At 35.0% G+C, this 124,766-nt stretch overlaps 1 protein-coding gene across 3 annotated transcripts; it reads left to right on the forward strand.

Annotated features, from left to right (window-relative positions):
• Nucleotides 1-569: 569 nt before the first annotated feature.
• LOC149410935 (choline-phosphate cytidylyltransferase A-like) lies at nt 570-121,128 on the forward strand. 3 transcript variants are annotated; one of them, XM_089647084.1, is made up of 8 exons: nt 570-616; nt 1,502-1,912; nt 100,034-100,259; nt 108,824-108,921; nt 111,328-111,490; nt 112,443-112,723; nt 114,198-114,351; nt 116,982-121,128. In XM_089647084.1, exons 2-8 carry the CDS (start codon nt 1,721-1,723, stop codon nt 117,152-117,154), a joined length of 1,287 nt encoding a protein of 428 aa, XP_089503210.1. In that variant the 5' UTR covers nt 570-616; nt 1,502-1,720; the 3' UTR covers nt 117,155-121,128. The 3 variants fall into 3 exon arrangements, with proteins under 3 accessions (XP_089503210.1, XP_089503209.1, XP_089503208.1); XM_089647083.1 differs by having other exon boundaries at nt 583-966; XM_089647082.1 differs by lacking the exons at nt 570-616; nt 1,502-1,912 and adding an exon at nt 45,603-46,361.
• Nucleotides 121,129-124,766: the final 3,638 nt, after the last annotated feature.

A 124,766-nucleotide genomic window follows, 5' to 3' on the forward strand; every position in this document is an offset into this window, starting at 1 on the left:
AGTGTAAGGAGAATATATGACGCATATGTGAATGGTCAAGAGTCAGAATAATAGAAGGGTGGTGTATGAGGCAAAGACTGTGTGCCAAGACAAAGTTGTTTGGCGGTCCGCCCTCTCTGCCTACCCCTGAAACATTGCGATGGTTAGTTAGTTAACATCATTGATTAATATTGATTTTCAATAAAAGCTTCTGGAAATATCATGCTAAGGTCATGCGTACGCTTATTAAAAAATTAGCCTTCACGAAAAAAAAAACTACAGAAATTCAAAAACTCACCAATGTCAGCTATAAATCAAAGCACCATGTTTCGATTGTTGGTGCATGTAAAATCCAATAGGTACCAATTATCAATAATATTATATAATATGTGAACATTGTAATATATATAATGTAAATTTGACGTAATTTATTACGTACGTCCCTTATCGTTGGTCCTTATCTCTTTATTCTAAAGATTGCTTTGAAGGTAGGTACCCGAGATAGAGGTGTGTAAGTACCCGAGATAAAGGAAAACGCAGCGGTCATAAATAATTTAAAAATACTCTGTTAAAAAATTATAGAAATGTCAGTGGGAAATTATTTTGGTGGGGATGACTTGGTTCTTGATTCGTCTAGGTTCGTTAAAATAATAGTAAAATGTGTCTATTTTTAACAGTTACCCAGTTTAAATACGTTCTATGAAACAACCTTGTCTTCAGTAAAAGTTCTTAGCTAGTGTGGTAGCGGTGTATCTTGTCAATTTCTGCAATTTAGCCGGTTAAGATCGATACGTTGTTTTCGTGTGCTGTTTTGTCAGTTTTTGAAAATACGACGTTTGAAACTGTACCACTAAATCAACAGCGTGACTCTCGAGTGTTTTAACCTTGTAAATACGTGTACAAATGTTAGCCGCGTCAGTACTTTAACGTTTAAATACTACCATCCTGTTTTTGACCAAGACGAGAGTTTGCGATTTCTTCTGTTAGGTAATGGCTTATCTCTTGATTATTTCTGATTGTATAAGATTTATCCGATTTAAACTCATTAAAATTAGATTTTGAATAGTTTAACCCGTTTTCTATCGGTACATTTGAGCATTATATTGCTTTAATGTTTTGTTTTTCATTGAAGTTTTGATAAGATAACCTTATAACATAACATATTATGCGATGTTCAACAGTGTCAATGTTTAATGTTCTATTCTTGTGTCAGTACAGTAAATTAAAGATCTGTATGGTTGTATGAAAATGGATAGTGTAAAAGTTTGTATGGAACATGTCATTAGGTGTCAACAGCTGCAACACTACAGTCTAAACTAATCGTTTTGGACACCATGCTGGCGCTAACCAGTATTAATTTATTTTGAATTATGTATAAATTGACATGGTTTCATAGCTTCATAATATCGTTTAGTTTGATTCCCATAAATACTAACATTTGTGTTCTTTGCCAATGGTACTTCTTATAAAATTGTATTTTGAATGCATACCGAAGCCAATTAATTTGTTTAATTTTTTGCAGGTGCTGTTTTAACCCCTTTAAAGTTGGACATTGAATTACTAAATATCAACAAACCAATACAATTTTAAATAAATAATTATTGACAAAAGTAGTACACAAAATAGTACTACAGGACTCAAAGCAATAACCTGCTTTAAAACACAAATGACAACATAATATTGCTTCAATATTATAAAAATCTTTAGTTTTTCACATTGTGAAATATATTTAATTTAAATAATGTCCCGTAAACGCCACAGCATGGATGACTGCACCACAACCTCCAAGTTGGACCTCCAAGTGAGTCCCGTGTCTATAAGTGAATTCAAAAGTCAAACTTTGGACATGCCGCATGAAAACGGATCGAAAGAACACTCCAAAACCGACTCGACCATCGCAGAGCCGTCGCTTTCGGACGAGAATGGATCTGTGGTGAGTGACATTTCAATATTATATTTGAAAAAAACTGTCATTAATGACCCACCGCACCAGTGACTAAATTTTTGTAATACTATTACGAATTCTAAGATTCAATCGCAGGTCTAAATCCAGTCCTGCTCTCCATTGACATGACATTAACCCATGGTGTGGTGAAAACACAATCTGTCATAATATTATATTGATAGGTTTCTTTGCCTTTACAAACGGATTGCAATGTATCATCTAAGGTGGGAATCTATCATCTAAGATACAGGGAATGTATTTATCAATCGTAACTTGGGAATGTTCTACCAGTATTTACGTAATGGAAGATACTCCGAGGAACTTTTATTTTATTTTTTATTTAATATATATAAGTGGGTACATGATATAATATGAGTACATAAAAAATATATTTACATTACAAAATATATTTATGTTCGCAATCTCACCAATGAAGAAACTGGTTCTTGTGCTTGGTGAGAGAGTTACACTAATTATAATAAAAATAGAATACCATTATGCTATAAGTAAGTATATATATGATAGGAACAATATATAAAGATACTACATCTAAATACAGTGGAGATGAGTATAGACTGATAGTAAATATCAATAAAGGGAAAAACAGGCAATTATTTAGTTAATAATAAAAATAAAATTACACTAAAAAATAATATATGCAAGAAACAAAATTAAAAATAACAAGAACATAAATTAAAAAATACAGCGATTTGACTGGTTTACAAAAATATAACTTCCATTTAGGAATAGTGTTGAAATAAGTCTTTTACTTAATCCACAAAATTAGCAAAGCTAATAATAAATATATCGACATCATCTAAGTATTGGTTTCCCATAGTGTGAAACTGTTGTTTAAATATAACAAAAATATGACTCACAGCAGACTGTGCTTATGTATGCGACCTGCCTATCCTACTGCGTTATCTCAGTCAGAATGGAGTAAAGTACTGAGATGCATTCAGCCCAACGGTGAAGACAACGAGAGAGAGAGGGGGAAAGTATTGTTATGGGTTCCACGAAGGGTTAATACATTTTTCTATCTATTTCTATATCGATTGTTATAACTTCTAATTTATGTTTGCTGATAATGAACATCTTTAATCCAAAGAGATCTTCGTTATGAAGTATTAGCAATTAAAGCATGGAAATTAAATACAAAAATATATATTTATGTTAGAGTTGCAGAGCCACATTTTCTAGTTTTTTATTTGCGTTTTACAGATTAAATCTTCTATTGAATCTTACAGAATTTGGTCGTTCTTGTGGAGGGCCATTGACGGAAACTTTCCGGAAAACAGGTTCGTGAAAGTATGAAGTAATAAATAATGTAAACTGCACATCGTCTATGGATTTGACACTATCAAGTAAAGAAGTGTTCGTGTTGTCACACAAATAGATACAAAATACAAAATTTGACTTCGCTGTCCGTTGCTTCGTATCATATCTCCTCTAAAACAATGTCAATAGACGTTGTGTCTGTGAATGTGTTAAGATGATGCGTATTTTCTATGTAAAATTTAAAATTTCAGTTAGCCAAGTTTTATTGATAGAAGCAAAACATTTTCTATTGTTGACCAAAATAATCTCTAATGATTATTTTCTCATTACAAAATCTTACAGTTTAATAGTGCCATATTACTGGAGGTGCGGAACCTTTAAAAGTGCCGGATTAGAGAGATTTTACTCTGTCAATTTATAAAATGATATCTTATTATTTATTATCTATTCGAGTGGAGGTATCACATCTATGGCTTATTGATCAGGCGATACATTAATCAATTTATTGTTTCTTAAATAAGATTAATTATTTAGTGCATATCAAAACCCTGGCTTTATTTGGAAGGATGAATGACTTGTATTACATAATAACCATTTCGGGCATTCTTTGCTAGAGATAAAGTAAACCAACAATTAAAATCCATTGTGGTAACCATTCTTCTGTATCTATTTTAAATATTGTGATTTCTTGTTATATGTTATGCTTTAGTAATATATTAATATTGTTAAATTGACCTGCTGACTAACTGCTTTGGCAGTTTAGCGGATGCTTAAAAAAAAAATCTAGATTATTTTACGTATTCTTTTGTATTTTTTATTAAGTCCTGATTTGTTTAAAAGCTATATGTAATGATACTACTACCCGGCTCAGAACAGATATTGTCTAGTGAGTCAGGTAGCGCACATGATTTGTAAATAACCTAGGATGTTAATAAACAACCGGGTTACCGGCAATAAAATATATATAATTACATTTTATTGTCCATCTTTGTAAAAATATTCTCCGTCCATAGAGATTTATAAGATATTATATTAAGCCCCGCATTCTGAATTTCTACCCATTTCTAACATATTTTTCTTGAACACTTTTAATATATGTTATTTTTTAAGATAATATCTATATATTTCTATACGTTTAGCCGAAACGCTAACTACATGAATTTCCCTTCATAATAAAAAAATTTCAAAGTAAAAATGATTAAAAACACATTTTGTTCTGTTATTTAATATGTTACAGGCACAGACATAGGAATTAATAGACGAGAAGATAATGGCGAGGGGTAAAATCAACTGTTGAAGAACGAAGGGGGTTAAGCTGACTGTGATTCGTCAATAAATCAATCTGACAGTAAATAGGCATCTCGTATTATAATATCACCATTTAGTTCTTAAAAGTAAAATCTGCTTTTGAATGAATAGACATTTTTACATGGGAGCGCAAATTACTCGCCACGTTATGAACTAATTTGCGAAGTCCAAATTCGACAAAGTAAATTTCTTCTGTTTGCAGAGTCGTAGTTAGTTTCAGAGTATTTAGTTAAGACACTTTTACAAATGTTTCATAATTTACTTACCCCAGTAAACAACGATGAGCACACTTGAGAATCGCTACATTGTGATGTGATAGTATATGTTTCTAAAACTGATCCATATAATACGGTGTGAATAAGCTTAAAATAAAGTAAAATAATGCTTACTTATGGAATGTAATACGACAATTGGGTTTATTCTCTTTTTCACATCTATTTTTACAAGTTTTCATATCACAAGTCAACATTTTGCCGTGTTATTTCGTAAAATGAACCGATGATGCCTCAAATATGATTTAAGATTTTCACTGCCAAAAGTATTTTTGTTATTTGTTTTTGGGGTATTATGCCGTGTTGCGCTAACTCCTTCTTTAGCCAACGTTTCGGACAGCATTGCAGTGTCCATCATCAGGGCAGATGTCTTATTTGAGGTTGTGTTAAAATGTGAGCTTAAGTATGAGGTTGTGATACCGTGTTGCCAGCTCCAACCCTCTGAGCTAACATTAACGTATCATTTTTTATTTAAAATGGTTTTCTTCGTTTAGCTCTGGTGTATCCGTCAATTACCGGATACCAAGAACTATTAAGCTTAGCTCCATCGTCTCTATTAATGTTTACGGGATTTTTATGAATTTCAATGGCCTCCGTAATCAGCCGTGCTCTATAAGTTTTCGGTCTCCCCAGGATTTCAGGAACAAATCCAAAGTAATGCCCGGTGTCAATCAAATGCTCGGCAATTGCCGATTTGTCAGGGTGGCCGAGTTTACAAGCTCTGAAGTGTTCTGAAATTCTTTTGGAGATAGTCCGCTCTGTCTGGCCTACATAGACCTTGTCACATCCGGAACAGCTGAGTTTATACACTCCATCTGTTTCCAGAGGAAACTTAGTCTTTGCAGACCTCAGTAAGTCCTGTATCTTTGTTGTTGTTCCGAAGACAGTCTTGATATTTTCCTTTCTCAAAAGCCTGGCAATTTTGTCTGTCACATTGTGCACATAAGTAAGGCAGGAAGGCACAGCCTTTCGACTCTTGTTCAACTCTGTCTTCGTTTGGTGCAGATTTGGCTCTTATGATTTGCCTTGTCTGACTTTTAGAGGATTGGTCTAAGCTTTTTGTAAAAGCCTCTAGAACTCCTGCCCTGTATGGTCTCCCAAAAATACATAAAAAGGAAATCCCAATGAGACTGATTGTCAGCGCTATTGGCGCTCCTACATACAAACTTTCCCAATACCTCTCAAGATTACTGCAGATGCAAACTGGTAAAACTGAATCGTGGATTAAGGATTCAACAGATCTGATAAGTAAGCTCAAGAAAGTTAAGACTGAGGAAGGAGATATTCTGGTCAGCTTTGACGTCGTGTCACTTTTCACAAATGTGCCTCTAGAAGACTCCATGACAATGCTTAGGGAGATATATGAGGAAGACATTTGCAAACTTTTTGAACACTGCCTCAAAACGGGATACTTTGCGTTTCAGGGTGAACTATTTGAGCAATTGGAGGGAGTTGCGATGGGCAGTCCGTTATCGCCAGTACTAGCCAACTTTTTTATGGAGAAGTTTGAAGAAGTGGCACTCGACACAGCTTCGGCTGTCCCTAAAGTATGGTGGCGCTACGTCGACGATGTCTTCGCCATTTGGCCTCATGGAACGGAGAAACTAAACGAATTCCTGGACCATCTTAATTCTCTCCACAGCAAAATTAAATTCACAATGGAACTGGAAAAAGAAGATAAAATCCTGCCCTTTCTAGATGTGGAGGTGATGCGGAAACACGATGGTAGCCTAGGGCATACTGTATATAGGAAACCAACCCATACGAATCGGTACTTACACGCTGATTCGCACCACCACCCAGCGCAGAAGAGAGGACTTATCCATACATTGGTGACCCGAGCGACCAGAATATGCGAAGAACATAAAATCGGAGCGGAACTTACGAAGCTGACCGATGCACTGGAGCGTAACGGCTACCCAGCAAGTCAGACAAGGCAAATCATAAGAGCCAAATCTGCACCAAACGAAGACAGAGTTGAACAAGAGTCGAAAGGCTGTGCCTTCCTGCCTTATGTGCACAATGTGACAGACAAAATTGCCAGGCTTTTGAGAAAGGAAAATATCAAGACTGTCTTCGGAACAACAACAAAGATACAGGACTTACTGAGGTCTGCAAAGACTAAGTTTCCTCTGGAAACAGATGGAGTGTATAAACTCAGCTGTTCCGGATGTGACAAGGTCTATGTAGGCCAGACAGAGCGGACTATCTCCAAAAGAATTTCAGAACACTTCAGAGCTTGTAAACTCGGCCACCCTGACAAATCGGCAATTGCCGAGCATTTGATTGACACCGGGCATTACTTTGGATTTGTTCCTGAAATCCTGGGGAGACCGAAAACTTATAGAGCACGGCTGATTACGGAGGCCATTGAAATTCATAAAAATCCCGTAAACATTAATAGAGACGATGGAGCTAAGCTTAATAGTTCTTGGTATCCGGTAATTGACGGATACACCAGAGCTAAACGAAGAAAACCATTTTAAATAAAAAAATGATACGTTAATGTTAGCTCAGAGGGTTGGAGCTGGCAACACGGTATCACAACCTCATACTTAAGCTCACATTTTAACACAACCTCAAATAAGACATCTGCCCTGATGATGGACACTGCAATGCTGTCCGAAACGTTGGCTAAAGAAGGAGTTAGCGCAACACGATGATGCCTCGACCATAGTTCGCACAAGAATGATGATGTCACGTTTTCAAATTTCACTTGAGGCCATACGCGAGCCCAGCCGGCTCCAATGGAACCGGTATGGGGAGTGGGGATAATACGCTTTTAATCACTTAGGGCAGGTCTACTAATATTCATATGTCTATGGTAACAGGTATGAACAAATCCATACTGTAACTTAGTCATCTGTCGAGAGATTTTTGCTCTTTTTTAAATGGATCGTGTTTTAATTAATATTTTCGCTAATTGCTATCGTTTTTTAATATTAACGCGCTCCCTCTAACATCGGCCCATACAGACCGACACTTGAAACCGTTTTCCATTTGGAGGTATATTCTATATGTACAGGATGTAATAGCACGTACATTCAGACATGCCGTGTATATTAACGTTTCCATTTTTGATACCGACAATTCGTGGTGGAATTACATTATAGTTTTACATTTTTAAAGTGGAAAAATTTTTAAATTGTAAACAAATTTTTTCTCGATTCTTCGACAAAACATTTTTCCTGTTGCGTTCGACAAATACTTATTTTATCTAATCTATAAATGCATTGAGAAATATTAGAATAATTACTGCCAGTTGTTTCATTGAATTCATTAAATTTCTTCAAGTTCTGTTATTATTTCAGTTATGTGAAACAACTGGCCAAAAATTATATGATAACAGAATTTGAATAGAACCTTCACAAAAAATTTGATGTATTGTTCAAATTCTGTAAAACAACTGACCCTTATGCACATGTGTAATCAGTTGACAGCACCAGCAAGGAAGTTAACCCATATTTTTGTCTCTCTGTCTGAATGTGAATTATGAACTATTTCACATATCACAATGACCCTTTCACCTTTATTGAAATGAATGACCGAACGAACCGGTGTTGGTTACAGTTACGTTATCATTACTACTTTTACTATTACTATGTAACATATTGGACTGTTTAGTATCTTCAAGGGATAAAATATGGAATAATTAGAATACTTCCACTGTAATTTACATATATACACATCGTCACAGGAAGGCGATACTGAGAACTTATTGTTAGTGAATACGCACAAGAGTTTTAACCGAAATTAAATTATGAAACGTTGTAACAAAAATGAAGAATTTTCCCTCTTGAACACCATTAATAGCAATATTAATCACCGTCTACTATTAGACCCCGAAACTTTCCATATTCCTTTCCAATGAGCCGACTTGACCTTCTTCCAACCTCTTGTGAGAATGTTTTTTTTAAAATGTTAATACTGCTCCCAATTGTCTGGAGCCAGTGAGACTATGCCATCCCCAATGTTGTGAGGCTGTAGGTAGTGGTGAGAGGAAGGTGGAGGCGTACCTGGCTATTCAGATGTGGTCACCAAACACGATTAAAGCCATTGCAAGCAACGTTTCAACTCTGAATGATGGTCTTACAGCAGGGCAATATTGAGAGTATCTTCCACTCTGCAACTTGCCGCAAGTATACTATATATATTATTACTATATTCTAAATTAATGAATTGTGAAATAACACAAAATACTCAATAAAATCTAGCGTAATAATAATAATATTTGGCTAATTTATATAGCGCCGTTTTCGTGAGAAATCACCTCAACATAACATCCTCTGTAGTGGCAACATTCGGGATATAGCCCACTGAACTTTACCAAATGTTCTCGAATCTCCCCCACGTTTGGCTAAACAGTGTTGAAGGACTCAATTAAGAATAAGTAAGTACCTACTCAATCTAATCATAATTAATTACTTTTTGTAACAAATAATTGAACACCTGATTATAGTGTATTTTTATCTACTTGGCATTGCTTCAATGTCAGACTTCTATAACCAGATATATCTGCTTACTTGCAATGTTTTTCTCAAGATATTGAATGTATATTTAAGGCAATATCTGAATGATAACCGACGTTTAATATTCGGATTTAGGCGAAATCACCCAAAATATCGCCAAAATGAATTTAATCATTGAAGACAATATTAGCGAATGTCAAACGAAAGATGTGAGACAGAAAATATTTAGTCGCGTCCAGGAATTGAAGACAGTACCTCTTCCTTGCCGGGGAAGTGCTCTCACCACCGAGCTGATTTCTAATGTCATTTTTGACTCTATCATACTTCGACTAAGAACTAATAACCAACATTATCTTCATTTTCTTAATGCATATTTTTATCTGCATATGCAATTTAGATTGTGTCTTGGATAAATGTATCCATTTTTTTCAATGTGCGACATCTATTGACTTAGGTTTTACTCATTAATTTTTTCCACTGTAAAAAACATATTGTAGTCTTTTTATCAATATGTACATATTTTTAATATAAAAAATTAACATACATATTTCCACAATAACTTTTATTTATTGGTAAAGGTAAGAGACAAACAGCTTATACATAAAATATAAATATAAATACAGTCAAGCCAAAAAAGTCTCCTATATTAAAATTGATTGGAGATGGAGTTTTATTGCATAAAAAAAAAAATATATATTTATATTTTTTATTTAGGTGAGGAGGGGAGGAATAGGAATTTAGGATGATGATAGGAGATGCTCTGGATACATTCCATACTATTGTATTAATTTTCGATCGTACGTGTTACTTCTAATCGATATTTGTGAAGTGTATTGCTAAAAATGTCTATGTTTTGAAATTTAGTATTATATTGGGCACATATACGTGGAAATGATGATTTTTTTCTAAAGTTAGTTCTATATGTAGGTAAATGAAACAAATGGGATTGCCGTGTTGATCTTTTTGGAATATGAATATTTATTAAATTGGTTAGCTCTGGTGAGTCGAGGCCATTGTTAATAACAACAATAACAGACGGTTGATGTCAAAAGATAATATCCCCCATCTTAAACATTAAGAAAATCGGTACTAAAATAGAACACGTCCTCTTTTTCATCCCGAATCCACGTGAAAAGTCAACTCATTCGGAAACTGTACGAAGAAAGGTGTGTAATGAGAATTATGTGCATAATTTATATGATTCAGCTATTTTGTATTTTGTTGTTGCTTCGATCAAAAGTACGATGACCGACCCCATCTACTGCTGAATATTATATTTATTTATAATCTCATTTAATCCTTGCCTATATTATTACGATATAAAATATCACAATATATTGCATCATGCAATCATCGTACGATAATTTATGTACGCTGTCATCTCTAGAGTATATTGTACAGCTATTAAATAAGTCGATAATCATTTTAGAATTATTATTTATTCATTTATTGCTAGTACCGTGTTATTTATGACTACCAAGTTCAGAAAACGTGTTACAACGCAACCAGGGGCGTGCAGTCCTACAGGCACATAAGCACTGCCTACCCTGTCAACCCTGCCTTATTCGCATAAATAATATTAAAATTTAATTATTGTAAATAAAATGAGTGATTCTCAAATGTTAATTTGAAACACAGAAGTCAGAAAGGGATACGGTCGCATCTGGGAGTTGAACCCGGTACTTTAGCCTTGCCGGGGAGCTACTCTATTACTGAACTAATCCGACCCTCATTCCTTCAGTCACATTTGACTGTATCATACTTCGACTATCTATTGACTTTTCTGCAAATCTAGGATGAATATTTTTTAAACGTTTTAGAATAACTTAATCAGTAAAACTTGAAGGAAATCAAGATAATGTTAGTAGTGCATAGTCGAAGTATGATACAGTTAAATATAACAGAAGGAAATAGGGTCCCATTAGCTCAGTTGGTAGAGCAAGGCGGGTTCAAGGTCCTAGGTTCAATTCTAGATGCGACCCATAGACATATGAATATTAGTAGACCTGCCCTAAGTGATTAAAAGCGTATTATTCCCCACTCCTCATACCGGTTCCATTGGAGCCAGCTGGGCTCGCGTATGGCCTCAAGTGAATTTAGAAAACGTGACGTCATCATTCTTGTGCGAACTATGGTCGAGGCATCATCGGTTCATTTTACGAAATAACACGGCAAAATGGTGGCTTGTGGTATGAAAACTTGTAAAAATAGATGTGAAAAAGAGAATAAACCCAATTTTCGTATTACATTCCATATATGTATAAGCATTATTTTAAGCATATTCACATCGTATAATATGGATCAGTTGTAGAAACATATACTATCACGCGATGGACGCGAAACACAAAGCTGGTTGGTTGCTGGGAAGTAAATTATGAACATTTATAAAAGTGTCTTAACTAAATACTTAAACGAAATATTCGACTCTGAAAATAGAAGAAATTTATTTTGCCGAATTTGGACTTCGCAAATTTGTTTATAACGTGGCGAGTAATTTGCGCTCCCATGTAAAAATGTCTATTCATTCAAAAGCAGATTTTACTTTTAAGAACTAAATGGTGATATTATAATGCGAGATGCCTATATACTGTCAGATTGATTTATTGACGAATCACAGTCAGCTTTACCCCCTTCGTTCTTCAACAGTTGATTTTACCCCTCATCTTTAATTTCTAGTCTATATATTCATATGTTTGTGGCGCCACCATACCTGTCGGAACTCTGCATTTCAAACGATGTTAATGTTAGGCAAGCAATCCTTCGATCAGCGTCTTCAACAGCCATAGGTAGACTCTCAGTACCTATGCGCAATTCCAATACCAGAAGATTGGAGACCGAGCTTTTGCAGTAGCAGGCCCAACAGCTTGGAACAAACTCCCTTCATATTTGGGAAAGATCGACAGCTCACAGAGCAAAACTTTCAAAAACATTTAATTCATTATTTTAATATGATGATTTATAAAACGTGGTGATTCATGCATGATTAATGTCTATGAATTAAATATATTTTAGGTCAGTTGTTCATTATATTCTATGATTCACTTTATGTTCTACATTTTATGAAATTCTCTGAAAGTTCAACCGATTCTGAGTCAGTCAACCATTCTCAATAAATAATACAAACGTTGTACAGGGTTTTCCAATAAGAGGTGTTATTTTGATATTCAATCGTAAAAGATCAATGGTTTCGTTGCTTGTGTGGCACGTAGCGCCGTCTTGTTGAAAGTAAACGTTGTCTAGATCAATACCATCCAATTCCGGCCATAAAAAATCATTCATCATCTCTCGATAGCGCAATCCATTCACCGTAACTGTTGCTCCAGCCTCATTTTCGAAAAAGTAAGGCCCAATGACTCCGCCGGACCATAAACCGCACCAAACAGTCACACGTTGAGGATAGAGAGGCTTTTCTACAATAGCTCTTGGGTTTTCCGAGCCCCAGATGCGACAATTTTGCTTGTTGACGAAGCCACTGAGGTGGAAATGGGCCTCATCACTCAAGATGATTTGCATTTGATTCACTTAAGTGAATTTTAATAATTTCAATGCGTTGTTGAAGCGTGTATCGTTCCATTTTTATTAATGGCGTCGTTTCTATTTGTCAAATGTCAAAAAATGATAGCTTTAAAAGTAACATTTACCGAAATAGCGGGCTATTCAAAATAACACCTCTTATTGGAAAACCCTGTATTTAATTTGTTCCATATTTCAATTTTTTTATCCATTGAAAAAATAATAAAAAAATAGTGTTGTAATCACTAGCAGGGTACCAACTACTGGTTTATTTAGATCTTAGACCGGTCAGTGGCTCAGTTGGTATCTCTTCGGGTTCCCAGTTTCTCATCCAGGCGTTGTGAGTTCTATTCCTCGGCTGGTTAAGTCCTCCATCACGGCAAAAGCAACACTTTCAGCTTACTCTGATGATAGTAGAAGATATTCAAATTTTGTCAGGTTATTCATAGCATAGGAATGTTGTTGTTTTTTCTTTAAAAAAAGGAGATATTTCTAGTTATTAAATATATAGTGCAGCGATGATAGCTAACCTGCGAAAGAAGTCTCAAGAAACAATAATGTCAGATTAGTTTTAATTGGATTTCTATGGGAAACTTAAAACTAGTTTGCGAATATATTTATATTAAGAGATTGTGTTTTTTGATTTTTAAACAAATCTACAATTTATTTCGAGATTGATGAAATTTTGCCCACTGGACCTTCAAAATAGGAGGAAAGTCACTGTCTAAATCTGATTTAGAAAACTTTACGAAAAGGAAAATTGAATACAAAAAATACTTTGTGATTCACTATCGAGTGGCATAGTTGGGAAACACTCCAAACGCTCCCAACATGTTAACGTTAACATGTTTTACCTTTTTCACTTGTGAATGGGTCTTTTCAATGACTCGCTGTATCACACCTCGGCTGTGGAAAGACTTATGGCCCCGTAGTCCTGTGTTTCCTCCCTCCTATAACCAGGGACATTTCAAGATCCAGGCTCACTCCTCCCATTTCTCAGCATCCTCGAAGATGAGACTTGCACTGAGGTAAATGATTTCCCACAAAGTGGGAAGATTATATACCTTTATCGTCTTACGACATACTCTTTTATTTCAATACAATGCGATATGGACTTGATTTATTATTATTAAAGTAAAGTGGAATGTCTTGACATGAGGTCACTAAAATGTTGGAGGCACTAAATTGGCTAAAAATTATTAAGTAGGTGTACAGTGAATGTACACATTTAAAAAAACTTACATATCGATTTACGAGCAGCAAAATCAAACAGAACTAAACAGCTGATTTGATGGACGCGTGACCCCAATTCTGCGATCATACGTTATTCTACGTGACTCCAAAGTCCGTTTTATACGCTCTACTGGTCATGTACCCGTGGACACAGGCAAAAAGCTGAGTAAGCACTGCACATATTATTATGACTAGGTTTTTTTTAAGAATTTGTTATTTAGACCCGCGATTATTACTGCAAGATTGCATAATGAGCAACTTTAATGAATAGCGTTAAGTTGTGCCTTAAATAAATATATATTAAGTAGCGCGGACCCGTGACAAATAACAGGATATTATGTTAGCAATAAGGCTTACTTGGAAAAAATTAAATTGTCGCTAAATGGAAACAGCGTATAGATCCTTGAAAAATCATGAAATCTGACTTTATTTGTCAAGAAATCTAAGCAAAAGAAATACTCATTTTAAATATAGAATTAAAATAATTTTCTGGTTAAATTTTTTTTACATAATGTCATTATATATTTTATTTATTTATTTATCCCATGTTCTCCATGAAACGGTTACGCACCAATATATTACGGAGAATTTTAAAAATTTGAAGTACTTGTAAGTATAAAAGGTCATTGTGGCAGATTTACTATTTTGTGACACACCTACATCAAAAGAACAAGTCCAACAGATTTCAAGTAAAAAAAATTTACCCTTTAAAGCTGTTATACCCTTAAATTAAATAAACCATTCCTGAGAGAAAGTCCAATTGTATCCAATTTTCCAATTATGACCTAAATCCTGTATCTAAATTTCGCTAATAAACAATTAGTTAATGTTAATTAAGTGTTAATGGTACTGTATATTATCTCCATACATAGTTAGTAATAACATAGATCATTGTAGAAATGTATTGTATATTTGTACAGCGCCCTTGGGATACTTTTAACCTACCTAAATTCAAAACCAATCCAAATGTATGTATTTGCAAAACAAATCAAAACTTTATCACGGTTTCCCCCATCCATTGACTTTGTCACGTTATTTTATTACCTCGAATACAACATCACGTGTCCAAATGTATGTATTTGCATAACCAAACAAAACTTTATCACGGTTTTCCCGCCATCCATTGACTTTGTCACGTTATTTTATTACAACATCATACATACCTCGAATACAACATCACGTGTCCAAATGTATGTATTTGCATAACCAAACAAAACTTTATCACGGTTTTCCCGCCATCCATTGACTTTGTCACGTTATTTTATTACAACATCATACATACCTCGAATACAACATCACGTGTCCAAATGTATGTATTTGCATAACCAAACAAAACTTTATCACGGTTTTTCCCGCCATCCATTGACTTTGTCACGTTATTTTATTACAACATCATACATACCTCGAATACAACATCACGTGTCCAAATGTATGTATTTGCATAACCAAACAAAACTTTATCACGGTTTTCCCCCCATCCATTGACTTTGTCACGTTATTTTACTATCTCGAATACAACATCACATGTTAATTGATGAATAATATTCCATTTATAATTAATTATAACAATATTAGTTGTCATTCATATTATTGTATGATATGAATATTTTACACAATTTACTGTCAAAGCTTGACTTTGTAGAGATAAATAATATATCCCATTTAATTTTAAAATATCACGATCGTTCATTATTTAATCTTTTACTTTCGTTCGACGTCGATAGAACGTTATCATGCTCACTCAGCAAAATTATTAAAAATACATATTATTATCAAACTTGATACATTTTTGGTAAAGTTGCCGAAATGAGGTTTTGAGATAAGTAAGTATATCATATCAAATACAGTGTTAGTACTCCAGATTCTTAGAAACCTGCAAAGGTCTCCAAATGGCCTAAACACTAACTGGTCGCAGTCGTCGCTATAACAGAAAAAAATACTGCGTAAATACCCCACATTCCTAGAAACCTGCAAAGGTCTCCAAATGTCCTAAACATTAACTGGTCGCTATGTTCTGACAGAAAAAAAAATACTGTGTTAATACTCCAGAATCCTAGAGACATGCGAAGTTCTCCAAATGTCCTGAACACCAACTCACCGCAGTCGTCGCTATATTCTAACAGAAAGAAATACTGCGGAAGTACCCCAGATTCCTAGAAACCTTGAAACCTACGAAGGTCTCCAAATGTCTTGAACACTAACTGGTCGCAGCCGTCGCTATATTCTAACAGAAAAATCTTTTATCTATAGAAACAATAATTTTACATTATTACCGTTCAATGGGTGATTCACTCTCATTTATGATTAATCGAATCGAATGTTCAAGTGTTTGTTTGCATTGTATGATGGTTCAAGGAAACGACTTCAACTTGAAAACAGAGTCACACCATTTAATAATGATATCGGTAGTCATTAAGTGATTGACGGCAGTCAAATGATTTATTATCGGACCACTCTTATCCGAACATGTATTATTGGAACGAACCTATTTCTCGAATTTAGTAGTGTGATTATTATGTAGTATTAGGTAAAAACACTGATATACGTTATGAATGTTGACTGTGTTGTGTTGTGACTGTTCAGAAACGGGCGATCCGTTTGACAGATTCCCCTACCTTTACAAATGGATTGCCAAACGCGCGTCCAACACGGTTGACATTTGTCACATGACAACGATCATTTCTACAACTCGTTCTCGAGTCGAATAGTTGGGCTGTGGAACGACTTGTCGGTATTTTTGCTGTGTTTCAACATGGGTCTCTTCATGATTTGCTGTCACTGCTTGAAGCCGGCCATTTCGACTGCTTCCAGCAGTTGTGTATTAATTACCAGCCTAAAGCCCACCACACATAGCTGCGTACGGCTATCTACGTTTAACACGTGACTTTATCTTTTTCACTCTGAACTGCCATACATATCAACACATGCGTGGGTCGTCAGCGGAACACGCGTGGGTTGCAGCGGATTCGCTGGCCGAGCGAAGTTAAACCACGGCATCCATGCTTCTTCAGCCCCGCTCACCCGCTTATAAAGAGATATTGGAATATTGTCACTAAATACGGAAATATTTTCACAAATAAATCAAATTCGCCTTCAGATGTAACTATAAAGAAAAAAGCTTGTACTCTCAAGGACTGCCAAGACAAAAATGGGCGTTATCATTGCGTAGGTCAGCTAGCAACGTGTGGCCGCACCACCGAACCACGTAGCTCTAGTGTCAATCGTGGCCATGCAGCATCGTGCGCAGCTCTCTGGCGGGCTTAAGTTCGTTCGTTAGTTTCTGTTAGTTCCAGTTCGTCAGTAGACCGCAAAGATTAGTATGTTAATCTTTAATATAGCAGAACGCCTCTTTATTATCGAGGACAATAATAATTAAAAATAACATTACAAAACCGTATCGATTGACGAAATTAGAACGCAGATTTTATATGTCGGAAATTAATATCAACACTAACGGCTGTTCTTCCCAATCCTACTGATCAACTACTGAGCCGAAATTTTGGCTCAACACTGCTCAAACGCATAACTATGCTCTTTCCAACGGAAAAGTGACAACTGAGTGATCAACCAATTTAAGGAAGCCAAACTACTGGATTAAGCTTGCCTCAGTAAATGACTACTTATAAAAAGTGTCAACAGAGTGAAACATATTTGCGAGGCCAAGGCACGGTGACATTAAAGTCAAGCTAATACTTTATTTTTAACATATTTCATACGCTTAAATAATAAATATCGGTTTACGTATTATAGTACTTAAAAAATATATGCATTAATAATAAATACAATAATTAATTCTTTCATGTTAATTTAGCATTGAAAGTTTTAACTTTGATGTCATTTTATTGTCTATGAAAGTGGGTATGGCCACTTAAGATAATCAACAGTAAAGATGTTTGGAAACAGGCGAATCGAACGTTACTGAATAATTTTTGTTATTTGTTTTTGGGGTGTTATGCCGTGTTGCGCTAACTCCTTCTTTAGCCAACGTTTCGGACAGCATTGCAGTGTCCATCATCAGGGCAGATGTGTTATTTATCAAAATAACACATCTGCCCTGATGATGGACACTGCAATGCTGTCCGAAACGTTGGCTAAAGAAGGAGTTAGCGCAACACGGCATAACACCCCAAAAACAAATAACAAAAATACTTTTGGCCGTGAAAATCTCAAATCATATTTGTTACTGAATAAATCACTTGGCTGATCGGACCCTGAGATTGATCGTTCGAAATGTTGGGAACAACGGCCGTTAATAGATAATACATACTAGAAACCAGTGGCGGCCAGCTAATATGTGCTCCCGAGCGCCGAACAACCAACAAAATTTCCGACATGGCTAATCACAATACGAAACTCGGTTCGGTTATAATATCTCATTCAAAAGGTACCTACTTATTAAGCGCGCTTAACTTGCAGACCGACTTTGACTTGTGCCTATGTTCGTAGCAGTTCGTTTTCGATTGCGATCCAAAATTTAACTGCTTTGTCGCATATTCTGTGGAACAGTCGAAAGCGTGGGTCCATACCATTACATACTATTCTTTGCAAATAATACCATATCAAGAACGGCGTTCGGAGTTTTACCACCACATCAGAAGGAACGGTTTATTCAGTAGAAAGTTAAACTAAAACGCGTATGTTTGATATTATTGTCGATATCGTTGTTTCAATTTACCATCTGCTATTTTTCAGCGAATGTTACGCTTCTTCGATACAAGCATACAGGATAAAACTTGTCATTAAGAGATGAGTGATGGTCAGATTACTTATTATCAGTTCAGTCAGTACTCGCCGTTGCCAGGCATTGTATCTTGAATTTAAAACTTTTCTTACTCTGAGAAAGTTTTGAAGTTTAATTGCAGGTTATATCGATCTTGTATATCAATTATTAATAAGGCATATCAATTGCATGTTATACTAATTTATGATTACTTTTGTGTTTGTTCAACGTATAAATTAAGAGTGAGTTTGAATGTGGAATACATTAAGAATAATAGGTCGAGTTTTGAAAACAAAGTGATAATAAAAAATGCCGGTCCACCTAAAACCTGAACTGATAATAAAATAAGAGTGCAAATCTGGATCGAACAAGTTTACTCGATCATTTAACAAAACAATGTATAACAAAGCTTGTAGCTCTGTGCATGTGATCAATTGAATAGTTTATTTTGTTTTACGTGTTTAATTTACGATGTTGATTCAGTTTGGACAATCAGCGGTGTTACTGATGTAACTCACCTTTCTGAAAAAATCAAAAAACATAATTCTTATCATTTACATTTACAAAAAGTTTTGAGCTTAAAGGTTTTAGGAAAAGTTGACATCAGAATGCAATTGGATTCAGGCTACCGTGCCTAAGGTAAACACCATAATGAGCTATTTAATAAAAATCGATACAGGTCAAATTTCCCAGAACATGATTTCAACGTGACGCTTAAAACGTATGACTTCCTTAATAAAGTTCAGTACCTAAAAGGTAAACTCTGTGCAATTTACGCCCGCGACGATTTTTCAAAAGCTAACGGCGCTTTATCAATTTTACAACTTTTTTATAGTACTTGTTTATTAGAAGACTTTCCCGAGACTGTGAAATTACTAAAACTTTTGTGCACCATTCGTGACCTTTGGAATGACCTCAGTTGAAAGCTAAAGATGTTTCTCAACGTTAAAAAGAATAAAATCTTTTAACACGTAGAGCCAGGACAGACTGAACGCACTATCAGTGTTAAGCATTGATAGAGGTCTTTGCTAAACAAAATGAACAGAGAATAGAACTTCTTTATAAATAGGTATGTACCTTTATTTAATTTATTTTATGACTTAATGTTGTAATCCGGTGAACCCCCACATATTTTGACCACCGGCCGCCACTGCTAGAAACTCTAAATTCTTATTTTATAATATTATTATTAAATTTATTAAAATCAATTTTATTGGAATAACTTTTATTTTTATAACTTTTGAAGGGTCGTAAATCCTTGAAGAAGAAGATAATATTAATAAATCTGAACGAAACGTGAAACAGAACCAGATACAGAAAAACAACAAGGTAACGGTCTCTTTCTCTCTCTCTCTCTTGGAATCTAACACAGGATATATCCGTTTTACCGGTGCAACGGTTCTAACCACTCGGCCATTGGGACCTAATTATTTTACGTCATTTTTTGTCGATTTCACAGTTTTATATTTGAAATTTAAGCAAGTAATGACCTGACTTTTGGATCACGAAACACGCCCACATCGCATTTCTAGTGTTATTCTTTACTGTAGGATATCAATAGTTTGAATTGTTTATAAGCTGTTTTCTGTTATCCGATTCCCGGAAAAACAGAAAGCGGATGAAAATAGAAAATAATTGTTTATCTCACGCGTTATTGCATTCTGGTCTCAACATCGCACTGGTGGGATTTCACCAGTGCGATGTTGAGACCAGATCTGAATAGCCGGGTGCTTCCCTACAACATACCTCAATAATTGGGGATGCCATAGTCCCGCTGGCTTCGGACTATTGAGAGAAATTGGGACTTTAGTACGGAAATCTCTTTAGAAAAAAATAAGCAAGTGATGCATGCACCTTAAAGATCAACCCCTTCAAATCTCTCAAATATTTTGATAGTTTTTTTTCATTATTTTTATTTCTTGCTAGAGCAATCCCGATGAGTTACAAAACTCATTGTAGGACGAAAGGAACCTACAATAAATAGGTGGGAGTTAATAAGTACACTTTTACATTGGTATTTTCTTATCATAAGTTTCTCATACAAAACAGTACAAAAATAGAAAAAAAATAATCAAAATTGATAAAACGAATTGACAAACGTCGCGTCGCTTCGCACCACGGAACCACCATACTCTTTGCTTCTCACTCAGTAACTTTGGACGGACGTTTCAAATTCTTACTTTATTAACTATTTTATATTTATTATATTTTTTTTATTTAGTTAGATATTATACATTTATATACATTATTTAAGAAATGTTTTGACTGCCCAACTAGGAGGATTCCCGTTTTAGGACAGTCAAATTAGGATGAGTATTAACATTTTGATAAGTTGTTTGATAAGTATGGTATTAAAATAATAATGAAATAATAGGTATATGTACTTTTAACTGGTGCCTAAGCCAACTAATATATTTTTTATTAATATGAATAACAAAGAGAAGAAATAGAATAAAATAAAATATCCAATTAAGGCGAAATAGTTAGACTTGACCTGAAATTTGGCATTTTTGAGGCCACTTTTAGACGTATGGACACTTTTCTTGAAAAAAACACAAATTGATTTCGAAAGATCGTTATTTTATGTTGTAAAGTAAGATGTAAAATTTTGAAAAATAATATTATTTTCATATCATAATAAAGTGTTACCGTTGGACGATGCGCAGATTTGTTGCATTTTCAAAGGTGAAGTTGTATTATACAACAAATATTTCAAATCATATAATAATACAGTATAAACAATCAATAAATTATCTATCATATGTATGTATAAGAATTTTGTTTTTATTTCAAATAAAATTACTAATAAATAAATCCTAGCACGCGTTTTGTGACGAAAATCCCTCAATTGGACTATTTATTTATGGTCTTACAAATTGGTATAGTTCAGATTTTTTTAGAAAAATAATTTACCAAGACATTATTGAAACATTAGAAATAATTTATGACCAAAAAATATATTCTTAAAGTATATAATAGTAATTAATTTCGATTCGCGTTTGTTGTTTGTAATTACCCCGGCGCAAGCCGACATTTTATCATTCCCCGCTGCGACAGGGCGGCGAGCGGACGTCTACTCCACGCCAGTCTACTTGATAACATTTTAAAGAAATTCCTCGCTTAAAAATGAGGAGGAAAATACCCTGGAAAAAAAGTTTTATTAGATAGCACAAATTACGACATCAAAAACGTACGTGGGAGATATATTTTCAGAAAAAATAAAGGTTAGTGATATTTAATTATCCGTGTACGTACTTAAATGGTACAGAGTCGTTCGAAAGAATCAGTCAGAATAAGCACATATTTTTTATAACATTTGGCGATAATTTTGTGTTGTTTAATTTCCATTCAGAATTGAAACGATGCTCCAAATGGCTTTAGCCGTGTTTAGTGACTAGATCTGAATAGCCAGGTACTTCCCCACCTTCCTCTTTCCCTTCCCCACTTACCTTCAGCCTCACAACATCCCCCAATTGGGGATGCCATAGTCTCACTGGCTCCAGACGGGAGCAGTTGGGACTCTTGTGAGGTATTCACTATAAAAAAAAAAGGGAAAAGAATCAACTATGGACAGGAGTTTATGTCTGCCATCGTTTTTTCATGTATACATGTTAAAACTTATGCCAAAGTACGTGAAACTGTTTGTGATTGGTAGTCAAAAAGTGACACGAACCAAATGAATTTCGATTCGTGATGTGCGATTCAAATCATTTTTTTGTTCATAATTTCTCTTTTATTGTCCAATTCACTATTACATTGGTATAATTCAACATATTTAATATTTTTTGTGTTTCTTTTTGTCAGTTTCATAATGTCATATTGTGAATTGAGCTTCTTGTTTTAGGAAAAAAACAAGGTTATTTTTGACAAGTAATACTTTAAAGATAAGTATTAGAAATAAAACTTATCGGTAATACCTTTCGGACAAACGAATAAATAAGTAAAACAAAAGATTTTTACTCACCTTTGGAAAACTCGTGTAAAATATTTAAAAAAAAAACAAATTAAACAAATATTTGAATTTTTTTTTAAATGTATATTCATATACCTACATATTTTATATCTACCATGTCAACAAACTGCATTTGTATTTATTTATGTTTACGCACTCCGACGTATAATTTACAAATATGTAACTACTTATTAGGAAGAAAGCTACAACCAAGAATTTAACAACAATAATTGTTATTTCATCGGAACCATGCTGTAGTTTTCACAGCCGCGCGAGTGTACGGCTCGCAGCGGAATGAATTCGGTATTTCTGTCTCGGACTAAAAAAACGTCCGATCGCGAGACCATCTTTTAACGAAATTTGAATTCTCGTCCGCTGGTTAAACCACCTTAAACATAAGATTAACTGCTGCTTGGGTAGCATTCTACTTTAAAAGTACTAGGTAGGTACATATATACACATAATGATAAAGATTAGAACATAGAAGTATCTTTTACATGGTTTGGAGTTTTTGTTGTTGTTTTTGGTTTGTGTTTGATTTCATTTTTTATCTAGTAAAAGTTCACTCTCCTTTCTACCTAATTGATGAAATATACTTTAATGTTGTGCACAACTACATTCAAACGTACCCCCTTTCAAATAATTTACCATAAACACAAGGATTTCCAATTTACTATATTACAAAACACAACATGTATTTTGAGTTGCGGACTCATGACGTACACCTACAAATTAATATATGGGCATTTTTCACAATATCGAATAAACACTAATCACAATTATTTTTCAAATGACCTACCACGCCTGGATCCCTAGAGCTACCTCTGGATGTCACCTGTGATATGTAAAAACATGTTTTAGACATAAAAGCAACACGTGCTATTGTTTCTCTGTCTGCACAGACAGACTGCGCCACAGCAACGTGAGCTAGGTACAGCTAGTCTCTAAATAGTATAAAATATAGTCGCTATCCGCGTCTGTCTGTTTGTGCGCTTAGTTCTTCTAAACTACGCACTGGATTTTGATAGGTTTTTCACTATCATTTAGAGAATTTATTCCGGAAGGTTTACGTATATAATACATGCATATTATATTTATAGAAAGTAGAGAAAAGTCGATGTTTTATAATAAAGACGTAAAAATATATTTTTGGGCGCTACATTGTTAACGCTGGCTAAACCTTATGAGATACCTATATCAAAATAATGTGGTATAGAATTGTATATCTTAACCTTCCAGCGGGCGCGCTGTCGTAAAATTTACGACAAACGCGCCTTATCGCTTCCCCCACTCTTGCGACTTAGTTGTAAGCATCGGGCTTCGGGCTATGCTAGAGTCAAATCAAATGTCAAACATTTACCGCAAGATATAAATGCTTTTCTCAAAGTGAATTACGGTAGGGCAGTTGAACCGATAACAGAAGAATAAAACAGAAGCTTTCCAAAATGCGGTGTTTGTCGGTTATGTGCACTGGATAAGAAAAGATCCTCCGCATCAATGAAGTGTTGCCGTAGCCAGTCCTTTACATGCAAGAACCATTCTTCAGTTGAGGTGGTTTGTAACAATTGTAAGGATGAGAATATTGATTCTGACTAAATAGGTCGATAAAATATTTTGTTTTGAAATATTAACATGTTTAGAGTGTTGCTTTGTTTTTTTTAAGAAAGTCAAATATATTTTTTTAAAGTACTGCCTATTATGATTTTTCATATCACTAAAGAAATTCTCTAACGTTTGTATAAAGAAAACACCACTTACATGGAGAAAACTTGATGACGTAAAATTTACGACAAGCGCCCGCTCAAGGGAAATTTCTCAACGCGCCCGCTGGAAGGTTAAAAAGGACTACAAAAAAGTCCGTGTTGGTATATGTCTATAACCTAAGGATAACCCCCAGTAACGCCGGGTACACGTGAGCTAATTCACAATAAATACGCAATACTTTTCTCTCTGTCAGGGTTCTAATCAAATCACCTCATACGAGTAATGCGTTCCAATGCCATCTAAATATACCTCTCTTATCTTTGGCCAATTATATTATTGACGTCTCGATATTAATCAATACACAAACTAATTAATACCACAACCGACTGTCATTCTAAATATTATCTAATTTGGATATCTGCGCGATTTTCCCTATTTGTAAAAAAATAATTTCATCTATATTTTTTGTGAAAGTTGCCACCAAACGTACTGAAAAATGAAGGTAATATTTTTTTTTATAAATTTGTTATATAATACCTGAAAAAAACCCTTGACTCTGTGCAGAAACGGGCGGTCCGTTTGATAGATTCCCCAATCTTAACAAACGGACTGCAATCTTTAGAGCACAAGCGTCAGGTAGGTATGCTGTCCTTGTTCTATCGGTATTACAATGGAAGATGCTCTGAGGAACTAGCGTCATTGATCCCTTCGGCACCGGTGCGTAGTCGGGATACACGCCAAACGCGCGCCCAACATTTGTACACAGTTGACACTTGTCACATGAGAACGGGTCGCTTCTACGATTCGTTCTTAAGTTCAACAGCTCGGCTGTGGAACGAACTGCCGGCCTCTGTGTTTCCTCCCTCCTACAACATGGGACTCTTCAAGACCCATGTTCACTCCTTCCTCTCCACAAAAAGACCCTCCACACAGCATCCCCAAAGATGACATAGGCCCTGAGGGAAATTATTTTCTTCAGGGCCTCCTGTGTGGAGTAAATATAAAAAAAAATCTATTTTATGCCTGACAGGTTTCACCCGCTTGGACATCTTCTGTCTTGAGTTTTAAATAATCCAATTTATTCCAAACCATTTCTCAATTTTTCTAATCTGAGTTTTTTTTAACTCTTTTCAGCCATTATCTTCTTTTCCGTCATTTTAAGCTTTGAAATTATCCCAAACTGTACTATAAAAAAAAATCAAACCAGGCGTCATATGTATTATTCTGCATGGGTTTATTAATTTTTTTGGTTTCAAAATTTGATCGTTTAAAAATATTATAAATGATTTAATTAAATACTGCGAGTAGAACACAATATGTTAGTTGGCCTTATTCATTTCTTATTCTTAGTTTCTTTTCTATTTCCTTGGTCTTTTTATAAGCTTAAATTATCAACCATCAACTTAACTTAACCACCTTTCGGTTATGTTTTTTATTTTATTAAGTTAAGTTCTTTAGATTGATCGGAAAATATTGTAATATTTGTGCCTGAACTTCATTTTGGCGAAGTTATTATTTATTTTTTCCATTCATTAGAACAGTTGGCCGATGATAAGCGAGAATTTCAACCTTATCGCCATCTGTGTGAGGAGTGCACCCGATTCTGAATGTTAATGTCGAAGTGGATCGCCCCAAACAACTTATTTGCAACATAAACTGCCCTAATTTAATCAACAGGGTAGACGTGACGTGTCTCCGAATCGGTGACTGGATAACTCATCAAAATGACAATTCAACACACCTATAAAAAGTGTTATAAAGTTATTAAAAGTGATAAAACAAAGTATTTTTTGTTTCATCACTTTTACTGACTTTATATCACCTTAAAGGTGTGTTGAATTGTCGTTTTGAGTAGTCATCGTGGCTGAAACGTTGGCTAAAGAAGGATGAAGGAGGAAAAATAATCTAAAATCATATCTGCCCTAAATTTGTTTGCGTAATAAATAAATGAACAATTTATCTCTCGGCGTCTCTATCCGTAAACGAATAACGTCACCTTTTAGTCACCAAGAGCGCCGCGACGTCGATCCGTTAGCGTTAGACGCTCCGCCGTTATCCGTTACGTTACCCGTAGCGTTCGTTGCGCCTTCGTTGCGTAATACGTTTCTCCGAGGTGGCGTGATGGCGACTAGTGACCTTGACTTTCAGACGTCGCAAATCACGACGCGACGTCTTTGTTGTTCTATATTAATAATATTGTGGTCGCCTCAATCGATAAATAGTCTGCACTAGCTTATAATATTGTTTTTAAATTAAAATTACATTATTTTTATCAAGTTTATTTTTCTGTGAAGGTAATTATGTATTTGTTTAGTGCGTAGATCCATTTATATAGCAAATAACATAATAGGAAGTACGTACTATTTTATATTCGAAAATACTATTTCCGGTTGTCTGTGTGTAAGATGTTAGTTATTTCTGTTTTTTTTTTCCTGTGTGAAATTTTTGTGTTCAGTCAACTCAAATTTGACGGCCTGCGTGGTCGAGGGGAAAGGCTCTAGACTAGCAATCCGATAGACCGGATTCATATCCCGGCGTGCGCAAGTAAATTTTATTTGATGAATTTGTGTTATTTCACAATTAAGTATATATTTGCGGCACCAGAGTGGAAGATACTCTCAGTATCGCCCTGGTGTAAGACCACCATTCACAATTGAAACGTTGCTTGTAATAACTTTGGGCCGTGTTTGGTGACCAGATCTGAATAGCCAGGTACTTCCCCGCCTTCCTCTCCCTCATCTCATTCCCCTCACGGCTACCTTCAGCCTCACAATATACCCTGATTGGGTGATACTCTCATTGGCTCCAGACAGTTGGGAGTAGTATTATTATTTTCTATTGTAAATAAAATTAATAATTCTATATTTGTAATGTGTATTTCTTTTGTTTTGTGATTTTTCAAGTTTACTAAAGGTGTTCTATAACATAACGGTATTTTTTATAGTCGCGTTGAGCCAGTCACGTCACAGAGTTTGTTCGGAGGAGTGCGTTATTTGAGCGCCTACCTCCAAACACCTAAAACTATCCTATTATTGTCACATATATTCTTTGTTTATTGTTGTTAAAAATCTTTAAAATGATCTTCAAAGTGCATGAAATCTTATCTCACATTTTCAATTTTGGGTGTGAAACAACAAATAATCTAATATAATGGCGAACTCCGGCGTTGTGAACATTGCACAGCTTTTCTGACACGTTACACGTCAACGTAATTTTTTTATCGTATGCTATGGAGCTTTAAAATATGACTGAAAAATAATAAATGGCTAAAATTTTTTTTTGTTATATGTTTTTAAACGTGCAATACGAAAAAACGAATGGTTTAATCTTGAACTAAGCAGGGTAGCATAAATTTTTTTTCTAACTAAGTGAATAACTGTCACGCCGTTTTACAAAGGAGCTGTACAAATATATTTATTAAATAATAAATACAGCTGACTTACAACTAGGATTCATAATAACTAGTGACTTACATCTAAGACATATTTCTAGTGACTTACAACTAAGGTCTATAACTACTGTCTAAATGTAATATATATTTACATACCTAGAGATTTACACACTTCCATTTAAAAATACATCAATAAATACTGTTTTTAATTTTCCCAATTGAGCGGAATCGATTGTAATCGAGTATGAAGACATATTACTGGCTTTCGTATAACAGGTTTCATAAATAAATAAACTATTAGATTTTAAGGCGAAGCTTAGTGCTAAATCACTATTTTGCTATATTTTACTATAACGAATTGGTGTACATTATGAATACCAAAAATATGCTTTAGATAAATTTAAGGTTTTCCTAACGCCTCACTTGAATAAAATACAAATAAAAAAATAAATTACTCAATAAAAAATATATATGTAAACAACTAAAAAAATTTTTTTTCAATAGAAATGTATGAACGCTTAAAGGAAACAACTTTTAAAAAATACAGTATTATAGCTAAGATTATCTGTGACGGTTTACCTTGATTAACTCTTTTGCTTTCCTATAAAATTATTTACAAAATAAATAAAAACCAGTTTTGTGCTTGAAATCGAACGTTTCTAGACTCCGTTTATCAAGCGATTTTAATGCCTATTACCTACATTTTTGACAATATAAGGTATACCAAGAATATACTTATTTTTTGCTTGTATCTTCCTCTAATGATTTTGTAAAACTAATTATCTTACTGTGGTGGTGTAGGAGATTTTCAAATATTGTCAGGTTATTCGTAAACCGGGAATGTTTGTCTTTCTTTTAAAAAAAAATTAACCCTACACGAAGAAAAATGAGTATTGCTCATTTATTAAGAATCTCTTCAATTAATCATAATCCGGTAAAAAAAACTCGTTTTCAGTCCCGTAACGAATAGGATAATGGATAGGTTTCATGGTAAACTTTTATTAAAATAATGTAATAATGTATGTTAAAGCCCGGCTGGGCGTAAAACCAAATATAATAAACTTAACTCAAAATCATAATGTTTTCGCATTTCGTCAATTATGTATTATAAATGTAAATGCAGGTGCATGTGCACGTGTTCCGATATATTAGGAATTTACTAAACGTTTATTAGCAAACGGCCTGCAATCCCGTTTTCAACCGGATTACCAATCATTTGAAGAAATTATTAATAAATTGGAAATATTCATTTTCTCCGTGTGTTATTACTAAATGGCAAAAGTAAAATATCACGAAGTTACGATATGTGAAAAATTCTTTATTATATGTATATGATTATCACAGACTTATACTCTCTTTCATCCGAGTGAACTTATAAAGGAAAAACTTATAAACTTTCGTGGAATCAATAGAGGGCTGTAACTACAATTTATTAGCCTTGACTAAATGACAAATGAAGGGTATAACCAAAAATCACGAATGTTAACGATACTGTCCCTTCCCACAAAAAATCGATTGCATATTACAGTTATAATGCATTTTTCCGTTTATTACGTATATCGGGGGAAAGAGGGAAAATTAATTTATCGTAAGATGGGGTTAAATGTTATCAACTCACTTTTTATGATGTGTCAATTTTTTTACAGTGTTTTTTTTTTAAATTTGTTTGATTTCTGATTCATCAATATTATTAAAATATTTTGAAGACCTAACCTTCTAGTAAATAACCTTATTTTTAAATTTAAAAAATATTTTAATTCTTTCTTACGGAAATCTTTAACGTAATAGATAACGAAAAGCTATGCACACGCATAGTGCGAAATGAAGACAAATAAATATTATCCAGGAAATGGATATTGAAACGTTATATATTGGCTGAATAACACGTGAATTTCATCAGAAACAATTATGCAAATAGATAAGGAACTTGTATGATAATTTATTCGGCACTAAAGCTTTCAATCCCGGGATATTTGTCTTTGGACTTTTTCGGCACCGTAATCCCGGTGTTGTGCTTATCTTAATACCGGGATTTTTGTTGGTCTCGCGACCGTGTTTCAAGCTTGGGAATGTTTTATTTATTTATTTATGTCATTTATTGCACAATATTCTGGAGATCTTGGGATACAAGTCATAAATATTTTGGGGTAGGTTATATTTAGAAGTAAGAATAGTTTTATTGAAACCTGAAAAACATTCAGTATTTCGGAATTGTGATGCAATTCATTTGGCAGTTTTAGATGTTTATATTTTATCTAAAAAAATTGAATGTGTTCTTATGCATTTTTTCTGATTAAAAAAATACGTTTGTACAACTTTTATATGCATGTATGCTACCTAATGTATGCTAGGCTACCTAATCTGTGAATAATATCCGAAAAATAAAACTTTTGTTAAAACTCTTATTTTTTTAATAATTCGAACATTTCAATTTCAATCCGGGAAGTTCAGATATACTAGCATCGGAATCCCGGTTCTGAATAAAATACCCGGGATTGAAATCCCTATTCGGGACACTACAGTCAGCGGAAGGTGATAACAAAATAATAATTATAATCATTTTCATTACACAATTCATACCCGAACAGCTTACCTTTGGTCACGCCATCTTACGATTTACCGACATATTTGTTACATCACGGAATGGTTGGTCTGCGCCATTTCGACGCAGTTATTGATGGACTAGTGTAGGCAATTACCTGTGAAATCGTTGTTTTCGCTGTTGCTGTTGGCGGTGTTGTTGTGGAAATTCAGTGTTAATTTCAGTAATGATTGCACAGCATGTTGCTGGCTAACATTTGGAGCTGGGGTTCCGAAAGTGTTGTGGTGTCGGTTAAACCATCCTTTCATTTGGGCGCTTCTTTCAAACTGATTCATTCTTATGATCTGGTAAGTGACCTTTCGTAATACAATCCCTTAGGAGATAGATATATATATCATCGCCGACATTTCCGATTCATTGTTACGCGGATGACAGTACAGTTCATGATAGCTTTTTGTTTGACAAGCCCCCAAAGGGCACACAAACTCCAACGGCTCGGAGGGCTTTGAAGCAGAGAATGGACGGTTATCTCGAGAGTATTTCCTCCTGGGGTAAAAATAATCTCGTCGAATTTAATGTTTCAAAGACCCAATCCTGTCTGATTACGTCTAAAAGGGATCCAAATGATAATCTAGTCTCCTTCAACGGAAGCAATCTTCCGAACAGGCCTTCCATTGATATGCTTGGTGTAACTATAAGTGACCAGCTCAGGTACGGGGGCTCCATCGAAGCTAGAGTAAAGTTGGCCTCTCAGAAGCTGGGCGTACTGTACAGGGCCCGCAGATACTTTAATAGTACACAACTGCTCACCCTGTACAAATCGCAAGTGCGCCCTACTGTCGAATTTGGCAGCCATCTCTGGTCTGGAGCCCCAAAATACCTGAAAAAAACCCTTGACTCTGTGCAGAAACGGGCGGTCCGTTTGATAGATTCCCCAATCTTAACAAACGGACTGCAATCTTTAGAGCACAGGCGTCAGGTAGGTATGCTGTCCTTGTTCTATCGGTATTACAATGGAAGATGCTCTGAAGAACTAGCGTCATTGATCCCTTCGGCACCGGTGCGTAGTCGGGATACACGCCAAACGCGCGCCCAACATTTGTACACAGTTGACACTTGTCACATGAGAACGGGTCGCTTCTACGATTCGTTCTTAAGTTCAACAGCTCGGCTGTGGAACGAACTGCCGGCCTCTGTGTTTCCTCCCTCCTACAACATGGGACTCTTCAAGACCCATGTTCACTACTTCCTCTCCACAAAAAGACCCTCCACACAGCATCCCCAAAGATGACATAGGCCCTGAGGGAAATTATTTTCTTCAGGGCCTCCTGTGTGGAGTAAATATAAAAAATAAAAAAAAATTCTGTAGGCCTTTTTAAGATACACAAATCCGTAGTACATTATTTTGATATATGTATCTCATGAGGTTTAGTGTTAGCAATGTAGTGCCCGAAAATATGTTTTTACGTCTTGATTACAAAACATCGACTTTTTTCTACATTCTAAAAATATGATATGCGCGTATCATATTTTTAAACCTTCCGGAAGAAATTATCTAAATGATAGTGAAAACGCTATCAAAATCCGTTGCGTAGTTTAGAAGCACTAAGCGCACATACAGACGCGGATAACTACTTTATTTTAGAGCAAAAAAGTTGAATTGTTTGTACTGGAAAATAAATATTCTTACAAGGAAAAATATTTAAGCATGGGAAAAAATGGTTGGATATACGAAAATGTTATTTATCTTTTTTACTTCTACCATCATGTAAAATGACTTCCCAAAGTTAGTGCATTTTACCCGCGGACAGCAAAAGTCGTTGACATGACTTGATCCGTGACATAAAATAGTCATTGTTTATAAATAAGTAGGTATGTATTTAAGTACAAATCTTATGTTTTTGTGGAAATTTTGATTTTGATTTATTGAATAAGAATAAATTAGAAACATACTTTTTGGACGCAAGATCTACTGCCTACAGAACTAGTAGTAAACAGGTGTCCATGGTTTAGTTTGTACGGTTCCATGGTAACTCCTCAAAATTACAATTCAACACACCTTTAAAAGGTGATATAATATAAAGTTATTAATACCTGATGAAACTAAAACTAGGTTACATACGTAACTATTTAATCTAGTGTTTGTTCATCACTTTTCAAAACTTTATAACACTTTTTATAGGTGTGTTAACTGACATTTTGACGAGTTATACGGTCAACAGTCTGTACCTCACAATAAGGATTTTTAGTAGGTAGGTATGTCTTTTTGTATGGGAAAAATATCTCTACCGATTTTTACTTGTACAATCACTTAGAATCACCTACCGAGGTTAGAACACTTTACCCCCGGACCTACCCGGACTTACCTGTATTAAATATTATTATTATACCTGAAATGTTTGCACAATAATTTATCACGTAGGTACCTATGTAGGCCTACCTTCTAATAATCTTAAATCTGTGATTAATTCCCGTGAACTTGTTTGTGTTTAGAAATTTCCAGTGAGAGGGAATCACCTTTCTCATCTTATTATTATCTTGTCTATTTGACTCATTGCATCGTTTTCATACGTCATCTGTTCCACATATAGGCGCGATACGCTCCGTGTTTGTCATTTAAGATTATTTATTTTATTATGAATATGCCAAGAGTCTAACTAGAGAATAACAGAAGATTACGATTTCTCGAAGGAATACTACAAATACTTTGAGGTGTGACATTATATACTAAATGCAAGAAACACACATTGTAATTCTCCACTTTTATTGAATTAATAAATTACAACCAACCAGGTTCTTCTCATCTCATCATCAAGGCTTTTAATGTATTAATTAATAATAATTGCGACACATATAATATGTATATAAAACATAAAACAATGAGAGAAAGAGACAAATAGAAAAGAAAACACCTTATTGGTGACGAATTATTATAGGAGAGTAGGTAAGAGGGGAAGAAAACAGTTAACGGAACAAATTAAATATGAAACTATCAGTTAAATTTATTTGATTATTAATTATGTTGGAGTTATTATTCACTAACTAACTAACCATCACGCCGTTTCACCTCAGGGGTAGGCAGAGAGGACGGACCGCCAAACAACTCTGTTTTGGCACGCACGCCTTGCCTCATTCACATTCATACATACTCTTCTATTATTCTGACTCTTGACATGGCTTGACTAGAGTATCTGATTCACTTGATCGTGTCATGTCTTCCTCGGGCGTCCCCGACTTCTGCTACCATTCGCATCATATATCCTCCTTACACTCCTTTCTTCGCTCATTCGTTCTACATGCTCAAACCATCTAAGCGTCCCTTTCTTAATCTTCTCATTACGCTTACATCAGCCTTGCACTCTTTGCAGATCTCCACATTCCTCACGCAATCATACATTGTTTTACCACTCATACGCCTCAGGGATCTCATTTCAACAGCATTCAATTTACTTTTTCCTTTCTCTGCCAGTTCCATGCCTCACTTCCATACATCAGGGTAGGTACCAGCACTCCATTGTGGACTGCTAACTTCGCTTCTTTGGACATTTTTTTGTTAGCGCCAACTGTGTTCAGTCCTCCATTAATGGAGTTACCTGCATTTACCCTTCTTTCAATATCTCGAGTTATTATTGAATGCTTTCTTAATTTCGAGGGCTTCTAAATTATTTAACCTAATTCCAATTAGTAGCCTTTTATCTGGTTATATTAGTTCTTCGATCGAATACTTTCTCATTCCCGCATAGCTTCGTCTCGTACTAATTAGGGCGCCGCTTTGGCTTACAGGTGTGACTTCGAGAAGGTATGATACACCTGTGATGACCAATAAAAGGTCATGTTTTGCCCTAGAAAGGTAAGTTACATAACCTGGGTTACCTCTGGCAGGTCTGGTCGAGATATCTAACTTGACCTAACCCAGAGAGGGTATATACCCTTATTGTAAAACAAAGGGTCAAAGGAACGTATTACGTTCCTTTGGGAGGAATGATAAAGGTGTAAGGATAACCTGTTTCCTCAGTGAACACCTGTTTTTATTGTTGAACTGATATAAATACATGTAATAACTCGATGAGGTATAATTCAATGGTACTACTTGCAAATTGATTGTCCCCAAAATATAGATATTTACTCGATAATTGTTATATCTCTGCCTTTACTTGCAGATTTAGTGTGTTGGGAACTCTTGATTAAGTAAAAGGTTCTTTACAATAATTTCGTGTATTTACGTTACAATAAATTAAGTCTGAATTTGTGTTCACTGTTCATTACCCGAGGGTTGGTAAATTTCTAAAAAATTCCCATTATAAATTACATTTTAATGTAATATTTTAGTTTCAGAGTTTCCTCTTGAAAGAGTGATTAGTTTATATTAAAAGATTCGCGAATTCAGAAAATGTATTATTATTTAAACATCTAATGGTACATATACATTTGCGAACCTGAACTCGAACCGAGCCACGAATTACGGGAAAGGAACGAAGCAACTGCGTTTCGCACCCTTTGCGGTTGCTTTGTCCCTTTCCCATAAGTTGAGGCTCAGTCCGACAGTTCGGCTCGCGTATGTATACGTGGCATAAGATGTTATTTTACTTCTATGTTGACGTTCGTCTTTTTCAGATATAAAAAGCGGAACTACCATTGTAATTAAGTTTATATATGCCCGAGTGGCTCAGTTTGTCATCACTATCTTTCGTATTAATTAAGTATCTACCTAAATTATGTATGAGACGATGTATCAATGTGAATGAGGCAAGGAGTTTGTGCCAAGTCAGAGTTGTGTGACCGTACATCCTCTCTGCCCGGGAAACGGCGTGATGGTTAGTAATGTACATCTATTAATAAATAAATAATAAGTAGGATTTGATTTACGCTTTGAACGGTAAATACTAGCTTTGGACAAAGACACTATCAATACCATGATGTAAAAGCATTCAACAGTCTAACACTTGAAAATAAAATGGAGGAAAACAAAAATAAATTCAGACACAAAACCAATATAAAACACACATCACTCACAAAAACACAACATATAATATAAATATACCGATTTTATTTTACTTTAATTTTAAATCTAAATTTTTAGTTTAAATTTCTTCACCAATATTATATATATTTTCTTTAAATGTATTATGTATTTTTTTGTATTATAAAATGGAGGCCTCAGCACGAGTAAGCCACCCAGTGAGGCCAACAATACTGGATTGTACTTTGAAATTTCAAATATTCTTCCGAAATAAAAATAATAATGAACTGTGTCCTTTTAATAATAATTTGACCAGGATTTAGAATCAACTTCCCACGCGATATTTTTTTAATGAATCATTTTGAAAAGTCACATTAGCTATGCGTGGGATTAATCCATTTTAAGATGTGTGCAAATTTAAATATGTCAATAAAGTCAATGAGCTGTCGAACCTTTAGCAATATGTTAAGATTTCATATATTTTTCTAGCTTTATTTTCTCACCTTCTTCTCTCCGTCCCTTCCACTCTCTTTAGCCTCACAAATGCCCAAATTGGGGATGCCATAGCTCCACTTGCTCCGGACAGTTGTCCGGTATTTACAAAAAAATAATCAAAGTCTAGAGCCGCTATCTCTACAATCATGGAATTGCAATGCACAGCTTTTTCTGTATGGGAATTTATTTTACAATAGCACTCTTTTTAGCTCGCAACGTCGTTATCATTCTGAGTTACGGATTTTTATAATAACCATTTTACTGTTATAATAAACAAAGCATAATAATTACACAACTGCTAACCCCTGTATCAATCGCAAGTGCGCCCCGCTGTTGAACTTGGCAGCCACCTTTGGTGATAGCTTATCCTATCTTTACTAACGGATTGCAATCTTTAGGGCACAGGCGGCAGGTGGGAATACCGTCCTTGTGCTACCGGTATTCCAATGAAAGATGCTCCGAGGAGCTAGCGTCACTGATTCTGTCGGTACCGGTACAAAAAAAACACGCCACGCTACGGGTTGGGAAACAAGCCAAACCCGCGCAGCATTTGTATTTATGAGAACGGGTCGTTCCTACGACCGAATCTTGAGTTCAACGGCTCGGCCGTGGAATGATTTGCCGGCCTTTGTGTTTCCCCTTTAAAAAAACCCCAGGTTCACTCTTTCCTTTCCTTAAAGAGAATCATCCACACGGCATCCTCAAAGATGGCTCAAAGGCTCCGAGGGAAATCATTTTCCTCAAGGCCTCCAGTGTGGAATTAATATAATAAATTCTAAAAAATCACTATTTTCTATTTCATATTTTCAAGAAAGATCTCGTAAATGTATTCTCGGGCGAAAAAGGGTAGACAAAAACACTCGTCTCTCTTTCACACATTACTGAAAATTACCTAATAAATGTTAGGTAATTGGAAGGATTTAAAAATACATTTAATTTTTTTCAATATATAATAATTATTACTTGGCATCGTTACGCTATTGCGTATTACTTACTACGTCACAACGTGTAATCATCATTTAAAATTAATTTAGTTTGCAACTTCCCAATCCGGTAAAGTAATGTTAGCAATATTTTATTTAATTGTTGAGTAGAGAGATGGCTAGTGGGTATCATTTCTTCATCTGCGTCATCCATGACTGAACAGCAGTGACCGCATTCACTTTGTAGGTAGCCAATTGATGACAAATTCATGACGGTACTTTTAAATAAATCTATTTGAATTTCACTATTGTTTTCTGTAATGAATGAATGCAAACTTTGGAAGCGGAAATTAACCCACTTCCGACATCTGATCGAGATGAAAATCTACTTTTGGCAGTAGTCCCGTAAACACACAGCCATATAGGCATTTCGAAAATATTATTATTTTTTAATGATAAACTCATGTTTATAAGACAAGGTTTTATGCATAGCATAAAGGATAACAAATAATTATAAGCAATAATTAGTCGCCTGAAATATCAATACAAATTGAAAATGTCTCCCGAGTAAAAATATATTAATAATAACTATGACTAATTATTGCAAATAATAATATTTGACAAGTCAAAAATATTTCACCAATGAAGATATAATATGTCTCGCCGCCATCTAGTGAGAAATTTAGCACTAACAAGGCCTTTCCTACAAAAATAAAGTTTTATTTAATTTTTTTTTATTTAGGAGAAAAAACAGATACAGATATCAATTGACAAGAATATACAAAACATCAACTAGAGAATTCACCTGCATCCAAACTATTTCTCACGAATTGACTTAAACAGCAGTTAAAAACATTTACAAATATTTTGACTTATAAATAGGGGAAAAATATATACATAAGAATATTATTTTACAAATAGAGAAATGAAAAAAATGCGCAATATCCTTAAAAGAATTTACAAATTATTTTTGAAAAAATTTAGAGGGTAAAACAAAAAAAAATATATAAATAGATAAACAATGTTAAACATAAATTAAAAAATATATATATATATATTTAAACGAAGTATGTCTAAGTTATTTACTTTGAACTTTGTAGGAAAACAGTCTTCATTTTTCTACTAAAAGTAGTGCGTGTATCAAAAAATAAGTCAGAGTCCTTGAGGTTTTGATTCTGATTAAGTGATTCGCACATTCTTCTGATTGGATCCCTGACACCAGCATTTGTACGCGTCCTGCTAATGTGGAATAAGTCGTTAAGCCTTGTTACTCTGGGTGGTACTTTGAAGTTAATTAATTTCAGTAAGTCGGGACAGTCAATAACGTTGTAACAGATATTATACAGAGTCATGAGATCAAGGTATGTTCGCCGGTTAGATAGAGTGGAGACGTTATAACTCGAGAGCATATTTATGTACCCGCGTTTGGGTGCGCTCATTCTGTAATTGAGGCATCGCAGAAATTTCTTTTGAATACTTTCAATATTTTCTTTATAGATATCGTAAAGTGGATTCCATATGGAGGTGCAGTATTCAAGTTGAGAACGGACCAGAGTGGTTGTTGGTTGGTTGTTTACAGGTGGGTTGGTTGGGTGAGTTAGTTGTTTACAGGTGGAAAAAATATAATAAGCAGTAATTGTTGTTGATTGAGGTACTAGTACATATTGAATCAATTGGCAGGTTGGAAATAAGCCGACATAGCTCAGTGGTTTCAAAGCACCTGACTGGACATCAGAAGGCAGGGGTTCAATTCCGTTGGCGGCATTTATTTTTACTCGGGAGATATTTTCAATTTGTATTGATATTTCAGGCGACTGATTATTGCTTATAATTATTTTTTTCGAAAATGGATGTATCGTATAAACCTTGTTTTTTACATTGATTTTTCTATATTTGAGAGTAAGGCAACCTTACAAGTGGGGGGAGTAGGTAGTACCCAAAATGAGTATCTTCCTCATATTAGCTTAAATACTTGACATATCATTTTAGTATTTTACGCATTTCTGCGCAAATACATAAGTTACCATTAATAATTGACTGAATAATTGGGATGTCTATAGTTTAAAAGCCCATAAGACAGAAAAATGCATGGGGTCGTCGGAAGACCCACTTGGTTACAAACGTTTTTTTGTCATCAAGAGTTAAACGTCCGAGTTTGCAACATTTGCAAACTTGTCAATACCATGGACATATTATAATTATTTAGAACTGGCTGAAGTCCCCGGCGTTGCCCGGATACACAATTTTTTCCATATCAGAAATAGGCAGTAATTTTGCTCTTAGTGTAAAAAAACCACTGGTCTAAGGCAGCTACTCTTAGATCAACAACATCATCAGCTGTAGGCAGACTGATAGAACCTAAGCGCAAGTCAAATACTAAGTTTGGTGATCGCGCTTTCGGAGTATCTGGGCCGAAGGCTTGGAATAAACTCCCCCGGAACCACAGACATAGGAATTAATAGACGAGAAGATAATGGCGAGGGGTAAAATCAACTGTTGAAGAACGAAGGGAGTAAGGCTGACTGTGATTCGTCAATAAATCAATCTGACAGTAAATAGGCATCTCGCATTATAATATCACCATTTACTTCTTAAAAGTAAAATCTGCTTTTGAATGAATAGACATTTTTACATGGGAGCGCAAATTACTCGTCACGTTATGAACAAATTTGCGGAAGTCCAAATTCGGCAAAAAAATTCGGTTCTATTTTCAGAGTCGAATATTTCGTTTAAGTATTTAGTTAAGACACTTTTATAAATGTTCATAATTTACTTCCCAGCAACCAACCAGCTTTGTGTTTCGCGTCCAGACGTTTCTCGATGTGATAGTAACAACTGATTCATATTATACGATGTGAATATGCTTAAAATAAAGTAAAATAATGCTTATATATGGAATGTAATACGACAATTGGGTTTATTCTCTTTTTCAAATCTATTTTTACAAGTTTTCATAGCACAAGTTAACATTTTGCCGTGTTATTTCGTAAAATGAACCGATGATGCCTCGACCATAGTTCGCACAAGAATGATGACGTCACGTTTTCAAATTTCACTTGAGGCCATACGCGAGCACAGCCGGCTCCAATGGAACCGGTATGGGGAGTGGGGATAATACGCTTTTAATCACTTAGGGCAGGTCTACTAATATTCATATGTCTATGCCCGGAACTAAGATCCATAACAAGTCCAACAGAATTCAGGTCTAAACTAAAAACTTACCTTTTTAAGCTGTCGTACCCTTAAATTAAATATACCATTCCTAGGAGAAAGTCCAGTTATATTCAATTTTCCAATTATGTCCTAAATCCTGTATCTAAATTTCGCTAATAAACAATTAGATAATGTTAATTAAGTGTTAATCTCAAGTAACCTACCAGGTAAGTATTGTACTGTATATTATCTCCATATATAGTTACTAATAACATAGATAATTGTCGAAATGTATTATATATTTGTACAGCGCCCCTGAGGTGATTTTTCACAAAAACGGCGCTATACAAATCATACAAATATTATTACTATTCAACGTAAAATGTGCAAAATTTCATTAAGAAGTATTACATTTCTTTCTGAAGGGTCGGAAAAGTGAGAGGGTGGTTTTTAGAAATCAATCTCGGAAATAAACTGTAGATTTACTACCGTAACTACGCTGTAATATGGCACTATTTGCGGTCATTATATTCATCGTATTTTAAGCATCTTTTTTCATAAAAAGTCAATTATATTCCCGTACAATCTTAAAAATAATCGTGACTTTTCGGGAACTTCGAGTCGAATTTGTGGTATATTTTTTTTATTTGCGCTTTCGTTTTAGAGTAAATTGAGACCAAAGGTGGAATTATTTAGGTAAAAATTGAACAAAATTTGCTGTTTATATAATGCTAGTGCTCTTTTAAAAGCGTACACACGGCTCCAATAGTTTGTTTAGTTGTTGAAAAAAAACAAATTAAAAATCGAAAAAGTTTTTTGGGTTCACTTTGAGGTTCACGTTTGTACTTTGTGTTTCTGGACACCATGTATATGACTACTAACCATAAAAAATATCCTCTTAAATTATAGCGGCGTTTTTGTACCGAGAAAAACGACCATTGAATCCAATTAATCACACAATACTAATGATGTAACCCTGTTGTCACGTGGGTACATTATTTTTCTCACTTTGTCATCTTTGAGATCCATTTGATTTTCCCTATTGTGCACTTACAAAATTTGCCAGCTTTGAAAAAACGCCGCTAAAATGTACCATTACATCAAAAGGTACGAAACCTCTAGGAAATAATCTATGAAAAAATACCTTTTTACAATGTACCAAGAATACGTTGGCAAAATTTTCCTCCACGTATGCTGCCGAATTCATAATTTGTGACTCCTTAAAATTTTCGCATCTAATAAAAAGGTTTTTGTGACAACATTAAAATTTTTAATTTGTCGTTTCTAGTAGTTTGCCCCTTTTTGTATCGTGGCGCACATTTTGTTTGAGTTTTGAGGAAATCGCTTCGTGGAGCCTATCGAAGCATGACGCATGCGCGATTACAAACACTCCTCTGATTGGTCGGGAACAAGTGGCGCGGTTTGTCCACGCGATTCATGTGTTTCCAACATGGCGGGCCGCCTTCTTCGAAAAGATAATTATTGGATCATAATGTATTGTCTTTAGTGTTTATTGTCAGTCATAAAGTATCGTACGATGCATGTTAAGTATTTATCGTGTGATTATTTGTCGATTTCAAATAATGCATAATTCATAATTAAAATTATTAATCATTCGTATATCACACCACTATTTGTATCGTTAATTTTAATCGTCCTTGATAATTTATCATTCGATCGATGCGCTTTATTGATTAAGAATTTGAGCTATATATCTGCCATTTGTTTTATGTTAATTTTCGGAAGTTTTAATAATAATATTTCAATGATTTGTGTAGCGCCGTTTTCGTGAAAAATCACCTTTAGATCGCTGCACAAAATGATTTTTCCAACGCTATCGTATTATTATTTATGTTTTGTTTATTTATCTTTCCAGTTGCAATCAACAGTTGCATTTTATAATTTTTACATTATTTATTTTGAATTTCACGACCAGCTGGGATCTTAGGCTGATTTTAGTGTCACGCTCACCGTCAGCGCTCATAGATCAGCGCGTAGTTCGTCAGCGCTGAGGCTCAGCGTGGCTCGTTTCAGTATCGTACTGACCGCCTTACTGTACAGTCGAAGACCAAAATGCGGAGTGTATTAGTTATTACTGCTTTGTACTACCTATCCCAAAAAAATAAAAACCGGCGACGACGAAGACTCCATGTTCATCCATTGATTGAGCAGAGAGCCGTTGCTGGAGACGTTGTCTTGTTATTTGGCGAACCTCATCGATAACTCGACCTGTATCCACTTCGCGATTCGCCATGACTGTACACGCGATGACGTCTGCTCCGCTCGACACTAGAACGATCGCTGAAAGCAGAGGCGCTCGTGCGATCGTCAGCGCCGACAGCTACGCGGCGCCGACGCGCGACGCGTACGGCCGCGTAGCCATCAGCGCTGATAGCTAGCTACGCGTCATTCAAAAACGCTTCCTAGAAGTTCATATATCTCGACCATCAGCGCCGACGGTGCGCGTGCGGTCGGCGTGACACTAAAATCAGCCTTACGAGTTTATTTTTTTTATATAAGCACATATAAATAAGTATCAGCATCGCAAAAAAATGAAAAATACTCCATAATGCAAGTGGGAAAATTAACAGATTTGGTAGTACAATAAATAAAAGAAATAAGTAGAAGCAGATCTGCCTAGGCAGTTTGTTGAATTAGATTTGTTGATCTGCTTTGCGATATAAATTCTACTAAGACCTGTTTATATTGTGATTGATACTTTAAATATGTCAACAACGTGCTTATAATCATTACCCAAATACGGCGAACCATAAATAAACCACTCACGAGCCACATTCCTGATGAATTAAAAAATTGCATTGTAAGGACTATCTTTAAAAATGGAAATCACTCCTTAATAAATAATTACAGGCCGATTTCTATAATACCTGCATTGGAATATTTTTTAGAAAAATATATATCTATAAATTTGGATAAATAATTTTAAAAAAATTATTATTGATTCATGCCAGTATGTTTTTCAAAAAAAAGTTATGATAAATTGCTTGAATTTTTCTAATTATATAAATTCACAACTTAACTCTAAACAACATGTACTGGTTCTATTTATTGATTTCTCAAAAGCTTCCAAATCGATCAGAGGGTTCGGTCACCCTCCACTATCTCGTAACGGTTGTGGAAGATCCCGGTGGTACAAACTAACCCACCTGTTTTTTTTTTGTTTGGACCACCGGGTCCTATTTTGTATTCGAGAGGTCGATTATTCAAGATCTTGACGAGATGTCAAGATTAAGCGCTGGCAACTCGTAATTTCTTAATGAACTACCCGGCCTTTTGCTCCCGACTGAGAACTGAGAACCACAAATTGACAGACATCTCGCTAAAGTCGGGTAAACAATATATTTATTTATTTATTTATTTATTTATTTAGACGCCGTAAAAGGCTTTTACAATATACATGATTTATGTTTACAGTGGTTCACAGGAGCGAAACAGTATTATGTTTAACAGAATAATTACTGAGAAATTATGTTGAAAATTAAACAAGAATAACATCTGGTATACATAGTTACAATAGCATTTTTATTTTCAATCCGTACAGTAGTTTAGTATTGAGGTTATTGTTACCTTCAATATTGAATTTGGTTGAATTTGCTGAGAACTAAGAGTTAGCTCTATTGAATCAGGGCTGTCAGTAAGACATCTCATAACAATTTTGGGAAAAATTATAGTTTTGATTAAGTATATAAAATTATTAGATAACACTCATCTGTCTGATATCTGATGTAAGTGCATAGTTTAGGTTCTGTGATAACTTATGAATAGAATTATGCCTAATAACATTGATAATTACGACAGAGGTATGTTATTATAGCCTTCTTATAACTATATTCCGTGCAGCTGAACACATCTACTACTATATCATCATCTACTAATATATTCAAATATGCCAAATCTCATCAATCAACACAACGACGTTCTTCAAGTTCAAGATTATCAAACGAAACCACCACAGATATCCACTCAGCCAGTACTCGGCTGTCAAAATTCAGAGTTTTTCCTTGGATGACCACAGAGATTACCATGTCTTTTTTTTTGGTTCCAATTTTCTATTGGAGTTATACCCCCGCGGCGAACGGAAGCATACCATTGTGATGCCGTATTGGTGTTGTCGCAATAAAACGCTAGATATTGTCTAGATGTTTGTTTGTTAGGTATATATAAAGAAATAAAGTATTATAAATAGTTCAGGGGTGTCAATTATTGAATTTATGGTGTTTTATATATAAGTTAAGTCATGAACTTTTCTGCTTTCGGATAGTTTTAATAAATTCAGTTGACATAGTAGATAATCATAATGACATATTCCCATGTAATACCAGTTCTGAAATTAATAAATCCTAAAAAAATATTTTGAATTCTTTCTATCATGAGTAAATGAATAGCATAACCTGTGCCCACACTGTTGAGTTATACTCAATTTATTATTATTATACCAAAAATACAAGCAATTACATATTTTCATCTTGTTAATAAATCATTATAATATATCATTGAAAAAGATAATACTTAAATCTAAACGAAACATGAAACAGTACAAGACACTGAAAAATAAAAAAAGATAACGGTCACAACTAGGTATACAACCAACCCAGGATCTCTTGTTTTACCGGGACAGGCTTCTTAACCAACTTGAATTATTTTATTATTAAAGAATGAAACATACCTCAAATAAAATTTGTATGATTTAAGACTACAAAACTGTTCTCAAATTTAATTAAAAATAGGCATATCTAAAATAGTCTGAACGAGAGATCTGACGTCATGAAATACACACAGCTTTTTTATCTGAATTTGTTATATAAATAAACAAATATATAAATATTTAGATTAGTGTTTTGGAATCCAAGAGAAGTCGGGTTCAAGTTGGTACAAATTTTCCCGGACAACAAAACAACAAAAAAATCTACGGAAGTCACTTAAAGATGTAGAACGCCCATTAATCCTACTAGCCCGTGTTCGTAAAACGTCTGGATGGTAGAGGTACGTTTTTTTCGTAGACTTTTTGTAAACCCGATGCAAATTTTGGCTACTAAATTTAATAAAACAACCTTTTTCCTTAAGATTTTCTTAATACAAACCCTCTCGCGGTATGGGTGTGACACACATAATAATATAGTTTTTAATATTAAATTTTAAGCCACCTTAAAAAGTATTCCGAACAGTTGAACTGAATAATATCAAATATAAACCAATATAACAACACCCCCATACACACAAGCCCTGCTTATTTATGGGGGTACATCAAATACATATTTTATGTAATTAATAACTGTACTATATTCAATATTGTGTAATGTAAATCATGTATCTTTTTTTTACTAATAAAAAAAAATAATATATATATACAGACGTGTGTATTTTAAAATATATTTTTATACTCGTGCACAAGTGGGTTAGATTTCTTAGTTTTTTTACAGGTAACTCGAAAAAAGTATATAAATTAAAAAATAAGCGATAAATAAATACTCACCGCATTTCTTATGGTTCTTTTTTTTTAAAATTCTCATTTCGATTTGTTTTTGTTAATGTGAATACCACATGAGTTCCAACAGCCCGAAGAAAGTTGTACGTTTACCCCTAATGGGTATAAGTATTTAATTCGACTGCGACCCCGCGATTATCAACGCTGGAATCCCCGTGGCACCTATAGCTGCACTTACAATATCGGGCCACGGCGGCCAAGTCGCCGGTCCCAGTAACCAACTAGTTACCGGCTCTAACCGCAAACCAGTGACAGATCACCGGCCTTCCGAGCGGGACGTGTCGTTAGTTGTTCGGCGTCGGTCGAGACATCCCTTGTAAATTATAAACAAACAAACACGAATTAATAAACCCTACTTTTAAAATTCGTACGTCAGTAGTGCAGCATTCTTTCGTTCATATTGTGAGAGTAAAGCCTTTTTTCCATGACGCATATATTTGCCGCTTCGTCGCTTGATTTTTTGCATACCTACATAGTACTACTATTGGAAATAACATATCGCCGTTAAATAATTTGTTTTGTGCAATCGTTAATATATGAATTAATCGCGCTCGTGTGAACAAAACAAAATTTCACAATATATATTTTTTAAGTGGTTGAAGCATTCTTTATCATGAATTGCATCCAAAGTGAACTGAACGGAGTGCACGCGAAGGGGGCGAACGGACACCAGAACAACGGTTACTCTTCCCCCTTGCTAGCGAACGGACTATTTACGAATGGGTATAGTCAGTGCAACAACGGCAACGTTCTCAGCAAGGGCATCGGCAACGGGCGAAGCCACAGCCTGACCAACGGGATCATGAGCAACGGTCACAGCAACGGACTCAACGGTCTCAGCAACGGTCTCAATGGACTCGACGACCTCAGCAACGGTTACCATGGCAACGGAGTCCTCAAGAACGGCCTCATGAAGAACGGGATGGAGCACTACAACGGCTTCCCACACAGTGAACCCAGGCTTTTGGGATTAAATGGATTCGCCAAGACACTTCCCCTGCCTCAAAGACCTCACGTGGTGAATATACATTTTTACTACTCGATATTATAAAACAGGGATCTATGAATTACATATTGAATGCGCACTACAGTAATTTTGGTTAGCAAGTAAATTTGACTTCGATAATTCCAGTGGTTGATTAACTTATTGATATGTTTATATCAAAGAAAGATAAAGTTGTCGAATGCGGCCTTACGCAAAAAATTAAAAAATAGCACTTGGTTTCAACTTTATTACTATAAGAACCAACTATTTATGTCGGGGGAGATGGTAAAAGATGCATTAAAGTTCATTCATTTTGTTCTCAATCAAAGTTATGTTTGAAGGTTAGAAAATACGCTTAAATTATTAAATTAACCCAAAAAAACTAACTAAAACTCGATCATAATCATTAAACTATTACGATATGCTTTCCCCATTGCTATAAAATAACATTATTTGTTCAGTGAAATACAATTTTTTTTTACCCATATCCGGGTATTTGCCTCTAAACTAGTTTCTGCCAGACGCCCTTTACTTCTGCCAGTTCTACGAATTCTCGTTCGCATTATATCTCTTATTTTATCTTATCTGTAAAATATAACAGTTGACGGGTTCATTGATTATGCACGACTTTTCCGGTTATGATTCTCCAGGGTTTTTCCCGTCAATATGCCCGTGTGTACCATTTTTTACACATGTTTAATTTCGTTATTGATGTCTAGACCAGTGTTCCGCAAACTTTTTATGTTCACGGTACACCTAACTAATCAAGAAATTTTAACGGTACACCAAAGAAAAAAAAACAAGGTAAATTTTGGATAGGATTGGCTAGGCTTATTACAAATAACGGCGAACTTTGAGGTTAAACTACGGAAGCTGCATGTCATCATAATTTAAAAAAACATCCCAGGTTTTGAATGGTTTGTTTGGCAAAGCAGGGTTTGTCTAGCCGGGTTTGTGTAATTATGATTGATATTTATCACATAACAGTGACAGAATGACCGCGAACTGTCACCGAATCGGTTCGAGAAGTGAATTTTAATTTTACGCAATTGATAATTAAAATGCACATTTTTCCGCCGCCACCAAGCCAAAAAGTTTCATTTTATAGTAATTACGGCATATCTAAAGTTTTTTTCTAAAAATTATTCGTAATAAGCGTGGCCACTCCGAACCAAAATTTACCAAAAACAATATTTATTATTAAAATCAATATAACATGAAAAGATGTTTTATGCGAAATGTGAGCCTGTTTAACTGAACACAGACGATCAAAATTTGGAACAATCGTTGATAACGCTGCTCGCATCTCTTCGTCGATCGTCCTCAGGCGTTCTCTTTTTTTTTACTTTATCGTTGTGAGAGTTGAAAACCCCAATTCGCATAAATAGGTCGTGGCAAATGGTAATAGAATTGCATTAGCTCGCTTTGACAGCAGTGGATACTCATTTTTTACGTGGAGCAAAAAATGTGCTAACTCTGTTTCAGAAAATTTTAATTTTAGTGTCCGATCAGTTTTAAGCTCCATAAATTCTTCCTGCTCGTTTATTGGTAAATGTCCAAGGAAAATGCTTTCCGAAAATGGATTTCTTACCCAGTCCATAGGTTGCAGGTCACACTTAGGAAAATATGAGTTCATTTTTTCTGCTAACAGCTCCAAGTGTTTCACTATCAAAGCCTGCACTTTTTTTTCTGAATCGGCAGCCATGACATTTGGAAACATTTCGTTACTACCATTGGTAGCGTGGCTGATCCATAGCACCAACTAGCGCGAAAGCTTTCAATCTTGTCCGAAGACGTTAAAATGTTACAATTTCTTCCTTGCATTTTTTTGTTCAGCTCATTTAATTGAGCGAATATGTCCGCCAGATATGCAAGTTTTGCTACCCATTCTTTTTTAAATTTTATGTTGAAATCTTTTAAAATCTTTTTTAATGTTATGTTGTCACGCGTATGCACCCCGATAGCTCGTGCGCAATCACGTGATAATGAAGCAATAGCACCCCACTTATGTAGTGTAGCACACGTGATAATGTAGCGTAGCGGCGTAGCACACGGCCACTTCGCAGCGATCGAGTCCCACCCACGCCACCTCCGGCCGCCGCGCCGCACAGAAAAGTAAAGACCGATTTACAGAGCACTTTGTGAGAAGTGACGCGGGACTCGCGGCACACTTACAAATGGCCACGGCACACCAGTGTGCCGCGGAGCACACTTTGCGGAACACTGGTCTAGACTCTCAGGTGAACGCTTCTGTTGATACCATACAAAATCTGATTGTCAACGTTTGCAGTGCTCCAAAAATAATTCATTTTGTGAAACAAGTCTTACTTTACTCACCTTGTTCTGTCCAACGCGTAGACGCACGCGTACTTTCCTGTCAAATTCCATACAGCATCGGGTTAGCGAAGATTGCAGCGCTCTAAAAACCCTTTATTTTGAGGAAAACTTATTTTACTTTTATATTCTCCTGTCAGATTCAATAATACAGTGAGGATTGCGAATAACGTTTGTGCTAAAAAAAGCCCTTATGAGAACAGAAAAGTGCTTTTTTTCTAAATTTTATACTACTGTCAGGTACCATACAAAATCGGGATATTGAAGAATAGAGCGTGCTGAAAACACGCCTTATGTGAATGAAGCCTTATTATGTATGTACCTATTCCTTTTACACTCCTGTCAGATCCATGCAAAATCAGCATTGTAAAGATCGTTTGTGTTAAAAAAAATTGTTTTGTGAATGAAGTTTTAATGTTTTCCTTACTCGCGTTGTCCTGGATTTGAACGTTTTGAATTTCTTGTCTTAAACACTCCTTTGTTCTTCGTCATCGTCAACAATCGATGATTATTCTATTTTGGATTCATCACGTAACCATTATGTGAATGAATGTAAATATTATCAGAATGACGTGATCCTCCGGGTCGAATAAAACTCCTATAATCGTTATTACGTCTAGTATTTTTCAGTAAGCATTTTTATCCTTATCGTATAGCTCGCAATAACGTGGAAAATCATTGAATAAATAAGATTTTTAATTAAAAAAAATACATATATTTTATCATTATATACAGGGTTTTCCAATAAGAGGTGTTATTTTGAATAGCCCGCTATTTCGGTAGATGTTACTTTTGAAGTTGTCATTTTTTGACATTTGACAAGTAGAAACTACGCCATTTTAATAAAAATGGAACGATACACGCTTCAACAACGCATTGAAATTATTAAAATTCACTTTTATTAATTATTAGAATTCCATCGAAAAATCATCTTGAGTGATGAGGCCCATATCCACCTCGGTGGCTTCGTCAACAAGCTAAATTGTCGCATCTGGGGCTCGGAAAACCCAAGAGTTAATTTTGAAAAGCCTCTCTATCCTCAACATGTGAGGATAGAAAATGAGGCTGGAGCAACAGTTACGGTGCTTTCGAGAGATGATTAATGATTTTTATGGCCGGAATTGGATGGTATTGATCTGGACAGCGTTTACTTTCATCAAGACGGCGCTACGTGCCACACAAGCAACGAAACCATTGATCTTTTACGATTTAATATCAAAATAACACCTATTATTGAAAAACCCTGTATACAGGGTGTATCGGCACGTATCCGACAAACTTTAACCAGCTATTCCTTAGCATATTTGGAGTAAAAAATCTTATGTGCACTTTGCTGTCCGGTAACGTTTTTTTTTAATAAAAAATTTACTATTCATATTTTCACCACATGTCACCACTGTTTTATCCTTTGTCAAAGTTTGAAAACCCATCTGGCAAATATTTTATTCGAATTCCGTTGAATAATGTACGTGTGTACCTATATTGGCGCACTTTTACAATCACAACGAAATGGCACGGCACCATTCGTCTCATTTTTAGCTATTATTATTTAGTGTGTGTGAAAGAGCGAAGACGCTTTTTGACATACTTGCTTATAACAGCTATTGAACACGAAACGCAATGCCAATGACAGTGACGGAGTGTGGAAATTTTAATATTTTTTGTTTTTAATTGAAAAAAAAAATGCTACCGGACAGCAAAGTGCCTATAACATTTTTTACTCCAAATGTGCTTAGGAATAGCTGGTTAAAGTTTGTCGGGTTAGTGCCGATACACCCTGTATATAATATGTGTTGTACATTTTTTTGAAGCTTGGTTCACATTAAGATCTCTTTTTAGCGCGTTGCAATCTTTGCTATCCTGTTGTGTATGAAATCTGACGGAGTGTTATCATTGGAAGTTGTCGTTTGATTTTACTGAGCAGTTTTTACAATCGTGAATATAAAAGCATTCTATATTGAAGTCAGTTACGGTTACAGATCGAGTATGCAACTTACTTCAGTTTTATCGACTCTCATCTCGTACAAATAATAATAATTATTGATTTTCTGACCTGTTTTAATGCCTCCGCCCAAAATGCCTTTCAGCTTTTTGGATTACTTGAATATCTCGTCTGACGGGTTATAATGTGTAGGTACTTATTAATAAATTCCCAGACATAAAGCTCGAAGCAAAAAATTAAATATACATTAGTTTGGGTGCGTTTAAGGTCCACATGACGTCATATGCCTGCGATTACATGGCATTGCAGACTACTGCATAATGATGAATTAATTACATAGCAACTTGCATTATTCCTTGTGTATGGAGTATGAAGCATGGTTGCTGCATAACATCATCTCTTTTCTCATTTTTTAAAAAAATAATGTAATTTCTCCCTCTTTCTCCTTAGCGATGCATGTGACGGAAAGAGAGGTTATAACGGGGCTGTCAGTGGCAGGACTGTAAACCTAGTATGTAGTACGCCTGGTGCTGTGGACTGTAGACTTCCGCCGGGTTGGGGTGGGTTTCTCGTTTCGTTGCCAATTTAAAGTTTCACGAATTTGTCTCTTGGAGCAAAGTGCAATCGATTTTTTACTAGGGATGGGCATAATCGAAACAACCGATTCCGAAGCGCTGATAATCGAGAAATAATTCGAATTGAACTTTCGAACAAGCTATATAATTTTAAAACGTTGTAAAAATGATATAAAGCTTAACTAATCAGCTAAATGAAACATTGTCGCATTTTAAAGTTATTTTAGGAACTACTTTTACAATTTTTTAGGTTTGGAACTTGGCTATTAATAAAAAAAATAAAAACGACAACGTCTTAGTTTTGATGTCGCCGACTTTTTTGAAGGGGTCACTGTGAATTTTCTTTCGGTTGATTATATTTATTCGTGTTTGAAAGTAGTTATAACTTTGTGTTTATTATAAATGAGGTAAATTTGTTTGAATCACTATATGTTTATTAAAAAAAACGCCGACATGTTTCGGAACAACCGTTCCTTCCTTAGGGCAAAATTTATACATTATTGTACACGGTTGTTCCGAAACCGGTCGGCGTTTATCACAAAAAAAATATACAGTGGTTCAAACAAAGTTATCTTGTCTCATTCATTTATATTTATTCGAGTATTTAATCCTGTGAATTTACTCTAAACAATTGTTTTTACACTCGAAATATTTCGATTATTGAATTAGTTGATTGGTTCGAAATGCATCGATTTTTCGCGTGTCGACTGTCGCATCTGCTCGGTTTTCATACTTACGAGTATTATTATATGTTATTTTCTTTCGATCTTGTCTGTCGGTTTCTAAAAATTAATTTAATTATTGTTAATATATATATTTTTACCGTTGTAAAAGCTAATAGGGTTTCTGCTCTAGAAAACAAAACGCTAATCATCTTACAAGTAGGTAGTACTGTTAGAACAGTTTTTAAACTGTTTTCATTTATAGAATTGTTGAGATTTCATTGCTTTTTTTGTGATCTTTCAGTCACATTCGTGAAAGGACGTTTCACAACGTTTTTACTTTGTATTATTTAGATCTTGAAATATAACTGTTTTAACTAAATCATATTCCAATCTAGTAATTATAATTTCAACGTTAAGTCGCTGTAATTTTAAGCAATAATACTTTGTTAGTTCGGTCATTAACTTCGCGTTGCATTTCTCGTTAGCAATACATTCATTTCGGTGAAAGTATGTGCAATGAGGCACGCCTTCACATTGCTATTAACATTGCCAACACAATATATACCAAAAGTCATTCGATTCGATAGTAGTGAATGTACGCAATAATTACGGCTACAGTCTTGTATTAATATTGTCATTTACGAAAACATTCTGTACAGTCAGTGTTCCTTTTTATGATTGTAGCCCGACCGTGAGAAGATAACCATATTTTGCAGAGAGGTTGAAATGTTTCATAAATCTTACTTTCCTGGCACTATATATACTATTCTGATCCGACCCTTGAGATGGTCCGATTCGAGTATTTGGTTCCGTCGATTTTTCCATATTTTCCTGGGAGGTTCCCGACAGTATCTTCAATCCTGACACTACTTTCTCCAGCCATCCATTCTAACAGCTTCTCTAAAAACATGGTGAAAATATTAGGCGCTTAAGAACAGTAAAAAACTTGACTTATTATCATGGCGTTTGTTGGTTAAAACGGTCTTAAAACAAGCTCAAGGCCGGCTCTACCAAACCAACGTTGAAAGGGCGTGTAAGAATCTAATTAGTAAGGCGGTAGGTGTCAATATCAAGCGTATCTGGACGATTTTTTAAAAGTTTTCTTTAACAATTCACATTGTCCTCCGTCGAAAAAGAATAATAACAATAAACATTAGCTTATCTGCTAGCAACGTGTTACTTTAAAGTCAAGTAAATACGCATTTTAGTAGTAGGTATAAATCATTTTAATATTTTTTGCTTATTTTATTCAAAAAGTGAAAATTAGATCAACATATGCATTTTTGTCATGTCCCCCTCCCGGTGTTGTCAGTTTCAATGAACATTTTTTTAATAACCACATTAGTTATTTATAGGTTTTGGTGTTGTTGAAAGTATGGCAAAACGTACTTTCTATTTATGTTGTCTACTTTGTAGTATATAATAATAAATTATTTTTTAAATAATTTATACTTAAAAATGGCTATTCCGGTAATTGTAAGTTGCAAAGTTACAGTAACCTTGCAACCCTATCGCAATTATTCAACTAGCTACCATCTTGCAAGAGAAGACTCGTCGGGGCTAAGTTCAGTTTGGAGATTCGTGTTGCACTATTCCACTGCAGCACACATAACTCCCCAATACAACGGTTTCACATTATGGGAAACCAATACTTAGGTGATGTCGGTAAATTTAATATAAACTTTGCTAATTTTGTGAATCGCGTAAAAGACTTATTCCTGAACACTATTCCTAAATTGAAGTTGTATTTTTGTAAACCAGTCAAATCGCTGTATTTTTTTATTTATTTTATGTTCTTGTTCTACTGTTTTTTTTGTCTGTTATCAAAATAGTACTACCTACATGTAAAAGCCCTTTGTGCGTTAAATACATTAATAAATTACCTTTTTGAGTTTTCATAAATATTATGAATTGCTTGTACCTATTCAATATTTCTTTTGATTTTTGTCGGTATAAAATTTTAATTTTGTGAATTCAATTATACCAAATACTGCTCAATTTGTGACAAGAAAAATTAGTGGAACATTTTACAGCAGTAAACTTAAAAAAATCATCTTTCCTTATTGTTTTAATTTTACAGCATATAGTTAACTTTGCTCACATACTTCAGCTTTGATATCAGGAATTCATTATGGACTGTTTATTACTGCATTAATTTCTGCTTTTCATTCCATCAACCTTTTAACGGATCGCAGACACATATCTCAAGTAGGTACATACACAAATCTGGCTTGGCATCATAATTTCATTATGGAGTGCTTGTCGTCTTATTTTGATAATCCATCAGCTATAACTGCTTTAGCTTCTTGTTAATAATTAAAATTCACGCAGTTACCCTTTTACCAATGTTATTATCAGCCTTTTGACCTTCACCTCTCGCATACACACCACTTCTGAAGTACACAAATACCGCCATTATATGCTTATCTGAATTTAATGTTTACTCCGTCCTTAGTCTCTATAGGTTCTACGTAAACATTGTTGATACGTGCCACAAAACACGAACTAATTAAATAAAAATAACTTTGAAGTACCCACGAGGGTTTTCGTCTATTATCTGTTTGGACAGTTTTTTTCTTACCAGTATTTCAATGTGCCATCTATCGAACCATTGCACAACCATTCTTCATAAGTTTTACGTATAATTCGAGAGAGTAGAGTTATCGTCTCGCCACTAAATGAATAATAAATTATAAGGTAGGTATTTAGTGAACATAAAACAGTACAAATCAATACATCGAAATCGATAGGAAAATGTATTTATAACAGGTTAGCAGAGTCGGCTGTCCCAAATGCAAACACTGTATAAGCCACGTGCATTGTTTCTAAAATTACTTTTATTGCATTTTTGGACTTTCAGTGTGTCTGCCAATCTGCCCACCCTTTGAAAATAAAGTAGGGCCTCCTTTTCGGATGCGCCAGTTGTTATATCTGCCTTTACTATGCTGACTTCGGTGTTGGGAACTCTTCGAAATTAGTAAAAAGGTTCTTCTTATAATTGTGTTTATTTACGTTACAATAAAAAGGTCTGGATTAAACTACACTGTTCATTACCCAATGGTAGGTAATTCTCTGGCTCCCGAGGAGCTTGCTCTCTGACAATATAATCTCTCAAGTACCTGTTACACCCTGGCGACATCTGACGGACTCTGGAGTAAGCTTTATGACTAGCGCCATCTATCGCTTAAATACTCAACCTTATTACCATACATTTCAGATGTAGACCAATATCTGCGTGCAACCAATCACTATGATACATATAGGGCCTCCTGTGTGGAGCTATTGTACTTACCTCCGTCAGGTTTCTGGTCTTGTGACTTCAGCAGCCCATTCCAACTTCCAACTTTCCGACATGCGACCACTAAGCTGCTAAGCTGATAAGCCACTAAGCACGTGACCCGAATCCCAACTGCTGCTTTAAAGTTGACAGGCAGTTCAAAGTTCACAATGCAAAAAGCAGATTATCTGCACAGTGCGGTGTACACGGTCCAATTATGAATTTAGCATTTTGTAAATCTCAGTATTTAATTGTTTTTTTGTTATTCACTAAAACAAACATCGCTCGACTTTATATTTATACTTGATATTCACATATCAAACTTACTACTATTTTCAGTTGTCTGTGCGTTAGTAATCCGGTTCATTGAACTCAAATTATAGTTTTTTTACCAAAATTTTATTTTCATTTACTAAAGGTTCGAAATTCCAAAGGTAAATTTCTGATCGTCTCCAATTTGTCAACAAAATTTTTAATTATACTAAATTGACGGCCTCCGTAGTCAAGGATTAAGCCTCTCTGATTATCGCCCTGGTGTAAGACCACCACTCGGAATTCAAACGTTGCTTGAAATGGCTTAGCCTGTATTTGGTGACTAGATTTGAATAGCCAGGTACTCCCCCCCTTTCCTCTCCCCGTCTCCTCCCCCTCTACACTACCTTCAGACTCACAATAGCCTCAATTGGGGATGCCATAGTATTATAGGCAGCCCTAATTTACTTAACCTCAATGAATTTTCATGTACTTGCGCGAGCTACTCGTTCCAAAATAATCTTTAAATGTATCAATACCAGGGTTGAGCATTGAAAATACTCACTTATACCTAAATTACATGAAGTTAGTAATAGATAAGCAGATGTGGCGGATCTATTTAACTGCAAGAAGGCTATAATATCATATATTTTCAATAAATATTAATTAAACCTAGAAAGTCTACTTAGAAGTTTTGCGTGTACCTGCATCACTTACTTTAATATCATTCTAGAGTTTCTGATCATTTTATACTTTCTGATGTCATTGTATTTGATTTATTGTTTATGGTATATTTATACCGTTGTTATTAAATAAATAAATAAATTACTGGCTTCAGAAGGTTAGGAGCAGTTGGGACTCTTGTTCGGTTTCACATTAAAAAAAAATGACCATGTTTCATAAATACTTTCAGCTTGACAATTAATCCTAAAATAATTACAATATCCAGTATTTTTACGGCTCTGTGCTTTGCTAGTTGTTAATTAATAATTATACATATTTATCAAGGTATCTCTGATGCACATGTTGGGCTTATTGTAAGTTTGCAATGCATACAGTGCGCTTGCAAACTCCTTTACGTGGTGCGGTTTTGTATTGCAATGTTGAATTATTTTGTGTTGTTAATTAATTCATTAAATGAAACCACCAACGCTGTCCGCATCGGTTATTAAAGTAAACAAATGGTTTGGGCTGGTTTGTTGTTGTTATTGTTGGCGTTCATTCTGATTCTAATAATGTCATTCATATTGCGGTTTTCATTAGGGAAAACACGTGCGAATTTTGGCAAACGTGTTACAAATTAACCTAGATAATATATCGTCAATCTATGCGTTATTATAACCACTATAAATACAGACGCCTTGTAATGGTTTAGTCAGTAAACGGCGCTGTATAAAGATGACCTATGTCCTATTACACTGGTCGACATTTTTTTTTTTTTAAGTGCAGTCCCTTAAGCATAGCTAATTTTTTCATATGTATTTAGTATCCATAAACATGAAATGAAACAAAAAAAAATTTTAATAGGTCAGATTTTTTTATTATTTGACAAAGTTTTTTCACATAATTCTTCCATAGTATGGGTACTTACTTAACAAAATTTCAAAACTAATTCAATTTATTTTTTTTGCTCCTGATTTGCGCCTGTGAGTATCTTGAGAGTCTCTCTGCAGGGTCCAGCAATAGTCTGCTAGCATAGATGGACTCCACTTTCCTTGGTATCACTTTTCCATAGCCGCAATGTCCTTGTGAAATCGTTCGCCGTGCTCGTCACTGACATCTTCCATATTTTCTGTGAAAAAATTCAAATGAGAGTGAAGGAAGTGTATTTTTAGTGACGTTACATCCCATATTTTTATAGGCCATGAGCATTTCAAACACAATGCTGATATAGTCTATACTTTAATGACTTCCAAGAAATTTCTCGACAACATTCGAAGGCTGAAGATTGAAGGCTGACCAAGCGGCTAGCTCGACTGGTCTCAACACTGTTATAAAATTCGGATCAGTCAAGACCTCCCTTATTTGTGGTCCCACGAATATTTCTTCTTTAATTTTTCCGTCGCTGATCTTAGGAACGTTTTGCTTTAAGTAAATCATGCCATTTCCATCCTTTTACAAAAATTTTCATCAAACCCAATTTAACGTGTAAGGGTGTAAGTAAGATATCTTTAGATTTTACTAAGGAACCATGTTGAACATTCTTCGTGCCAGGTTTAAGGTGCTTTCTAGTAGGCCAGTCCTTCTTGGCATAATGGTTTTTCCTGTCTCTGCTGTCCCACTCGCACAGAAAACCACAATACTTTGTATATCCCGCTTGCAGTCCTAGTAGAAGCCCTATTATTTTGGGATCACCACATATTTTCCATTCGTATTTTAAAAATTTATTTTTTGTTAACAGCAGCTTCATGTTGTCATAGTTCTCTTTCATGTTTGCAGCATGACCAAGTGGAATGTATGGTCAAAAAATCAATTATAACTCACGAATAAATATGAATTAATATACATTTTAGTAAAACTTAAAACCCATAAAAACCCGACGTGATAGAAAAAAACTAATCACATATCTGAAATCAGCGTGAAATTTCCTGTCAGATTTGGCTACTTTCGTTAAAGGGACAAAAAATGTGTTGAACAGTGTTAAGGTCGAAACACATTATTAAAACCCGACGCGACCCGATGAAACGCGATGCGTGTTGAGTCGAATCAAATGTATTGTTTTCTTATGACCAGAAACACACTATGAACATCCGACGCGACGCCATGTCGGATGTTCATAGTGTGTTTCTGGTCATAAGAAAACAATACATTTGATTCGACTCAACACGCATCGCGTTTCATCGGGTCGCGTCGGGTTTTAATAATGTGTTTCCACCTTTATTATTTCCCCTTTTTTCTTTAAAAAGAGAAACAAACATCTAGGTTTATTATTATTTGTTAATTATTATGTACTTCAATTAATGTAACACCTTGTAAACTATAATGGCGCCACCTTCCAATTTAAATACGATAAATAATTTCTCATTTGAGTTGAGTATTTTCGTTAAAAGAAATACCCCTTTTCGGAATTAGCCTCTATTTATTTTTATTTGTAATTTATTACTTTGGTTTGTTTCGTACTTAACAAAACAAAAGCAAGCTGTATCATTACGAGGACGTACATCTATGTGGGAACCGGTTACCTCTGGCGTGCCACAGGGATCAATCCTGGGTCCGCTGTTATTTATACTTCTTATTACTAAATGTTTCATGCACTGTTTGTTTCTCTTGTACGCTGATGATTGTCCACTCATCCAAAACACTTTTGGTATCAAACACACGCGCGGATATATACGCATTTCTCTGAAATCTGACGATATTACAACAGTTAATACACGAAGTAAATGCCAGTCCTACACGATGGCAATGTTGGTTGCGCGGTTGACTCCGGTTCCTGGGAAGAAAGGTTCAATCCTGAGTCAAACCAAAAAACTAAATGAAGTTTTAAAAGACATTTTAAAGTACGTGTATTATAGTAAAAAAATGATTGATTTTTAATTTAAAGAAAAGAAAGACTAAGCCACTTGGGAAGAAAAAAAACCCAGTGAGTCAATAAAAATCATCGTCACAAAATGAACAATTTTGTAACGTTTTTGAAATAATAAATTGAATAGAATTAATTAATTTATATTTCAAAATGTGCCTGTAAAATAAATGGGTGAAATTTTCTAAAATCACCTGTTACCATTAATATAATGAATTTACCTTGACATTGTGGTTGCCTTCCTTCTATTCGATATAATATCAGGAAGTGTAGTTCTCCACGGGCGTAAGTCTGAGTTGGTCGTACGTACCACGATCCCCTAAAGAAGGAACGAGTGTTATTTATTTATCAAGTTTCGGGCGCGCTCCGCCAAACCAAACGGGTTCCAGAGATTTCAACCCAATCCTGGTTTTAATATATTTATACTTATCCAGTAATACAGACCATGCACATATTGCCATTCATTGCCTGGAAATTGAACCTAAATATAAGACAGGAAATTTGACCTTTGCCAGAATTGAAACTTTGAATCCAGTTAATAATAACATGGCATTTAAATAGCACAATTTAGTGTCGTTTCACTTCAAGTGCGCTTTACTATAACAAACATAAAAACGGTAATTATGCCTACAGTGTGCCTTACCCAATACAGATCTAATATTATAACACTAAATATACTGTTTTTACAAAGTGATGACAAAACTTAGAATAACAATAACAGCAGGACAGGACAAAACAAGAATATTAACACTAAAGACATAATATAAAACAGGAGGCAGTTTGTGCTCAGAAATGAGAATCTTCTAAGCAGATATTTTAAAAAGTACAATAAGGAGGCAACCGAAACCAAACAATTACCGAAAGTTTTAGAATATGGCTTCTTATAAAATATCGAAAAGAAGGTAAGATTTATGAATGGTAAGATTTTTTTAATAATTTTGTTTTTAAAGCCCGTTTAAATTGGTTTATCTCAGTATACCATTTTTGACATTTCACTGTCTTAGTATATGGGTGCAAGTTATTCTACTTTTACTTTTGTAGTAATGCAATACACCGGCATGTTTTTATTAACTCTATAATTAAACACGAGTACATTCTGCATCAGAAGATCTGAATAAAAAATAATCAAAAATACTCATTTCGGTTGTGTGCCTGTCCTTGTTTAATGAACTCGGATTTGCTTTGACTTAACGTGTCATTTTCAAAATTGGAACAGATTGTGTGAAGAATGCAAACAAACGAAAATGTTATATGCTTCACCTATAATATAATATTTTAACAGAAAATTGAAATGATATGTCACGAATTCGGACTGTACTAGTATTAATATCCCAAACACCCACTTGTGGGAGTGATTAATTATTATAAAGAAGATCTTCCCCGAATAGATGAGATGATCATCGATTGAATCAAATAAGTGAATGTATTGCGGCGTTTGCGGTGAAAAACAATGAATTAATTCAGATAAAATTATTACTCCATACTATACTCTGATATTTTAGTATAAATTATCTTCCCTTGGGATTCTCACTGCTTTGAAGTAATCTCATACAGGTTCAGTCTATACAATTTAATATTCCGTTCGCGTATGGTTCAACCATGAACATTTCAACCACATTCCTTTTGTCTGCGAATTCGAATCTCGATTACTGCAGACCAAATTTAAGACCTGTTTTCGTTTCGTCCATTGAGACTGGAATCTTATAGTAGTAGACCATATATGTGTATACTAACATCGATACTTGAATAGGTACAGGCAGCAACCAGAATTTAGTATTGTAATATTTTTATATCGTTTTTAGAGGGTTTTGCGGTTGGGAACGAAATAATACCACCTGTAAACCATAATAATGTCTCATTTATAAGTCTACGAAATACAGGTATCATAAGCCGTATATATATTTAACGACTATTACTGACGTGCGTTGTTATTTTGTTCCCTACAAAAAGATGTAAAAAAACAAAGGCAGAAGCATCCAATGGTCCTTTTTATGATATCGTTTCTTTCTGGTGAAAATACGCTGGCCTCCAAATAACAATTTAAATTTATTATAACGTGAGAAGGAATACTGCAAGTATCTCGTCTATCAGAGAGCTGTGACACTATGGATTTCAAATACTATTCTTGTAACTGTTGTCGTGTAGTGTCGATTATTTTGGATTATAAAATATCTAGGAATCAGCAAAACATTAATTTATTGCGAAGGGTGGGGCGTCTGACATTTGAATGTTCATTTGAATGATGTCCGACCTGTCTTTTGAATAATAAATATATTAAATATGAATTTTTATTATGTTTTCTATAAAGTTTTTAATCATGTTTGGAGATAATAGATCATGCAACTGTTAAACCAAATAAATCATTTACTTAATGCATAGTACTTGTCCACGAAACGAGCCCTGTGGGATTCCAATACCCCCTGCATCATGATGATTCTTGGTGATTTTGAATTACCCGGAACCATTTTGAAAGAGTTGCGGTAGATTTTTACATGTGTTGCGTTAGTAAATCACGTCAATACAGACATTTTGCTTTGTGTGTTGTTCATTATATGCTAATTTACTAATTTGATTATTTGATTGGACATTGGTAAATAGTTGCCACTTGAGTTCTGCTTGTCTCCTTCCATTTTATCTGACTATATACACAGCGTGACAACAATGTAGTTACAAATCGGCTCAAGTAACAAAATATCCTTTTCGCCGTTGCCGGCCGCTGGCAAGTGTAAAGCGGCCGCTACACTACTCGCTTCGACGCTTCGACGAAGTCCTCGACGAAGTTCGAAGTGCGTGCCCACACACTCGTGTACTTCGCGAGTAACTCAGTCCAACCAGTCAGTGATTGGTTTATTTATGTCGTGACGCTTCGAGTCCTTTGACTCGGGCGCATTTACCGACAACAATCGGAAGTCTTGCGAAGCGAAGCGAAGATGCCCGAAGCGAAGCGAAGTTCGTGCCCACACTATCGTATTCGGTCAACTTCGATCAACTTCGCGAGTAGTGTAGCTGGGCTATAAGTACCGGACAGTTCCGAATCGTTAACCCAGTTCTCCATCGTCCCAGTGCCCTTTAGTTTAGGTAGACGTATTATCGTACCTCTGCCGCTTCTTCGAACACTTAGCATCTCCAACGTGGTCTAATTTGGTTAGCTGCTTTCCACCCTCGATATTTGATATTTGCAGAAGAAAAAGTGGCGATATTCATTTACGTAAGTTAATTAGTCTCAGTTATGCTTTGATGTAGTCATTCGCCGTTAGACGGCGTGCAAAGCGATATGCAACAAAACGTCTCAAACGATCATGATGTTAAGCAAATTGTAAAAAAACGAAGCTAGTGAATATTAGTATCTGCTTTATAAATTATTATTGTATTTACGATTGATAAATTCACATAAAATTGACTCTAGGAGTCAGTAGGACGTTTGGATCCCTGATTTGGGCCATATTGTGAAATTGAAGAAAACGGGGAGTGACGGTTGTGTATCGGCTATTCACATCTTGTTACTAAAAAAAGCATTTAGTTTACTTTCTTTGTTCGGAGTGGTAAATACTTTCAATATTGTTAAAAATTTATGTTATGTAAATTATGCCATGTGTATTGTAATGGGATTATATAAAGCTGTCATACACATTACTTAAAAATTTAATGTTATGTAAATTATGCCATGTGTATTGTAATGGGATTATATAAAGCTGTCATACACATTAGTTAAAAATTTAATGTTATGTAAATTATGCCACGTGTATTGTAATGGGATTATATAAAGCTGTTATACACATTATCTAAAAAAATGCATTTTCAATAAATTATGCAAAACTGGGCATATCGGATTGTGTGTAAGAAATCTTTCATTTTACACATCTATTTGTTTTATATAACAGAGAGAGAAAGACAGAAGAAACATGTGTAAATAAAGATTTTGCAAAGAAAATCAGAAAGAAAGATATTTTTCATTCATTTTGATGACAGTATTATTGAAGTGTCGAAAATTTGAAAAATTGCCGAATCGTAATTACTTCTAGCAGAATTGCAATTTATGTAATAATATTTTTTTTTAAATGAGGTCATCGCAAATCACAGCGCGGCTATCATAGTTTATTAAAAAGTGTAATCTACTTTCTCCGTTATTTTGTTTATCAGCTAGTCCGACATTCGTGTGAAGGAATGTAGGAATGTCGATCGCGATACGAAATTAATAATGTATTCGGGTATCGCGCCATACTGCTTTACTGCTTTACTGCTTCACTATTTCACTGTTTCGATCGAGTGACCAACATCCTTTCATTGTTTCACAGTCGAACGACTGCTAATTACAATATATTTATTATAATATATACATATGTGAATCATTTATATAGCGCCATTTTGATGAAATGTCACCCCAAGGCGCTTTTAACAAGGCTAGAAAACATCGAGCTAACGAATTGTTGCAGAAATCTGTTTTCTAAATGGAGGGGGAAAGGCTCTCAACTAGCAATTCGGGATCGCGGGTTTTAATCCTGGCGTCCGCAAGTCAATTATATTTTATTATTTTGTGTTATTCCACAAATAATCGTTTAAACAGTATATTTTCAGCACGTTCCAGACTCGCAGTATCGCCTTGGTGTAAGACCACCATTTAGAATTGAAACGTTGCTTGAAATGGCTTTAGCCGTGATTGGTGACCAGATCTAAATGGCCAGGTGCTTCCCCAATCTTCCTTTTCCCAATCTCCTTCCCTCCCCATTACCTTCAGCCTCACAACATACCCCAATTGGGGATGCCATAGTCTCACTGGCTCCAGACGGTTTGGAGCAGGACAGTTTGGACTTTTGTTCGGTATTCTCATTAAAAAAAGCTAAATCTCTCGATCTCAAACTTTAAAAATTTGCACTGCTTTTGCAGACTACAATTTATAGGACAATACGATTTTTTCACCTCGCGGCGTCAAACCACCTCGAGCTAAAGAGATTTGAAAAGAAATAATCTTAGCTGTAAAAAAGAATTATTTCAATATCGCTAACAGAAGATACACAATTACATCCAAAGTACATGGGTTAGTAATTTTATTTTATTGCAACCTTGACCAAAGGTATGCGCTGAAGTAACGAGTTTTCAAACGTTATTATAACTCCGTTTCCTTTTCGGACTTGGGCAATTATACTCGTGAACCTTGACTTGCCGCCCATCTAGTGTCAATAAATCGACCGAGGTCTTTAAATCGACGACCTGACGTTTTTGTTTCGAAAATAGAGCCCGTCAATAGAAAATAGAGACCACAAAAAAACGACGTTTAAAAAAAGTTTTTGAAGTAGATCTCCCGAAATTGATTCCGTACGTTCTCAGCGTCTCGCAAACCGCAATACGTGGCTTGTTGCGCATTTTGCGCCCTATCATAAAATTTGTAGGTAGCCACAATTTATTTTTTCAAGTGACAAATTATAAAATGTGCGAACATTTGACTTTGGCGGGTGATATTTTCTATCAAGACACTTTATTAAAATCAGTATTTCTTTATAAAAAACATACAATTTACAATAAATAAGCGCCCTTGAGGTGATGTTGACGCAACTACATGCATCTCCCTCTAATATATGTGCCTATTCCTGCATTGCCCCCACCCCCCCACCCAAACCTGTTACCTAATTACCCATCCCTGTCTGATCCCTTTGATATTTGCAACAATTTATTATACATCAGCGGTCTGTTAAGCCCCCGCGCACCCAATTTCTACCGATTTATAAAAAGTTCTCCCGTCAACTCTTTAGGTTTTTAAGTTACAAAAAATATATGTTATGTTTGAAGATAATATCTATAAATTTTTTACGCCGAAACGTTAAATATATGAAATTCTCTCGATTGAAAAAAAATCGCAAAAAAGCTTCGAAAATTATTAAAAACACGTTTTGTTCTGTTATTTTAATATGTTATAGGCATGAAAATTGACTTTTTTTTCTTTTTTTTTTAATTTAATTAAAATCAAATTTAATAATAATGAGAATGTTCCCCACATTAATGTAAGGAAAACAGACTTCAAAATACCCCCACAGAATATGAAATCTATTGTCACAATTATTATTTTTATCAGTAAATTGGTTTAACCGGTAATAAATCATTTTAAATTTGGGAGGGGGGTAAAATAGAATCATATTAATAAGTCGTCTAAATGTGGATAAACCACAGTTTGAAAATGGCCTTGAAAGCCGAAACAGCTGTAACACTAACAAAAACCAAAAAATACTTGCAGAACTTAATAATTATATTATTAAATTTGATTTTAAATATTAAAAAAAAAAATTATATGGAGTTTTACGAATTAAACACAAAAACAATAAATATATGAAAATTGACAGTGTATCTTTAAATACAACTAAAGCATTTGTCGAGAGATTTTTGCTCTATTTCAAACTAGTTGTGTTTTATTGAATATTTTCACCATTTTCGCTTGATTACGATCGTTTTTTAGTATTAGCGCGCAACCTCTGACATTCGTATTTTCATAGCTCCCTTTCAAACCATCTGTGAACGCTTACTACGGGGACTTAATAATACCGGTACAATGAACATGTTCCGTCTAGTGCAGTGGTGATGACCACGCAGTATCGCTCAAGTCCAGATAATATCGATCAAAAAAAGACAAAGGGTAATTCAGAATCCTTTACAATTTTAACTGTCAACCACAGCTCTCCAATAGTTGTGTCAAATATTGATTACAGTCCACAATAAAACCACAAACTGATTCTCATACAATATTATTTATTTATTTATTTATTAATCTTAAGTTAGCTCACATCTTCGTGTGTGCTAATAGTTTTATAAACATATAAACATGTACATTGTTTGGCAAACATAATCTTTCTTTAAATATTTCAATAAAGTCACAAAAAAAGAAACATTAATAATTGAGATAGACATATTTTCTTAATTCATTTTTGAACTTATTAATATTTTCTATCACAGCAATTTCCTTCGGGATTTTGTTATAGAGTTGAACGGCCTGGTACATCAGAGATTTTTGGGTGCTTGTTTTTTTTCTTGTTGGCAATCTAATTTGCTTAGAATTTCTCGTCCCGTGTCCGTGTATCTCGTTATTGTAATTTATTTTTCTTTTCAGTTCCTTAGACATCATCCCTAAGTTAATTTTATGTATAAAAATAAGTACATTCAAATACACAGTTTGCTTCACCGTCAAAATATTCAGCTCCTTTAACATGTCTCTTATCCGTGTGTATATGTTGCGCTCGCATTGCTTTATTTTGCAGTATTTGCATTTTTTTCATTTTCTCTTTATTGCAGAGAAAAAGAATACTTGAACAGTAATTAAAGTGTGGTGATATAATTGTATTGTATATTATCTGGCATGTTTCTTTATTTACTTTGTTTCTGATTCTACCAAGAAATGATGATGAATTTTTTTTGCAATTTTTTTAATTGTATAGTCTGCATTTTTTGAGAAGTTCAATTTTGAGGCTATAATAACACCTAGATATTTAATTTCTTCCACTTTTTTTATATTGCGACTACAGGTGATAATAAAAGAATGACGTTATATAAAATTCATAATTGATAATAATAATTGTTTAAACTTGTACAATAGGTACCTAAGGGTACGTATACATTTGCGAACCGTACCACGAATAACAGGAAAGGAACGAATCAACTGCAAGCGGCATTTCGCGTCATTTGCGGTTGCTTCGTTTCTTTCCCATAAGTTCAAGTCAATTCGGCTCGCGGATGTATACGTAGCATAATATCTGAACGGGTTGATTATCGGTATTAGTGAACCGAGCTCCGAGCTCCTAACTGACCCCTTTCAGGAAGTAGGGCAACAACTTGCAGCAGGAGATTTATCGTTGGGTACAATACATTCTTCGTAACCCTGTTAGCGCAGCCCTTGTTACGTTTAAATCCACTTTAAATTTATATTTCATAGAGACTTGTATGTTGGAGTTTTAAATCTGAGTTGGAAAACCGACTGATTGTGTGTTCTGGATTCCACTTTACTTGGATGTCTTGTTTATTTAATTGGAACACTTGAACTAGTTTTCATTGATTGTATAGAATTCAATAGATCTGTTGCCTCATTGATTGTGCGATTAAATACTGATACTTGACCTTTGATTGCTCGGTACTTTATTATTGATTTTTTCCTCGATTGAAATGTGGAGATCCGCAAAGAATGCAAAGCTGATGTAAGCGTAATGACTAAGATTAAGAAAGTGACGCTCAGATGGTTTGGGCATGTAGAGCGGATGAATGAAGGAGAATATGAGGCCCGAAAAAGACGTGTCAAAAGACGGAATAACAGAAGAGTGTGTATGAGACGATGTATGAATGTGATTGAGGCAAGTGTGTCAAGACCGATTTTTTTGGCGGTCCGTCCTCTAGTTAGTTAGTCTCTGGTTAGTTAGTTAGGTACATTACCTGCCTAACTAGACAATGTCTGTTCGGAGTTTTTGGAATACTGGATTTCTTCATTTTTCGACGGAATATCTCGTTTCCTTAATTTAGTGATATTTACAGTAGAATTTAATGTAGTGGTTTAATTTTGTGATTACATACGGTATATCTTGTTTATTTCACTGTTTTTCGTGGCTGTTGTTGTGATTTTTAAAATATCATTCTAATCTTCCGGTATTAAAAAAGAACTGCTTCTTCAGCCCAACTTTGATGACATTGTAAACTGCTTCCAACCTGTCAGCAAATTAATACTTCCTTGTTAATTAAATAATTACATTTTCCGTCCACAAAAACATGTTTGCGAGACCGACAATGTTTTTATGACTATCAGAAGGACAAACATGGCCAGCGAAATTTTTATAAATAGGGAAATTAAAGTTTAATAATAACGGATATGGATGTGATGGCTGTTCAAATTGAGGTGTTTTTTTAACAATTGTGAGAAAAAGGGTTTTAAAATTTTCGCTGTAAAACGGTTGCTTACAAATTTAAAGTTAAAATATCGTTATTTAAAAAAAAGAATGTTAGACAATATTGTCAATAAATTGTATTTGCAATCTTTTATCAAATATTATCATCAAAAATACTAATTTAGGTTGTTTGTACGTCCTGCGTAATTCTGGCTCAATGAACTCGAATTACTTTGAATTTAAGTGTCATTTTAAAAATTGTAACTGATTATGTGAAGAATTTAGTAAATTCAGGCAATACAGTACATATGTATAATATAAAGTTTTAACCGAAAAAAAAGTTTTTATTCCAAACTTGGAACTGGTTTGTCAAGAATTCAGACAAGCGATAAAGTACCTACCTAAAAATATTATTTTTTACCAGAAAATTATTTTTAATCTATCCTTGTTCTTATGTGTTCTTTGAATAAACTTTCAGCTTCACAAATACTACAATTGTGAAATTCCGTAATTTTTCACAAGTCTGCGTTAGTTATACTAATAATAATTGTTTGGTATTTATTTATTTATTAAAAAAAATGGTAAATTACAACCAAATCATAAGCCGCTCATCTCACTAGGGAACTCCTGTGTCGAGATGTGCAGCCTCACAAATTTTAGTAAATAACAACAACAAAAAATACACGCGAACTCAGTATAAAATTGAGAACACGAACCTTTAAATTTTAACCTTCTCAGCATAAACCATGTAGGTACCAATAATCTTTTAGGATTTAAACAAATAAATGATTTATGTCGCCGATTATTTGAAACCCCTATCTATAAACAACTGATAGTTGTTGATAAGTTTCCACTGTACCATTATTACTTACCAGGTATTTGATTCAAGTACCTCCTTACCGGTTTAGTAATAAATTAGCTGTATACGTTTGTACGAGTGAAAAGTCACGTCCTAGGTTAGGTGCTAACTTGTGTGTAGAAGTGTAAATACTGATAAGACAGATGATTGTATGTGTTGATTGATGATGATGGTGATGTAATGTAATACAATACAATACAATACAATACAACTAGGTACACCCACCCTAATAATGATAATTTAATGACTTTGATTTCTTATGAAATAAATTTTTGCGTAACTAACTAGTAGAATTTTACTTTTTTTATGTACTTGTACAACTAAAATTAAAAGACAGAATACAAATTTTTCAAAAAGTTTATCAGAATCAAATACAAATGTTTAATTCTTATCAATTATCATATTTTGTTGGAATAACTTTCAATGGATACCCATCAATAAATAACCCAGGACTTGTGTCTTACCGGGAAAACACATCTAACCACTAGGCCAGTGGGACCTGATTATTTTACGTCACTATTGTCGATCTTATATTTCAAATTCAGAATTAATAATATTATCGTAATCAACAATTTTATGCTATCTTTTTGAATGATTACAAAGTTCTAAAGATTTTTTTTGGAAACCAGATAGTTTCTCGGATAAACATAACTATTTTTTACTTATACACGGTGTCCGGAAACTCGTAGTACAAGCGGGAAACTGGAGAATCTACACCACATGGGGAACCCAAAAAAACATAAAGTTTTTTGATTTGAGCATTTTCAAAAAAAAAAAAAAAAAAACAAAAAAAAATATTTTTCGGCTATTTTAGGGTTAAAATTTTTTCTGGTGTTTAGGGTTGAATAACAGATGTTTTAACCCTGCAGAGCAGAAATATTTTATGATTACACCGGGTTAAATGAAGGGTGATTTCAAAATAATGCTTCAAATCCGAGTTTCTTCATTTGTTTTACTTTCAAATAGTTTTAATTAGTTGGGTACTTTGATCTTCAGTAATAATTTATAAGAATTTGATTAAAAAAAAAAAAAAAAAAAAAAAAAAAATCAACTTCAAACTCGATTTACTCGATAACGAAGGCTCAAATAAAAAAAAAGTATACTACAAAATCAACTCCAAATGTGATGTAGATTCACCAGTTTCCCGCTTGTACTACGAGTTTCCGGACACCCTGTATAGGACACTTTTATATTAAAATCTATCGACTTTTTTCTAAAAATCTGAAGGAATTTTTTTTTTTTTGAAAACTTGATAGAATTTCGGATAAAATAAAATCTATTGACTTTTTTCTAAAAATCTAAAGGAATTTTCAATTTTATTGGAATAACTTTTTTTAATAACCCTGAAGGTTATACCCATCAATGTAATATATCATTGAAGAGGAAGAAAACACTAATAAAATCTAAACGAAACCTGAAACAGAACAAGACACAGAAAAATAAAAAAGTAACGCTCTCAACTGGGAAACGAAATTTTATTTGTATTATCTTCTTCTCCAATGATATTCATTTATGTTTGGCATAGTTGGATTAATAATTCTTCCAAGTCATTATTGACAATAATTTTTTTTTATCTCTCCTTTTGTACTTGTTTTTTATAATATTTTATTAATACTTAACTAAACTTTATATTTGACCTTTACACTTTATACCGTATATTATACTTTATTCTTAACTTTATATTTAACATTTATACTTTATAACGTATATTATACTTAACTTTATATTTAACATTTACACTTTATACCTATATTATACATTATATCTTGATTATCTTGATACTTAACATTTACACTTTATACCGTATATTATACTTTATGCTGTATACTTTTTAACTTTATATTTATGTTAATGGCACATGTTGTGCCGTTTTTTTTTAAATAAATAAAAAAGTATCAATCACTGTTTAAACATGGCACGTGAACGCAGACTCGTTCAACTAGTTCAACAGACAACAACTGCCGTAATTTAATTATTACGATAAACTAGGTTAGGTTAAGATAGTCTGTGTCAGTTTACAGAGGTAGACTGCATCTCTGCTTGCTTATTGACATAGAAACTCCGATCAGCTGTTGTATTTTTGTCTACAGGTGCACAATAATTTATTGTTTATTTGTTTTTTATATTTGCTTTTACTCTATTGTTGACCTAACTAGGTCACTACACATTAGACTTAATTTAAAGGTTACCAATACCATTCAAGTGATGTTAAGGTGAAGCACTACGAAGTAATGCTAAATCATGTGTTTTTGGTTTGAAAAATTGATAGTTTAAAAATATTTTAGATGCCAATTTAACACGGCGAGTAGGACAAGCGTGAAATAATCGAGAATTTTGTTTATATTTATTATTTTAAAAAATTTTCGATTATATTTCAAAATCTCATACTTACTAACCTGTTTTCGGTTACGTTTTTGTTTTATAAGGCTGGCCGCATACATACGTTTTCCGTATTCGATTTCCGAATTCGTTTTCCGTATTCGGACATCCGAATGCACGGAATCAGTAGAAAATACAGTAACTGCCGCACACGTTCGTTTTATATTTATTCGAACAAATTCCTTACGCACGTTCCGAATGCGAGCCGGCGCGTTCGGAGAAACCGAATGGAAAAAACCTAATGACGTCATGTGGAACGCAGCTCTTGCATACACTTTGTTTGTGCCGACGCAAACGTTCGGAAATTTACGTTCGTAATTCAGTGTTGCCAACGGATCTTGACCTAATATCGCCGTTTCTCATACATAAGGTAGCGTAAAGTAGCCGAATTTGCTGTTAGGTGGGACATGTTTAAAATTGATGTTTTTACGTGAAAATAAAAATTTCGGGGGGGGGGTGACTAGAGTATTTCAAAAAAATAAAATTTGTCCCCTGAAAATAAAAAAAATTCATGGGGGGGTGGCTAGAGAATTTCAAGAAAATATAAAATTTCGGGACATGTTTAAAATTGATGTTTTTGAATAATAATAATAATAACATGGAATTTATATAGCGCAGTTTAGTGTCATTTCACTTCAAGTGCGCTTAACTACTCGTATAACAAACTTTAAAAAAAATGGTAATTCAGTGTTAATAGTTCTTAAAATTATTCCTACAGTGTGCCTTACCCAATACAGATCTAAATACAGATCTGAAGTAGCTTAATTGGCGACCAGTCGCCTTTTAGATTTTTTCGGCGCTGATTCTCGCTCTGAGTAGCCTAAATGGCGATATATCGCCCTTGTTGGCAACACTGGTACTAACGTTTATACATTCCGAATGAAGAAAAACGAACGTTTGCGCTAGTCTCACGGAATTCCGAATACGGAAAACGAATTCGGAAATCGAATACGGAAAACGTATGTATGCGGCCAGCCTAATGTGTCAAATTAAGTTATTTAGAAAATTATCCTACAACGTATTTAAAAATTTGTACCTGAACTTCGCAAAATAAAATAAAACACACTTTTTGGCGATGTTTTTTTTTCCTGCATTAATCAAAACAGGCGGCTGGTGTTTAGTGGGAATTAAAACCTTATCGCCACTTTTATGTATAAGGAGTATTATTGTTAGCGGCTATTCTAAATTCTAGATTCCAAATGTTACACGACGTGATTGCATCGCCTTAAATGGTTCCATGATAACTCAACACAGTGACAATTCAACACACTTTTAAAAATTGATATAAAGTCATTGGAAACGATGAAAAAAATAGTTCAAACCTAACCTAACCTAACTTACTTAACCCAGTTAATAAAGTTTTTGTTTCACCACTTTCCATGACTTTATATAACTTTTTAAATATGTGATGAATTATCATTTTGATGATTTATCCGGTCACCCCTTAAACATATATGTTAAGTGTTATATATGTTAAGTGTATATATATATGTTAAGTGTTACGTATGGTGACCGGATAAATCATCAAAATGACAATTCATCATTTCTTTAAAAAGTTGTATAAAGTCATGGACAGTGATGAAACAAAAACTTTATTAACTGGGTTAAGTAGGTTAGGTTAGGTTTAAATAAAATTTTCATCGTTTCCAATGACTTTATATCACTTTTTAAAAGTGTGTTAAATTGTCACTGTGTTGAGTTATAATGGAACCGTTGCGTCTATAGCTCCCTTGACCAAAGACATAATGCGTTTTTTTTTTAAATCTCACCTTATTTTAAGAAGTTGCACTTTTTCACGTTTTTCTGGCTTGGCAGACATAAAATATATAATGCGTACATTACGAATGCATTGCATCTGTATTGAAGAGATACGTGTTCCATCCAACAGAAAAAAACACGTGATAAAATTACTAATTACAATTCCTTATCTTGATACAATTATGAAATTGCCACAAATTAGTATACACGTCGTCGCAATTAGAAACATTATTCAACCTTGTCGAATTAATCCGAATTTATCCAGTTTTTTTCAACTAAATACCATCAGATAAGATTAGATAGAATCCCCGTATTGATTGATTTCTGCGAGTTTAGTCAGCTTACGATATTGTTTCCGAGAATAATATTATTAATTAATTAGTTTATCGGCACCTGACTCGATATATAAGTATGTATAATTACGGCGCCGCTTAAAATAACACGATAACAGAAAGGGTTTGACGTCGCAATACAGCGCGATAACAAAAAAGGTTTGGCGACGTTTAAGATATCGCGATAACAAGAAGGTAGGGCTCGACACCAGTGGCGGCCAGCTAATATGTGCTCCCGAGCGCCGAACAACCAACAAGACTTCCGACATGGCTAATCACAATACGAAACTCGGTTCGGTTATAATATCTCATTCAAAAGGTACCTACTTATTAAGCGCGCTTAACTTGCAGACCGACTTTGACTTGTGCCTATGTTCGTAGCAGTTCGTTTTCGATTGCGATCCAAAATTTAACTGCTTTGTCGCATATTCTGTGGAACAGTCGAAAGCGTGGGTCCATACCATTACATACTATTCTTTGCAAATAATACCATATCAAGAACGGCGTTCGGAGTTTTACCACCACATCAGAAGGAACGGTTTATTCAGTAGAAAGTTAAACTAAAACGCGTATGTTTGATATTATTGTCGATATCGTTGTTTCAATTTACCATCTGCTATTTTTCAGCGAATGTTACGCTTCTTCGATACAAGCATACAGGATAAAACTTGTCATTAAGAGATGAGTGATGGTCAGATTACTTATTATCAGTTCAGTCAGTACTCGCCGTTGCCAGGCATTGTCTCTTGAATTTAAAACTTTTCTTACTCTGAGAAAGTTTTGAAGTTTAATTGCAGGTTATATCGATCTTGTATATCAATTATTAATAAGGCATATCAATTGCATGTTATACTAATTTATGATTACTTTTGTGTTTGTTCAACGTATAAATTAAGAATGAGTTTGAATGTGGAATACATTAAGAATAATAGGTCGAGTTTTGAAAACAAAGTGATAATAAAAAATGCCGGTCCACCTAAAACCTGAACTGATAATAAAATAAGAGTGCAAATCTGGATCGAAGAAGTTTACTCGATCATTTAACAAAACAATGTATAACAAAGCTTGTAGCTCTGTGCATGTGATCAATTGAATAGTTTATTTTGTTTTACGTGTTTAATTTACGATGTTGATTCAGTTTGGACAGTCAGCGGTGTTACTGATGTAACTCACCTTTCTGAAAAAATCAAAAAACATAATTCTTATCATTTACATTTACAAAAGGTTTTGAGCTTAAAGGTTTTAGGAAAAGTTGACATCAGAATGCAATTGGATTCAGGCTACCGTGCCTAAGGTAAACACCATAATGAGCTATTTAATAAAAATCGATACAGGTCAAATTTCCCAGAACATGATTTCAATGTGACGCTTAAAACGTATGACTTCCTAAATAAAGTTCAGTACCTAAAAGGTAAACTCTGTGCAATTTACGCCCGCGACGATTTTTCAAAAGCTAACGGCGCTTTATCAATTTTACAACTTTTTTATAGTACTTGTTTATTAGAAGACTTTCCCGAGACTGTGAAATTACTAAAACTTTTGTGCACCATTCGTGACCTTTGGAATGACCTCAGTTGAAAGCTAAAGATGTTTCTCAACGTTAAAAAGAATAAAATCTTTTAACACGTTGAGCCAGGACAGACTGAACGCACTATCAGTGTTAAGCATTGATAGAGGTCTTTGCTAAACAAAATGAACAGAGAATAGAACTTCTTTATAAATAGGTATGTACCTTTATTTAATTTATTTTATGACTTAATGTTGTAATCCGGTGAACCCCCACATATTTTGACCACCGGCCGCCACTGCTCGACACGTATCCGTATAAAGCATTTAAATTGAATCATGCGATGTCGTGTTGTGGTCGTCTCTAGTTGGTTGTATACATAGAATAAAGAGTGTTATTCTTTATTCTATGGTTGTATAGTTTGATGGGGCCACGAAGAGATAAAGATTCTATGAAAAGCCACTCAAAGTCATTGGTAATAGAAAAGGCCGACTAGTTTTATGGAAGAGCAAGTAGACATGACTGTTCATAGTTCTTTATATTATTTCATTAGGAATACTTTTTTTATTGTTGTATTTCTTGGGCATTAACCATGTAACAATTTCTAGACATTTTAATTTTATTTTTCAATGTACATTTATTACTTAATTTTGATTTTATTTTGTCACCGGTTTCGAAGCAACCACGTCATTCACTAGCAATGATAAAACTTATTTAAAAATTATGCAAGTACTGAAATATTTGATTTTATTAGGTGAGGGTAGTGGAAGGGGTGATTTGGGGTGGAAGTAGAGGGGAGCGAGAAAGGTGGGAGGAGTCGACATAACAGGGAAACATTGTCAATAAGGGTGATTTAGTTCACAAAATAATAGCACCATGTGTAAGTAGGTGGAATATGAAAACCATGCCAGTGGTATAATGTATATAATAATGCACTGTTGGTCCATTCATCTCACAGCACAGCATCCGCTACGAGATGCACTTGAAGCGGGAATATTCATTCCTAGACTGTATGAGAATGATCTCACCGAAAAGACTTTTTGTCAGAATGCCGTGACCTCGCCGAAGTGGGCAGCAGAAGTAAATGTTTTCTATGTGTGATTGAAATCGCAAACATTAGACAAAATACATTATAATAATGGTTGAGTCACGAAGCTTATACAGATCTGCAATGCCTATCATCAACGTCTCTCTAACATACTTAACTAACTAACTAACCATCACGCCTTTTCCCCCTTTTTTCACTGAGTATCTTCCATTCTGGAAATGTAACTTTTATGTTGAATTATTTTTGTGAAAAATCAGTTCAAGGGCGCTTTATATTTCCTAATACTTAGTATCACGATGAAATCTTTTTCTATCCTGTTAGAGCTCGTTACAAATACATACCTAATATTGTTCCTTGGCACCGTGTGGCAACGTGGCAACCAACGGGGTGCATTGAACTCCTGTCCATCCCGTCTTATAATAATGCTGTACTATATTATATGTATCTATTGGGAACATCGGATATATAAACTGCTAGAAGTGCATTGAGGGAATATGAAACAATATTAGTAAACAGTATCACTAAATAATATATAAACTAGAACATTACTACATATAAGACAAATCACTAATACTACATTACCTACTATAATTTGTAGGATTCAACAAAGTGCTGGTATAGATTACGCTTAATTCTATAAATGGAGTCAATAAATATATCAATAGTAGGTACCCCCAAACTTGTTGTCCAGATCATACATCCTATTGGTTAGTGAGTGTGTCTGATAGTTGGTTGTGTACGTATTGCAGAAAAATGTTACATTTTATCTTGCGTTCCTAGTCGGCACATGGAATTTAATAGTGGCAACGATGGCAGAACCTTCAATTAAGTTGTTAATGACTCTGTGTAATACAACCAGGTCTGACATAATTTTCCTGTCAGACAGTGTTATTAGATGCAATTGATTCATCAAACTGACATAATTAATAAATTCAATTGGAACTTTGAGCTTAAAATTTACGTACCTAAGAAATTTGTGCCTTTCTATATTGTTAGAGTGAACTTTATCCATATAAAGGGGACCAAATAGGTGAATTATATTCCACTTGACTTTTGACTAGTGATAATGGGGGGGTTCTCATACAATCTAAGGACTTACGATCAGTTAAAGTTCTGCAAAGGAAGCTAAGCATCTTTAAAGCCTTCTTATTAGTCATGTAGTTGATGTTTGCAATGAATGTCAAGTTTTCATTGAATATTACACCCAAGTCAAGTCCCATTTGTGACACTGGTATTAATTTAATATTATTTTGTGGTTATTCATGTAAGATATTATATTGGGTTATGTGGTGAGGCTGAAGGGAATGGGGAGAGGAAGGAGTGGGGAAATACCTGGCTATTCGAATCTGGTTACTTTAAATGACTATTGCCTTTATCGTCCTTCTTTAGCCAACGTTTCGGACAGCGACAGTGTTCAATGTTCATCATCGGGGCAGATGTGTGGGTTGTGGTGAAGTGTGTGTTACAGTATTTGTAGATGTGATATCGTGTAGCAAGCGCTAATTGGTGAAATTAATGTGGTTTTCGGCGTTTAGTTTTGGTGTAACCGTCAAGGACCAGATACCATTTATTATATACACTAAGCTCATTCCTATTGATAATGATGGGTTGTGCATTTCGATTGCTTCCGCATTTAGGAGGAAGTTCAAAACGGCACAATAACCCACACATTAATCACGATAATACTTTTGGTCGTGAAAATCTCTTTTGTCGTTTCAAGCAACGTTTGCTCTAAATGTTAGTCTTTCACCAAGGCGATACTGACAGTGTCTATCATTGGCCTGTCTGAGGCGTATGAGTCGAATGGTAGGTGAGTTGGCGACATCAGTGTTCTTTCAAATCGGTGTGTGGTGTCACACTTCTAGGGATTTTGTTTTCAGTGGTTGTATTGGATGATTGGCTTGGCTGGGAGCGAAGGGAGTGCCGACTGCCAACTCCCAGCTGTTTGATGATTGATTTAACTCAGCTGCACCAAGGGACATACAATGCGCCGCAGGCGGAACTATTTGTGTTGGAATCTATCATATAAAATTGTAAAATTAAGCCTCTCTAGTCTTTTATAAAAAAAATTCCATTAAGTACACACATGAGCCCATGAAGAAAATAATTTCCCTAAGGGCCTATATCATCTTTGAGGAGTGAACAGGGTTCTTGGAGAGTCCGTGTTGTAGGAGAGGGCAAATCATGGAAACGAACCGTCCTCTAGTACAAATGTTGGACTCGCATTTGGCTTCTTTCTAGAATATAAACTTTAGTTCCTCGAAGCATCTTTCATTGAAATACGACGTTTTCAACATTTCTTCAAATATAATACACCTGTGCAAAATTCACCCAAACGTTAGAAACAATAAAACTGATGCAAACTAACCTTTAACATATGGTATCATTACGAAATATTTGGTTATATTTGAGCAGTAATTATAATTCGATTTCAATACATAATTTATTATTCCACAGCCGACTAACATTGTAATGCAGAGGATAATGAACAGACAGACGTGATTATTTTATAGCAACTGATCAAATAATATGCTAACAGACACAGCGTGTTTTATGTGGAATATGGGAGGTTATGCATATCTGAACGTTTCCCATATTTTCCTATTCAAAAGATATTTAACTAACCAGTAGAGATAAGACAAAATAGTCGACGCTGCAATTGAAGTGCTCCGTACCGATTCTTAGTCACTGCAAATGCAGGGGTTCGGCCCTTAGAGGTTAAGAACCGCATTCCAAATTTTTACCGACATTCCTATACCATATCTCCCGGAAATAGGGTACCGGGTGCGCTTGCACTCGGCGAACATGAACTGGTCTGGTATCACGACTCTTCACTTTCACAACCACGACTTTCATTGACTTCTACTTTGAAATTGTCAAAATTCTTATCTTTTGCGATAATAAATTACATTTTTTGAAAAATTGCTCTTTAATTAATAAAACCCATTAAAGAACGAAATTACTTATTAGTTTTTTTTAATCATTTTTTTAACACCATACTGTTTTTTCTAGAGATAGAAAGTGTCACTCGTGCACAGTGCACGCGTTCTATTTGTTATTATTTTATTACGTACATTCGTTAGTAGTTTTTTTTCTGGCGTTTCACCTGCCTTAACCCTCGGAATTGGAATGCCACTGGTAAAATACCAATCGCCCGCCGTACGTCATTTTCTAATTACTATTTTTTTTTGCATTGCTGTAAATTGAACCGTCTTACTAGAATAAAATATATTTTAGTATGCTAAGAGCATTTTTTAAGGTTTAAAATATCACAAACTCGTGGCAAGTGTGGTGAGCTCTAGGAAATCCACAATGGGTTTATTGGCACACCAGGGGTTAAGCCTGTTAAGGCGAATATAAACGCCAAACATATTTGGGTTTCTACCCCTTCCATCAGAATATAAAATGTGCACATTTTTTGGTCTTATCTGCACGAGACAAGTAATTGCAGTAGCCACGTACTGTGTACCTGCAATACGTAGGAAGCGCCCGACCAGGCCTCCCCGTTCGCCAATGCTTTCGTATACCTACTAATACCTTTTTAACTGGTGGACGATTATTATCAATCTTATTTGGACAAAAGCGGCAGAGCTATGACTGCCGGATGGACTCAAACTGTGGGGATATTAGTGATTAATATAATAATTACGTTTAATAATAACTGTATATTTTTTTAATGATTTTATTTGTATGCATTATTAATACACATAAAATATTTGTTAATAATACGTTACATTGAAATGTCACTTACATATATTATTTAAAAAAAATTAGATACACTTTTATCAAATTTATGTTGCTAATATATTTTTTAAATTCAATTTACAAATAATTTTTGAAGAACAATCAAATTACCAAACAAATATCCAGTATTAGAAATTATCAAGGAACAATTCTTAAGTTCTTTTTTTCTAAAAATAGTGCATGAGTATATAATTCTACATGCATGTTAATTGTAGCAACTATTAAATATATAATGTAAAATCAACTTGTGATAGTACTCCCTCTCTAATCACGATAATTTCTTAACTAGGGAGGTATTATTACCACTAATTAGAACATATTAGCTTTACATGTATTTAAAAAAATGTACTTATACCTGCTTTTATTATAATGTAAAAACATTGGAAAAACAAAAAATACTTATACTGTGAATTTATGTAGCATATTCATAAACCTAAAATTTCTCAAATGATATAACATTCTCAATATCAATAGAGTTGAAATCAGAAACAATTGTTGACACATCGTCTGTAATTATGCCATTTTGTAACTCCATTGATGATGATTGCGTTATAGGCGTAACTTCTACATCATCACACGGATCTGGTATTTTTTCTGAATATGTTAATTTACGCTTTGTTGGAGGTTGAGAGAGTGTTTTTTTTAGTTTGTCATTGATTGCATCGACTATAAAAGGAGGATTCCTAATTGGCATATTCCTGTTATTTCTTGGATCAATAATTTCAGGCAATTAGCAATGTAAATAAAATCGGACTAATTTGGGTTCCATTTTTATTTTCCAGAAATCGTCGTCTTTATAAATGTATTCAGTTTTTAAAGGATATTTTCGTCCACTCCATACAACAAATAACCAGACATTTTTTCCGTAATGTGAAGTTGCCCTTGAACCTGAAAATACCATTCATGTTTTGTATTTATGCTCATACTTCCATCTTTGTTTGTCCTCCAAAAAGTAACTTTCTTCTCTTGAATAGCTCTTTATAAGCCAAGTTTGAAGGAGGTTAAAGGACATTTTACTTCTACTAGCATATCGTCACTAAGACCGTCCGGAGAAGCTCCTAGAAATGGAAATTTCTTGTCAATAAATAGCCCACACGGTTGAATTTCAATATCGTGTTCAACGCTAGCCTGATGTAAAGCTTCTTTCTCATATTTTCTTCCGTGACTTATTGAAGATACATGAGAGATATTGACTTTGTACAGCAACAATTTTACAAGAACTGCACTGCTTATATTGTCTCTTCTACGTACAACTTTTCCAAATGAATATGCTGTGATCATTTTACGCCGCAACTCCATCCATTCACTGCAGTTATTTACTCTGTAAAATTGTTTCCCGTTCTATTTTATTCCTATTTTTTTTGTTTTTCTCTCAACTCATCCAAAAGTATTTCTTTCTCCGCCTCGAAAATAGATTCAGGAATATCTGGTTTTATGCAGAACTCTCCATACTCAGCATCTTTTCGATTCATGTGTCGCTGAATTCGATTTTTCTTCCGAAAATATCGCAAAGTAAGACGACATTTCGATAGTCTGTTTTCTTCTGATTTTTTTAGTCTGCCTCCAGGAGTTTTCCCTAAAAGCTGTTTATGTAATGTATACAGTGGTTTTCGAGAGCTGTGGGATACAACCGCTGCATAGCATCGCCCTTGATAAGATTGCTTATTGGAATAATTTATCCTTTTTCCACCTACAAATTTGGCTATTATTCCGTTAAACCTCTCTACAACATTATTTCGTTTTATTCCCCATCTTAAATAAATTATGGACCTGTAAAAACGCATTATTAGTCAACATAAATTCAAACGGAAAGCATTTTTTCCGAAAGAAGTAAGTCATTAATTTTGTAAATAATGAATAAAACTATACATTCAAAAGTATTTTGAGATAAAAAGTATAATATTTTGGTGATAATAACAATATCACACAAAACTCCCTCACCGTTTGAGAACCAATAATACTCGTTAGGGCCCGTTCCCACTTCCGTTTTCAAATCGGGGGCGGGTCCCGTTTTAAAATCGGATGCCCTAGTGGCTGTAGTGGATGTATGGAGCTGTTCACACTTGTCCGACACGATTTGAAAACGGATCCGACATTTTTTGTCGGATGGCTCGCCTACGCAGCGCGTCCGTTTTCAAATCGTGTCGGCACACGCTCGCTCATAGTGTTGTATGGAGCTGTTCACACTTGTCGTCCTGTCGTTCCGGCAGAGTCCCCGCCAAACCCCGACCCCTCCCCGCCCGCTCCCTGTCGCAAGGAAGCAGGCACGCAGCGTGCTTGTATTTGGTTATTTTGTTAAGTAAATAAATCAAAACTACAATAATGGATAAGGAAATAAATCCCGAAAATTTAATACCACTGGTCGAAGAAAGAGTATGGTAATATTTTATCTTTAACTAAATAAAAACAAAACACTTGGTGTACACAACTTTTGTACATCAAAATTTTTATTTTATTTTATTTAAGTTTACTTTTTTTTTAATTTTAAAGCTTTAATGAGATGCACGGAAGAGCGTATTAGTTAAATAAACACATAATAAAAAATATTTGAGTGTTTATTGTTTTCTTACTTTAAAATATCGATAGCCTTTCTTCAGGACAAATGAACTTTCTCAATTTTGTATTTTGATATGTTAAGCTCTCTGAAACTCATTCCAGTAGATGGTTAAAGGAAGTGATAGACATTCTCTTAAGCCATTAAGCGCCCTTGAGGTGATTTTTCATGGTGAAAACGGCGCTATATAAATAATCCAATCATTATTATTCTAAAATAATTAAAGAACTTTAGTTCATCACTTCTTAACTCACCAATTAACACTTGGAAAATTCCTACAGAAAATCATTCGGCTATGATTGGGTGTACCCAAAATTTTCTTTTCACTTTTTTCCTTCTATTTAATAAGTACCACATGACAACAAGAGCTTCATCGTCGTCCATTGCGCACCATTACTGAATAATGAGCAAATAACATGTTTTTGTTGAATCGACAATTATTTTTTTTCGTAGAGTATGGTCCGTTTTTAAAACGGATCCGTTTTTAAAACGGTAGTGTGAACAGGGCCATTGGCCGTCCGTTTTTAAAACGGGACCCGCCTCCGATTTGAAAACGGAAGTGGGAACGGGCCCTAACCAAAATAATGCCGACAAGAAAAAACCGTCGAAAAAACTGTCACAAACCGACTTCCGTTCCGTGCCACGTTCCGCGGACTTCTGTACAGATCCTAGAATGTTTGCGTCTTATATCACCACGAATAGAGGCGACAATTGCTTGACCAGCGGAGTCTGGATATATTTGACGTAAGCGCCAAAGTGAGTTTTATTTATTTGTTGAATATTTTTATATGAATGAAAAAAAGTTAGTCAATAATAATTATAAAAAATAATCTTAGCCATAAAACGGTATTTTTTTAAAGGTGTTTCTTATATGAGTTCTTAGTTACCTCAAGAAAAAACAAAATTATCAGTGGTTTACGTTTATATTTTTTGTAACGCAACCAATAATTTTATTTTAATTCCGATCAATAATAAAGAAAGAAAAAGCTTAAATTTATGCATAGTATATTTTTTGGTATTCATAATGTATACCGATTCGTAGCAAAGATTAATCTAAATAGTGATTTAGCATTTACCTTCCTCTTAAATAGTTTTAGAATTCTCACGGTTTCTGCTCGACCTATCGAACTAGTGAGGTTATCGTCTCGAAATAAAAGCGTTATAATCGAGGCGCGGATACAATGTCAACAGATGGTCACGCTAAAGTAGAACTCTACTTTACCAACTTATTAATATTACCGCGGAATATTTAGAATTCTCTCCCTTTCTCTTCTACCCTTCGAACTGGGCAATAACTATGTTGTAATGAGCTAAGAATATTTCGTATGTGATTCCCTCGCTATTTCCTTATAAGAATAACATCACCAGAAATGTGCAAATGGGTACCCAAAACCATTTGAAATGCAAAATGGAAATGGGTCAAAACTTTTCCATTTGAAAATACAAAATGCAAAATGGTTTCTAGAAAAGCATTTAAAATGCAAAATACCTATTTTCAAAATGCATTGAAAATGCAAAATGGTTTCACAGGTCAAACAATTAAAATAATTATAGAATTTTTAAACAATTTTGTCATTTAATAATGGACATCAATGTAGAACAAACATATTACATGATGGTAAATCCAAAAACACCACGACTACAGATTATGAAACCACAAAAAATTTGCGCGGGACTAATGTTGCCAACGTATTTAATATTACAGCGTCATGGCCCCATGTTCAGTATTTGAATCAGTATTTTTTGTAATGGTATCACTCAATTGCCAGGGCTCCTACCAGGGAGCAACTTGACAAATGTAAATTATCTCTCATAGCGAGGTTGAGGACCGACTGATATTTGGGGCTTTTGAAAAAAAGATGAGTGGAGATAGTAGAAAGAAAAATGTTGAAAAAAAGCATTTAAAATGGAAAATGCATTGATAAAAGCATTTAAAATGCAAAATGGACAATAGCCATTTTGCATTTTGCATTTCCATGTGAAATGGATTTATTTGAAATAAAACACATCTCTGAACATCACAAACATTTTTTTAACTATAAACGTCGTAGGTTTGCATTAGTATTATTAATTACAAGAAAATACGATTTCTCGTCACGTATATGATTATCTAGTGAATTTACTCACGTACAGAAATACATACTGCGATGAGCCCTGCTTTGTGTACGAATCGTGTCAATTGTAGATAATGTATGCTTGAATATGGAAATATATATCAATTAATGAAGTCGTGTATGACTATGATTCGTGTATTAAGTTTTATTCGCGATTAACCGTGTTTAACGTGCGCTTCCTAAGTATTACTTATTTCAAATAAATCATATCAAATTAAATTAGTGGCGGGAATGGGAGGGCATAATCGAGATTTCGAAATAATCGACATTTTTTTAAGAAGTTTCGTTTTGACATATTTTATTAGTGTTCCAGTAACTCAGCTGTGAGACACGGATGTAAAAATTGGACGCTTTTATAAATCGTATGTATAACACACAAATAAAATAAAACTTACTTTCTTTATCACAAAATGCTGTAGCTCTTTCTTAAATATTAAATAATAGTAGCTAGTTAAATTGAGACAAAGGGTTTGCGTAATCACCTCCCGAAGTCAATACACTTTACCCCCGGACATTCTGTATATGAATGTGGCGGCTTGTGACTTTTGGGTGTGATAGATTGCTAATAATTAAAAAAAAATACATCTATTAAGTGTTATTGATGTTGTTGTAGCCCAAAACGATTTTAAAAGAATCTATTTTTGTTTGATAATTTCGGGAAATCTGTCTAACTGAAAATTCCTGTAAATCTTCGGTTTAAAAACAGAATTAACTATAAAAAAAAGCAAAACTTATTCGGCCACAAACAACACCAGTAAACACACTCAAAAGTAACGAACCACCATTTTACGAGTTAAATTAGATTCGAAACATTCGATTTTTCCGAACTCACCGGAATCGAACATTTCGATTATGCCCATCAGTATTTGAAATAGAAGAATGGATCATTATTATTTCTTTTACTATGGAAATGACTGCTAATGATAATAATTGTTGCTTCATAATAATCATGAATAATGTTGTTTTATAATAATTATGAATAAAGATGGGATGAGATGTGAGATGCCGCCATCAATTCATTTTAATTATTCTGTTGATTGTCTTCTGTCCGTCTTTTATAATTGTTGATAACCTCTCTTATGATCACAATAATATATAGGTACATTGGTCGAAGTAGAAAAAAGCATAGCCCACCTTAAGTCGCTGACTAAAATTATTTTAGTATTAGGAACATTTCGAAGTTTGGACTGAACGTTGATAGTTTGTAAAGGTTAGGGCAATAAACGGTTTTGTAACGGCGGCTGTAAACGTTGGTCGTATGTCTAAAGTTCAAGTAATTACGAATTTATTAATGTTGTGTACAATTTTGTTAATATCGCGCCATTGTGGCTATTATTAGCGTTTTTGGCTAGTTAAAAATGACACGTTGCAGAAGTTTAAGCAACTTTGAACAAGTAACTTTGAACGACCTATTAAATGTAAATTACATTGCTCGAATAGTCTAAAACCTTCTTAAGTACCTACATAATAAATATATGGACGAGGACCGGTCAGTGACTGAGTTGACATCGCGTTTGGGTCCCACCCAGGCGTGGTGTGTTCAATTCCTCGGCAGGCTCCATCCATCCTCCATCACAACACTAGCAACATTGTCCGCTGATTGTCAGGTTATTCGTAACCCAGGAATGTTTGTAAGTTGTTTAGCAAGATGAAATAATAACAGAACTTGAATAGAACTTAATTTTTTACATTATTTTTACATTGATATTATGACGAATTGTTCAAATTCTGTAAAACAACCCGTCCTAATAGTTGCTAATTAAAAATCTCAAAGCTTCATAGCTCATGATGGAAATTGTTGTTAGAAGCTAAATAAAATCCATTCAAATGAAAATTTCGGACGGAAAAAAACATTTAGTGACTTCTCACCGTTCGTGGCTTTTAACTTGGTTAAGAAGGTTAATGAATGCACCTATTTTTGTTGTTTTGTTACATTAAATTCAATAAACCTTTATTATAGAAAATTACAAAGTGCAATACATGGCTTATAGGTGCATCCAGCTAACTGAGCTATCTCTAGTAATAATATCTGTTTTGCGGCATCTATCGATGTTTCGGCAGCAATTTGGCGACGAATACCAGTTTATCCTGCCCGACAGCCATGTGCTGTCTAGTAGCATTTTCACTCGACTTCGGTTACATTCTGCCCTTAAGCTAAAGGTTAATCACTACAGAAAAGCCGGAGAAATAAGCATCGATAAACCGTTACAACTTTTATGAATCCTAAAACGTAAGAAATTAATCACCCATTATTTCGACCTTTTTAATCAGTGTTCGTTCCTTGAACCGTGTTCACTCGGGGGCTCGCGTGACAGTTTCTAACTTCAATCTGAAATAGCAATACGCTAGCTTTTTCTCACTTCTCCGGAGTTGCTGGGGGTTATCCTTAGGAGATAGACATAAACGGTAATATACTTTTCTGTAGGCCTTTTTAAGATATACAATTCCGTATTACATTATTTTGATGTATCTCATAAGGTTTAACCAGCGTTAGCAATGTAAGTGCCCGAAAATATTTATTTTACGACTCATTACAAAACATCGACTTTTCTATACTTTCTATGAATATAATACGCACGTATTTTATATATAAACCTTCCGGAAGAAATTCTCATGATAGTGAAAACCCACTTAAGGCGAACCTTAATACTAAATCACTATTTTGATTTTTATTACGAATTGGTGTACATTATGAATACCAAAAAATATGCTTTAGATAAATTGAAGGTTATACTATCGCTTCGCTTGAGTAGAATACAAATAAAAAATAAATTACTCAATAAAAAATATAAATATAAACTACTAAAAAAAACATTTCTTCAATAGAAATGTATGAACGCGTAAAGGAAACAATTTTAAAAAAATACTGTATTATAGCTAAGATTATCTGTGACAGTTTCACTCGATTGAATTTTTTAATTTCTTGTAAAATTATTTACAAAATAAATAAAAACCACTTTTTTGCTCCAAATCGAACGTTTCTAGACTCTAGATTTTAATGCCTATTAACTGCAATATAAGGTATACCAAGAATATACACATTATTGGCTTTTAGCTTCCTCTTAAAATCTATTCCGTAGTTTAGAAGAACTAAGCGCACAGACAGACGCGGATAGCGACTTTATTTTATACTATCTAGAGATTAAAAATAATAAACAACCTAATACCAAGATACTTTTCAAACAATTTGTTTTTGTTAACTATATTCTAAATAATGCTGAAAACAATTTGACATTCAAATGCAATGTATATTTTTTTTAATATTATCAAAACATCTATTTTTTTTTCAGAATTTTTATATAATACTAATATTAGGTTGGCCGTAGATGGCTTTAGCTGTCGAGAATAATAAGTAAGTGTGAGAGAATAGTAAGGTGACAACTTCAAGGTCGGGGTCCAGATTATTCCAACCGCCTGCTCATTAAGAAGTCAGAGCCATTGTCATTCCATCATAATAAAGTCCCAAGTGTTTTATAAGAGCGTTGAGACTGTGAGAAAACCCCGGAGATACAACAATTCGTATATGAAATCGAGCAAAATAAGCGTAAACGTAGCATTGATAGTAGCTAATTGGGTACTGATTACTGATAACAACTTGACTGTCACCGCGAAGAATTAGTTGGTTAGCTGATTTGCTGTAGAGCGGGACACCTTGACTTACAGTACTTATTGGTTTAGTAAACCTGTCCCACCAGAATGCGGCTCACCGCATGCCAATCTTCCTTTTTACTACGAACTAGTAGTGACCAGTTATAGTCACCGGTCGGCTACTATTTTCCACTACTTGACCACTCACCACTCACTACACAGCGTAGTGATAAAGTATTAACGTATTTGCATGCGACATCATTTCTAAAACACGTTTCACGGTGTCGTCTCGGTAATGAATGAATACTGAGATTCTAAGAGGCGGCTTACTCCATAATACGAAGCGAATCTGTTAGCTATGAACGGTTAACATTGACATGTTGAGATTTGCACAGTATTTTCTGTATGTAATTTTCAATTACAACTACAACAACTACAAATTTCAATTTATAAATTGGTTATGGAGAGGAATCCGTGTCGACTCTTTACTAATTGAAATCATATATTTTTTTGATGCCTGTAACTTTGTGTATATATATCAAGGAACTTACGCGAGCCATGAACCATTTACGTAACACATAATTAGCCACGAATTAGATTGAGGGTAAAATACGTTGCACATTGTTGGCAGCAATATGTATACATATATTTTTAAATAATAAATGCCTTCATTCATCTTTATCTCAGTTCACACCTGTCGCCGTTCTGATGACTACTATTCCTGGGTTTTCTAGACTTGTTGGCGCCATGGCCACATCTTTTAAGCGTGTCAGAGTTTTTTTTAGGTTTAAGTATTAGGGATTCTGAAAAATGAGGTTAAGGTGGCGTTAATGTTGCCACGAATCAATTTGAAGAAATATCTAACAATGTACACAGCCCTTCTCCAAAATGATGCAACGTTTTTCAGCGTAACGCCGTGCAGCATCGATCTGTCTTCTAGGATTTGTTGAAGTGGTCATTACACTCTGTGCTTTGAACTTGTCCACGTTCACACAACGCAAGTGTCCTTACATCCCCATTAGTGCATCACGTACGTCCTGCGGTTTTGGACACACTAGGTGTATCACACTTTCCGCTAGTGAGAGAATCCTTGCAATATACTCGTAGTAGCGCGTTCCACAACTAGTTGCATAAATAAATTTGCTAAGTCTTGTGTTCTGACTGAAATAGAACCTCATGTTTTTGTTCATGAAAGAATGCGACCAAACAGTGCCCCTTGGTGCTATTTTGAATAAATCAATGTCCTAATGAAGCCCTGGAATAACCCTTTTTCAGTTGAGAGGAGCCCATTCTTTACTGCCCGTACTTTGTTTTAGTAATATTTTCTATTGATACGACTTTAAAATCATCAAAGCCTTCTTCATTTTATCTGTGGGCCTTTGTCCTTCCTGTTATTGGTTTATATATAATATATAAGAAGGCTTTGATGTTTTTAAAGCCGTATATTATGCCTTCACTTGACATTATATGTGTGGGCCATTATAACAATAATAATATTCGGATCTATGTCTAGAGTAATGTATTATCGCGTTCACGTTTCCTCCGCGTATTTCGTATTTGGAATTACGTCTCGCTTTGCATTTGGCAAGAAGCCTTGAAATGCGAAGCTCGAAAGACACGTCATTTTTTTTAAGATTCTCGACGAAAAAATGCTGACCGTGAATCGAGCTCTTGCCGTGACGTTACAGTGACGCAAGTATCTAAAAATAACAATTCTAATAATATTTTACTGCTTATAACAAAACGCGTGCAATTACGCTTTTTCTGACATGCGTTTGGCAATCGTGAAGATTTGTTTTTTTTATTCTGTTCGTGTTATTTTAAAATATAAATTTATTATATCGACTTGTCAAATTTTATGCAATCTTATTGTTTGTCAGGCGAACTGATGTTTTTGGTTCTTATTAAATAATATTCTGAACAATATCACATGATGGTAATATCATTGAATGAATTTAAAGACAATACGCAAAAATTTTAAACGTTTTTTAAACAAATCGACTTAACTCATTTTATATGTAGTCTTGTGCTTCCCCGTTTTACATAAATGCTCTATGATGGTGAGAATCATCATAAATTTATTGATATACACACGCCAACATAAATGTATTGATAGATAAAACAGCTATATATCACTCAAATACTTTGTCGATTTTTATCAATATTAGATTTGCTGAAAGAACACAACAAACGCGGACAACCAGAATTAGCTCTACATTGAACTTTGTGGCGGTACAAACTAAAACTTCTTTTGGTCAAAAGAAACTATTTATATCAGGCACTACTTATGTTTAATATTCTTCCAAGTAATATCAAATCTACCAATTCCTTAGTTAAATTTAAAAAGTTAAGATCTTTGCATTAACAGACGATTGTCTTAATATTTTTTCATCCTTGTCCTTACTTAAATAATAAGATTTTTCCCATTTGCTAAAAACTGAATGTCACCCTATCTGGCTTTATTATCTACTTTGCTTCTTCTTTTGAACAATGATTAATTATGGTTCAAATATTGTTATAATATACTGTCAAATTACCCATCTGGTAACAAATCTAATACATATTTTTTTCTTTAATTTTGTGTTTGTTTGTAGATTTACTTTATGTATGTGATTACTCTTATGTTTGCTTCACTCAAATGTAAATTGTTAACCTCGATACAGTCTTAGTCCTAGTGAGGTGCAATGTTTGGTGCGTGTTTTATGTATAGTGAGGTGCAATAAATAAATAAAGATAACACACGCCAACATAAATGTATTGATAGATAACACACGCCAACATAAATGTATTGATAGATAACACACGTCAACATAAATGTATATTGATAGATAACACACGCCAACATAAATGTATTGATAGATAACACACGCCAACATAAATGTATTGACAGATAACACACGCCAACATAAATGTATTGATAGATAACACACGCCAACATAAATGTATATTGATAGATAACACACGCCAACATAAATGTATTGATAGATAACACACGCCAACATAAATGTATTGATAGATAACACACGCCAACACAAATGTTTTTTTTTTTTTTTTTTTTTTTTTTAATTATTGTACGACAGACAGGTAAGTCCAATTATGGTACAATTTTATTAAAACTAACAATACATGTACATATATTTTTTAAAACATGGTATAGTGATATTAAACACATCTATATCCGCTGGTAGGGCATTTAGTAAGGTCATACCTCTTGTCATGCTATGTCGGGCAATGACATCTGTCCGACCCTGCGGTATACAGAATAGGTCGTGGCTACGATTTCGACAGTATTTATCAGGAACGAATAATCCACAGCATGACAGGAGATATGGGCAATCGATAAGGTTTTTTAGTAACTTTAATTCAAATACCATGAGTCCGGAATTACGCCTAGTCTCCAGGCTTTGGTAATTTGTCTCCTTTAGCAGTTCCACGTGATGCATGAATTTCGGATATATTCCGTATGATCGCATGTAAACATACCTTAGGAATTTTTTTTGAATTTGTTCAATCATATTTATGTATTTAAGTTGATAAGGTATCCAGACAGTACTGGCGTACTCCAGCTTGCTTCTGACCACTCCGTTGAACATGGAGGTCATTGCTTCTTTGTTATTGAATTGTTTGCAAGTTCTAATTACAAAACCAAGAGTTTTGGAGCAAGCCGAGGTAAGCTGGACTATGTGGTTTGAAAATGTCAGCTTGGGATCAAAGATCACCCCAAGGTCCTTGATGATGTTTACGCGTGTAAGTACTTCACCATTCATTCTATACTGGCAGAATACCGGATTTTGTGAACGACTATAAGTCATAACAACGCATTTTTTAATATTGAAGTTAAGTTTATTTTCTACCGACCATATCATGATTGAATCGAGGTCGGCCTGCAGTTTCGAATAATCATAATCTGATTCGATTTCCTTCATCAGTTTCATGTCATCTGCGAATAGTAGACATGAGCTGTGACGTATACAATCCTGAATGTCATCAATCAGAATGAGGAATAACATGGGACCGAGATTCGATCCTTGAGGAATTCCTGACAGAGCTGCGAACTTATGGGAGTCGTATCCATTTATATTTACATACTGACTTCTATCTTTTAAATATGACGCAAAAAATGTCAGTAAGGGTTGATTAAAACCTATTTTATGCATCTTTTTTATTAGAATATCGTGATCTACTCGGTCAAATGCCTTTGCGAAGTCCGTGTAAATTACGTCCGTCTGATGCCTACAGTCTAGGCCTTGTGCTACCCGTCGAGAGAAAGAGAGTAAGTTGGTTACCGTTGATTTCTTCGGTAAGAAGCCATGTTGATTACCTCTTAAGAAAGGCGTGATTTGTGGACTGATTTTATCACAGATAATCATTTCAAAAATTTTTGGAATTGTTGACAGTACTGCAACTGGTCTATAATTTCTGACGTCAGTCTTTTCATCAGCTTTGTAAATGGGGCTGACCCTCGTTAGTTTCCAACACTGTGGAAATGTGGAAGACATGATGCAGAGATTAAATATGTACGCAAGGGGAACACAGATATTTGAAGAGATTTTTATAATTATTGTAGGAGGAATACCGTCCGGACCAGTAGCCTTATCAGGTCGGAGATTCCGGATACAAGTTTCTATTTCCTGGATGTTGGTCAATCCGAGTGAGATATCTCCAACGTTCCAGGGTGATGCTGTTGGGAAATTGGTTTCAAGTTTAGGGGTTACTTGACTATAGACGGAATGAAAATAGTCAGCAAACTTATTTACAATTGTGTTAGGGTTAGTAAAAGTTACGCCTTCCTCAATCAAGCATGTTGGTGAGGTTGGGTTAACTTTTTGTGACCTAATATAGTTCCAGAAAAACTTTATGTCGTCTTTGATCCCATTCTGAACATTTTCCATGTATTGTTTTTTAGCAAATTTTATTTCAGATTTTAGCTCGGATCTACTCGCTGAAAATATCAGATAATCGGATTGCTTTTTGTGCAATAGATATCTTTTTCTGAGCGATTCCTTTCTTTTCAGTTTATCTATAATGCTCTTATTGAACCATATCGGATATACATCGTTTGTGATGTTGGATTTGTTATTTGGTATACATAATTCAAAAATACTAAACAGTACATTGTTTAAATATTTCACTGCTTCGTCTACAGATTTTATGGTGTACAAAAATGTCCAATCAAAATGCGAAAGAATATTATTGCACAGTTCAATGTTTGCTCGCTTATAATTAAATTGGTGGAAATTATAATTGTGGAGCGAAGGCGGGGGCCCGCGGATAGATAACACACGCCAACATAAATGTATTGATAGATAACACACGCCAACATAAATTTATTGATAGATGACACACGCCAATATAAATATATTGATAGATAACACACGCCAACATAAATGTATTGATAGATAACACACGCCAACATAAATGTTTTGATAGATAACACACGCCAATATAAATATATTGATAGATAACACACGCCAACATAAATGTATTAATAGATAACACACGCCAATATAAATATATTGATAGATAACACACGCCAACATAAATGTATTAATAGATAACACACGCCAATATAAATATATTGATAGATAACACACGCCAACATAAATGTATTAATAGATAACACACGCCAATATAAATATATTGATAGATAACACACGCCAAAATCTAAATGTTTTTTTTTCTGAAAATAAGACCCGATCTTTTGTGTTTGGACTCTTGATTCCAGAATTGATATCAGATTTTCCAGATCCTCTAGTTATTGATATAGTACTATGCTAATTATTTATTGTAATTTTTTATTGTGAAGTTTTCATCTCGGCAAGTAATGTCTAATATAACCTGATTTTTCACGCGTGGGGGAACTGAATTTATCGTAATCAAGTAAATGTTCTTCCATACTATTTAATGTTTTGTTTGGTTTGATTAAATTTAGGCCTAACCGCGTTTGTATATTCATGACGTAATTGTTTATACGAGTATATGTTTATATTTGGATTGTGAACTGTTTGATTTGGTGGGCCGCTTCCTACGCTAATTATACCTTATTTGCATTAAATTCATTGCATTTCCGGAAACCGTGTTTTGTGTCGATATAATTAGAATTTTTCTCCGCAAGGTTATTTTTTATCTACCATTGAAATATGCAAACAAAACCTGTTTTCAATGCCGCAGCCTCCTTTTAAATAAATGCTTTTGGGTTAATGGAGTGGCTGGTTATATGTATTATATCGATAGATAATATCCAAATTATCTTAAATAATGTATTTATTCTAAAGAATGACAGAAAACAACGGTTCTCGGTTTAGGTACTATCCAAGCTTTGCTAAGCGATCGATCAATCGTTGTGTAACGTACTTCCTAACGTAAAGCGGTCGTATAGCTTCACCTCTTTCATACACATTAAACCCCCGCAAACCCAATTTCTACCGATTTATAATAAGTTTCTCGAACTCTTTAAGTTTTTAAGTTCCAAAAAAAAAAATATTTTTTAAGATAATATCTATATATTTGTTATGCCAAAACGTCAATTATATGAAATTCTCTCGATAGAAAAAAATCGCTAAGTAAGCTCCGAAAATTATTTAAAACACGTTTTGTTCTGTTATTTAATATGTTATAGGCATGAAAAAATAACGGTGTATATTTAAATGCAACTTAAAGCATTTGTCGAGAGATTTTTGCTCTATTTAAAACGAGTCGTGTTTTGTTAAATGGTTTTACCATTTTCGTTTTTTTAATATTAGCGCACTCCCTCTAACATTCGTATTTACATATCTCCCTTTCAAACCATCTTTGAACGCTTACTACGGGGCCTTAACACGGTACAATACTAATGTGCTCATTGAATCACGAAATTAACCAACATTTTTGTATTAGACGGAAGAAACTATCTAACCACCACGCCGTTTCACTGCAGGGGTAAGCAAAGATGATTAGTTGCCACACAATGAGAGAGAGCTCTTAGCACACACTCCTTGCTTCACTAACATTCACACATCGTCTCAGGCTTCTATTATACTCCCTTCTGTTATGCTAACACTTGGATTTGTCTGACTCAAGTATTTGATTCACTTTGTCGTGCTGTTATGCTAACATTTGGTACTCTTCTGTTATGCTAACACTTGGCTTTGTCTGACTCAAGTATTTGATTCACTTTGTCGTGCTGTTATGCTGACATTTGGTACTCTTATGTTATGCTAACACTTGGCTTTGTCTGACTCAAGTATTTGATTCACTTTGTCGTGCTGTTATGCTGACATTTGGTACTCTTCTGTTATGTTAACACTTGGCTTTGTCTGACTCAAGTATTTGATTCACTTTGTCGTGCTGTTATGCTGACATTTGGTACTCTTCTATTATGCTAACACTTGGCTTTGTCTGACTCAAGTATTTGATTCACTTTGTCGTGTTGTTATGCTGACATTTGGTACTCTTCTGTTATGCTAACACTTGGCTTTGTCTGACTCAAGTATTTGATTCACTTTGTCGTGCTGTTATGCTGACATTTGGTACTCTTCTGTTATGCTAACACTTGGCTTTGTCTGACTCAAGTATTTGATTCACTTTGTCGTGCTGTTATGCTGACATTTGGTACTCTTCTGTTATGCTAACACTTGGCTTTGTCTGACTCAAGTATTTGATTCACTTTGTCGTGCTGTTATGCTGACATTTGGTACTCTTCTGTTATGCTAACACTTGGCTTTGTCTGACTCAAGTATTTGATTCACTTTGTCGTGCTGTTATGCTGACATTTGGTACTCTTCTGTTATGCTAACACTTGGCTTTGTCTGACTCAAGTATTTGATTCACTTTGTCGTGCTGTTATGCTGACATTTGGTACTCTTCTGTAATGCCAACACTTGGCTTTGTCTGACTCAAGTATTTGATTCACTTTGTCGTGCTGTTATGCTGACATTTGGTACTCTTCTGTTATGCTAACACTTGGCTTTGTCTGACTCAAGTATTTGATTCACTTTGTCGTGTTGTTATGCTGACATTTGGTACTCTTCTATTATGCTGACCCTTGGCTTTGTCTGACTCAAGTATTTGATTCACTTTGTCGTGCTGTTTGTTATGCTGACATTTGGTACTCTTCTGTTATGCTAACACTTGGCTTTGTCTGACTCAAGTATTTGATTCACTTTGTCGTGCTGTTTGTTATGCTGACATTTGGTACTCTTCTGTTATGCTAACACTTGGCTTTGTCTGACTCAAGTATTTGATTCACTTTGTCGTGTTGTTATGCTGACATTTGGTACTCTTCTATTATGCTGACCCTTGGCTTTGTCTGACTCAAGTATTTGATTTGTCACACTTTGTCGTGACACGGCACGACAAAGTGTGCCGTGTCTTTTTAAGGCACTTCCGACATTTTCTACCATTCACATTCGCGTTATATATTCTTCCTATCCACTCCTTTCTTCGTTCATCCGCTCTACATGCCAAACTATCTAAGAGAAGAGTCGCAACGTACTAACATTACACTTACATCAGCCTTGCATTCTTTGCGAATCTCCACATGTTTCGGATGGTTATATTTTTTATATTTTCTGATATTCTAACTCTTGACACGGTCCGTATTAAATATTTGATTCACTTGGTCGCGCTGTGTCTTTTATGATGATAATAATGTTGAGATTGGTGACAATTGCTGTCTCTGCTTCTATAGAATCCAATTTTCATTCTATTCATCGTCATCTTATTTGTATGGGCAACTGTTTTCCCGTCAATCTGAATCTGTACCTATATCTAAAGCGTTCTATTATATCTTAAAATATCGAATTGCCGCCGGCGAAAACTGAAAGCCTTTATGATAACCACGTGGGGAGTTATCTCCGTCTACAACTATATAGCTAGGTACGGTCGCACTCAACTGATGGATAATCTCGAGAAGGTGATCCACGCCGTTTTCAAAGGAAACTGGGGGGGCCATTTCGGTTCTGCATAACGATAAGGAATTGTCCGTATCAACGACTTTAGGGGCGATTCCTGTTCTACTTAAGGACAAGGATTTTACAGTCAGTTTCAGCAGAAGTAATGAAACATTAAGCTTATTTTAGCACAACTGACACGTCCTCAATACACTTCTATCGGCTTATCTCTACGGTGAGCAGTGACCTACCATCTACTACTATGTAATACTGTCTGTCTGGACTTGTACATATTTTCTCTATAGAATATATAGTTATAGCAGAAGGTTCTCGGCCGCTTTATTTATGTGTCTGGGTTTCAGTTATCCACTAAACTCACTCAACTTGTTTGTATTTCCTTTGGTCGCCAGAGTAACTTTGTGCTATAACTACTCAACTAATATAGTTTTGTGTGAAGAGTTAATGGATGTACGAAGTTAGGAAGATGTAATCTTTAAAAATTTAACACATGACAAGTCGCCATATTTTTGTTCAATGTTTTTCTTGAAACTTGAGCGAATGCGATTAGCAAAAACTGGAATCTTGTAAAACAAATAATAATATAATAGTGTATGTCTTCAATAACTCGTTATTCCGTCCGCCTAGTTTTATTGAATGGAGCTGGCCTACGTCATTCCTCCTTCAATTAATCCGGGCCTCTTCAAGACACTGTTTCACAAGTCCCTTTCTGCAGCCGCCCCACACAGCGTAGCGCCTCACCTCTGCGATAATTCTGATAATTGATGATACTAATGTTAGTGGGCACATATAGTAATTCAGCAAAGCGATCAACATAAGATTTTTTATCGTTCATCGTGCCTAAGGCTGCATTGTTTGCCTGTATAACTGGATACCCTCCAGACCATCAAATCACATATATTTAGGCTTCCCAACACTCTTTCTTCCTACAGGTTTAGTGGTCGGTTTCCTTCCATTCAATTTTCAGAAAAGTATTATGTGAATAACTAATGTTTGCTCTCTAGAGTTAGATCTCCGTATGTGGTCAACACCTTTCCTTCATCCTACAGGTTTAGTGGTCCGTTTCCTTCCATTCAATTTTCAGAAAAGTATTATGTGTATAATTATTTTGTTGCTCTCTAAAGTTAGCTCTCCGTGCGTGGTCAACACCTTTCCTTCGTCCTACAGGTTTAGTGGTCCATTTCCTTCCATTCAATTTTCAGAAAAGTATTACGTAAATAACTATTGTTTGCTCTCTAGAGTTAGTTCTCCGTATTTGTCAACAGGTTTTCGATAAGACCACAATCCGTAGAAAAAGACTCAATTAAAACTCGTCAGAACAATAGGTAATAATATTAATGAATGTACTGTATGGTATCGAGGCTTGGTGGGAGTGTCGAGCAGCAAACATTCCAAGATTTATGGTGCTGCCACACGCAAAGCTCACATCAACAGATAATATAAAGCACAATAGCGCTCGCCATACAATCCCATACAGACCCGACACACGTAAAAAGATAACGCGCTATAAGTGTGGTTCTGAACTTCGCTAACCGAATTTATTTTACGTAACCGCTCCCGACGCGATATTTGAAAAGTTATGCGTCCCCCTCTCCGCCGTAAAAAGGAGAGGGGGTCATTTTAATTGCGGAGCTACCGACTAAGTTCCGTGTTCCCTTTGACAGCCATGACATAAGCAGCCTAATAATGCATTTCTTATTTATTATGTTAGCTCATATCGTCATGTGTGCTAGTAAATTTAGAAACATAACAAAAAAAACTTTATTTGGCAAACATACTTAACATATATTTAAAATATAAATATAATCAATATTTGAATTTGAAGTAAACAAATTTTCGCCCTTTGACTTTGACTTGAGCTTATTTTACAATAATTTATTATATGTCGCTTTCGTCGATCGGCGTGCGAACTGCGAATTTCCCGATTCGACGGAGAGGTTATGTGAAAATGCGCCATTTACGCGCAGATTGTTTAAAATCTAAAAAGTTTATAAATAGCATTTATAATTATATAGTTGGCGGCATCATCATCTGAGGATGAGCTGTCCAACAGATCCAGCAATAGGCGACAAGTATCATCCATTTCGAAAACGTGCTCAAGCTGTCAGTAAGTAAAGTTGTCACTTTGACAGATGAAATTATGTTCCTCGGCCGTTCTCGAATTCAACTGACCCCCTCTCCTACCATAGGAAGAAATATTTGATAGCGTCGTGTGTCGGTAGAAAAGATGATGCGCTGTACATTAACTTTTGATGTGAGCTTTGCGTCTGGCAGCACCATAAAGCAATAAAAGTATGTGTCGCGTGAACAATGCTCACGTTATTTTAATAAATTATTTATTTTGACCTTGCCAAAGCCCCAGGAGAGCAGAAAGCAACTACGATAATGACAACGAGAACTACAAAACATGGTACATGTTATTATTATACACCGTAATGGAGGGTGTCACGAAAACTACACAAAACAGCAATACAAATAATTGTTTTCGTGACGATGTTAGCTTGAAAAAATGCACGGAAAACCGATAAAGGGATGTTTTATTATTTAATGCGACACGTTTTGTGTCAGAGGGATGATTGAAAATTACATTCTCAAATCTATGTTACTTAACACATATTTGTGAAATATTATCCTGATATTTTTACAATGGCGTCCATCCATGTCTGAAGAGGAGAGAAAGCGAAACATTAAATCTTTAATAACGTATTATATGACGTAGAACCAGGGCTGTATTTTATTACGCGTATAATTTTTAAAAAATCGTCTAAATCAAATAAAAAATGTTATCATTTTTAAAATTGTCGGAGACCTTCTTCTTAGACTGGAATTTTTGAGAGTTCTCTTCTATTCTTTTGAGCTTTCTTATAAGCTCGTATATTTGCTTGTTATAATTTTTATTTTTTATTTTTTTACTAACGATTCTTTTAAAAATACAAAGTATACAAGTTTATACACAGTCCTCCTCACTAGTTACTCCTGGCAGGTATGAGTGTTAAATGATATTTTCGTCATCTTAATCGATGTTGATTTCCACGAAATAAAAAATAAATACATAGAATAAATAATCTTCCTTCTTGTTGGCTGTAAGTTGTGTTGATGTTACTTCATAATTTTAATTCATTATAAGTATTTCTTCATGGCGGAATCGTCTGCAAAAATTACTTTCGCGTTTGATAACATAACGTTGTAGAAGTCATCAATAATGAATACGATCGGACTAAGAATAGTGCCTTGCAGAACTCCGAAAGTTCTTTAAACTAGTTAATTTCTTTCCGTTTTCCTAGTCAGGTTTATTAGGCTCCTCCGTTCTGCGCTATTTCAGCGACCTCGGTTCATTGCTTGTTCCTGCTTGCACCTGGCGTATCTTCGCAGAGCCTTTCCTTCGGATGCTTTTCTCGGCTTATTTTTACCTGGCATTCTGAGCACACATCCAAAGCATCTTTCTTGCGCCTTTTCTATTTCGAGTAGCAAGGGTTGAATCGTAGTACTAATGAGTGTGTTTGTGTTGTTGTTTCAGTCGATATGCGCCGAGGCCCCCTTCTCGGACGACCCGGCCGCGCTGGACGAGCTGGCGCGCTGCGACTACTCGAGCCGCGTGAGCAAAGCGCAGGCCGCCACGGGCACTGCGCCGCGCCGCGTGCGCGTCTACGCCGACGGAATCTACGACCTCTTCCACCAGGGGCACGCGCGCCAGCTCAAGCAGGCCAAGAACATATTCCCCAACGTCTACCTCATCGTGGGCGGTACGTTACACTCTCTCTCTCTCTCTCTCTCTTTTCGCTCAAGTGGCGATTCGACCTGTTATACATCAGGGCTAAGAACATCTTCCCCAACGCCTACCTCATCGTGGGCGGTACGTTACACTCTCTCTTCAAGTGGCGATTCAACCTTCGTAATTCACACCCACCAATCTTAATTACTATCAGGGGCAAGAACAGCTTTCTCGACGTCTACCCCATCGTGGTTGGTTGAACTTTGCAATGCTCTCTCTTCGCTCAAGTAGAGATGCAACCCTCGAAATTCCCACCCACCTTTTTTAATGGTCGTTTTCGTGGTTGTTGGCCGTAGGTTGAATTTTATAATGCGAGTGATTGGTTTTCTCTTCGCTCAAGTGAACAAACAACCCTCGGGTTTCCCATCTACCTGGCCATACTTAAATGGGAATTTTCTACCCACCAATAAAAAGTTTTAATATTGCCCAATAGGCTAACTAACTAACCAACACGCCGTTTCTCCGCAGGGGTAGGCAGAGAGGACGGACCGCCAAACAACTCGGTCTTGGCACACATTCCTTGCCTCGTTCCCATTCATACATACTCTTCTATTATTCTGACTCTTGACATGGCCTGACTCAAGTATCTGATTCACTTGATCGTGCCATGTCTTCCTCGGGCGTCCCCGACTTCTGCTACCATTCACATTTGCATTGTATATTCTCCTTACACTCCTTTCTTCGTTCATTCGCTCTACGTGCCCAAACCATCCAAGCGTCCCTTTCTTGATCTTACTCATTACGCTTACATCAGCCTTGCACTCTTTGCGGATCTCCACATTTCTCACACGATCGTACATGGTTTTACCACACATACGCCTCAGGGATCTCATTTCTACAGCATTCAGGCTATCCTGTAAAATATTACTATATCAGTCAGCTTTGCCTTATATTTTAAAAACACACTTAAGTGTTTAAATCTCAAAACGGTGCTGTTATAAAGTTGACCATTTATTATTTTTATTTAAACTTTCGGTAAATATTTACCTAACTTTCGCATTTTAGGCACAGATTATGAAAATTACACTTCGTACTACAAGAAACAACCATTTCCGTCGGGAGATTCCATTTTAAATACATCTATTTGAATATCACTTTTGTTTTCGGTGACCGAGCCACTTGTCGGGAAGTCGGATGTCGATCCAATCTAGCGGAAACTTGGCTGATAGACTTATTGTCGGTGACAATGCATTCTGTCAACTTTTGGTGGCAATCATATAAACGCGGGCAAATACGCATTTTTCTGAAATTGGATGATATTACAGCAGTCAATATACGAAATAAATGTCTGTCCTACCTGATCAGCATTTGGCGAGGTTGTTAGCACGGACTCTAGTCCCTGGGAAAGAAGATACAATTCTCAGTCAAACCAAGTTTAAATAGTTTAAATTGGCAAAAGCTCTTAAAAGCTATTTCCTCAGCAGTTTTATTAATGACCGACACATTTTTTCTTTTAATGTATCTATGTTGTCTTGTCTTTAATATAATGTTGTCTTTCCCGAAATGAGTTTTGTAAACTCACTGGGATTAATACATTATAACTTATTAATTTGTAATGTATTATTTTGTAATAAATAAAAATAACTAGTTTAAGACATTTAAAAATAGATGTATTGTAGTAAAACGACATTGTTTTTTACGGGTTGGTTTTTTTTATTTAAAGTTAAAAATTTCCCTTTTAAAACAATTCTTTTGCCGCCACTTTGTATTGTTTCTAGTATTGATTGACGTTTATGAAAGTGTTGTTTCAATTTAAATACGCATAAATTACTTCAATTACCCAAACTAAGAACCTAATAACTTTTTTTTTGCATGTAAATAGTACTTAAAAAGTGTGGTGGTTAGGTTAATAATGACCAAACTTTAATTTTATTGAACTATGTGTATTGACTCTTTAGATTTACTTTCATTGTTCTATTTGAATTCATACTAGGTACAAAAGAACCCAAATTGCACTCAACCATGTCGCTTGACCTCCCCACCAACACTTGTGATACGTGATTCTGTATTACACTGTATACTAATCTCAGGAGAGCGTTATTTTCACTGCCAGGTCAGATCAGGTCAGGTCAGGTCATTCCGGGTCAACATCACCCACTGTTTCAGAGACAGATAACTTTCTCGGAAACAGATAACACGGTATAAATTTGCTTATTCATGGGTTTTCTCGTAGCTTCGTTATTATATGTGTAGAAGTTTGTTATAGCGACTATAATCAATTTATTTAATGACATAAACATCACACCACATTTGTTTGGCTGCTGATTAGGAGAATGGAATGTTTGTGACAATATTATTTAACTCTTTTTACTTTGTCGAGATTGCCAATTTATTTTCAAAGCAAATTACGCTATGTATAGTGGCTATTATAGGGTCCCAATCGAGAAACTAGATGTTGTTGTAAACGGATATCTTTGAAAAGAATGCATATATATTAATTACGTTTTTTACATAGTTCCTCACCACACCCCAACTATAAAATTATTGTCTTAAATTAAAGCCTACTTTTGTAATACGACTGACTCCATAAACTTAACGTTAAAGTCAGTGTTGGGCCATTTAGTGATATTTTATGTGTAAAATATGGATATATTTTATTATATTACGAAAAAAAATTGTTTTCATTTCCTCACTAATCATTACAAAAAAAAATATATAAAAAGTTCAATAAGTTAAGCCCTTTGATAAAATATTCTTCCACACAAAAGACAAGAAGTTGAAGATGGTGAAGACTTAATATAGATATATAGATGTAAGTGGGTACAGTGGTGTTATATAAATTACATATCAGTACAAAATATATTTATAATCGCAATCTCACCAAAGAAGAAACTGGTTATTTTGCTTGGTGAGCGAGTCACACAAATTATAAGGAAAATAGAAAAGCATTATGCAATAGGTATATACATATAATAGGAACAATTGAAACTTCTGGATCATCTATATGTGCAGGTGTATATGTATGGGATTCTGTTACATACTAAATATTGAGCAATTAAGAGAGTAATTAGAAACATCTAAATAATAATAACAGTCAAAATCATAAAATGTAATCAATATTATATTATAAAAAATAAATAATAAAATAAAATAAAATAATCATATCTTGGTTCACATTTTTTAAATACATATACATAATTAGAACCCTTACAAAGAGATTGATATAAAATTATCAGACAACAATGCCTAAAGGTAGAGCTGCCCTTCCCGCCGGAAGTGTGTTAATTGTTGACCAATGTTGGAGATTTTGGATCGATGCTATCCGTCTATTTCTTGGTCTTCTCTAATCCCCCGTATTTAGTTGTCATTCCGTGTCATCATCATTGCGGTGCTTGCTCTGGGTGTCTTTCAGAAATGGTCAGTTACACAGAGTGATGAAATATACAGAGGTGAACTAAAAGGAAAACAAAAAAGGGGAACAAACTAACATAAGCGGGGCGGTGTGGTGGTCGTGTTTGTGGGCGTCTGCCTTTCAGTGATTAGCTAATAAATGTATCCGTGACAGTTTGCGGCAACTCGCATTACAGCTAAAGTATTTTAGTCTGCGATAATGAAATCTGCTTACGAACGGCCATCCTTTTTTACAATGGTGCGTGAATTCCTCGCTGTCCTTAGTCGTAACTAAAAAACCCAGATCTCGTGAGAAAGGTTTTACTTATTTACAAAACAAAATTAGGGCTGCCTTTACACTTGTAAGTTTTTTCCTGTAAGTTGCTCACGTAAGCGACTTACGACAAATTTACCAATGTAAACGACACCATAAGTCACTTACCGTAATTTATACCAAGTTACGGAAGTTTTTTTTACGTAAGTTTTTGACAGGTCTAATCGCTCACGCGGGAATTTACGGCTCTCTCACAGCTTATCAAAACAGATTGATAAGTTGAGACGCTTACGGTAAGTTTTGACGTCACTGTCGGGATGGTAAAACAGAAATCTGCAACACTGACAGGTCTTTCTGCCGTTGCTCCTCGGGACTAATGTTTATGTTTATTTGTCGCCATGAACAGCTTTATGAAATAATACACTGCAATAATCTATGGAGACTAACATAACATTATTTATCATTAACACAATGTCATGTTTAAAAAATGCCCGTGTAAATATGTGATAATGATTCTAGTATTCGACTTCACGAACTGATGGATCAGTTATCAAACTTCACTACAAATTAATATCTCCAATGAATGCATACAAAATGCAATACAAGAATACATAGAAAACATTACCTGACGCCAAAAATCGAAGAGTCACCATTATTTTTTCTAACTAACTAACCATCACGCCGTTTCCACACACTTCTTGCCTCATTCACATTCATACATCGTCTAATACATACTCTTCTATTATTCTGACTCTTGACATGGCCCGACTCAAGAATATGATTCACTTGGTCGTGCCATGTCTTCCTCGGGCGTCCCCGACTTCTGCTACCATTCACATTTGCATCGTATATTTTCCTTACACTCTTTTCTTTGCTCATTCGCTCTACATGCCCAAACCATCTAAGCGTCCCTTTCTTGATCTTACTCATTACGCTTACATCAGCCTTGTACTCTTTGCGGATCTCCGCATTTCTCACACGATCGTAACATGGTGATACACTCATACGCCTAAGGAATCACATTAATTTTTCAGCTGGTGAAATGGCATTCCGAAAATGAGTATCATTCTTTTTTAATTACGGGCCAATCATTTCCAATATGTATTAGAAGTCAGTTACTATAATTTGGATAAAATTAAAGAATTTTTGTTGATCCTCAATTCTTAATTCTGCCGTTAAACGAACGTAAGCCCCATCAGTACTTCTTCTTTGAAGCCAACTCCTAATCCAACACACGTGCGGCCCTTACGTTTTTGTTTGACAAAATTGTGCATAATATCGCAGCGGCAATCCGTTGTGTGCGGAAATGGGTATTATATGGGGATCCATGATCTAACCGTAAATAAACAAATCCCTGTTATCAAATATTACTAACTGACAGCTGTCAAAGTCGGCGGCAACGCGTTGTCAGGAAGCCATCTTACCAAAAATAGAATTACTGGTGTAGCGGTCTCTGTGAGAAGTTCGTAAGTTAAACTTCCAAAAAACTTCCGTGAGCATTATTTACGATAAGTTGGATGCATATGTAATCGCTCCTGTGAGTAACTTATCAAAAATTTACGAAAGTCGTAGATTTTACTTACAAGTGGAAAATGGTTTTCCTCTTTGAAATTGTTATTTAATTCACTCTTCGCACTAAACTGTCACTTTGTATTTTGCCTCGCTCTATTTATGTTTTGATTACATACTAGAGTGTCACTCACTGATATCTTAAAATCTGTTCATAAACTGAATAAGCTTAAAATAACTCTTGCCTGTAGAATATATTGCGATATTAGTGATTACTGTCTTTACCATTTATACAAATAATAGCTGACCTATACCCGGCGTTGCTCGGGGTTATGAATAATGGTTTGAGTATTGTTAATTCAATAGTATTTGATCTTGCCGTGCCATGATCCTGCCATGGCTTTTATACTATTCACCTCTTGTAGTATCATGAAATTCATTTTGTTACTGTTAAAAAACTACATTATATTGACTTTTTATTTGACTCTGTATCTCATTCCAGTGTAGAGATAACGCGAAGTTTACCCCGGGCGTCCCCGACTTCTTCTACAATTGAAACCACTCTCTAAACACTCCTGGCAATAATAAGTACAAACTTTGAAAGTTTCATCGCACTCGGATTAATTGGATAGTATATATATATACATAGATTTAGGCAGTTGCAATGCACAGGAAACCATAATTGCCGAGTTATTCTGCAAAAGTTTTCGATATTGCGCAGCCGGGAGTCAAACTACTAATGATGACGTATTTTATTCAACAAATGTGTGAACCCCTCTTGTACGCAATTCTTTTTATTCTGATGTCAGTGGTCAGTTACCATTCTTCTTCAGTCTTCAAACCTTTCCGTGCTGCAAATCTCTGCCTGCCGCTGAGTATCCCCTGTCATAAGTGTTCGGTCATTTAGCAATCTTTCTCACACGTCATGGTCAGACCATTTCAGTCTTTATTATTATTTAATGAGCAGGCAGCATTCTGCTGATGCGCTCATATCTGATTTCACAATAAGATTAACAGTAATTGAGCTCTTTTAAATTTAAAATAAGTTACTCCTTTCTTCTGTACAAATAAGCGCCCTTGAGGTGAATTTGCACAAAAACGGCGCTATACAAGTCATCCAATTATTATTATTTTTTTTATTAAGAATCCAATTGAGCTTAAATAGGTTTATATTAGTAGAATCAATGACATGTTGTGGAAGTTTGTTCCATGCATCCACTACTCTATTTCCAGTTTTTCCTAGGATTAGATGCAAAAGATGTTTTGTTAATTTTTTTGAGTGTCCATGGAGATTTGCATTTTTGTTTTTGGTGAAGTTTTCTTGGATGCCAGGGCAAAATTACAATGTGCAGATAAAATTTTGAATGTCTCAATCAAGTCACCCTTTTCTCTTCTTTCTTTTAACGTTGGTAATCTTAGTTCCTTGAGTCTATCTTCATATTGCTGGTCTTTCAAAGCTCTGTGATCATTTTAATTCTGCAGAATTCCTTTTCTGTATGTTTTGATGTTGATATGTAGTTAATTTTAGTTACAAAATTGAATTAAGTAGAATACAGCAGTCATCGCACTACCTTGCAGATTGTTTATTAGGCATTTTTGCATGACAATGCCTGCGTACTGCGAAGAATTGTGGTTTCCTTTGTTAGCGAGATAATTTAAGTCAACTCTGTTATCCGCTCAAAGAGTGATAACATTCAACAAGGATGTTGGGAAATGTGCAAAACATTTTCAGAATTGTTTTCAGGTAACGTAATAATAATTTATTCAACATTGTGACATTATTTAGCACAATAAACCTTACTTACCTGAGATTTAAATGAAACAACCAACTTAAACACGTGTTACAATAACATTGCACTCGGACAACTAGGAGAGCCTCTAATCTAAAATGTGGTGTTGTAGTCAAATAAATTGCACTCCGACAACTAGGACAGCCTCTAATGTAAAATATGGTGTTTTTAGTCAAATACATTGCACTCTAATCTTATCTAATATTAGTATGAATAAATAGTTTTTTCTGTATAAAAACTCAATTCTTTCAAGAAAGGCGTACAAATATAACAATGGATTAAACCACCGATACAATATTGTATTTGCATGCCTTTCTTGAAAGAATTAAGTTTTTAGACTGACAAAACTATTTATTCCTATTGATATTGCGTATGTAAATAATGCGTCTTAATATTTTAAAGTGTAATTACACTTACTCCATCTATGAACGCGTAAATTACGTTTAACTTAAGGCAACGCATTGCGAAATAATGCAAAATCAAGTGGTTTGAAAATTTTTATTGTATAGAAATATTTTATACTTTAAATAGTGCGCATAGCTATATATAGTTTTTTAGAGTGTCTTTTTATAAACTTCGAAACTTAAGATAAGTAAAAAGCACTGCCGCTATGTTTGAATTTATTTATTTATTTATTATTAAACGCCATAAAAGGCTTTTACAATAATGTGATACATGAGATTATAAGTACACATTGGTACATAGGCGAATATTAGTATTACATTTAAGAACACAACAATATGTATACAAAACGACATTGAATGTGATACAGTTGAAATTTTCTTAAGGCATATAAAGCTACAATAATAGAAAACACTTCATTTAAACAGGATAAAATATACAGAAAAGGTGACTTGCCAACAGATATAATCTAGCAAAATATTATAATAGCGCAAATAGTAGTGAGTTTATTGTTACAATCAAATTTATCTCCACTTGGCCACTATGGCCGGAGGGTATGGCAAAGTAGCTTCAACAATTCAGGGCTGTCAGAGACTTGATAATTGAAAATAACATTTTTCATTAAAATAATACATCCTGAATGATTGATAACTACACTAAAGTCCAAAATTCACACACAGATCCAGCCGTGTATTTCAATCCGCTGAGCAAATTCTGCGCTTAATACCAGGAGCCGCCATTGTTTACAGAACTGTTAATCGAAACCAAGTATTTTAAAAACGATAGATCTAGTAAAATATGTACAAAACACTGTGTGATTTGAACGATGAATATGTTAAAACGATGCATAGAGGAATGAATAGTTTTGTATGATGTAAATTCGAAACTGGAAGAAATAAACGATAAATGCAGGAAAATGATCAAACGAGGAAAGATCGATCGAGATTTCACTATATTTTTATTTCATGTTAATATAATCCATATACGTATTTATGTCATTTATCTCAGTTTGGAATATTTTGCCTGCTACAGTCAGCTGCGGGAGGAGAATATTTTACTCAAATGTATTGTTTATCTTTCCCTTATCAGATACTTGATACTGGCATAATACTTTGTACTTTATTGATTTATTAGGTTAATTATTGTGTTGTCTGGCCTCTATTTTACCATTCATAAAAGTGTCGACATGATCTCCATCTAAATCTGTACTAATAATGTCGTTCTCTTTAGTTTGCAGCGATGCTCTCACACACAGCAAGAAGGGCAGAACCGTCATGTCGGACGAAGAGAGGTACGACGCCGTACGCCATTGTCGTTATGTCGATGAGGTAAGTGTTGACATCAGCTTACTACCTACTCCTGTAAAGAAATATAACTAACTAACTAACTAACCATCACGCCGTTTCCCCGCAGGGGTAGGCAGAGAGGACGGACCGCCAAACAACTCGGTCTTGGCACACACTTCTTGCCTCATTCACATTCATACATTGTCTCATACATACTCTTCTATTACTCTGACTCGGCCCGACTCGAGTATCTGATTCACTAAGAAATATAATATGTGTATTTAAAATAATTTTTTTATCTCATCTGATTTAGCCTTTAATTTGATTTAAATCTTTACAAGACTTTAGATTCATTCAATTCAGTGGGGAACTGAAATGAAAACGTACTCCATCACATTTTTGACATTGTCAGACAGTTAACAAATAGAATAAATTAATAAGGTAGGCATTTTGCCAATCGCTCTTAGAATACGGTATTATCGAATGGGGCAGTGCAAATGACAATATCCCAAAATCACTCAAACCTAAAAAGCCACAGTAAAAATTGTTCAAATCCCAAACACAGTCCCTGTAAGAACCAACACAATTATCACAATCACAATCTATTCTAAAACAACTCTAAGCAGAATTCTTGCCTGAACAGACTAAGCAATAATTACAATAGCGTATTATCCAAGGTTGATATTTTCAATTGTGAACTTACCAAATACAAAAGGTCCATAAAAGAATATTTCTCTGATAGTTTGTGAATAATGTTTATATCTCTATTATGATTTGATTTATATCTACAACCTCTCTCCATGGCTATAAATGTATTGTTTTGTAAATTTTTCGTTCTATATAATCTTTTGTTCTGTATAAATATTTTAATTCATATTCCTTTCTTACAAATGTAAACTGTTGATTTCCCGAAAATTAATAAATGAATACACCTTTACATTAGTAAATACATAACACAATAAATAACATAAACACTAGATCTCAGGGTCAAAAACATATCCAACAAGCAACTACAACATTAATGGTACTTCAACAAAATCCCACTCTCATTCAAAACTCAACAACATTATAACATATCTCAAATGAAAAGCAGGATACATTTAAGCTGGAGAGATCAAACATAGATAACATACTGACATCAAACACAGAATGAAACCAAAACCACTCAACTGAACAAAAAAACGCCATGTGAGATATTATTAATATGCAAATAAAATCCTCAGCACGGGAGATCCCAGTGAGGATATCATTATCTCTTTTTGTACCACGAAAAGGAAGATAATAAAACATATACAGCCTTACTAAAGAAAACCACTTCGCATTCGTTAAACGGTGTTTTTGTTACACATTGTATAAAGAATGCACACTGTTTATTTAGAATTATTACCAATTAAAATGTATCGCAATATTTAACTTCAGACCTACGCGCATGCGCGTCATGCACACGGTCGTTTATGAATTAAATAAAATTTTCATCACTTTTTTTGGTAAGACAGTTTGTATATTATTATGACAACCCAAAATAGGTGGATGAATGGTGAATGAAGTCACCACAAGCCAACTAATCTGTTTAATATTCATTTATGCCACACTTCCTCACTTGTGTGTGTCTCACTATAGGCGTCATCTGATAACTCTAACCAGCAACACACACACCCTTCACCAGGATACAGTCAACATGTTTTTTCTTAGAATCGGTCTGGTGTAAAGTATAAATTCCTCTATTTCTGTTGAAATCAATTTTCAACTCAATCCGCCAACATTGTATTCTTAAGTAGTTTATTTGAACTATTTAAAGTCAGTATTTAATCTAAAATAAATATGCTTATGATAAATGCAAAGAATTGCTTGCTTGTTCACATATATCATTGACATTGGTTATTATTATGTCCTTCAAAATTGGTGGAGAAATGAAAGGGAATGTTAATATATTTTATTACAATTATCGAGAAATTTGTGTAAGCAACAGGAATAAGAAGTTCAGTCAACTTTTGGCCCCTGCCGTGTTCTTCAAATACTGAATCTTATTGTATAAGAGAGGCTACAACGGAGTTTGAACGGAGTATGCTAGGTCTCGATTAGCAATCTGATGGTCGCGGGTTCATATCCCAGCGTATGCTTGATTAATTTGTATTATTTCACGACTTATTAATTTAAAATGACATGTAGTATATTTACGGCAAGTTCCAGAGTGGAACTCTCTCTTACTCTCGAAATCGCCCTGGTGTAAGCCCACCATTCAGAATTGAAGCGTTGATTGAAATGGCTTTTAGCTGTCTTTGTTGATCAGATCTGAATAGCCAGGTACCTCCCCACCTTCCTCTTTCATCTTCTTCCCCTCCCCTCACCAGTTGGGACTCCTGCGAGGAATAAATTTTCATACTTCTTCACCAAATGCTGCAGAAGTCTGTTTCATAAATAATAACAATTGTTTGTTTTGTGTTCCAGGTGGTCAGGGACGCCCCCTGGGAGCTTACAGACGACTTCATCGAATTGCACAAGTTGGACTTCGTAGCTCATGATGACTACCCATACCTGACGGAGGACGGGCGAGATGCCTACGCTCCACTGAAGGAGAAGGGAATGTTTGTGGCCACCGAGAGAACGGAAGGTGAGAACTGGAGACATTATTTATTGATGGCCTTCTCTTGGTCCGTTCCGTTGTTCTGCGAATAGATGAGGTGTTTGGGCATCACGCGCAGGCATCAGAAAATATCTCCAAGTTTACGTTTGATTATGTAGTACCATAGGATAGTATGTATATATGCAATAATATTTGGCTAATTTATATAGCGCCGTTTTCGTGAGAAATCACCTCAAGGGCGCTGAAATATGCATATGAATATGCAACTAGTTGTGATGGGCCACACTAGAAAGTTCTTAGTTATGATCCCATAGGGCTGCGCGACTTACTGCTTAAAACGTATGTGCGTGAAGGTACCCTACATAAGCAGCTCCTGCACGTTCCATCGAGAGCAGTTCCACTCACTCCCCTATGAAGCAGTTAAGAACCTAAGATACCACTTATCTGTTTAGAAACAGCAAAATTTCAAATGTCTAAGGTTAAAATATTACCAAGCATACGTCGGTCGCTTGTGGTAATATGTAGGCGAATGAATGAAGCTCTATAGTGGCACGCGATTCGCTACGCACTGCACACGTGGACCATCGTTCCAGCTCGTCAGCGCTACGTCTTCGCTAGACTGACGGCAAACTTGTAACTATTTCCAGCCTAAACATTAAATAGCATAACATTACCCTGGCATCACGAAATTGTAGTTTGTAGTTTCTACGTCAATTCAACTATTTAGAAATTTGAAATATTCAATCAACTGTAACGGGGCCGGCCCTGAGTCAAACGGACGAGTGGTGCTGTATTAGGTATTATCGGCATCTTGGCAAGTCGGCAACAGAACCGTTGGTCCCACAATGGTAATAATGATGTAGGCATATTGCTACGGGTGTTCTACCTGTGCTGAGACACGTCACAGTTTCACATAGTTAGGTTCTATAAGTTCGTAGTAAAATTTTAATTTCTATAATATTTTTGTTTTTGTTTCTAGGCGTATCGACGTCAGATATAGTGGCACGCATCGTGCGGGACTACGACATCTACGTGCGGCGCAACCTTGCACGTGGCTACTCCGCCAAGGAGCTAAATGTATCTTTCTTGTCGGAGAAGAAGTTCCGCCTGCAGAACAAGATGGATGAGCTCAAGGACAAGGGCAAGAAGGTCATGACCAACATCGGCGAGAAGCGCGGCGACGTCATGACCAAGTGGGAGGAGAAATCAAGAGACTTCATCGAGGCCTTCCTGCTCATGTTCGGCAGGGAGGGACGACTGGTGAGGCACTTATATTATGTTAATTAAACGATAGAATGCCATGACCAAGATTGGCGAGAAGCGTAGCGACGTCATGACCAAATGGTAGGAGAAGTCCAAACACTTCATCGAGGCCTTCCCGTTCATGTTCGGCAGAGAGGGACGACTGGTGAGACGCTTATATTAAGTTAATTCAATGGTAGAAGGTGACAAACATCCAACATACACAGGAAGTTAGCGACTTCATCGAGGTGTTCAACAAGGAAGAGATAATGGTATAATATGTTAAGGATGGAATGAAAGACTTTATCGCAGTGTTTTTCCCCATGTTTGAAAGGGAAGATATATTGCAGAGTTTCATTAGTGGAATATGCCAACCGACATTGGAGAGAATCGCTGTGATGTAAGTAAAGTACTTTGTGGGAAAAGTTGTTGGACTTTGTGAAAAGTAATAATTGGTAAAAATTTTAGTGCCAATTTTTTTTAGAATTTGTGGCAATTTATGAAATAAAAGAATGAGCTAAGCTTATAAAAGAAACAATATTATTGTTTTGTTATCGAGAACTTCTGGATTCTAGATTTATAATAAGCAGATAAGCAAATGCATTATTCAGTAGAGCGCCGCGAAATACATTAATCTAATATTGTAACTTATGGAAATAGATTTAAATAAATTTTCTGACAACGCATTAATTTTGTGGCCTCCTGTTTCCTTCAAATCCAAAGGCTAACTGACTAATTTGAGTCAGATTTATTTGTTTCCATTCCCACATCTGGAATCACCTAAGTTAAGCCTTGCATAAGTTAGGCCTCTTTTAAGCCTATGTCTTAACCTGATAGATTTTCACCCCCCGTCTCTCTTTCACACATAAGTAACTAACAACACACCTTAGTTTTTTTTTGTTTCATATCCAACACCAATTCTTTATGGCCTAAGTGTGGTGTTTGCCTCCACACCATCTAGTGGTGTATGTCGTAATAATTGCCATATTATGGCCCAGTTGACTCTTATATGAACCAAATATATCTCCCCCCTCTCTCTCCCACATATCATAGTAACTAACAAGTTGATTGTTTCCAGTTCAAATTCTCACAAAACCCTGTGAACTATTCATTTCCCCGTCTTTCTCCCGCACATCACAATAACTAACATGTTGATTGTTTCCAGTCCCAAGTCTGACTTAACCCAGTAGACTGTTGTCAAGACTTGGCTCATTAACTTCCCCCGTCTCTCTCTCCTAACTAACATGTTGATTGTTTCCGGTCCAAAGTCTCACTAAACCCTGTGCAATGTTGTCAAGACTTGACACATTAACTTACTCAGTCTCTCTCCCGCACATCGCAGTAACTAACATGTTGATTGTTTCCAGTCCAAAGTCCCACTAAGCCCAGTGGACTGTTGTCGTGACTTGACACGTCTCACTAAGCCCAGTGGACTGTTGTCACTTCTCTGGTGCACGTGGCAGTGACTAACGTGTGGTTGTGTTGTTTCCAGTCCAACATTTGGAACGAGTCCAAGGGCCGCCTGATGCAGGCGCTGAGCCCCCCGGGCAGCCCCGGAGGCTCGGGAGGGGAGGAGGGAGAGCGCGGGGGCTCCCCGCCGCCCCGCAAGTCCCGGAGGTTGGAACGCAACAACAGCATTGTCTCTAGTGAGTGTCTTTTCATATATATATACCTCCTTCTTCTCTGAGAGAAGTGACACTTCTGAACCACCTAAATACACTCACCAGTATATATTCTTTAAAACTTAAAATAGTACATAGCTGTACAGCTAATATAAAAATATATCAATAAAGTTACTAATACAAGTAGGTATTTTAAATTTCACTTCCTATATTCTTTTGTCACTTCGTTTTTACATTTTAATTACAATCAGCGAGTAATTTAGCCTTCAAGGGACTAAAAAGAAGGAACCACTGGGGTGGGAACTTTATACAGTAGAACCTCGTTAATTCGAAATCCACGGGACATCAAAAATCAAATTTCGAATTAACGAATTCCAACGTAATTCGAAATTTTATGAACAAAAAAAAAAAAAAAATACGCCAAAAATCGATTTTCTCGGCCGCCTCTTCAAAACCGGGTGGTATTTTAGCTGTAAATTCGTATTAATACCAATTATTTCTTTACTTTCGCGGCCGATTACCGTAGCGGCGGGCCCTTTAAATTCAGATATTCGCAATAAATTCGTAAAAATACGATATATTTACGCGTAAATCGAGATTTAGCGGCCGATTTCCGTCCCAGCGGGCCATTTAAATTCAAATATTCGAAATAAATTCGTAAATATACGATACATTTACGCGTAAATCGAAATTTCGCGGCCGAGTTTCGTCGCGGCCGACCCTTTAAATTCAGATATTTGGTGTAAACTCGTAAAACTACGACATATATCCGCGTAAAACGTATTTTCTCGGCCCTTCAAACTCGGATATTCGAAATAAATTTGAAAAAGTATGACATTCCAGTGTAAATCGATTCAGATTTACAAAATAATAATACTTATTAGGACGATGTATAGCCACGTAAAAATACATTTTTCGGCGTTTTACCGCCACGGCTGACTTTTAGATTCAGATTTACGAAATATTATGATTTATTTTCGCAAAAATCTAATTTTTTCGAATTACACGAAAAAATTTTCGTGTGCGGACAAAAATAAATTTCGAATTTCGAATTACGAATTAACGAATTTCGAAAAAAAAAAATTTTTGTATGAAAAAATTTTTCTGCGGAAATTTTTTTGGCGAAAATTTCGAATTACGCGTTTTTTCGAATTATCGGGGTTCGAATTAACGGGGTTCTACTGTATTGTATTACAATATATCAACAAGAAATATATTTAATTTCAATTTATTGGAATAAGTTTAGAAGGTTCACAAACATCAATGTAATATTTAATCATTGAAGAAGAAGATAATAGATATGCATTATCTCAGTGAAATAATACGATACAGAAAAGACACAGGGAATAAAGGTAAATGGTTGTAAATGGGAATTGAACCCAGATTCTCTCTCTCTCTCTTACGGGGATATTACTAGCGATTATTCTTAAATTAAAATATGATATCGTTAAAAGTGATCGATTCGTAACTAAGTATAACGATACGTATAACTAAGTCTCAAAAACTTAATTGGGACAATGTTTTCCCAGTAAGACAGAGGATCTGGGTTGAATTCCCAGTTGCGACGGTTACCTTTTTTATTTTCTGTGTCTTTTCTGTTTCATTGAGATATTTGATTATTATCTGCTTCTTCAATGATTAAATATGAGTCGTGTAATTTCTATACCCGCTATATCAACTTTCATTGATTTGGAGAAAACCGCAAAAAACTGTCACATCTCTAGCGTACAAGAGTAATTGCATTACAATTTTTTATGTGATGAATTGGAGTAATAAAATTTCGAAAAGCATTTATTTTTCTATATATGTCTAGCAATAATTAAGTAATTTCGATAAATAAAATGGATAAAGCGGATTTTGATACTCACTTCGTGATATAGAGGCTTTTGAAAGTCAACTGTGCCGACATGGCAGGTTTAGAAACACACGCGTAGATCATTTTGACACACAAGCGTGGCGTCAGAGCGGCGGCCATATTGTATTTTGGCAAAATAACTGCTTGTGATTGGTTGAATCCGATATAGCGGATTTTGATAGTAACTTTCTGTATGATATAGCGGATTTGGTTTCTCACTCGCAGTTTTAACATGGTTTTTGGTCGTGATAAGGAGGGTTTTGAAACTCAATTTTAGGCTCCTCTTGTTGCTCGCAAAAATGTGAACAAGATGTCATACTCAGATCATTTTGTCAAAAAATCGGATATAGCGGGAATAGAAATTATAGGATTCATATATCTATTTAAGTTTTTTTTCCTTTTTTTAATAATTTTTGTTCGTTGTAATACAGAAATATTTGGTTTTAACATCTATTCTTACGATATTAACCCTCTTTAAATTATTTATTGTTATCAAGTTTAATAATTTCTAGATCTCCATTTTAATTCAAAGTTTTTATTTTTATTTGCATTGTCAACAGTTTGATAATGCCTTCGCATAATAATAATTACACCGCAGAACTTTTTTATAAATAAGTTGTATTTTATAAACATTTTTAATTTATCTGGCTTCCTTGCAGGATCTCTCTTTAGCCATAAGCCATAAGAAAAGGTTTACATTAGTTCAGTCTGGATGGAAACAGTATGTGACAAAAGTCTGGTATTACCCCCCTCCTTTGCAGTAGGATGGATTAATAATGTAATAATGTGTTTTCCCCAGGCACCCAGTCAGCAGGAGGAAGTTCAGGCAGCCCCTCGGGCGACCGCAGATGGAAGCGCGGCTCCGTGTCCAGCGCGCGCCACCGCACCATCACCGATGACATCTCCGACGACAACAGCGACGACGACTCACCACCCTCTCCCCCCTCCCGCGCTCCCAAGCGCAGCAAGTAACTGCCCCCCACGCGCCACGAGCATCTGACTCCACAGCGAGAGGAAAGCTCGCTGACGGCCATCGGCTCTCTCGCAATCACGGATCTACAGCTCACCTGTGACGAGCAAGTTGCTCATGAGCATATCTCTCGCTACTAATCAACTGATGAGAAGCACTGATGGCGAGTACTGTGCTTAAAGTACTTGTCAATGAGAAGCAGGTGACTCGTCAATGGTGAACATTTACCTTGCTGGATAGGAGCAGGCGACTAGAGCAAATGGCTCACAATGTGCTGCATGTGATTCATTGGGAAGAAAAACGCTCGTTGATACGCAAGTGATTCAACGTCTATGAGCAAGTTACTCGTCAATCGCGAGCAAAAATCTCGTCATCGAGGAGAAAGTGACTAACAGGTCTAACTCCAAAAACAATAAGTGGCTTATATTTAGTAATATTAAAATGTGGGCGTGTCAGTGACGAACAATAATTAATATAAAATAAATTATTACTATTTTTAATAGACATTTTTTGTGTAACATTATCCATTATTATTCTTCTCTCTTCCTCAAAATATCTTCAATTATTATTATTGCTAATAGACATTTATGAACTAGAGAGGAAATGTGTGTTTTTAAAAAATTATTTACAATATCTTTGTTTTTATTTTCATTTCTGTATACTTACTTTACCAGCAAGAAATAATTGAATCATATCTTTCAAAGTGTAAATTTAAATATCTTGAAATGAGCCGGCGACAAAAATTGTATTTTTGCTTCAAAGCTTCGTTAAAAAAATGTGGTTAGTTCTTTTCATAGAAGGCATAGACAACTTACGCCACATAGATGGTATATTTTTCTCATTATAAAATCATTTATTTTATTAAATCAAATATGTTCCGTAGGTGACAAGTTTGTAAGATCTTTTCAATTCAAAACGACAACATTTTACTAATGCCATCTTGTGAGACAAACTTGAACTAACATTGAAGTATTTAAAATTATTCGAAATCGGAATCAAGCGCTTAAAGTGTAGTTCTCATTCAAATCACGAGGATTGCTGTATTTTAATTTTTATCATCTATGCTTGACTATGTCGAAATTTAAAGTGTAAATGTTGCCAGATAGTGAGAGAGACAGATTGAGAATATTAGGTTTTAAGGTAGGTAACTAACAACCATAAATTTTCCAGCGGCAAACACGTTTAGTATAAATTATATTCTAAACATATTTTGTATGATTCTAATGAAATTAATTTGTGAAGAAATGGGGAATGATTTTAATATGAAAATACAGAAAAGCCAATTGAATAATATAGGATTTTTGTATCTATATATACAAAAGAATTTTCTAAAGCTTTATAATAAATACTGCTTTGAACGTGAAAAATAAAATAAAAAAATGCATCCTAGAATATTGAATTTGTCACAAGCTAAAATTTGTCGAGCTAAACAAAGTTCTATTTTATATAATAAAAAAATAATTACATAATATCATCACAAATAATAACTTTTCCAAGTTAAATGGAGATTTAGTAAAAACGCAAAGTTCTTACTCAATAAAAATTTTATTTACAAAAGTCAAAACGCACACATTTTTTTCTATGGGATGACAAATAATGTTATCTGAAATAAACAAAATATTATAATGAATTTAGTAAATTTATCAACACAATAAAAAATAAAATACTTCTACCCAATCTATTGCAATAATTTAATGTTGAATGTGTTTACCTTCTAGTGAACAATGCGTGTCTCCGGAGAAGTTCATTTTGAATTTAAAAAGTGGCAGTGAAAGATAGGCCTTTTGTACAGGGAGATACTTACAAGAGACTCGAGTTATACGCGCCGCTTTTGAGTCCGCCATACTAGTTTGCTAGTGTTCGCGTCGACTGCGGGTTTGATGTCAGTTGCACACTACACGTGTTGCATTCGCATCTACTACTCGTTTGACAGAAATGAAGTCCGAACATGATTTGAAGGTTATTATTATTCTGCAGGTGGGAAAATATTCTTGTTTATATAACTGTAACTTACCGGAATATGTTAGAAAGTATTTAGCAGAGAAGGCGTGGATTGAGGTTGGAAAGATTTAAAAAAAAATCATTTGACACTGTATTCCAATTCATCAGCATAATTGGGGTAGTGCCGTGTACGGAAACCACCTTTAAACAGTAGCATATCGGTATGCTACTTGTGGTTGCGTCACAGTCACAGGTAGCTTGTAAGTATCTGTGTGTACAAGGGGCTTACTTTCAGTAAAACATGAACTGTTGTTTGAAATGAACCAAAATGTCCCAAAAAGATGAAAACACCGAACAATGTCTTAGGAGAGTTTGGCCGCAGAAAAAATGGTGATTTTTGTGTGAACAAAAAAACCGAATCCAAGAATTTGAACTGATTTATTTAACCGTAAGAACTATTCTCGTATTGCATCGCTATTCACTATCGTAAGTTGGGGTTTATTATTATTCAGGGGTAATTATTTATGTACGATTTGTGTAAATAAAGCCTTAATTTAATAATGTCTCCTACGTCACCTTAAACAAGTTCCCTGTTTTTTAGCATTTCCCCGCTCGTATCGCAAAAAATAATTATGTCAGTTAAAAATTTACAATAAAATTTTTCTGTTCCAACATTTACAGAGCTACAAAACACTACTGTAGATATTGTGTACACAAAAGGTGGTAGGTACTCTCAGTATCGCCCTGCCAAACAACACTTCCTTTCAGAATCAAAACGTTGCTTGAAATGGCATTAGCCATATTTAGTGACTAAATCTGAAAAGTCAGGTATTTCTAAACCTTCCTCCCTTCGGACTCACAATACCCCAATTGGGGATGCCATAGTCTTACTGGTCCCGGGCAGTTGGGATTCTCAACAAAAAACATTATTTAAATATGTATTTTTCTTTGTCATCTTGGCCGCCGACACAGAATAGTATGTTAATCTACAGAACTACGGTAAAATTATTTAAAATTAAAAAATCGAGAAACAATGGGAGATTATTTTTTTATTTGCAACAGTAAAAAACTGTTTTCAACTTCATTAAAACTATTTTTAAATCACAATTTGAAATGCAGTCACAGTGCATTTAAAATATGTTGTTTATGTATTTATTTTAAACCTCTTGCAATCAATCCATTTATGTAACAGTTGAACATCTCCGTATATGTTATTTTATTTATAGTTTCCAAAAAGTTTGATAGGTTATTAAGATTATTTCAGCAATTCCAAAACTTTTGTACCATCCCCCAACCCTCCCTCCTGGGTCCTATAAACTCGTACCCCCCACCCGCTCTCCTTTTTGCACTTCCAATAGCAATATAATAATACTCTTTTCAAATTTGTAAAGAAAATTTAATAATTCAAAAATCAACCCCCCTCTCCTACCTCCTGACCTACTTTGGGAATCACTGTGAATTGTTTTTAATTTTAGTTGAATTAATTTAGCTATTTTTTAATGTTATTACTTACTTCTATATTACCTAACCATGAAACTCAGAAAGATGTACATATTTTTATTTAGGCTGTTAAGTTTTCATTGACTAATGATAATATCTATTTTTATGTCATGAAATAATACTATTATGCAATAAGTATTTTTATTACTTGTGCTGTTAACATATTATTTTTTGTCCTACACACATTGAAATAGAATGCTAGTTTGGCCCTCAACGCAATCAGGATACTAGTTTTATTTGATATTAAAGTGAGCCATTGTTGAAAAGAGGACCACACAAATCAGACAACCATAATATCAAACTGACTTCTAATATGAGTTACATATATCAATGATTGTATCGCAAGTGTTAATCTAGGTGTTCTATGTTCTGTGTACACATCTCCAATTTATGAATTAATTTGAATTCTTATAATAATTTGTCTTCAAATGGCAGGGGAACTGTTGTTTGGTTGTTATTTGTTTATCTGCAGCTATTAGAACAGGAGTATCTTGTTATCTAAAAAGTTATGAAGTAAAGAATTTTTTATTTATTATTCTTGTGTTCTTATTTTACTGATTATTATTTTTACCATGTGAATGCATATGTAATATTTTTACAGATTTTTATAAATCTCAGCTTTTCACTGATATTTTTCATTTGAACACGGTGATTATAGGTATTGCGGCCAGAGTTGAGGCACGCAGCACGTTTCAAACTTATTAGGCCCTTTTTTCATAGGCACGTGTATCAAACTCGACGATATAAGTATCTTGGTGACTGTCGCCATACATCTGTGCATAGGTTCATACACAGGCACATGTTGCTGATATTTTGTAAACTCGTCGGTGACGCCAGTCTCCAACGACCAGGCGAAGTTGTGTCCACTCACGTCATTCAAACTTTACACATGTGTCAAGACACTTTGTAGCAAAACAGTCAACAGAGGACGAAGGGATGTAAAAACGACAGCCACAGCATCTGTTAGTTAGGTAGTTTGAAGTTTTGAGAGTTCAACACCGAGTGGTGGTGACGCGGGCCTCGTGATTTCAGTAGCGACGTGTACGGACTGTGCGCAACAAGTTGTTCGCCACATAAATATACAACATCAGTATTGGATACTTGCGTATTCCGGTGTAGAAAGGCATTATTGCACAACCTATAACAAGGGCCAGCAAGTTAAGTTAGCAAGCCAAATGATTTGTGTAATTTCTATACCCGCTATATCAACTTTCAATGATTTGGAGAAAACCGCAAAAAACTGTCACATCTCTAGCGTACATAAGTAATTGCATTACAATTTTTTATATAATGAATTGGAGTAATAACATTTCGAAAAGCATTTATTGTTCTATATATGTCTAGCAATAATTAAGTAATTTCGATAAATAAAATGGATAAAGCGGATTTTGATACTCACTTCGTGATTTTGAAAGTCAACTGAGCCGACATGGCGGGTTTAGAAACACACGCGTAGATCATTTTGACACACGAGCGTGGCGTCAGAGCGGCGGCCATATTGTATTTTGGCAAAATAACTGCTTGTGATTGGTTGAATCCGATATAGCGCGTTTTGATAGTAACTTTCTGTATGATATAGCGGATTTGGTTTCTCACTCGCAGTTTTAACATGGTTTTTGGTCGTGATAAGGAGGGTTTTGAAACTCAATTTTAGGCTCCTCTTGTTGCTCACAAAAATGTGAACAAGATGTCATACTTGGATCATTTTGTCAAAAAATCGGATATAGCGGGTATAGAAATTATAGGATTCAAATGTAGGTTCATTTTTTATTTGACACCTATGTAGCTGTATCGCCACATATCGGTTGGGCAAAATTGTGAGAAAGGTTATAAAAAATTGGCTGTAAAAATGGATTGGTTAGTAACAGGTCTTAGACCTGGATTAAATGAGAGAGAAAAGAATGACATTTTTCTTTCGTATGGTGGGGAGTCAGAGGGGAATCAAAGTTTCTGACCTAGTCTAGCGCAGCGGGCGTCGCTTTGTGGACCACAACAATTCTTGTGGGGAATTAATGGAGCAAACATTCGTTGGCCACATGTTCGGTAGTCTGCACCGCACCGCATTCACACATCACTGATAATTTTAGTGGTGTCTTCTTGTACATGGTATTTATGTGGTTCTGAAAGTTTTATCAAGTACGTGCTTTAGACTAATGAATTTGTAAAATTAAAAAAAAACATCAAGGGCAAGCAGAAGCTACAAAGATGATTAACTGACATAACTTGGCGTATGTTTCCTAAAAGTGACCATTCATTTTATACAGTGCAATTTAAAATGTAGGGAACTGGTAGGACTACTTACAGGACACTGTCACCACCGGAGACACATGCAGATATTGAGAGTAGAAGATACCAACAGATGCAGGAAATGTGAAGAGGATGAAGAGACTCCAATTCACCTATGGTGTCAATGACCCGTCCTGTTGGAAACGGGGCTCAGATACCTGGGAAGACATTGTAGAACCAGGAGATACAGCCGAATATCAATTACAACCCTGGTGGTATTCACCCCGGTTACTGTCAAAGGAATGAGGTGAAATGGGAGATAGCACAATAGGTCTGCCAGAGTGCTCACAGGAAATATGGTAAACCCTCTCCATGTTATATTAAAAAAATCATTCGACAATCTGGCATTTTCTTCTTCATTTTCCTGCAAATGTGTCAGAAGGAGGATATTTTATGGAAGTATTTAGAGATTAACAATCTATTATTTTGGATTCACCCGTCAGAAGTCATTAAAACCCACAACAGATGTTTAGCAATCACGTTTATTATGGTAGTCATGGCAACTCAACAAAAATTAAATTACAATATGGGGTTTGAAGCACAATGTTGGTGATCCTATTTTGCATTTTTATGACTTCTCCTTTAATATCCACCCTGATTCCACATAATATTTTGATGGATAATAGCTAAAACCACCTGCATTTATTTATTTATTTATTATTGGATAATTTGTATAGCGCCGCTTTTGTGAGATATCACCTCAGGGGCGCTTTACAGTTGATGCAGGTATTACAGAAAATATAAATATTACAAAAATAGAGTGAAGTTAAGTTAAGTAAAATGAAGTAAAGGAACAGGTGACACGAAGATAGAAGATGGAGACTCTGCAGCAAGAATCCCAGGTGGTGAAGAAACTGGTCCAGCTGCTGCAGCGAAAGAGTCCACCGCGTCCACCAACAGTGCCAGCACGAGGTTCGTCATCCGTCCAGGTATGTGTCTGCTGCTAATAAAGCGCTGACACACTATCCTCTCACAGATACCAGACCTTGGCAGCACCGCTGTGACGTTCTACGAAGATAGAAGATGGAGACTCTGCAGCAAGAATCCTAAGTGGTGAAGGAACTGGACCAGCTGCTGCAGTAAGAGAGTCCACCGCGTCCAACAACAGCGTCCAGGTATGTATCTGCAGCTAATAAAGCGCTGACACCTCACATAGATAAGAGACCCTGGCAGCACCGCTGTGACGTTTGTCAAGTCCATCATTTATCTCCATGTAATCCTGTTCCTGGTAATTGTTGAAGTGGTGCATTCTGTCCGCAATAAACGGTTGGGTAATAAATTGCCCTGGGCTTAGTAAAAAACTTGCCAGTGTCCAAGCTTGCCCAGTTTCCGAGAAATTTGTTGTAAACATCTGGAGTGCATTTACCGGTCGCCGTTCGTTTCGAAAGTCCGATATTTTTGAGCAAATTTCAGAATATTCACTTTAAAACACTGCACTCAAATCACATATTATAAAGTTCTAATAATTATTAAGTTTATTTTTATTTAAGTTCAAATGTTGATGGATTGATTTTAAAAATAATTTCAAAGGGATGTTGCCTCATTTCCCTTGAAAATACTAAAAAAACACAAAGCGGTTGGAGGAAGCGTTAGGACGCGTCCTGCTGCCACGAAGGGCGCTACAATTGCGACCAAGGCGCATACGTCAATATCAAACCATCACCCCCGATTCATCTCGGAATACTATTCAACAGTCTAACTATATCCACCAATGAAAAACTCTGAAAGTCTATGGAATAAACTTTCATTGTTTTTCATTGGTGTATAGTATAATAAGTAGGCTCCGAATGAGAATTTTATAGTCTATATATTGGCATATCTATGGTTTTTTAGTTTTTTTATTTTTTATATATTCAATAATATTGTTATTGGGTTTATAAAACAGTT

Source organism: Hesperophylax consimilis, chromosome 26 (assembly GCF_061612785.1).
Source record: "Hesperophylax consimilis isolate HC1 chromosome 26, BYU_Hcon_1.0, whole genome shotgun sequence".
Classification (NCBI taxonomy): domain Eukaryota; kingdom Metazoa; phylum Arthropoda; class Insecta; order Trichoptera; family Limnephilidae; genus Hesperophylax; species Hesperophylax consimilis.

Coding starts and splice junctions, on each gene's coding strand:
- LOC149410935 (XM_089647082.1), top strand. CDS start 45,957: ATGAATTGCATCCAAAGTGAACTGAACGGAGTGCACGCGAAGGGGGCG. Junction 46,362..100,033: donor TGCCTCAAAGACCTCACGTG/GTGAATATACAT, acceptor TTGTTGTTTCAG/TCGATATGCGCCGAGGCCCC. Junction 114,352..116,981: donor CAACAACAGCATTGTCTCTA/GTGAGTGTCTTT, acceptor TGTTTTCCCCAG/GCACCCAGTCAGCAGGAGGA.